The sequence below is a fragment of the Ipomoea nil genome, unplaced genomic scaffold (genome assembly GCF_001879475.1).
Source record: "Ipomoea nil cultivar Tokyo-kokei standard unplaced genomic scaffold, Asagao_1.1 scaffold1977, whole genome shotgun sequence".
In the NCBI taxonomy this organism is placed as follows: Eukaryota; Viridiplantae; Streptophyta; class Magnoliopsida; order Solanales; family Convolvulaceae; genus Ipomoea; species Ipomoea nil.
Genome location: NW_017618405.1, coordinates 1,258,021 through 1,383,252, shown reverse-complemented (window position 1 = coordinate 1,383,252; position 125,232 = coordinate 1,258,021). Strand labels below are relative to the sequence as shown.

General features: G+C 37.8%; 9 protein-coding genes and 2 long non-coding RNA genes across 23 annotated transcripts; 5 read left to right on the top strand and 6 right to left on the bottom strand.

Moving 5' to 3' along the window:
- Positions 1 to 12,364: 12,364 nt before the first annotated feature.
- Positions 12,365 to 12,997, bottom strand: LOC109147139 (uncharacterized mitochondrial protein AtMg00810-like). Its single transcript, XM_019294778.1, has one exon. The coding sequence runs from the start codon at positions 12,995 to 12,997 to the stop codon at positions 12,365 to 12,367; it is 633 nt and encodes a 210-aa protein (XP_019150323.1).
- A 4,086-nt stretch (positions 12,998 to 17,083) lies between these two features.
- Positions 17,084 to 17,962, top strand: LOC109147138. Its single transcript, XM_019294777.1, has 2 exons — positions 17,084 to 17,385; positions 17,461 to 17,962. The coding sequence occupies exons 1-2, from the start codon at positions 17,084 to 17,086 to the stop codon at positions 17,960 to 17,962; spliced, it is 804 nt and encodes a 267-aa protein (XP_019150322.1).
- A 608-nt stretch (positions 17,963 to 18,570) lies between these two features.
- On the bottom strand, positions 18,571 to 19,194 carry LOC109147137. Its single transcript, XM_019294776.1, has one exon. The coding sequence runs from the start codon at positions 19,192 to 19,194 to the stop codon at positions 18,571 to 18,573; it is 624 nt and encodes a 207-aa protein (XP_019150321.1).
- A 3,984-nt stretch (positions 19,195 to 23,178) lies between these two features.
- On the bottom strand, positions 23,179 to 26,781 carry LOC109147154. 6 transcript variants are annotated; one of them, XM_019294793.1, is made up of 10 exons: positions 26,552 to 26,780; positions 26,356 to 26,414; positions 25,973 to 26,245; positions 25,027 to 25,087; positions 24,695 to 24,819; positions 24,178 to 24,240; positions 23,953 to 24,077; positions 23,641 to 23,780; positions 23,558 to 23,564; positions 23,179 to 23,429 (listed from the first exon to the last, which is right to left on the bottom strand). In XM_019294793.1, exons 1-8 carry the CDS (start codon positions 26,628 to 26,630, stop codon positions 23,645 to 23,647), a joined length of 921 nt encoding a protein of 306 aa, XP_019150338.1. In that variant the 5' UTR covers positions 26,631 to 26,780; the 3' UTR covers positions 23,179 to 23,429; positions 23,558 to 23,564; positions 23,641 to 23,644. The 6 variants fall into 6 exon arrangements, 3 of the variants coding, with proteins under 3 accessions (XP_019150338.1, XP_019150335.1, XP_019150337.1); XR_002048559.1 differs by having other exon boundaries at positions 23,558 to 23,780; XR_002048560.1 differs by having other exon boundaries at positions 23,558 to 23,780; positions 26,356 to 26,462; positions 26,552 to 26,662.
- Positions 26,782 to 28,902: 2,121 nt separating this feature from the next.
- On the bottom strand, positions 28,903 to 37,669 carry LOC109147151 (myosin-11). 3 transcript variants are annotated; one of them, XM_019294788.1, is made up of 9 exons: positions 37,435 to 37,668; positions 36,044 to 36,342; positions 35,924 to 35,986; positions 32,469 to 35,840; positions 31,190 to 32,003; positions 30,441 to 31,093; positions 29,986 to 30,136; positions 29,820 to 29,901; positions 28,903 to 29,306 (listed from the first exon to the last, which is right to left on the bottom strand). In XM_019294788.1, exons 2-9 carry the CDS (start codon positions 36,251 to 36,253, stop codon positions 29,204 to 29,206), a joined length of 5,448 nt encoding a protein of 1,815 aa, XP_019150333.1. In that variant the 5' UTR covers positions 36,254 to 36,342; positions 37,435 to 37,668; the 3' UTR covers positions 28,903 to 29,203. The 3 variants fall into 3 exon arrangements, with proteins under 3 accessions (XP_019150333.1, XP_019150332.1, XP_019150331.1); XM_019294787.1 differs by having other exon boundaries at positions 31,214 to 32,003; positions 35,924 to 36,342; positions 37,435 to 37,669; XM_019294786.1 differs by having other exon boundaries at positions 35,924 to 36,342.
- Positions 37,670 to 52,572: 14,903 nt separating this feature from the next.
- LOC109147158 lies at positions 52,573 to 55,076 on the top strand. Its single transcript, XR_002048564.1, has 2 exons — positions 52,573 to 52,968; positions 54,854 to 55,076. It is a non-coding gene; the product is annotated as an uncharacterized LOC109147158 (long non-coding RNA).
- Positions 55,077 to 57,557: 2,481 nt separating this feature from the next.
- On the top strand, positions 57,558 to 75,643 carry LOC109147156. Of its 4 annotated transcripts, XM_019294798.1 has the most exons (7): positions 57,559 to 57,797; positions 64,006 to 64,071; positions 64,267 to 64,419; positions 65,232 to 65,317; positions 65,414 to 65,522; positions 65,720 to 65,761; positions 75,323 to 75,424. In XM_019294798.1, the coding sequence occupies exons 1-6, from the start codon at positions 57,666 to 57,668 to the stop codon at positions 65,720 to 65,722; spliced, it is 549 nt and encodes a 182-aa protein (XP_019150343.1). In that variant the 5' UTR covers positions 57,559 to 57,665; the 3' UTR covers positions 65,723 to 65,761; positions 75,323 to 75,424. The 4 variants fall into 4 exon arrangements, with proteins under 4 accessions (XP_019150341.1, XP_019150343.1, XP_019150342.1 ...); XM_019294796.1 differs by lacking the exons at positions 65,720 to 65,761; positions 75,323 to 75,424 and adding an exon at positions 65,581 to 65,713 and having other exon boundaries at positions 57,558 to 57,797; positions 65,414 to 65,546; XM_019294797.1 differs by lacking the exons at positions 65,720 to 65,761; positions 75,323 to 75,424 and adding an exon at positions 65,596 to 65,713.
- Positions 73,076 to 91,474, bottom strand: LOC109147159. Its single transcript, XR_002048565.1, has 3 exons — positions 91,463 to 91,474; positions 73,593 to 73,819; positions 73,076 to 73,356 (listed from the first exon to the last, which is right to left on the bottom strand). It is a non-coding gene; the product is annotated as an uncharacterized LOC109147159 (long non-coding RNA).
- Positions 91,475 to 97,296: 5,822 nt separating this feature from the next.
- Positions 97,297 to 101,334, bottom strand: LOC109147155. Of its 3 annotated transcripts, none has more exons than XR_002048563.1 (7): positions 100,896 to 101,334; positions 99,951 to 100,113; positions 99,746 to 99,812; positions 99,421 to 99,649; positions 99,086 to 99,350; positions 98,235 to 98,643; positions 97,297 to 97,915 (listed from the first exon to the last, which is right to left on the bottom strand). XR_002048563.1 is itself a non-coding variant. In XM_019294794.1 (5 exons), exons 1-5 carry the CDS (start codon positions 100,982 to 100,984, stop codon positions 99,140 to 99,142), a joined length of 759 nt encoding a protein of 252 aa, XP_019150339.1. In that variant the 5' UTR covers positions 100,985 to 101,334; the 3' UTR covers positions 98,969 to 99,139. The 3 variants fall into 3 exon arrangements, 1 of the variants encoding a protein (XP_019150339.1); XR_002048562.1 differs by having other exon boundaries at positions 98,235 to 98,558; XM_019294794.1 differs by lacking the exons at positions 97,297 to 97,915; positions 98,235 to 98,643 and having other exon boundaries at positions 98,969 to 99,350.
- On the top strand, positions 97,320 to 98,692 carry LOC109147153 (GDSL esterase/lipase At3g48460-like). The gene is made up of 2 exons (XM_019294789.1): positions 97,320 to 98,092; positions 98,189 to 98,692. The coding sequence occupies exons 1-2, from the start codon at positions 97,415 to 97,417 to the stop codon at positions 98,690 to 98,692; spliced, it is 1,182 nt and encodes a 393-aa protein (XP_019150334.1). The 5' UTR covers positions 97,320 to 97,414.
- Positions 101,335 to 107,313: 5,979 nt separating the features above from the next.
- Positions 107,314 to 107,935, top strand: LOC109147136 (uncharacterized mitochondrial protein AtMg00860-like). The gene is made up of 2 exons (XM_019294775.1): positions 107,314 to 107,324; positions 107,443 to 107,935. The coding sequence occupies exons 1-2, from the start codon at positions 107,314 to 107,316 to the stop codon at positions 107,933 to 107,935; spliced, it is 504 nt and encodes a 167-aa protein (XP_019150320.1).
- The last annotated feature ends 17,297 nt before the right edge of the window (positions 107,936 to 125,232 follow it).

Genomic DNA, 125,232 nt, shown 5'->3' with positions numbered 1-125,232 from the left:
AAAGCACCAGATCACGGATACGTTTCTACCGGAGTGTGGAAGACGGGGGAAAGTAACGCGGAGTTGTGAAATCCTGGGATAGTAGCGCGGCGACGTGAAACCCGAAGCAGCAGTGTGGTGTCACTGGGCGTGATTAGTGCGGGCTTTGTGATCAAAGCACTAGATCACGGAAATTCATTGTATCTTGGAACCAAGGAGTGGTAGATATAGTGAATTGGCTCTTGGAGAAAAGAGCAAGTGAGTAGGAGGATTACACCACCTCGCGAACCACTATAATTGTCTGTGTTCTTTACTGTTTTCTTTACATACGCTCTTTACATATACGCTCTCACGAAGATATACTACTCACACAATCTCACACACACTTTATGTTTATTTATTTCCGCTGTGCACCATACTCTAACAATCTAGTTAAGAGTTTTGGTTTATCTCTGTCTTAGCAATTGTTGTGCTGTGCGAAAAAGTTTGAAAGTCTATTCAACCCCCCCCCCCCCCCCCTCTAGACTTTCACCTTACCTCTTTGGACCAACAATTGGTATCAGAGCAGGTGCCTATCCGAGTCAGAATTTGTCTCTAACTGATACCAACAATTGGTATCAGAGCAGGTGTTTACCCGAGTCAAAATTGTCCCTAAAGGTGGTCAACTATTTTTGACTGCTAGACAGATCCATTCTACAAAGTGTGTGAATTGGATTAATCTTTCATATCTCTCGTGATGATGATGAAGAAAGATTTAGCTCAAAATCTATTATTTTCTCTTGATAAATTTGATGATTGGAAAGTTCGTATGCAGGTACACTTATCGGCTTTACACGATGAAATGTGGGAAGTTATTTCCACTGGGCCTATAGAAATATTAAAAATCAATACGGCGTTTGTTATATCCCCGGATGCTCCACAGTACGTACAAAAGCCAAAACCGGAATGGACATCGGACGATAGAACGCGGAATAATCTTGCTAATATTGCCAAGGATATTCTATTCAAAGCCGTTGATGATACAATATTTCCGAAGATCCGAAAGTGTGCCACTGCAAAAGAAATATGGGAAACTCTCATCAAGATTGGCGAAGGAGATGAACAAGAAAAAGACAATAAGCTCACAATCGCCATGAAGAAGTTCGAAGATTTCAAAATGCTCTCAAATGAAAGTGTTGCAGACATGGAAGCTCGAATGATCAAAGTTCTTGGAGAGATTAGTGATCTTGGCAAAAATATTGGCCAAAAAGAAATTAATCTCAAAATCCTACGAGGCTTACCATCTGCATGAGATATGAAGGTTACGGCTATGCGCGATCACCGAGATCTAAGAATGTTCTCAACAGACAAATTATTTAGTGATCTAAAAGCATATGAGTTCGAAATGAAGGCCAAAGATGATGATGTACATGAAGCTCGAAATTCTGCTCTAATGGCCGAACAACCGTCAACCTCCAGGTCAGTAGAAAATAATGTTGTTTTTATGACTGACGAACAATTTGCTCTTTTTGTCAAAAAGCTTAGAAGGTTTATGCGAAAAGGAGACAACAAAATTCTGCTCGTGGAAAATTCATCCCTCGCATAACACAAGAAGAAAAAGTCGAAGAAAATAAGGATTTGTGCTACAATTGCCGCAAACCCGGACATTTTAAAATAAATTGTCCGTATCTGATCGTTAGCAAGTATCAAGGCAAAAATGTTGAATCTACACCGAACAAATCCGAAAACAAAAGGTTCAAGCGCGACAAAAGAAAAGCTCTCGTTGGCAACGAACCAAACGAAAATGATGATTCGGAGGATTCATCATCAAGTGATGAAAGTTCATATTCGGATGATGATACGGCGCTAATATGCAAGTCAATTGAGTTGAGTACAAGTGAAGATTGTCTTATGGCTCTTGACGCAGAGGAAGAAGAGGTAACATCTAATTCTTTCAATTTTGTTAATTCTTCTTTTTCTCGTGAATCTATTGACAATCTAATGCGAGAATGTCAAGAGATTATGCTCACTCATCCTCAACTCAAGGAGCGCAATTTTAATATTCTAATTCTTGAAAAAGAAGAAATGAATAAAAAATTGCAAGATGCTTTACTTGAAGTGAGTAAATTGAAGAATGAAAATATTCATCTTCAAGAAGAGTGTAAAGCAAGAGAGGTTAGAGAACATAATCTTAGAGCTACTAGTGCTACGTTCACTAATTCGTCTAAAATTATAAATAAAATGGTGAGCATGCAAAAGCCATCAGGAGATAGAACCGGAATTGGTTATGACTCCACATGTTCTCAAACCCCTCAAAATCTGACTAATTCTACTACTACTTTAAATAATAAAGTTCAAGTGGTAAAATTTGTTAAAAGTCAGAATAGCACGATGAGACAAGGACTTGGCTATCAATCAAACGCAAAGTTGAATGTTGAAAGGCCGAAACAAGTTTATACTACGGCAAAGCAACAAAAATTCTACAAGCAAAGATATGCCAAAGAGTCAAGTGCAAAAAGATTTCATAGAAAAGAGGAAGCTTTTCTAGAAATAAAGTTGGGAGATTTTATCCCACTCAAAAAGATTGGTTGTGCAATAGATGTAATACTTTTTATAGACCAAAGCAACCATTCTCTTCCCAGGTGCCAAAATATAAAAATAATTTTCAAAACCCGGCGCCAAAAATATTTTCTAAAGTGAGTTATGATTATCGTGTCTCAAATGGTTACAAATCGCCTCATCTTAATTCAATAAGATCAAGGTGGGTTTGGTTACCAAAAATCACTAACAGTAAAGGACCCAAGCAAGTATGGGTACCTAAAATTAATTAATCTTTTTTGCAGGATGTTTGGTACATCGATAGTGGTTGCTCACGCCACATGACTAGAAATAAATCATATCTAGTGAATTTCAAAGAAATCGATGGACCAAAAGTTATATTCGGAGGAAATCAAAATTATGGAATTACAAAAGGAGTTGGCACGATCAAGAAAAATGGTTTGAAGATTGAAGATGTTTCTTTCGTTGAAGGATTAAAATTTAATTTGTTGAGCACTAGTCAATTTTGTGATAAAGGCTATCTTGTAGAATTTTCTAAAGATAAATGCCTAATCAAAAATGAGCTCACAAATGAGATTATTTTATCTGGAAAACGGCGAAAGAACATGTATATTGTGGATTGGAGCACTAGCAAAGATTCAGTGTGCTTAATGGCCAGAAATTCAAATGAAGCTAATTGGGAATGGCACAGAAAGCTCAACCACTTAAACTTCAAGACTATCAATCAGCTTGCAAAGAAGAATCTAGTAGAAGGCTTGCCAGATATTATCTTCAAGAAGGACCAAGTATGTGATGCATGCCAACGCGGAAAGCAAATCAAATCATCATTCAAATCAAAGACACACGAGTCAACGTCAAGACCGCTAAGCTTACTACATATGGACTTATTTGGACCAGTTGATCCAATAAGTGTAAGTGGTAAGAAATATACTCTCGTTGTTGTTGATGATTTTTCCAGGTACACTTGGACCGTGTTTTTCAAGAAGAAAAATGAAGTTGAGCAAGTTCTACCGAAGCTGTTGAAGCAACTACAAAATGAGAAAGAATTGCAAATATCAAAAATACGAACGGATCGCGGAACCGAGTTCGTGAATGGAGTTATACAAGCTTTTTGCAATTCACATGGAATTTCTCATCAATTATCTGCCGCAAGAACACCGCAACAAAACGGTGTTGTCGAAAGAAGAAACCGGACGCTCAAAGAAGCCGCACGAGTGATGATTAGTGCTGCCGGTCTCTCGAAACGCTATTGGGAGGAAGCTATCAACACTGCTTGTTACACACAAAATCGAAGCATGATCCATAAGCAGTACAAGAAGACGTCATACGAGCTATATAAAGGGAGAAAACCAAATATTGGTTATTTTCATATTTTTGGATGCAAATGTTTTATTCATATTAATGATAAATTGCATCTAAAAGCTTTTGATGAGCGTGCAGATGAAGGAATTTTTCTAGGATATTCAGCTACCAGCAAGGCGTACAGAGTTCTGAATAAAAGATCAATGGTGGTTGAAGAATCCATACACGTGGTATTTGATGAAAAATCACAGATCAAGAATGATGCACTGGACGAAGAAATTGCACAAAATGATAACAAGTGTCATATTGATTTTTGTGATACTAATGATACGTGTGAAGATGATGTTTTGCAGGGAATGGATGAGTTGGAAATTAATTCTCTAGAAAATCCCATCCCTCACCCAGAAGAAGTTGGAAATTCTTTAAATAATAATTTTGGGAGTGATGCCTCACGTGGGAAGGGAAATGCAGTACAAGTTGGTGATCCAATTAATGATCAAATTGCATGTGATGTTGGTAATCAATTTCAAGACAATTTAATTGATGAAATTCGAACCAACACTGCAAATTCACAACAAATGGATCCACCCAGTACCATGCACCCATTTCAACCAGATTTAAGATGGCTCAAAAATCACCCTCCAGAATTAATTATTGGGAATATTCATGAAGGCGTGAAAACAAGATCATCTACCATGGAAGCATTGTTCACGTGTTATCTATCTCAGATTGAACCAAAAGAAATTGACGAAGCTCTCAATGATCCGGATTGGATAAATGCTATGCAAGAGGAGCTCGATCAATTCAAAAGAAATGATGTTTGGGAACTTGTTCCAGGACCGCCGAACCACAACGTTGTAGGAACCAAATGGGTCTTCCGGAACAAAGCAAACGAAGAAGGCGTGATTGTTAGGAATAAAGCAAGGCTCGTTGCAAAAGGATACTCTCAAGAAGAAGGAATAGATTTTGATGAAACCTTTGCACCGGTGGCCCGACTTGAAGCAATCAGAATTTTCCTAGCCTACGCCACACACAAAGATTTCACCGTTTATCAAATGGACGTGAAAAGCGCATTCTTGAATGGTCTACTCGAAGAAGAAGTTTATGTCGAACAACCCCCAGGTTTTGAGGTAAAAGGCGAAGGTGATAAAGTCTACAAACTTAAAAAGGCATTGTATGGGTTGAAACAAGCACCTAGAGCTTGGTATGATACTTTGTCAATGTTCTTGATAAGCTGTGGATTCACCAAAGGCCTTGTTAACAAAACTCTATTTAGAATTCAAGATGGTGATCATATTTTATTAGTGCAAATATATGTTGATGATATTATTTTTGGAAGCACTAACAATTCTTTGTGTGAGAAATTTTCGAAGCTTATGCAGAATAAATTCGAAATGAGCATGATGGGTGAATTGAATTACTTCTTGGGCTTACAAGTCAAACAACTGAAAGAAGGAGTATTTATCAATCAAGCAAAGTACACCCGCGACTTGATAAAGAAGTTTGGCCTTGATGGAAAATCATCGATCAAAATTCCAATGAGCACATCAATAAGGCTAGACAAAGATGAAGATGGAAAGGATGTCGATCAAACAAAATATAGAGGAATGATTGGTTCACTTCTATATCTTACTGCAAGCAGGCCGGACATTTCTTATGCTGTGGGAGTGTGTGCAAGATTCCAAGCAAATCCAAAAGAAAGCCACCTCACCGCAACAAAGAAGATCATACGATATCTGAAAGGCACAATCAATGTTGGATTATGGTATCCAAAAGGTACAGATTTTACTCTAACGGGTTTTTCAGATGCGGATTTTGCAGGTTGCAAAATAGACAGAAAAAGCACTTCCGGGACATGCCAGTTCTTGGGGGGAAGGCTTGTTTCTTGGTTCAGCAAAAAGCAAAATTCCATCGCAACTAGTACCGCCGAGGCCGAATATATTGCTGCAGGAAGTTGTTGTGCGCAAATTTTGTGGATGAAGCAACAATTGAAGGATTACGGAGTTAATTGTGATGACGTTAGTATTTATTGTGATAATACTAGTGCAATCGCTATCACTCACAATCCGGTGCTTCACTCAAGAACCAAACATATCGACATTCGACATCATTTTATAAGGGATCACGTTGAAAAGAAAAATCTGAAGATCGAATATATCCCTACGGAAAACCAAGTTGCTGATATTCTCACGAAGCCTTTATGCGAAACGAGATTTTCTACCTTAAGGCACGAGTTGGGAATGATCGAAATGAGCTAAGTATCACTGAACTTAAACTCTCTATTTAAATTGATACTTGTGCTCAAAATTAATTGTTTTATGTGGATAAATTGTTTTATGTGTTTCTATGCATGATTCTATTCGAAATATTTATGTGATAAAATTGCAACATGTGTTAGAAATTTATTTGTGTATTTGCATGTGTTATTTAACGTGAAATCATATGCCATGCAAATTAATTTGATAAAATGTGCAATTCGTGGTTTATTTGATAATTTGTTTAAAATTGCATGTTTTAATGTGTTAATCAGTTTTTGAGTATGTGTTCATGTTTCTGTAAATTAACTAACTTGTTTGCATGAACAATTTGCTCTAAAAATGATTTACCATGTTTATTTGATAATATATATCTGCTATGTGCAAAATGTGATTTAATATGTTATTTGTATGTGTGTTTCGTATATATGTTGTATATGTGATATAAATTGCTATAAAATGTTTTAGAAATCTAGAAATTAGTATTTTTGTTAGTTTCTAAAATATTTTGGAATCTGATTAATATTTGTTTTTAAAGTTGTTTCTAATTATAAAATAGGAATATGTGTGTTAATTGTGTTAATTTCCAAATTATATGTATTTTAATTAGGAATGCCGTGTATATGTGTTTAATATTTTGGTATGTGTGATTAATTATTTGAGGAATAATTTTTGCTACTAACGAAGATGTTTGAGTGTTATTATGTTTGTGGTACACGATTTTGAGAAGGAAATCAGGAGACAAAGGAGGAAAATTAGAGTTTAATTGGGCATCAAACCTCCACCCATAAACTTCTACCCTTTCTAAACCTGCACCCAACCTAAACCTCCCCCCATAATCCTCTCCTATATCAGCATCCTTCCCAACCGATTCGTTCTCACTCAAATCGTCACCCTAATCCCTCATTAAATCTCCTAGAAACCGCTACCCATCACATCCACCGCTTTCTCGACCAATGAAGAGTCACGAAAGCATTCATCACACCTTTTGAAACCAAACGTCGGCTATATCCAAAAGAAACCCTTTCAACCCTTTCATCATTAGCCCACACGGTTCTAGCACCTTCCTAGGCCTATAAATTAGGACCTGAAGCAAACAAATCTGTGTGGAGATTTCTTTTGTTTATATCTTTTTTTTTTTTTTGCAGGCTTCGATGACTCCAAAGAATCAAGAAAAGAGAAGATCTTCCAGGAGAGTGGCCGAGCAAGCAAGACAAGCGATGCTGAGGGCTCGACGTGCCGCAAATGGAGGACATGAAGTTGGAGACACACCTAGCGATCCTCTCATCCTATTTTCTGAAGAAGAGGAAGGACAACCACCGACCAAGGATCAAGTTCAAAAAGGTCCGAAAGTCTCAGCAGTGCAGCTACGACGCTCGACGCCATCACCACTGTCCTCTCGTCCTCTAACCCGCAGCTTCAAGCGGTCTACTCAACTCTCAATGGAACCCGGATTAGTCTATACTTTGAAATCAAGCTCTCCGTCTCCACCGCATGCTGATCTTGAAACTAATCACGGCGCTGGTCTCTCTACTGATGAAGCCTGAATATGTGATGTGACCTGATCCAAAAATGTTATCTCTCTTTCTCCCTAAGAAGGAGATAAATAAAATTTTTTGGATGTTTTTGCTACTGGTTTTGTCTATCTCTATTTTCTCTCTGTCTCTCTCTCCTACAAAATGAAAAATCCCTACGTATATAAAAAGATCAAAAAGTTTCGTAGCCAAAAAGACAAAAAAAAAATTATATGAATAAAAATAAAATAAAAAGGAATTTTTAAATAAAAAATATATTTTATGGCTACAAAAGGGATAAAAGAAGAAAAGAATTAAGAGGAGAAGTGTCAGTACGAGAAGAAATAAGAGAACAAGTGTCAGAAGAAAGAAGAAGAGATATACCAGTGGAAGTTGCAGTAGAAGTTGCTACTGAGAGTAGACTGCAAATCACAGAGGATTTATCCAGTGTATTGCCGGTACACCATACCGAGTCTACCATGCCTACCATGGACCCTGTTCTAGAAAATGAAGATTTATTTACAGAGAACTACACGAGAACAGAAGTCTTAGAAGAAGAAATTAGTGATCTCAATCAAGAAGCCGAATCACCTGAAGAAGAAGGGATGCAACTTATTGATACAGTTTTTCTCACAGATCCGAGTAGAAGTCCGTTCGGATCTCCTCAAAACTTTGTGCAGATGAATGAACAAGAAGATGACATATTTTCATCCTTATTTGCCAAAGTAGCCGAATCCAGTGATGTTGTTTGTCAAACAATTGGAGAAAAATTGGTTGAACAAAACCAAATGCTAGAACAACAACACACGGATACCCGAGTCAATCTAAAAGAATTAATGGAGCATCAAAATTCTTTGAAGACTCAGATTGACAAAGCAGAAAGAATTCTGAAAGGAGAATTGTCAAAAGGCTTACTTGAAGTGCTTCAGCTCATGAAGAAGGAACGTGAAGCAGCTGAAAAGATCAACAACGAACATCACTTGCGACAAATCAAGGCGATTCAAGATCAAGAAAGCCGAATCAACAAACTTGAAGCTGAACTCGTAGTTACAACAAATAAGCTTGACAACGTGCAAACCGTTTCCATTGATACACACAATAGTGTTGAAACTGTGAAGGCAAACCAAGACCGAGATTTTAAGACCCTTGCATTTTTGGTTGATAACGCCAAAAGGGGGGAAGAAATTCTCAGTCACTTGGCTTTGCAACAAGAATTTATTCTTGGAAGTCAACAACAGCCAGTAATGTCTACTCAAGGTAGAGGCCGAAGCCGCGGACAATCCTCACAAGGACCATCTCAGATTGGTTTTGCTCAGTTCGCGAATCCGAGTCTTGGTACGAGTACATCAAAGGTTGCTGAACAGCGTGGCTGGTTCGAATGCTCTAAGGGTACCGCCACTCAGACAACAATATGGACTAAGGAAAATTTACCAAGCATGATCAAGAAATGGCCTGCAGCCGATCAAGCCCAATGGATCTCGGAGAAGAATAAAGAAGAAGAAGGCAAAAGGAAAAGAACCGAGATGTGGTATGAACTAAGAGATTTCACCGGAAATATGGGCATGAATCTTGGAGAAGAAAGAAGCTTCGAAGAATGTGTCTTATGGTGGGAAAACGGAGTTCTTCCGGGTAACAATATCAAAGAAGCTTTTGGACATTACATGGTCGGACAGCTTACAAAGAAATTTCAGAATGCAAAGTTCAAAGATGATTTCTTCAAGCTCAGGGAACATGTCAAAGAAATTTTGAAGAAAGACTTTGGTGTGAAGAAACCCAGAAGGTAATCTGAAAATTCTCTTAAGCTGATATTCTCTATTTTCGAACCTCTGTTGCGTTTTTTCTCTATAAATTTGAAATATATCAATAATAATTTCCCATGGTCTATTTTGAGTCTTTAATTTTATTGGTTTAATGTAATTAGACTTTCGTGAATTAAAAGACAAGAAATATGTCAAACGCACGACAAAATTAAAAATTGATGATGATCAAAATAAAAATAATTCAAGATGCGTTTAGGAGCTTGTCTAAAAATTAATTCACAATTTTTCTTTTGATTGTGTCTAGAAAACCATTTGTTAAACTCATCTTGGCTTTGTCAAATAAAATTGAGCAAAAAGATTATTTTTCAAAGACTTAAAGCCAATGACTGAGTATAGGTTTTGGCATTATCAAAAGGGGGGAAATTGTTAGGAATAAAGTGTAATGGTTTTGATATGCCAAATTTGTATTTGTAGATCCTCCAATTTTATTTCTTAGGTCTAGTAGAGTCTTAGACCATGATCGGGAAATTATTTAATTATCAAAAGAGAAAAACAAAGGAAAATAGATGAAAATAGAAGAAGAAGATATAAAGCCGAAAATCAAGAATTTGTCTAGAGAAAATGACAAATTGAAGAAGAAGTTGAATGATATGAATTCACGTCGCTACTACTCAAAGAAGATATCCCAGAAGAATTTTCGTGAAGAAAATTAATATTGGAAGAATGCATGAAGTTGACTTAGAGATCAAGCATCTATGGAAAGAAAGAAGTACATCAAATATGATTGGAGATTGAATCAAAAGCTGTACGGACGAAGTGGATGATGTTTGATATATTATCTGAAATGGTTCAAGTTTGAAACTCACCATCTACAATTTTACAAGGTAAAATTTGAGAAGTCAAATTAAATTAATCTGATGGAGTTGGGCGCTAGTTTAAGCTTTGGGCGCCGATTACAAGTGGAAATTGGGAAAATTGGGTGGCAATTGAGATGCAATTGCACTTGGGAGCCGATTTCATAGAAATTGAAATTGGGAGCTAGTTTCGAAGCAATTGAAATTGGGAGCCAGTTTCAGAGAAATTGAGATTAATTGAAATTAATTGAAATTGGGAGCTAGTTCAGAGAAATTGAAATTGGGAGCAAGTTTCAAATGGAAATTCAGATTGGGGACCAATTAAAAGAAGACATTGAGGAGCAATTGAATTGAGATGAAATTCAAAGAGAAGTCCAATTTCGAAGTCAACATTGAGAAGTAATTGGAGCACCAGGAGATGTTGGGAGCCAATTGCAAGTCAAAGTCAATTGGGAGCCAATTACAATGGAGAAATTCAAATTGGGTGCCAATTACAAGCCAATTGAAATTGGGTGTCAATTGGGAGCCAATTACAATGGAGAAATTCAAATTGGGTGCCAATTACAAGCCAATTGAAATTGGGTGTCAATTACAAAGGAGAAATTCAAATTGGGTGGAAGTTCAAGCCAATTGCAAGTCAAAGTCAATTGGGAGCCAATTACAATGGAGAAATTCAAATTGGGTGCCAATTACAAGCCAATTGAAATTGGGTGTCAATTACAAAGGAGAAATTCAAATTGGGTGGAAGTTCAAAGCCAGTTTGAAGTCTGAGAACACCCAGACGTGAGAATGAAGAAGATGAAGCAGAACTTACAGTGAAAAATATTCTCACAAGGAAAATACTAGTCTAACTAGTATGGGATTAAAATAAAGATTATTTTTGAATCCCAAAGATACAAGGACCACTTCAGAGCTAATCAGAGAAGCCATTCTACACCAAAACTGAGACCCAGATATTTCCACTCAACGTTAAAACAGGGGAATATCAGATGAAATTTGGGAGCTCATTTACATGGAAATGAAGATCTTTCAAACAGCTAGCTTATCTCTTTCTGACATTTTTGCAGAAGATAAGATAAGATCTCTGACATGGGAGCATCTCTTTCCAACGGACAGATTCTCATTACCAACTATAAAATGATGAAGATATGAAGACTTGAAGGTGTGAAGAGCAGTAGAGCAGATCACGAACTCACGAACAAGAGAGCAGAAAATTCGAATCCATCAAAGGATCGAATAGAGCAATTAAGCTTAAAAGAGCAGAGAGCTAAAATTCTAAGAGCTAAAATCTTCAAGTGTGAGAAAAAGAACTCAGAGAGCTTCAAGAGAAAAATATTTAGAGAGTTCTTAAGCAGAGCAAAAATATCAAGTACTTTACTTGATATATTCAAAGAGAGAAAACACTCAGAGCTGTCAAGAGAAATCATTCCAGAGTGTTTATCTTCATCAAAGAGACCTGCGCATCATTGAAGATCATCTACAGAGTCTCAGAAGTTGGAAGCAAGACAACACTTGTTTTGGAGCAAAACAAGAGAAGGGAGGAAAGTAACACGGAGCTGTGAAATCCTGGATTGTCACACGGAGCTGTGAGATCCGAAGCAGCAGTGTCGGAGGCACTGGGCGTGATTGGTGTGGGCTTGGTGATCAAAGCACCAGATCACGGATACGTTTCTACCGGAGTGTGGAAGACGGGGGGAAATTAACGCGGAGTTGTGAAATCCTGGGATAGTAGCGCGGCGACGTGAAACCCGAAGCAGCAGTGTGGTGTCACTGGGCGTGATTAGTGCGGGCTTTGTGATCAAAGCACTAGATCACGGAAATTCATTGTATCTTGGAACCAAGGAGTGGTAGATATAGTGAATTGGCTCTTGGAGAAAAGAGCAAGTGGAGTAGGAGGATTACACCACCTCGCGAACCACTATAATTGTCTTGTGTTCTTTACTGCTTTCTTTACATACCGCTCTTTACATATACGCTCTCACGAAGATATACTACTCACACAATCTCACACACACTTTATGTTTATTTATTTCCGCTGTGCACCATACTCTAACAATCTAGTTAAGAGTTTTGGTTTATCTCTGTCTTAGCAATTGTTGTGCTGTGCGAAAAAGTTTGAAAGTCTATTCAACCCCCCCCCCCCCCCCCTCTAGACTTTCACCTTACCTCTTTTGGGACCAACATAACGCCTTGTACTCGGCTTCGGTAGAGGAGCGGGCCATAGTGCGTTGCTTCCTGGAAAGCCAAGAAATGAGATTGGATCCAAGGTAGACAGCATACCCACTAGTACTTTTTCGGTCGACTTGACATCCGGCCCAATCAGAGTCTGAAAAAGCATGTATCTCGGTAGAAGGTGACGCTTGAAGCCGTAGACCATAGTCAAGTGTGCCCTTGATATACCGCAAGACCCTTTTAAGTAGAGCCCAGTGATCAGTAGTCGGTGAATGCATAAACTGACACAACCGGTTCACAGCATAGGACAGATCTGGCCGTGTAATGGTGAGATACTGTAGGGCCCCTACTAGACGACGATACTGTGTCGGATTATCATGCGGTTCCGCGGACGCTGTAACTGGTTGACTGATAGCAGCTGGTGTGGCCAAAGGCTTGCAGTCAGACATTCCAGCCCTAGTCAAGAGATCACCCATATATCGGCGCTGTGAGAGCATCAATCCAGTGTCAGTGTGTAGTGTCTCGATGCCAAGAAAGAAACTTGGAGTTCCAAGATCCCGAATTTTGAACACTGTGGACAAGCGGCTGAGCAGGCTATCAATTAGACTTGCATCATCCCCCATCATTATATGTCGTCGACATATACTAGTAAGAACACACGTGACACATCAATAGAGTAGTGGAAAAGGGAAACATCGGTCTTCGATGACGAAAACCCCGCAGAAATCAAGTAGTCATGAAATCTTTTGAACCAGGCCCGTGGTGCTTGTTTGAGGCCATAGAGAGAGCGCTGAGGTGACAGACATGGCCAGGATGCGAAGGATCTTCATACCCGGGCGGTTGCTTCATATATACGGTTTCAGCTAAGTGTTCGTTGAGGAAGGCGTTGTGAACATCTAGTTGACGCAGAGTCCAATTCCTGGAGACAGCTATAGAAAATAGCAATCGGACAGTTGTGGGTTTCACCACCGGGCTGAATGTATCAAAGAAATCTTCACCTGCTACCTGATTGAACCCTGTGGCGACCAGACGGGCTTTGTAGCGCTCAATTTTACCATCGGCGGTGCGTTTGGTTCGGAAAACCCACTTGCACCCAATCACATTCATGTGAGGCTCGGCCGGAACTAGCTTCCAGGTGTTGTTGTGTAGCAAAGCATTGAACTCTTGGTCCATGGCATCCCGCCACTCCGGATGGCCTACTGCCTGAGAATAACACGTCGGGTCGGTGGTGATAATCAAAGCTTGAAGTGGTTCACCAGTGCCACGAGTCATGTGTCGAAGACGCATACCATGATCCCGTTTTTGGGGACGACTCCGAGGCCGACCGTGTTTCCGAGCCACCCTGGCCCTTCTATAGCCAAGGGTGCCGGGTCTTGTGTGCTGGGTCCAGGGCCCACATCAGGCAGAGACAGAGGTGGGCTAGTTGCCAACGGTGTTGTTTGCACGTGTGGTATGATGGGTCCAGCGCCCCACGGAGTGGGTGGTGCATTGAACTGTTCTGTACCCTGCAAAGATGAGTCTGAAAAGGAAAATATGCCTCATCAAATCGGACATGGCGACAGATAAAGACTTTTCCCGTTGTTAGGTCCATGCACCTATATCCCCTAAAAGATGGGGGTAACCTAGGAAGACGCAGGGTGCCAACCGGAATTCTATCTTGTGCCGGTTATAAGGCCGGAGATAGGGGTAACATTGACACCCGAAGACCCGTAAAAAGGTGTATGGGGGTGCTGTTTTGTGGAGACGAGTGTATGGACTCTCAAACTGTAGTACAGACGAGGGTAAGAAGTTAATTAGACAGGTTGCTGTTTCGAAGGCATAGTCCTAGTATTCCAAGGGTACTGAACCTTCAGCAAGGAGAGCTAACCCTGTCTCAACAATATGTCGATTTCGGCGCTCAACCCTGCCATTCTGCTCGTGTGTGTAAGCACACGACTGTCTGTGCACAATACCGAGTGTTTGGAATGTTTTGTGCAATTTTTGGTACTCACCCCCTAGATCCGACTGTATACATTTGATAGAACGCGAAAACTGGCGTTCTACCATAACGCGAAAAGAATCAAAAATTTTATAGATGTCAGACTTTACCCGTAATGGGTAAAACCAGCAGAATCGGGAATGATCATCTACAAATAAGAGAAAATATCTATAACCAGAAACAGAAATAACGGGCGAGGGGCCCCAAATGTCCGTATACAAGAGATCTAAGACATTTTTACTACAGGATGCCACTCTATCTAATGGAAATCGCGTAGATTTGCCAAGATGACACGCTGTGCATGACCGGTTCCCTTTTGTTTTATTTGCAATGACAGGACATGATTTAGGATACGACTTTGGACTTGCGCGTGTGGATGGCCCAACCGACGATGCCACACCCCGGGAGTGGCCCAGGAGCTTATGAACGCAACATGATTGTGAGACACCGGGAGTTTATATAGACCACCCGAAGCAGGACCTTTAAGCAATATCGCCCTGGTGACGGAATCCTTCACAACAAAGCAATTTTTATGAAATTCGAAATATACATCATTTTCATTTGTAAAACGATGTACGGATAACAACGGAACTGACAAGTCAGGCACAATTAAAACATTGGATAGAGATAATTGTTTAGAGTGGGAAGGAACAAATAAAGATGCATGTCCAACTTTAGAAATTGTCAAACCTGTGCCATTAACAACTCTCAGGACATCGCCACCGGAGTACTCATCGGCCTGATTCACCATGTTCGGATCCGGAGTAGCGTGAGCAGTAGCACCCGTGTCCGGGAACCAGGACTGCGCTACCGGTGGTGCCGACGTCTCATCACCAGCAACCACGAGGTTGGCCTGCGCCGGAGGCTGGGTAGTGTACCGTTTGAAACAGTAGACGGCGGTGTGCCTGTGTGACCGGCAAATCTGACAACGCAGCGCACCATTCCGGCCACGACCAGCGTTGCCTCCGCGACCTTGGCCGTTTTTGCCTCGTCCATTGCCGCCGCGGGAGTTGCCAGAACTGCCTCCACTGGACTGCCCACGTCCAGCGCTCTTTTGGCAGAATACCCTCACCCATTCTTCTTCCTAAAATGAGCAACCTTTCACAAATAGAAAAGCGCGCGTTGATCTTGAAAGGTACAGATGAAGAAGAGGAAAATGACAAAATAGACGAAGAAATAAAACAAGAAATGGAAAAATTAGAACAAGAAATATAAGAAATAGAACAGCAACGAAAACTTGCGAATCATCTGAAAAAAAAAAAAAAGATAGACAAAAAAAACAGGGCGTATAGAGCAGCCAGAGAACCCGCACCAATGCCATCGACCGACGCCGGATAGTCATCTGCAAGAATGAATTCTTGTGCCTGCAAATAATCTGAAAGTTGCGGAATTTTTACCGGAGTGCCGGTGACTGTGAGCGACGCAGCAAGTGCCCGGAATTCCAGACGGAGAACCCTGAACACCCACATATTCTGTTCGTCCAGCGAGATGGGGCGTCCAGCCTGAGCCAGTGCTTCAACAAGCAGCTGCGCACGTCCGAGAAAATCTGCCGGTGTGAGGTTGCCTTGGCGGAGACTCTGGAATTATCCGAGAAGGCTCAGACAGCGGGCTCGAGAGGATGAGCCGAGGGCGGCCGTGATCGACAGCCATACGTCGCGCGAGGTGTGCCTTCCAACCGCTAAGTACATGACTTCGTCTGAGAGTGACAAAATTAGCAGCGATAAGATGCTTTGATCCTGCTGCACCCAGGCAGCGTGGGCGGGGTTGGCGGTGGAGACAGTGGTCGTCGTTCCAGAAGCAGAGTCGCCGGTGGGAACAACCTCGATCGTCGATGGTGGACAGGGCATATCGCCATCTACGTAGCCTAGGAGACCTTGGCCACGGAGGAACGGAACTAGTTGGGTGCGCCAAAACAAGAAGTTCCGGGAGGTTAGTTTTATGGAAACAAAATGGTGGGCTGAGGAGAGGGAATTTTGGGAGGTGGCCGGAGCAGCAACGGTGGCAGCGGTGACCGTGCGCTCGGAGGAATTCGTCGACATTGTTAATCGGAGAAGGAGTCGACGGGTAGAAGAGAAATTTTAGGAGAGGACCGATAGGCTTGCTGATACCAGATGAGATTAGGATAATCAACCCTGTTACAATCTAACTGAAAGAACAATACAAAAGAGAGATAGCTAATGTAAACTACTCCTGACTAATAGGCAAGTCACACAAGACTAAGCCACTACCACATAAACAATAAGTGTTACAATAATAATAACAAATACTAATAATAACATTACTAACAGAGAAGTTAAAAGTTAAAAGTTGAAAGTTGGAAGTGAAAAACTAAAAGTTGAAAGTTGAAAGAAAAAGCTAGAAGTTGAACTTTGAAAGTTAAAGTTTGAAAGCAAAGTTTTGTGATAGTTGTTAAAGTAAGAAGTATAAAAGCTTATACTTGTTTCTTGTTTGCATGCTTTACTTGTTGTAAGCCTTGCCTTAAGAAAAGAGAAGTTAGGTGTAGTTAACTCTTAGAGGTACTAACCAAGATGATCTGTTCTGATCATGTGAAAGGGCTAATGTAATGCCACCAAGAAGAGTCAGAGAAGAGACTCCTCGTTCCTCGGGACCTGGAGCTTCATCTTCCACAGACCTGACAGAGAGTTTGCGTCAGCTGACCCAGTAGACCCAGACTATCAGAGCCGCCGTACTGAATGGAAACAACGGTGGCGGTGATGTATCACGAAACATCATGGGGCGCAACCCGCCGAGTTACCTGGGCCAGGAAGACCCTGAGATATTAGAGAGCTGGATCCGTACTTTTGACAAATTGTTCGACGTGGTCAACTGTCCGGAAGATCAACGAGTGGAGACAACTGTGTACTATCTTCAGGAAGAGGCTGATCACTGGTGGGTGATGGAGGGCCCGACACTTAAGGAGAAAGAGGACTTTGATTGGGAGATGTTCAAGGTCACTTTGAGAGGAAGATTCAACCCCGAGCATGTCAAGGCTGTTAAGTATGAGGAATTCTTGCATTTCGAGCAAGGGAGCATGTCTGTGTAGGAGTATCATGCCCGCTTTGTGGCACTATCTCGATTTGCTCCTATCTTAGCACCGTATGAGGCTAGCAAAGCCTGCAAGTTTGTCCATGGATTGCACTATGATGCTCAGAAGCTATTTACTGCTGCAAAGTTTGCCACTTTGAATGAATCATATGACGCAGCTGCCGGACGCTCCAGGATTCAGCAACTACATAGGATTGCCCTGCACGGACCGAAAAAGATGAGCGAGGGGAACAACTCACAGTCAAGTAAGGTGCAAAGATTTAATCCAGTGGTGAGAAATGACAACCGAAATGGAGAAATGAGGAATCCGGTGGTAGGACAGGGAGTTGGAGCTAGAGGGTTATTTAGTGTGAGGAACGTGGCTTGCCCAAGGTGTGGTAAGGATCACCCTCGGACTACTTGTGGAGGAGGATCCGTTACATGTTTCAATTGCGGGAAGCCGGGGCATAGAGCCGCCGTTTGTTGGTATCCAAAGATGGAAAGATCCCACAGTACAACCCCGAGTCAGCAGCCTAGAGGCCAGTTCAACCAGGCACCAAACCGAGGAATGGGTCGTGGAAATTAGTCAGGTGGTGGCCTGCACCGAAATGGCAACCAGGGACGCGGGGGATCTCAGCAAGGATGATCGGGAGGAGCCGGATCGGGGAGAGTCATGGTGATGGGACAGACGCAAGCTGAGGGGCGCAATCTTGAGAAAGGTAACACTCTAAATTGGAATAAGTGTTAACATTGTTGTTTGGATTCTTGTTTTGTTGTGCGTGCTTGAAAGATTTGGTACAATTCGTGACTTGTTTAAGACTTGAGATTTAAGACGTTGTTAGAAGCATGTTTTTGAGAAATTCTCGGTAAAAAGTACCAAGAACAAGTAAGTGAATTTTAATAAGAATGAAGTAGATACAAGTAAAAGTGAAATCGTTAAAGAACGATTAAAGTTTAATTAGGAGAGTTAGTTTATGGAGGGTAGTGATTAAATCCTCAAAGTTAAAGTGGAAACAAGAAAAATTAAGAAATGTCAGGAAAGAATTAGACAAGAATTTAATTCGAGTTTAAGTTGGACCCAAACAATCCCGAAAAGAAATTAGAAAGTCAACGTTTGACTACGAGTTGGGATTTTACAAAGTCAAGGACCATTTTGATTTTGACTCTAATTGAGGAAGTGACAAAGTTGGAGGACTAGTTGGAATCTGTCTGTTGGTCATGACCCCTACCCTGCTGGTCGGGCTGCCGTCCTTCTGATTTCCCTGGTGCTCTCTGGCTAGGGCCAACTTCCTGCGATCGCTTAGCAGCATTCGCTTCTCCCGCGTTCGCATAATCGGCCACTCGGCGAATAGCCTCCTCGTATGTCAAAGGTGGGTGCAAGATAAAGTCCTGGTACAGGTGTCCTGCCTGGAGGGAGGAATGTACCATGTGTATTGCCGTCAGGTCGTCCATGGGCTCGACCTCTCCAATCGCGCTCTTCCACTTGAGCAAAAAATTTGAGAGGGATTTGCCCTCTAATTGCTTTGCATTCTCCAGATACATGAAGTGCTTCCGAATGGTCTTGGAAGTCACAAACTTTCGGACGAACTTGGTTTCTATATTGGCGAAGCAAGTGATCGAGCCTGGCTCTAATGATTTAAACCACTTGGCGACCCGACCGGTTAGTGTAGAATAGAAAGCGCGACACATGACTGCGTCTGTCACCCCCATCATCAGCATGTTCCCGTAATAAGAGTTGACGTGAACCTTCGGGTCCATCTTCCCATCATAATCCTTGCTTCCTGGGATGCGAAGGTCATGGAGATACGGCTGAGCCATGGTTTCGGTCGTGAACGGTGTCCGCAATAATGGTGTGGTAGTTTCCGCCGGAAAAGACATGTGCTCTTGTTGCCATCGGTTAAACTCCTGTCAGACCTGATCTAACAACCCCCGGGCATCCGTCTGTACATCCTCGTGTGCATTTCCCCGGGCCCTCTGGTGCCGTGGCGTTAGGGACACACCGGCCTCAGAGAAGTCCTCGCGGCTGACGGTCCGCATAGGTGAATCGACCGACCGCCGGCCATCATCCTGTGGTCCGAGCCGTTGACACATCGCCGACCTGAGCCTTCCAAAAGCACTCGTCCTTTGAGCTGGCTCCCGGGGCGGCTCAGGTTCCTCTTGTTCACCGGCTCCCTAGGACCCCAACCTTGAGCGAACCGGGCGACGAGCGTGCTGGCCGCGTGGGAGCTCCGACTTGGTCTGTGTTCTGCTGGACTTTAAACCGGGGAATGGAGCTGGCAACATAGGCATGGAGGGCGGTGGAGGGTACATCCCGGGATAAAGTGAATGCGGGTAGTAGCGGGGCGTGCCGGGCCAGAAACCATATGCTGGGTTAGGCGACACTAGTGGGTACCCCAGGTACTGGAACTGAGGTTGACCGGGTACCGGCGGGTTGTGGTGTTCCTGTTGAATGACATGCATTGTCTGAGGGGTGGCCGCTCGCCCCGGCGAAATGTTGAGGTCCACTCGTAAACCGCGATTCATCTGGCGATCAGAAGAGCTGACCTCAGCCTCGTCCTGATAATACTTGAACGGATACATGATGGAGGACCGCACTCATCGTACACGACTTCTAGTGTCAGCTTCCCACAGACGGCGCCAAAATGATAGTACTTATACACGTGGACTAGTAGCTAAATCGATCGCCCTAACTCAGCGTTCAAACAAGTGGTGGTCGGGAGCCTCAGAGTATGTGCTTGTCTTTGAATCAATCGAAAAGTCCCCCTGCCTTATTGCGGGTATTTATAGGCGAAATGGAGGGAAACAAGGCCCGGACTACCGGCATGGTGAGCACGTGGCAAATACGTGTCCACAGCTAAACACTAAGCCTCTGGCGATGCATGCCGTTGACACGTAGGGTCTTGTGGGGCCAGTGCGCATGAAGGTCTGGGCAAAAGAAGCACGATCGAGAGGATCATCGGTCGGGAAAGGTACGAGGCACGCAAACCGGTCGGGCCCGATCGGGTTAGGTAGGGAGTCGCTCAACGATTCGAGGCCGATCGGTCGTATAACCTATCAATTTCAATTGCCTTAAAGTAGAATAATAAAGATTTCACTTCAAACGTACCCACCAGGCAATTTGTACTCCCCTATATAGTACTATAGTAGGTACTCCCCCTATTTGCTAAAAGTAAAAAATAAAAATTCCAAAGGGGGATAAACCAACATGCATCAGAGAATTCTGGGGGTTTTATGCTGGTTTTGTTGGTCCAATAGAGTGTCTTGTTACTTCAGAGCAACCACAATAGTGATTTTTGCTAAGTTTTTTAAAAAGAAAAAATTAAAAATTGGTTTTTATCTAATAGGAAATGAGAGATTTTTGGCTAAATGGTTCTCCTACAAATATGATTTTTGGGGTAGGGTCCACTTTTGGAGGAAATGAGCAGCAATCTGCGTGCCCAGAAGATGCGTGCAATGCACGCGCCCAAGACGCATAATGCCTTTAGTTTTTGTTTTTCCTGTCAGAATTTATTGTTTCTTTTTTTTTTCATCTTCTCACTTTCATCTCTCTCGTACATGACTTGTAAAAAACCCACAAAAATCTACAACTATTGAGACTGCACAATAATATAATGTGGCCCAGAATCCCAGTGAGTAACATTTCATGATCGATGTTCCAACTGATTTGTCAATGTCTTGACTACATTCTTCAACTCAGTGATTTAAATAATCCTCAAGTTTGCAGGCAGTTGTTTGTCCCTTGGACCAATGACAGATTCTTCTTCATATCTGATGGAGTAGCAGTTGTTAGAGCATCCGCATCAGTTGGAGTTATTTGAGAGATAATGTAAGAGTGATTAGGAAAGAGAGTGTGGGATGGGAGAGAAAAAAAAAAGGAAATAAAATGGAAATAAAATTGAATTTTATAAATAAAAAATAAAAAAAATTAATGCGTCAGGCGCGCTGTCAGCACGCCTGACGCGTCCGTGTGGTTTGCGCACAGCATTTGCTGCTCTTTAATTTTTATTCTTTTCCTTTTCTGACATTAATTGGGTATTTGCAAGAGGAATATCTTTTAAAATAACTCCATCCCACATTTGCTATTAACCTCACTCAAATTAATAGATCTGACATTAATCCCTATTTCACCATTGATATGGATGCTCTTAGTAATTAACATCTAATCTGGGTGATCTAGCAGCCTTGGGTCTTTTCTCTAGTTGTTCAAAACTATATTTTCTAAAGCCTTGGATGTATAGAATAGTATAAATCAGGATTGAAAATAGTCCCAATACTATTTCACCCCAATAGTTGGTCAATTTAATTCCCACCCATTTCATTCTTTGATATATGACCTATTACAAGAGTTACTATGAACAATACCAAATTGATTACAAGATTTTTTTGATATATTAATATCACTTGTGTTGTCATATAAGAGCCATAGACTCATAGTAACATGTTCAACATTTGACACATCTAAAGTAACTGAGTACATCGGTTGCATTCTGTAATGTACTCTGCTTCCACTAGATAAGGAAATTGAGTTGTGCTTTTTTATTTAATCATAAAACAAGATTTTTTTCTATTTAAAATAAAAAAAATCTTCCTAAAGTATTATTTCGGTCATCTACATTGTCTGGCTAATCTGCATTATAATATCCAACCAGATTGTAGTTATTATCTTTGAAAATCATATTCCATACTTAATCGTACCTTTAATATACTTGATAATTCTTTTAATAGCAACCAAATGTGACTTTTTTGGGTTAGCTTGATGTCTTGCACACACACCAACACTATATGCGATGTTTGACCTATTAGTCGTCAAGTATAATAGACTTATTTTTTTGAGAAATAATAGACTTCTTATTATGCTTCTATTTAGTGTAGAATCCACTAATGTACCATTATCATCTCGAACAAATTTTATAGAAGTGAGAATCGGAGTCCTAGCATCTTTAGCACTTTTCCAACTTGAATTTCTTCACCAAGTTCTTTGCATTACCTCAACCAATTCTTCATTATGTTTCTTTAATCAATTATGCTATGTACATGTCCTTATTTAAATAAGTGTTTTGACATCTATTTGGAAGATTTTGAATCTCAAAATACATGTAATAAGGATTAATTTGATTGATTCTAGATGTGCTACAGCCTACAAGTGTAAAAGATGTGCAAGGTTACATGCTTTGTCAGTCTCTCTTATTTTTTATATACCCATTGTATCCCTATTATATCACTCTAGGTGGTCTAGGAACTAAATCCTACCCAATTCAACATCCTCCTTGCCTTATTATGGTTCGGGATTCCAACAAGGTGATTATTATAGATCCGCGTAGGAATATCTCTCTATGTCTAGTCTAGTCAGATTGTGTTATAGAAGCCCACACGACTTGGCTCAGTGGTTTAAGAATTAGGGATCGTTATATCGTGAACCAAGATCCACAATGCACTATGGACCCTGATTCTACACACATAATTTGACTTCATAATAATGTACAGAATTTATGTTCATAATACACATACACATACACATAAACATGATATAATAAACATGAATTATGTACATTATGAACATGAATTCTGTACATTATGAATATGAATTATGTGTATTATGTTACGTGTTTGTGTCTTCATTATATCGTGTTTATGTGTATGTGTATTATAAATATAAATTTTGTACATTATGAAGTCAAATTATGTGTATTGGACCAGGATCCACAATGCACAGTGATTTAGTAGGCAATTTGGGAGAAGCTTGTGTTGCAAAAGATTCTTCAATTGTCTGTCTAGTACTTTATGATGGACTAGTGTTTGTTTCAAGGAGATTCTCCCCATGGAATCCATAGCTGAAGCTTCACTCCTTGCCAGTCAGAAGTTGACTAGAGTTGGATAAAATTATAAGCAGCAACATTGAGAAAATCTGAGAATAACAGCACTTTAAGTATTAATCAAATACAAAAACTACAAGTATACACAAGCTATATGGCAGTAAGGAGAATAATACTTGAAAGCCAGGGCCGAGCTCCAAACTGATACACTAGAGTGGAGGCAAGTTTATGTATCAGAGAATGCATTCCACTTGATCAAGTTACGAGTATAGGCTCATGCTAAATTCGAGGGTTGTGATTCCAACAGATTCTCGTTAGGCCAAACCTTGCTAAATTCGAGGGTCGTGATTCCAACAGATTCTCGTTAGGCCAAACCTTAATAACAACCAATAGTTAAAGACAAAAATCTGGTTGCACCGTTTTAGTAGAGTGCACATATATAATACATTACCAATCTATTTCGAAGAACTTGATGTATAGCGCCATAAGATGCCTCCGATCAAGTTATTCAGAGCGTGAGCAGCCATTGGCACAATAATGCTTGATGTTGAAATTGTAGCATAGCCATAGGCAAGCCCCACAAATGTCGCCCTAAAAAGTTATCATAAGCTAATTCATTAGAATCCAGCTAATGAAGGAAAAAGATGAGAGGAAATGGATCATGAATGTACAATATACATGGAACATGCATTACATAGAATGATAATGCATTAGTTTAAGGGGGAATAAATAAACTAATGAAAGGCTCCAACTCAATAAATACCAGATTGCAAATGAATATTTTCGGCCGCTGCCCAAGTGCAATATTCCAAAGACTGCAGCAACGGCCAGAGCACTTGGCCATTTGGCACCAAAGAGAGGCAAAAGTGCACCACGGAAAAGAAACTCCTGTTGGATGCAAATACCCATTGAAGCTTGGAATCAGTTTTGAAATTCAATAAAGCACAACTGTGAAAGGTACGAACGAAAGTCCATTGTCTGTGCATACCTCACTAACTCCAGGAAGAAACGACACGACAATGTAATCCAAAGGTTCAAGAGAAGTAAGAACCTGAAGCATCATTTGCAAATTCAGAGAGAGGATAATGAAGTTGACTGAAAGCATGTAGGTTGTTAGAAATTAGTGTTACAAGTTTTTATGAGATAGAATTTAGTTGTTATTATAATAAGCCTATAAATACATGTTTTTCATTGTACGTTACTGATCAGAGCAATGATACTCCTACTTTTATATTAACTCTCCTTCTACTGCTCGGGTGGTATCATTAGCCACCTGTGGGACCCTATTTAAATTTTAACAAAGGTAAAGTCCCATTGCAAATTAGAAATTCTATGCAAGAAAAGCATGGAATGTAGAACAAAGGTTTGTTCTTTTAATTGGAACATCATTTAGGAATTCAGTGGTTCTGCGTACACTTAACAAGAACTTTACTGTCAATTATGGAGCTTGATGAAAAGATGAAACCATCCAAAAATATAAAGAAAATGATCTCAAACAACAATACCTGTCTATTTGCTGCTTCACTGGATTCAGCAAAATCTGGCCAAGTTTTCAACAGTAAATATCGGCATGAGGATACTATTATAACCAGCCCAGTAATCAACTCAAGATGCCACATCTGAAAATCCCCTGTATTGGAGTAAACTATCAGTGAAATCTATATAATGCAACATGAACTCCAATGAAATTCATTAACCAATAGTTGTAATTTGTAAATGGAAAAGCAAACGCAACTACACAGAGATAAAATGAAGATATCTCATGTTGCCAGAATGATATAATAGAATGTTACATTACAAACTACTTGTGCAAAGGATAAAGAGGACCCGATCTTACAAGAAATTTCAACAGAGCAGTCTGCAACTGGCAATCCTTCTGTTGATGCAAAATGAGAGGCCTGCAAATTAGCCAAGAAACTATAAATTTCAACTTAGGTTCCAGTTAAAATTATTGTAGAAATAGAGATGGTTTCTGGAAGTTACTGCCTTACTAATGAGAAGAGCATTAAAGTAATGGGATGATATCAGATATGAGTTGACTTTTTGGAATTGATATCATAAAAAAAATTGTTTTTAATTAAAATGACAAACAATATCAAGAAATGTCATCAAATTAAAGTAAATTACATCAGTTTCCTATGTTATATGAAAGAAAGATGGTATACATTAATATACACACATTCACATGCTTAAAAATGCACACAGGAAAAGAGTACAAGTAACAGGTGTGTGTTCAGATATATATATATATATATATATATATATATATATATATATATATATATATAAGGGTCAAATAAGCCCTTAAACTTTACTCAAAAAGTCAATTAGACCCTTAAACTTTCAAAAGTTGCAGTTAAACTCATAAACATGTTATTTTGGAACATTGAAGCCCAAAAATGACCAGTAATTGCAAGTTACTAAGGTTCCGGTGACCCTCCGACCAATTTTCAAAGAGACTCCGAGGACAAATACCAGCGACCGGTGACCGTCAAACGGTCGCGCGGTAGCGTTTGGAGAAGGCGACTAGGTCTCCAGCTACTAGAGAAGGCATACCAACTTGCCCCCGGAATCTCGCCAGAGGGTCGCCGAAACCCTAGTGACCTGCATTTACAGGTCACCAACCAGTTTTTGGGCTTCAATGCTCCAAAATAACATGTTTATGGGTTTAACTGCACATTTTGAAAAGTTATGAGCCTAATTGACTTTTCGAGTAATGTTTAGACACTTTTCCCTAATACAGTATATCCAATTATTAATAAAACGTTGAGAGTAAATTGCACCTGACGAATGAGAAAACCCAAAAGGCATATTAAACCAGAGGTAATAGTGCATGCTTGAAGCACAGAGGTCCTAGATGGGAGTGTTTGAGAATTCTCAACCTCCCCTACATCTGAAGTGGGTGTGCCATTTTTGTCTTGCAACTCATCCTCTATGTTACAATCATCCACCACAAGTTTCTCGGGTAATGTAGTGTTCTCTTTTATTTTTCTGCGTTTTATTCTTGATTTCTTGACTGGACTTGCGAAAGCTCTAATATCAGCTCTACTATATCTCTGGTCTCAACAACAGAGAAAGAAACATACAACAAATCACCAGAAATTACAATTAGGTTTTATTTCTCCGGCGAAATACACGCTATTGAACTATGAAATTGAGAACTCACACTGTGCAATAAACTGGGGATGAGCCCTGGTGAATAACAAGAGGCACAAAATTTGAAACCTGGTGGGAATTTCACCATTTTTGCACTGTTAAAGCTCGAAATAACCTCTGATTGAATTCCATAAAGATGAGCTTTTGTGTGAAATCGTAGAACAATGAATCTTGAAAGCTATTGGAAAGAGAAATCAGAATCTTACATGAAGCGCTAGAATCAGTGAGGAATGTAAAAGCAGAAGACTTCAACTTCCAGCAAGAATTCATAGTAACCAAATCCATCAATGAAATCAACGATAACGCAACCAAATAGCTTAATTGGGGAACTATTTGAAGGTATCCATCTCAGTTAAGAGTCGTTGGATATGGCCTTCAAATTCATTTAACAGCAGAAGTTATGTTGGTTCTTAACCACCACCGCACAAAAGTTAGGCTGCCAAGCACCATATTCACATTATACTAGGTTTTATTTTTTTTTTTTAATGCTACTAGCTCTATTAGATTGTAGTATCTGTTCATATACTTTCTCAACTTACTGAAACACAAAGAGCTAATAACGCCTCCATTGAGGCTTGAACTCACAACCTTCCTCATGGAAGTCCAACCCGGGTACATTATACTAGGTTAGTTTGTAGTGTACTAAAAATTTCATTCATTTTTTAATTTTACTTCTTGTCCATAAGTTATAATGGTAAGATTCGTCTTTATTTGTTGGTCATGTTCATTTTTAGTCTCTAATCTATAAATAACGTTACAATTTTTTTTAATTAAATATTAAGAACAAAATTTTTAATATTACTTATAACTTAGAGACGAAAAGTGAGCACGAACTATTTAAAATAAAAATGAGTTAATACCTAAAATGGTCCCTTGACTATGCCATAATTACCAATTTGGTCCTCAACTAACATTCTTACCCAATTAAGTCCTCAACTATGTAACTTTTACTCAATTAAGTCCTCAACTATATAATTCTTACCCAATTTAGTCCTTAACTATACAATTCTTACCTAATTTAGTCCTCTGTATTAATTTGACTGTTTGTTGACTGTCAAAAGTCGGGATAAAATTATAATTTTACAAGATTTCTCCTTCCTCTCCATTTAGCAGCGCCAAACCATGCATCAATACACTCCGATCAGATTTCGATCGTCAAAAAATCGTTGGAAATCAAATTCATGGGCTATCCGATGCACAACCACTACTTCGATACTGACAGGTTTAGAACCCAACCGGAGCTTATTGCTACATGGTTTAGCGCTGCTAAATGCGGAGGAAGGAGAAAACTTGTAAAATTACAACTTTATTTCCACTTTGACAGTCAACAAACAGTCAAATTGACAAAGGACTAAATTGGGTAAAAATTGTATAGTTGAGGACTTAATTGGGTAAGAATGATAGTCGAGGACCAAATTGGTAATTACGACATAGTCGAGGGACTATTTTGGGTATTAACTCAATAAAAATTCATTGTCAATTATAGTTTAAAAACAAGAAGTAAGCATAGCTAATAAGTAGAGACGAATTCTACAATTACCACATAATTTAGAGACGGAAAGTATAATTTTTCTAAAATTTATTTTAAGTCATTGTTAGTATACTATCTAAAAATAAATATATAATACATTGAAATGAGCATTACAATATAAATTATAGTTCACAATATTATTTGTTCCCTGGCTAGGGTAGCCTACCATGTTTTAGGCCAAATCTCTAAAAATTTTGAACAAGAAAGTGTTAGAGGATTGTCTATGAACACCTGAACTGAACTTCATATGAAAGAGATATGATTGCAATACCATTAGCATATTGCAGGACCATGTGTTTGGGTGTGTCGAAATCTATCCATCCACTTTTTTCACCATGATTTGTCTCGAATCTTTGAAACCTTTGAACATGAAAGTCTTAGAGGATTGTCTTTGATTTTCATGGAAACTTGAATCACCTCAATTGGATTTCATACGAGAGATATGACAAACATACTCTCAGCATGTTACAAATTGCATATTCTGTTATATTTGTGCATAAATTCCTAAAAAAAATATATATTAATGAATTGAGCATCATAGTCCATCAAACTAATGAGATACAAGAAAAATCATTATAAATATGATATTTAAAATAAGTGAAATTAAACACTTATCACACTTCCATACATTTTTTTCAGTTACTTTGTCATAGTTAATGAAATCTTTCAGCTCACCAGACTGTATGGAGAGTTTGTCATAGTTAATGAAATCTTTCAGCTCACCAGACTGTATGGAGAGTTTGATTTCTTGTTTCAATCTGTGGTATTGGTATATCTAAATAATGGGTGAGACGATTGGTCTGAAGATTTGAAACTGCTTTATACCAAAATCAAGGATCGAATCCTTAATGTTTGGTTAAGAATGAATTAATCTCTTCCACTCAATAACTCCAGAATTAATGTTTTCAAAATAATTAAGAGAAGCTAAGAAACTCCCGAATTAATGTTTTCAAAATAATTAAGAGAAGCTAAGAAAAGACAGGCAATAAAGTGAAAAGGACAATAATTATAACCGAGTTCTCTGGATTCCTAAAATGTGTTTGCATATATTATTTGTTAACGACCTCATTGTCCAATGAGGTAGACTTGAGACTGTATAAAAAAGAGGGTCTCAAGGTCAATCTCCATTCTCTGTAAATGTGTACTACAAGGAAGAAAAAAAAAACATATATACCATTTACATTTCAGGCACTTTGGACTGCTATGGAATAGTGTAAAAGAATGATAGGCTTGACAGGCACTCTATTGCTACAACTACAAAGTAAAAAATAATCATCAACGGAGAGTAGAGATCTAATGTTTTACTGGAAGATCAATCACCAGCACATCACAATATGGCGCCCAACAGCCAAATATGTAGCAACAAGGAATAAACAACGAGACCTATCCTTGCTTGTGGACGACTCATCAGTGCTCGGCTAGACGATACCCTGAATAAATTGGAAAAGAAGCCATTAGATTGATAATCCAGTTTCAATGTATATAAACCTCCTAGATGCGGGCAATTATGTGCTACCAAGTAAAGATTCCTACAAAATTAGTGTTTTTATGGGTTTAATGAGTGAAAAGGGAGATGCAAATTTATGTAGTTTTGATTGGTTAAATGAGAGCAATAACATGTGGCATTCATAATAATGGTTTCTGTAAAATCTGGGAAATAAATTGTCCTCTAATCTTGTGACAAAAGGTGAAATCGCCCACCCTATGCGCCCCACACCCCGGCCCGACAGTTTGTGGAGGGGTAAATCATGGTGACTCAACTGACCAACAAAGACTAGACTTTTGCTCACTGCGCACAAGGAGCCCCCTTCATTTTGAAAGGTTGCTCCCACACTGCCGCTAGTGAGACTCGATCCTCTAATCTAAGTCAACGGATTGCATTTCTGGCACTATTCTTAAGTGGAAAATGCATATAAGAAAGCAAGATAGTCACAAGAATTTACCAAATTCCATCAATCCGGTCAGCAAGCATTCTCCCTTGTCTTGGAACAAGACCAGTTGTAACAAGGGATTTGAACAAATGACCTGCAAGATATGAGGCGTATTGTAAGTTCACAAGCTTCAATTGTTGTTTTGTTAGGCACAAGTGTTAATCCTAAGAAAAAACACCTTTGTCTTCATTGGCTTCATCATCATTTAATAATCTCTCAGATCCAGAATCAATAGTAAGTGCAAGGTGGTCTGTAGAACCCTTTCTCAGAGTTCGAGCGTGAGCAGCTGAAGGGACAGAAGTAGATGCGCTATTATTACTGGTTGGGCCCTGCAGTAGTAATAAGGTAAGAACGTGATTCTTCAGTCAGTATTCATATACAAGTATCACACAGCTCATTTCTTAACAACTCCAATAGGAAATAGAAATGTGCCAGTAAATTAGAAAAAATCATTAGCAAATGGACATGTAAGCTGTTTACGATAACAATCTGAAGTCAACTAATGATTAATAAAACAGGAAGCAAATAATGTGTGCAACTCAAGTAATGAACCAAAAAACACAGCAAAAAGAGGTGTGCTGAGAAGAGTTTACAGTGAAAACAAATATGTATGGTAAATGTAATCAAGTTTACCATGTCTTGAATTTCAGAAATCTCAGACTCAGAAGGCAAGGAAGCCACTTCAAACACATCTCTTTTCTGGTTGATCTCCCCTGGGATAACCTCGACTTGATTAGAACCTTCAAGAGACTTAACCTTGCCGGATAACTCATCAACAACCTTTTGCATCTCCAGCAATTGTGCACCAAGTTTCTCTTTTTCGGATTTTAAATTTTCCGATTCAAATATTAAGGCCACGACCAGCTTTTCAAGTATTGGTAATAATCCTGAAACACCAGCTACTTTTTGAGCCCCAACCAAATTATTTCCTCCCAACTTCTGAATAACATTTTCCAAACCTCTTGTGAGTTCTAACAACTCATCCTTCATCTTTTTACAGTCTTTCTCATAAGTTTTGACTTTCTTCATTTCTTCATTCAGATGTTCAATTTCAAAGTTTTGCTTTCCAAGAGTTGACTGTAACTCTTTCTTGTCATGAGACAACAAGTCTAACTGGTTTTGCAATCCAGTAAAACTGTCAATCACATAAAAGAGTTTTCTCAAATCATCTGATTCATGAATCTCCTGATTCCCCACTTCAGCACCCCCTAATGGCATCTCAATCTTATTTACCTTTTCAAAGAGGGACTTCATTTGAGATGCTGACAGGAGATAGTCTTCAGCCTCTAAAAATTATATAAAATTTCAAGAAAACATAAGATAACATGATATTCAAAAGTAAACAACTTCAACATGGAAAACTAAAACAAACAGGAATTTACCCCGTGCTCTTGACGAAACCATACTTTTAAGAGCTGAAAGTTCTGCTTCTGTCTCCTTCAAGCGATCCTCTCTTGCCTGATGATCTTCTAATTTAAGCCTCAACTCGCTGCACAATTTTTGTGCATTGTCTAGATCATTTTCCAGCTGGGAGATCCTGTTCCTGTTTAACTCCCTTTCTTCCAAAGCTCCTTCACAAGCAATACTGGTTTCTTTCAATTTGTTCTGCAAGTCTTTGGTTGTTTCAACCATCTCATTATTTGCATCTTGAAACTGTTTCTTCAGATTTTGACAAAGTCTAGCAGCAACTAGCAGCTTTTCAGCAGCCTTTTCAAAGTTGCTGTGATCAAATACAGGAAGCCGTGCAGAATCATCATCACCAAAATTATCTGATATCATTGAGTCATCCAATTTTTCTAGATAAAAGTTCGAGCTCGCTTCCGAAAAATCATTCTGCAGCCCTAAATTCAGTTCTCGAGTTGCATCAATACAAGCAGAAAACAACACCTTAAGATTCCCTTCCATCATGTCAATTTTATTGTCCAGTGCTTGTCGATCTGTGTCCATATCTTCCGTCTTTTGCTTCAGAGATGTTATGAGCTTTTGAACAAGTGTGATCAAATCACCAATCAATGTAGAGTATCCTTCAAACCTTTCAGTGAGTATTTTGTTCCTATGATGGAATGCTTTCACAGTTTTTGAGATTTGGAATTTGATGCTCTCATCATCCAATGCATTCAGCTCACCATTAGCCATTTCTATATCTGGAACATCGTCAAGGCCAGTTAGCAAGGCTGTTGTCATTGAAGAATCATCCTACAAGGAGGGAAGAAAATTTATAAATGCACAGAAGTTCAACTCAGTCCATATAACACAGAACAGACATACACACATTTACAAACATTTTTAACACACTTGTACTTCATACAAGGAAGTCAAGTACTTTGCTAGAAGTAATAAGTCTGTTAGACATTATACATGGTAGGAATATATTCAACATGATATTAGGGATTACTGTACATATTCTTAGGGATTTAATTCTGATCCTCACCTTAGTATATATCTTCTTGTATAAATGTGTATTCTTGTGTCTGAAAGATATGAAAAACATATGGAGTTCTCCATTTGACAAAGTCAAACTGAAAATTTGAGATTGTTTCTGGTTTTAAATATACTATATGCAGCTGGTATAAAAGCAAATTAAATGTTGCACTAAACTGAACAATTTGATGAAGTTCCACATCTAGAGGTTGTTTACAGTTTACCAAGCAGAAAAATTACCTTTAAGAGAGAATGACCTTGCAACATTTTGAAATGCACTTCAGGAAACCAGTCTTCAATTTCTTTAAGATGAACATTGAATTCTTTAAGGCTCTCAAACTTTTTCTCAAAACTTCGCCATGCTACATAAAGTAAATTCTCATCTTTCAGAAGCAACTGAAGACTCTTGACATGACCTAACAATTCCAGATCTTTCGTCTCTATGCTCCCACGGGATCCAGCCAACTCTTGCAAGCAGTTACTCAATTTGACATTGAGCTCAGAAATCTCCTGTTCAGCATTTTTCTTTTCATTAACAAGATCAGAAACTTCGGTCTCTGCACTTAGCAATGCATCCTTTAGTGATTTTATAGTAATTGAGGCATCAGCAAGCTTGCTATTTTTTGATTCAACCTCCTCTTTGAGATTCCTTATCTCATTCTCCAAATGAGTAATACCAATTTGTGTCTTGCTGTTTTCCTCAGTAACAAGGGAAATGTTTTCTCTTGCCCGACCCAATGCATCTTCAAAGGAACGAATAGTGTCATTAGCCTCAGAAAGTTTACCTTTATCAACAGAATATTCTTCCTTTAGTTTCTGCAATTCCTTTTGAGTGGCGTCTCTACTAAGTAAAGCCTCTTCTTTCTCATTCTTGAGTACCAAGATGTTGTTCTCTGCCAATGATAATGCATCTTCAAGTGATTTTTGGCTTGCACAGACCTCAGCAAACTGACTTGTTTGAGTAGAAGCTTCACCTACTACTTTCTGTAATTCCTGTTCAAGTAAGATCCTTGCAGATTCTAGTTCATTTTTGTCTTTTTGAAGCTGAGATATACTGCTCTCTGTAATGGACAAGGCATCTATTGTTCTTTGTAATTCCTCTTCAACTAAGATCTTAGAGGACTCCTGTTCTTTCTTCTCTTCTTGAAGCTGAGAGATACTGATTTCTGCAACAGATAAGGAATCTTGCAATGATTTTATGGTTGTCTGGGCCTCGAATAGCTTGCTGAGTAAAGTATTGGCTTCATCTTTCACCGTTGCCAACTCTTGTTCTGCCTCTATCTTTGCCTTCTCGGATTCTCCAAAGCAGCCAACAAGAGATTTGACCTTCTCCATAGGCCCTTCAAAATCTGAAACAGCTGGAAGACCAATAGAATCTATTGTTTCCATCACTTTTTGTAGTATGCTATTGCTCTCAACTAAAAAGTGTTCTAGTTGATCCCTCTGGTCCTTGATAGAAACAAGATCAGCCTCTAGTTTAGGAAAGAGGTCCACATCAGCTGATAATTTATCAATCTGGTCTTTGCAGTCCCTGTAAATAGACAGTTGCTGCTGGAGTTCTGATCTTAGTCTCTCAATCTCAGCATTTTTATCATCCAATGTTCTTTTCAGGTTTTCCCGCTCTTGAACAATTCCCTTGCCCTTTTTAACTGCCATAGACAACTTTTCCTTAAGCAAGGCCACTTTCTCCTCATATTGTTCAAGATTCTTTTGCAAAGAATTCCTTTCTTCTTTCACTGCATTAAGTTCTTTAGTGGCCACCACCAACTCACTTGACATATGTTTCAATTCTGTTTTATTCAGCATCTCTTCAGCAAGAATTGGCTCATACATTTTCAACTCTAGATCCCTAGTATACAAAGCACTTTGGAGTTTTTGAAAAGATTCCAATTCAATATGAGAAGATCGAAAGGAATGACCCTCCTCTTTTATCTTAGCTAGGCATTTCTCAATGATTACAGATGTGTCAGACTGCTGATGGCAGACCAATTCTAGATCATCTAATTTGATCCCAGCTGCCACTAGCAGCATATTGACAAAACGATCCTTCTCAAGTGACATGTAATGCTCTTTCTGGACAATCTCTTCATAGTCATGTGTTAAATTGCCCAGTTCTTCCTGAAAATAGCTTTTTTCCTGTGTTTCCACTAAAAGTGATGTGGTTAAGCTTTCAATCACACTATTTGCAGCCTCTCTTGCTGCAGCTAACTCCTCCTGTAACTTCCCATGAAGATAGTTCTTTTCCTGTGTTTCCATCAAAAGGGAAGTCATTAACTGATCAATCTTGTTATTTGCAGCCTCTTTTGATGCAGCCATCTCCTCCTGTAACTTTCCAGTTTCTTCTTTAGCCAGATAAAGTGATTCCAGGAGCCAAGAAAGGCGAGCATCAATTGCGCTTGATTGCACAGTTTCTGGAAAATCAAATGATGATAAGGTCTCTGTAAATTTTTGAAATTCAAGGTATATGCCCTTTAATGAATTCCTCTCATCTGCAAGCCACCTGACATTTTCAGAGATATCTGTTAGCGGAAGCTGCTCTCCATAAGTCTCTGATAATATTTCTCCACATTTCTGAAGTATACTGTCCTTTTCAGAGAGGGCATCCTGCAGTGAAGTAGCTAACTCATTGCTTCTTACCAACAATTCCTTGGTTTGTTCTGCAGCCTCTAGAGCATTAGACTTTTCTTGCAATTCAACCAAGCATTTGTCTAGCTCACTTGTTTTCTCAGCCAGTGATTGTTTCAGTGCATCACGCTGCTGAACTAATGCTTTTCCTTTTGTCACAGCCAAGCTAAGCTTCTCTTTGGTGTTAGTATACCTTGTCTTCTCCTGTTCAGCTTCAACATTCAGCTTGACAATTTCTGAATTCGCATTCTCAAGCATTGCTTTGTGTTTATCAAGTTCTTCCATCAGATTTCTATTTTCATCACCTAAATGACTAAGGCTTTGGGACAAGTTTACTGCTGTTTTTAATTCAATCAGCTTTTCACGTGCAACAACAAATATTCCCATTTCATCCTGTACAGTAAGGTCTGGCACAACTTCAGCCAAACAACATCTAACTTGGTCAATTTGAGAAAGGAAGAACTTATGCTTCTCAACTAATATATCAATTTGTTTTTGGACATGAGACATTTTCCCCAAAACAGATTCATCTGGTAATTCTTCTTGATGGGCTAGCATTGCCAAAGAAGCTAAAATCCCGTTTGCAATTTCCCCAACTTTCTGCTCTGTCTCATGTTGGACTTCAGACATGCGTAAAGAATCCTCTTGTTCAGAATTCAAATGAGAAAGAGCAACATCCTTCAATACAGAGAACTCAGTAGCCTTTGTATTGAGAACCTCAATTTCATGATCCTTCATGTGTAAAAGTCTATCGAGTTCCCTTATCCTGGTCTCAGTATGAGAGCGTTCATACATAGCATCTTTAAGAAAATTGCAGCAATCAGATATCATCTCACGCAAAGATGCAGTGGATGCTAAATCTGAATTAGTTTGATGATCTTTAACCAATACGTTGTCATTTGTATTAACTGATGATTGATCCTCATTAAGGGACTTGAGTTGGTTACGAAGATGAGCCAGTTCTCTCACAAGTACAGCTCTTTCCTCCTGCATAGCAAGTAAAATATGATACTAATAAAATTGCATAGGAACTAAAGTAATTTATGAAACCTACTGCTCATAAAACTGACCTCATATTCTTGTGTGAAGTTATCTTCAGCAGCAATAGACGTCTGCAAGTCTTCTGTCTCGGCCTTCAAAGATTGTGTTTCCGTCTCATTACTTGGTTCTTTAAACTCTTCTGTCTCAGCCTTCAAAGATTGTGTTTCCGTCTCATTACTTGGTTCTTTAAACTCTTCTGTCTCAGCCTTCAAAGATTGTGTTTCCGTCTCATTACTTGGTTCTTTAAACTCAGTGTTGTGTACATAATATTTTTCAACCATTTTCTGTGGTGGGGTATCAGGAGTTATCTCATCTGGACAGTCCACAAACATATCTTCTCTTCCCGCATCTTCAGCCATTATTACATCACTTGTCTCACTTTCTTCAAAGCCGGATACACTCACCAACTCCCCATTACGTTTATTGGCATGAGAAAGCACTCAAGCACCTACACGCAGTTTGACCAAGAACTATTTTACACCCAACATTCATGAAACTCTGAAGCTATTCATTGAGACAATCAGAAGAACTACAAGTTATTAACACAGTAATATACACTTCATTTAAGACTGCATGCCATTTTTGGATGACGAGAGAAACCCGCAGCCACTACCAGAAGGTGTGTACTGGGTAAACCCCACCTTGTGACCGTAGCTGACAAAGGATGACAAGGAAGTAAACCAGCCTAAGTTGCCCATAGCTGACTGGCTCAAACCAAGAAGGTTGGGATTCGAACTCGTGGCCTTGTGGTTACAAGTTTGTATCCTTAGCCATCTTAGCTGGGGTTAACCCCCAGACTAAATGCCATTTTGAATGATCACTAAATGTGTAACCTACAACAACGTATGTATACAGATAACCAAACTGATGAGTAGTTTTGTATTCCAGATGTTGCAGTAGAACTGAACAGACGGGAAAAAATTTTAAGCCAAGCCATTCACAAGACTATTGGAATTGACACACATGAATATGCCAAGATGCACTATTTGTCCAGACGCAACTATCCCTTGCCCCAACATACAGTGTAAAAGTTCCAAATCATCTATGAAAACCCCACAGGAAACCACAGTTTGGTATAGTATTAAGGCAAAGGCTAGAAGTTTGAGAAGCAATATTGAAATACCAAAGTCAACACAAGCATAAATCAGGGGATCCACTGCAAAAGAACAAACAAATTCTATCCACGCAATTATGCATTGTTAGAAACGTTTAAAATCAAATAAACTTCAAAAGAGAATGATAAACGGTCTAGGCAAACTCCAATCATTCAAAACCTGATTAACATCTGTTGGTTCTACGAAAGCAGTGCCATTTTCATAAGCCTGTCGTGATTCAGGCATCTAGAACAATCATAACATAACCACAACAACACACTTAACAAAATATTCAATCTAGCACCGGCCCCAATGAAAATATATACATATTGTTTTCGAGAGCAGTTTAAGAAACACATATTTCAACCAAGCAGACAAGGAAATTAGCAGAACCCTAAAACAACAAGAAAATTACGAGAAAATCATAAATTTCAAACTCAATATACCTAGAAAATGAGATGTGTATTGGGTTTCTACAAATGGGATTGTCGAGATTTGGTCCAGGATGTCGAGACTTGAGGAAGAGTTGTGGATCTTGGATTTTGCGAAGCTACGAAACACTATGAGCTGCTGAGGCTTTTATATCTGAACGTTACTTTGCTGGCAAAATGACACTTCGGTGTACTACTTGTCCCTAGTTCATTGGTTCATCACACCACCAAAAATATACTACGTATTATTTTTGTTTTTACACCAAAATATAGTTTGATAGAATGGAGTATAGTGTGTGTTTTTTTCACTTTTTGCTTATTATTATACTAGTAATTCACCCGCGAGATGCACGGAAAAAAATTATGTTATTATAAATATAAATAAAAAATAGAAAAACTAAAATATTTTAAATTATTTAATATAATAATATTTTTGAGCTTCCATTGGTCAAGTATTTATTATTTTTATAGAATACAAAATTACAATTAAAATTAAAATTAATATTAAAATTATAATTTTGTATGGTTAATATAATCTCTAATTATGTGCATATTCAAAACTTATAGAGAGAATTTACATAATTACATTGATTTATTTTTAATTGTATTTCATCTATATTATAATTTTTACAGTACGAATAATAACTAAGATAATTACATTTGGAAAGTAAATTTTAAATTTTGTATGTGTAAATTTAAACTCTAATTGAACACATTTTTTATATGATTATATAATAAATAGCTATTTTATTTTTCAAAAATATATTTTTTATATGATTATATAATATATAGCTATTTTATTTTTTAAATGTTATGCTTTTTTTTATATATATAATAAAGGATGTTGTGGCATTAATTATAACATTAATTATTTTTCAAACCATATAGCTTTATTATATAAAGGATTTTTGAGTAAAAGACATTTTTGGTCATAGATTTATAGTGGCACGAATAATTTTAGTCCTCCATACAAAATTTGGATAATTTATTGACACGCTTATTGTGACGAGGATAATTTTGGACCTCCGTCTGTATTTCCGTGGCTGTTTGAAAAGAGGGTACTTGCATCATTTCATATTATCTCATTCACTTTATTCCATCTCTTCTATTTTGTTCTTCATTGTAGAGAGGAGGGTATTGTCACACACCCACTTTGCATCTTCTTCTTCTATCTTAGCACTTCTATACTAATAGTTACCACGAGAAACATTTAATTTAGTACCCACAGCTTGAGAGAAATAATCAAGTAAAGCCACAGAAAAATCAAGAAACCCACAATAGTTGCCACCAGAACCCACATCCAATAAAGCGACAGGATGGATGTTTTCATTATCATAATGAGTATATCCCAAATTTGGAGAATCAGGGAGCTCGGTTCATGGTACAATATATAGTGACGGTAGTGCATTGCGCATTTTGTTAAAGTCAAATTCTATCCCAAGTAGGAATAGATCAAACACTTGTGAATGTTGTTGTTGTGTCACATAGATGCTTCAAATTGAGACCTAACCTCCAAATATATGTTATAGTCAGACCTACTTGAGATAACAAGATTATTACATGATATCATTTAACCCTACGTTTAATGAATAATAAAACATTAAAGCTAAAATTTGTGTTGAACAATTCAACCTCCTCACAACTTTAGGTTGCTATGCCTAAACCAGCTACTGCAGTGCTGCACTTTCTCCTACCATTTTGACATGGATATCAAATGACCAATTACAAAGCACATCAAGCTTAAATACAACCCTTCTTTAGTATTATTTATGACTGCTCTCAATGAAATTTCATGCATATATCCAATGTGCTGGCTATATAAATCTGTTGGTTACACTTCTATATTAATAGTTGCCACCAGAAACATTTAATTTAGAACCCACAGCTTGAGAGAGTACAGAATCACAAAAATCTCAAAGCAAAGAATCTCATCCATTAAAGCCATAAAAAAATCAAGAATAATTTTTTACTTGGAAATTCTAAGGGGATATCTATCAAAGTCAATGTGTGATCATCCTCATCCCACCAATCACATAAATCCATAAACGTGATTGCTCAACTAAAAATCACAAAGCATATTGGGCACTTAATTCAGCCTAACATAACATAAAATGACAAAGCATCTCAAAAGATCAAATTTTGTTAAGATGTTGATGCCCGTTGGCTCGTTAGCTCCTAGCCGGTGGATTTGCAGGAACAATATAATATAAAATAGAGAATGTAGAGATATAAAAGTAGAGAGAAGATGAAGACTCCAACTCTCCAAGAATCAGCCATCTTATTATTGGGAATGAACTTTATATAATACAAAGGAATAACAGTTACAAAGCAATACACTAATGGCTAATCAATAGTATTAAAGAGTAATAATGTCCATTATTCAAATATTTTGTAACACTCCCCCTTGGACATTATTTAACCATATCCATGCCTCATTAAAAACTCACTAGAAAAATCCTGTGGGAAAATCTATGTGAGAAAAGAGTACACGACATATGGGTAATGCATGTGTCGCTTCGGTTGCCTCATTAAAAACCTTACACTGAGAAAACCCTATGGGAAAAAAACTCAGTAAGGGAAAAAGAGTACAACCGTAAACCTTATGGGTTTAGGTATAAATCATAATAATATATCTTGATCTTCTGGATCAAAGTGAATGAGTTAATCTTCTGGACTAATAATTTCATTATATTTAAGGTGTTGTTGCTCCCCCTGAAGACAACAGCCTTCCTAATCTACGCATACCAATTTTATATACATACTTTTCAAAAGTAGATGTAGGTAAGGACTTAGTGAATAAATCTGCCAGATTTTCACTTGATTGGATCTTTTGGACCCGTATTTCACCACTCTTCTGGAGTTCATGTGGATAAAAGAATTTTGGTGTAATATGTTTGGTGAGATTACCTTTAACATATCCATTACTCATTTGTGCAACACATGCTGCATTGTCCTCATACAGTACAGTGGGGATCTTTCCATTACTCATTATTCCACACGAGTCTTGAATATTGTGTATTAATGACCTCAACCATACACATTCTTTGGAGGTCTCGTATAAAGCAATAATCTCATAGTGGTTTGACGAGGTAGCTACTAATGTTTGTTTAACTGATTTCCATGATATAGCAGTACCTCCTGAAATGAACACATATCCAGTCTGAGATCTAGCATTATGCGGATCAGACATAAAACCAGCATCCGCATATCCCACTAATGTGGTGTCTTGGTCTCTCTTAAATAGAAGCCCAAGATCCTTTGTACCTTGTAAATATCTGAGGATATGTTTTATGCCATTCCAATGCCTTCTGGTTGGAGTAGCACTAAATCGAGCTAGCATGTTTACTGAAAATGCAATATCAGGTCTAGTGCAGTTGGCAAGATACAAAAGTGCTCCAATGGCACTTAAGTAAGGGACTTCTGGTCCTAGAATATCCTCATTATCTTCTTTAGGTCTGTACGGGTTCTTATCAACTTCAAGTGATCAGACTACCATTGGAGTACTAAGTGGATGAGATTTATCTATGTAAAATTTCTCCAATAACTTGTCTGTGTACTTGGATTGGTGTATGAATATCTCTCCAGGGAGGTGCTCGATCTGCAGGCCGAGACAGAACTTGGTTTTACCTAAGTCTTTCATTTCGAATTCCTCTTTTAAACACAAGTTTGCCCTCTTGACATCTTTGTGTGTCCCTATGATATTTATATCATCTACAAAGATGGATATAATACAGAGACCATCAATTGATTTCTTTGTAAAGATGAAAGGACTAATATCTTTATTTTCATATCATTGTTTCAAGAGGAATTCACTCAATCGACAATGCCACATTCTTCCTGATTGTTTTAAGTCATACAATGACTTTTGTAGTTTTACGGTGAACATATTTTTATTTGTTTTTTCCTTTACATAAAGGATTTTGGATGCCCTCGGGTACTTTCATATAATGTCAGCGTCTAGTGACCCATATAAATATGCAGTCACAACATCCATTAACTGCATTTCTAAATTCATTTTTACTGCTAGAGATATTAGATAACGGAACGATGTGCCATATAAGACAGGAGAGTAAGTTTGTTCAAATCTATTCCGGGTCTCTGTGAGAACCCTTGAGCTACCGGTCTTGCTTTGTATCTGACCACCTCATTTTGTTCATTCCTCTTTCGTACAAATACCCATTTGGATCCTACTGGGATCACGCCTTTAGGGGTAAGTACAGGAGGACTAAACACTTTTCTTTTATTTAGCGAGTTGAGCTCAGCCTCAATTGCTTCTTTCCATTTCAACCAATCGGAGTGCTTCCGGCACTCCACTATAGTTTTTGGTTCTGGATCCAGATTATTGAAAGAAATGTGTAGAGCAATTGTAGAGGCGAATTGGTCGTCGACGACTGTTACATTTCTATTAAGATTTTCTCCTGTTTCGAGAAAGTTTATGGCAGATTCTATATTCACTTCAACAAGTCTTTTTCATTTGCTATTATATCTTGGTGAAGGTGTTCCGTATTCCCAGTGTTAGATTTATTTGTAGCATGTGCATTTACACTGGGTTTTTCGTCTTTAGGACGATTTTGGAGTAACTGTGATTGTTTATTGTTTTTAGTTTTTCGCGGATTTACATCTATTGCACCAACTAGTCTTCCACGCTTCTGGCGTTGGATAGTGTCGGTGTTAGTATTTGGTCCTTTGGGGACAATTATTCCTGATGGAGCATTTTCTGCAAGAATATAGGACCTAGTTACTCCTTTATAATCAGTAAACGCATCTGGCAGATTATTTGCTAGTTTTTGCAAATTTATTATTTTCTGAACTTCAAGTTCAGTTTGATTAGTACGTGGGTCAAGATACTGAAGATCTTTTTCATCCCATGAAATTTCGTGACATTTTTTCAAAGCTAGGTTTTTCTCTCCCCTAATGTCGGGAAATGATCTTCATAAAAAATGCAGTTAGCAAACCGTGCAGTAAACTGATCTGCTATCATAGGCTCGAGGTATTTAATGATAGAAAGGGATTCATACCCAACATAAATACCTAACTGACGCTGCGGGCCCATGGAAGAACGATGCGGAGGTGGTATAGGTACGTAAACCGCACAGCCAAAGACACGCAAATGAGAAATGTCTGGCTCATTACCACGTACAAGTTGTAGAGGGGAATAATCGTGATTTGCAGTTGGCCGGAGTTATATTAGATTTGTAGCATGCAACACTGCGTGTCCACAACAATTGACTGGTAGGCTGGACCGTTACAGTAATGGTCTAGCTATTAGTTTAATTCTTTTGATAAGGGATTCAGCTAAACCATTCTGGGTGTGGACGTATGGTACATGATGTTCCACCTTAATCCCCATGGCCATACAATAATCGCCAAAAGCTGACGAGGTGAATTTACCAGCATTATCCATTCTTATGTTCTTAATAGGATAATCGAGGAATTGGGCATTCAACCTAATGATTTGGCTCATGAACTTTGCGAATGCCATATTTTGAGTGGACAACAAGCACACATTTATCCATCAAGTGGAAGCATCAATAAGGACCATGAAATATCATAATGCTCCGGATGAAGGATGAATTGGTCCACAAATATCACCTTGTAGCCTCTGTAGGAAGACATGTGACTCAAAATCAATCTTAAGACGCGAGGGCAAAACAATAAGTTTTCCCTGTGCACATGGAACACATGTGTAATCTTTTGTAGAAAGGATGTATGTCCTAAGAAGGTTATGTCCAGTTGAATTTGAAAGTATTCGGCTTATCATAGTTTGCCCAGGGTGACCTAAGCGGTCATGCCATAGACTGAAAGAATGTGTATTTTTAAATTTCATTGCAAGTGCAACGCAGGAGAGTTGGGGCCTGATATAGGAATAATACAGGCCTGAAGAAAAGGAAGGAAGTTCTTCGATTTCCTTTTTCTGGTTATTGACCATTTGGGTCAAAACGAGGAATTCAGTATTGTTTTTAGTTTTAGTTTCTATGTGGAAACCGTTGGACCGAATATCCTTGAAACTAAGCAAAGTTCTTTTTGATTGAGGGTATAGGAGGGCTGAATCAATTATCAACTTTGTTCCATTAGGAAGAATAAGTGAAGCTCTGCCGGAGCCCACAATAGGAATGTCATCATTCGCTATGGTTGAAAGCTTGCCTTTGTGTTCCTTGAACGTTTGAAAAAATCTTCGGTCTGTCAGAATAGTGTGCGTAGTCGCACAATCAACCAAACATAGGGTTGATTCGTCTCCCATATCTCTAAAGAAAAGGAATGGGTATCAAGATAATGTGTAAGAAAGATCCATTGTATTTATTCAAATAGAACAAAAGTATTCAAAAAAAGAGGATCCATTATTCATATAGGACAAAAGAGTTCAAATATAAACATGCACAAAGGCATGAAGTAAAATTGAAGTCCATAAGGGAAAGAGAGAAAAAATAGGAGTATCACTCCTGATCTCCATAATCAGCTAGTTCTTCGCCTAGCAGGTCATCATTCCCTAAGATGAGGGCATTTGCTTCAGGCAAAGATGATTACCTATAATCTTTCTTCTTTTGTCTTTCTTCCTGCTGGAGCATCTTTTGGTAAGCCTTGACCAGATGCTTTGCAGTCCTGCATGTCCTAGACCAATGTCCTTTGCAACCACATTTATAACATGGCTGCGACTGACCGGAGTTATGTTGTGACTTGCTTGATATATTTCTTTGAGTTTGCTTGTTCTGAGGACAAGAGTCACTACTGCTAGCTCCCCCTCTACCACCTCGCTTTGGGCCCCTGCCATGACCTCTCCCCCTTCCCCGGCCTCGACCCCGCCGATTGTTGCTCTGCTGGGCAATAGTGTGTGCTTCAGGCACAAGTGCAGTGCCGGTTAGATGCGCATTGTGATTATGCATCAATAACGGGCTATGCTTTTTAGCCACAAGTAAAGCCGTAATGAGCTTTGAATGCAGAGTATACTTTGTATTCCTCTACTGCTGCTGGAGCACAAGGTTATTTGGATGGAACATGGATAGAGTTTTTTCAATCAGATCCTCGTCCGTAATTGTCTACTTACAGAGCTTCAGTTGTGACACAATTTTGTGTAGGGCGGAGTTGTATTCAGTCACAGACTTAAAGTCTTGAAATCGGAGGTTAAGCCAATCATGTTGGGCCTGGGGGTGGACCAATGACGTCTGTTGGTCAAATCATTCCTTAAGAGATGTACAGAGGACATAGGGGTCTTTTTCTGTTAAGTATTCATTCTTGAGGTCGTGGTTACGATGGTGGCGGAGGAAAATGAGCGCTTTTGCCTTCTGGGCTGTAGTGCTCGTAGATGTCTCTTCAATGGTGTCCAGCAGTTTTGTAGATTGGAGATATATCTCAACATCAAGCGCCCAAGTGAGGAAATTGCTTCCATCGAGGGCGAGTACAACGAATTCTCTTTTTGCGAGAGCAGCCATTTCTACAGAAAATATTTAAATGAGGACCAAAGAAATAGCATGTGTGGCCTAGTTTATTTCAATAAACAAAAGGCCCAAGTAACATATAATATAGCATACCAAAAAAAAAATGGTCCAAACAAATGAGGGCCTGAATGAGAATAAAAAAAAATAGCCCATGAAAGATGGCCCATATAAATGATATGCAAATATTAGAGGCTTAATAAAAACCCTAGGCCAAAGAGAAATAACGCTTCTGGCGTTTAATTGAAGAGTAAAAGCTATATTAAAACACTGCTAGCGTTATTTTACGCAAAACGGTTTCGATTAAACGGCCGCAGACACCGTCGATCACCGCCATCTTCTTCGCAAAACATCACTGGTCGCCGCTATCGCGAGAGGAATCCGGGCGTCCGTTTACGCAAGCGATCCGCGGCCACCATCGCCACAAGCCACCGCCACAACCGACCAGACGGAGGTCTTCCGCGTCGCCGTCGCCGCAAAGCACCGAACCGTTGCCGGTCATTACCCAGCGCCATCGATCAATGGTGCAGATCAGAAAAAAATAAAGGCGTCGGCCATCAAGAATCAACGCCTACTGCCGTTGATTGCCATTTCTGCGGGAGGAAACTGCCGTCCAGCGCACCACCGTGCATCGATTGTCGTCGTCGTCCAGACCGTCGTCTCACCATCACCGATCGTCGCCGCCGATTCGGTTAGTATTATTATTTTTGATTTTATTCGGTTCAAAGATTCAAGGGAAAGAAAAAAATTGTATGAAAACAAACTCTCTGTATTTCGAAATATGCAAAAGAAACGGTTGTTTCTGAACAATGCTGTAGAAAAACAATTAACTTCATTTTTTTTTTTGAAGACAAATCTAAGAAAATTTGTTGTTTTTGGTTTTGAAAAAAAAAACAGTAAACAACACTGTATGTTTTAAAAAACTTCTCCCTTCTACTTTTCTGCTTTTTTGTTGGAAGAAAAGTTTAGACAGATACACATTTTGATGTAAATGAAAGGTAATAATATACTGGAATAACAAATATATAAATTAGATAGGATCCACAGTATCAGAAAATATACAATTTAGGCATATAAGAGTACTATCCAGTAAAAGATAATCATATGTCCAAAATGCACATATTCACATATATGAGGACTACCAGTAAAAAGATAAGCATATCTTGAATATTGACAGATGCAAAAATAAAATAAAAAAAAACAAAAAAAAAACATAGAATATGTGATTTTAGGCAAAAAATACATAAAGTATAGGATTACCGTTCACCGGGTATATTGAGCGGGCCGATAACGTGTTAAGATGTTGATGCCCGTTGGCCCGTTAGCTCCTAGCTGGTGGATTTGCAGGAACAATATAATATAAAATAGAGAGTGCAGAGATATAAAAGTAGAGAGAAGATGAAGACTCCAAGAAATAACCATCTTATTATTGGGAATCAACTTTATATAATACAAAGCAATAGCAGTTACAAAGCAATACACTAATGGCTAATCAATGGTATTAAAGTGTAATAATGTCCATTATTCAAATATTTTGTAACAAATTTCAATTTCTACAGAGCAATTAATCGAATCTCGAAAATTCCAAACTTCAATTACAAAATCAGATAGCAAGGTGCTCAAAATTGAACTAACCCAGGTGGAATTCATGACCGCATTGAAGCTTAGCCCAAGATCTATCCCCATTACGATTCACTGTTTTAAGGCAAATCGAACGCGACTCTGTTGCTGACACCTTGCCCCACCATCGTCGTCGTGAAGAAGATCCATCATTTTTCAAACTCTTGTGTTTTTCATCGCAGAGAGTACTTACTGGGACGCAAAGGTCGTGGGTGAAGTCGGCGGAGGAGTGGGGGTTGAAGAATTAGTTGTCGGCAGGGGAGGAGGTGGTCTCGGCGGAGTGAAGGAGGAGGTGGTGGTGGTCCGACGAATCGTCTACAGCGGAGAGGGGAAAATGTCAGCGTTGGAGAAGTCGAGACGATGGAATGAATGACGCAAAGATAGAATAAAGAGAAGCAGACATCATGAAATGACGCAAATACCCTCCTCTCAAACAGTATCTAACGGAAATGTAGACGGAGGATTAAAATTGTCCTCGTCACAATAAGTGTGTCCATAAATTGTCTAAATTTGTTATAGAGTACCAAAATTGTCCGTGCCACTATAAGTCTAGGACCAAAACTGTCTTTTACTCTATATTTTTACTACTTAAAAAAAACACAAAGAATACTTAAATTAAATCTTCAAACAACCAGGGGCAGAGCTGATTTGTTGGTGCGGGGAGCCATCACAATTTGAGAGAGAATAATAATAAAATACATTAATATTCATTTAACATATTCCAAAATACATTATTATATTACCAATCTACTAAAATTTAGAAGTTAGAACGTCTCTCTTTCATGTCACGAAAATCATCTATAATTGGATCTATACTAAATTGCTTTGCAATTTGTTTTTCAATGTATACTAACAAACAATCATTAAGAAATTCATCTTCCATCTTGTTACGAAGTGTAGTCTTTACTATATTCATGGCATAAAAAGATCGTTTTGTAGTAGCTGTACATACTAGAAGTGTGAGAATGGGAGTTACTACTCTGAACACAAGAGGATAGATGTTTGATTTTCTAGATCATAAATACTTTCTAGTGTTCTGAAATCAAGAAGTTGTTGCCCATGTTCAAAATGTTCAAGTTGCGTTCTCAATTGTAAAATTTCATAATCTTCAAAGTCTTGAGGGTAAAACTTCTCTACTAACTTGCAAACGTCATCAATTCTGAATGATATACGCACCTCTTTTGGATCTAACGATGAACTGAGAATAATTAACTCTATTACTTTATCATCAAACATATTGCTCAACTCTTGCAACTGAGAATCAATCACGGCATTACAAATATCAAATTTGTAATGATACCCAATTGTTAATTCATCTTGTTGATGTCTATCCCTTCATCTTCTTGCAATATATTGAGCATAAAAATCAGACATAGTTATGTTAACAGTTTCACAAAAAGACTTCACACTTGCAACTAATTCATCCCATCCACTATCTCTTAAATTTTGAATAAGCAATTTAGTATATGACACAAGATGCGTTGCATTCAATATTTCTTGAGATTAAAGTAGCAAAGCTTGGCAAAGCATATTAGAAATCTCGAAAATTTTTCTCATGAGATGCATAATGAATACAAACTCAAAAGAAGTGAGTACCTCATAAGCTCCATCGACATCTCCACGGTGAGCATGTGTAGTTCCATCTTCAATAATGTTAGGAACACTTTGTAATTAGATTATGATGATACCAAGCTTAGGAGTTTAGACCCCCCCCCCCCTTCCCCTTCCCCTTCCCCTTCCCAATCTTTTTATTCTCAAGACTTAGAATAAGTTTTGTGACATTCGAATATTAAACAAATGTTTAAACCGAGTGTACAAATTGTACTCAACCAAACAAATACTCGAGGAGGTCAAAATCTCATACAGAGGAGTTACTCGAGGGATTAACTCTCAACGACTCGAAACCGAAGAGTTAATCTGAGACGAATAACTAAAAACAAAGATTCGAAGATGAAGAGTTGAAGATGAAGACCGAGAGGTTGCAAAGACCGAATCATGGAAGGGTCTACCTCTTGTGTATTTATCAAGACCGAGTGATAAGACAGATCATTCGAGGAATTAAGGGATGATTGGTAAAGTCAATCAATCATATCCGAGAGGACACAAGGTTTGAGGCGTTAACCTAGTTAACAACTTTGTAGGACAAGCCAGAATTATTCTCTTAGCGTAAAACAATCCTTAACCTTAAATTGATATATCCTAAGACAAAGTGAGTCCTAGGAACATATCCCAAGTTCAATTTCGCATTAAATGCCAAGATAATGTGTGAAGATCAAAAGCAAACTTTCTACACAGTTTAAGGATTCAACTGCTAGAAATCTGACAACTCTTGTACCTCTCTGGATTACCCATCAGTTAGTACTCGTTGGTCGCATAGGCAGTTTGAAATTTTGTTTTCCCTCCAACGAAACAATTTCCAAGCTTATAAATACCCTCTTCACTTTCAGAAGAAGGTGATGGTCATTCTAAGTATTCTAGTGAGAGAAAAACGGTGAAAATCCTCTAAGTTCTAGTGACCAGTGAGAGAGACAAAAGCTTCAAAGCAACATCCAGATTTGCGAAGTCTTGAGCTACTGCAACGTTCAAATTTTCAGATTCAAGAGCCAAGATTTCCAGTTGGAAAAAGAAGAAAATCTTATTCTTCATCTTGTTTTCTCTACTTGGATTAGTAGAAAGAGGCAGAGTAAACTCTTGTTGAGTTGAAAAACCTGGTGAAACAGTCATCGTCGACTTTGTGATTAAGGGGTGAACTGTTGGTGGTCATTGTACTATAGGGACATAGTGCAATCATTCACGCGTTGTGAAGACACAATGGACCAGGCTTAGTTAACAACCAAACCACTATAAAAATCTCTCTCTTTACTTTACTCATTGCTTTTATTTAGAATATTATTCACGTCAAACCCAGCCTAACGTTTTTACAAGAACACTTACATGCAAACTAAAATTTAAAAGGGGTTACAAAACTTATTAAGTAAAAATTCACATGTTGCACTATACATTCTCATCAAACTTGAAATAGATTTCAAATGAGAACTCCAACGAGTATCACCCGGCCTTTGTAAATAACCAATTGATTAAGACCCATCCCACTTTCAAGCTCATCAATACTAAGCAAATGAGCAATATTTGAGGCATGAGCAACTTTCAACTGGTCATTGCGCTCACATAGAGCCCCAACAACATTTAATAATAGAGTTCAACTTGGTGAAAAATTGATGGACAAGGATGACTTCATTTGAAGAAGCTATTAATGCCAATTGCAATCGGTGTGCAAAACAATGAACATAATAAGCATAAGGACATTCATCCAAGATTAAATTTTTCAATTCATTCTATTCTCCACGCATGTTACTTGCACCATCATAACCTTGTCCCTGAATATTTTGAACATCAAGATTATGACGAGATAAGATAAAAATATACTTTCTTTCAAAGTTGATGCACTAGTGTCCTTAACATGAACAACTCCAAAGAAACGCTATTGTATAAAGCCATCTCTATCAACAAATCTTAAGACAATTGACATTTGTTCCTTCTTTGATTCATCTCGAGCTTCATCACCAATGATACAAAATTTTGCATCACCAATTTCTTCTCGGATATCACTTTTTACTTTAGTTGCCAACACTTGCAAAATTTGCTTTTCTATTGTTGGTGATGTATATGATGCATTTCGTGGAGCTTTATCAAGAACTTTTGTTGCTTCATCATTAAAAGAGGCAATGAAACTCAATAGCTCTAAAAAAATTTCACGGTTCGTTGATGTTATTGACTCGTCATGGCCTCTAAAAGAATATCCTTGAAATGCAAGTCATCTCGTTGCCTCAATTGAAGTTCTCAAGCGAAGTCTATTCTCTACTATTTCTTGAGATGTGAATTTCTCAATATGTTGTACAATGTGTGATTGTTGGTTCATGAGATCCGCACAAGTTTTCTCGGCATTTCGGTGAGGGTATGTGAGATCTTTCCCAATATATGCTAAAAATTAGCAGTTTTTTCCATCTCTATAGGCTCGATGTACTTCTTATTTGGTAAATTTTGTGTCAAAATGAGTTACCGTTCTTCCCCAAAAAATCCTGTAATCCAGGTCAAAAATCTAAAAATTTTCTGCCAGCTTGTATATCTTGCTATTTTGTGTTGTTTTGATGCTTTTATGAAACTATGAGATAAAATGAGAGCTTATTTGGAAACGTGTTGTTTTTTACTCCCCGAAATAAGAATAAATGGGCCCGGCAGCAAACATGTGCTCATTATCCTTCGGCACACGGTACTTCTCTCATTTTACTTTCTAATTTATGAGTTAATAGAATATCTCTTGTCATGTCATGCCTTGTGTATACCAAACATGATACTCTTTGTTTAAAATGGATGTGCATGATTCAATTGAATTTTTGGTGTCCAATACAAGGGACAATTATATCACATATTGAATATGCTTCTCCTTATTTGACAAAATTTAGCATATAATCTCTTGATTAGGCTCATATAAGAGAATTTGTTATCTTTCTTTTTGGCAATTAATTATTTGCTATAGGCCACTGGAAACATGATTTTGTTAGGTTGCACCTGTTGTTGCTAAACATTAACTTGTTCTTGTTATAACAATTACATGATATGAGCCTGAATGTTGTGATATAACTCATACCCTACGTTTTAAGAGATATTATAGCTTCAATTTTTTGACATAGCATTGCCCAGAAGACGACAAGTCATAGCACTAATTAGAATATAACAACACTAGGACAATCTCCTAATGAAAATTGACTTGGTATTTATTTAGAAGTCAATTGATTATTTGTCCAAGTTCAAGCTTATTTATGGTGCTAGTCTTTATTTTAGAAATCCTTTTACATGAGTCTCGGACATTGAAATAAATCTCAAATCTGAGTATCCAAACAAGATGATAGTGCCTAATTTTTAATATAGTTTTGCCCAGAAGGTAAACACTAAGAGCACTAATTTTTATTTGACACATTTTGGTCTAAACCATCGGCTATGAATATTTGATCGAAAAAGATTCATAGAGCCTAAGTTAATCCCTGAAGGATCACTACGAGCATACGATCATTAAATTATTGCAATCCATTAATGCATATAATGAATGATCTGAGAAGTTAATTCTCGTGGATCATCCAGAATCATTTGACAATTTAGAATTAATTACTTCTTGAAGTTTACTTTTCTGGACGGGTTTTAATTCTCGGATGGTACCTTTTGGATGGTACATGAATCCGTTGTACTCCAGTAGAAGTACATAACTAAAATTATTTTAAAATAGTGTGGGTCTCATTGTCATATGTGATAGTCACCTTGTACTCCTGTAGTAGTACATGAGCAGATTATAATAAGTATTTTGAATGTCATTGATTTTTACAAGACATCAAAATTTTAGTTTTTGTAGGAATGTACTTTATGAGTTCTAAGCCTTTCCTACTTGGTAATGTGTCTGGTCATCGGACCGTTATTTTTAATAAAAGTCTGGAAGACCTCATATGGGATTGATTTTGGATGGATAATGACTCATGAAAAGTCTTGAATTTCTATCCTTAGTGTTATGCTATATAGTCCAAAATATTTTATGATCATGTCAAAGTTATCATGATATAGTTATTTAAAATGCTATGTGTTTGAAAGCTAGAAATAAATTACGTCATGATAATTTGCCTGAAACAAATTAGTTGTATAATATTTGATAATGATTACTCCCCATGAGTTGAGAAAATGAATTTTTGAGATCTTGAATGGTCTTTGTAACACTCCGTATTTTCCTAAAATAAACTATAGTCCCGATATTAAATATTTTGTTAAAAATATTTATATAGCTATTTAATTTAAAGCGGGCTCGGGTCTATTTATTATATGAATTATTATTTTCGTATCCAAATGCCTTAAGCCCAAAATATAACTATTTACTATGAGTCTTGCACCCAATAGTCAAGCCCATGAGTGTATATATAAATATATGAGTGATATGTTGTGAGTCCAAAATGTCTAGTCCAACCCAATTCCCTAATCTAATCTAGCCTAAGCCCAACCCAACCCACAAATAGAAATCTACCCTACTCAAAATAGATGGAGTATACATGTATTATGATTCTTCTTCTTCTTCTGCCGTTTTCCGCCTCATCTTGTCCATCCGAAAGGTGAGCGAAGCCATCCGTGTTCTTTCCCTTTCTTTGACCTACAGTGGTGAGGGTTGATCGTGAGTAACTTTGGAGACCGTTAGCAGCTCCGGCGATCAGCGTAGTTCTCGTAGCAAGCAAGTCGGCGGCAGTGTTGTGGTTCTCCGGTTAGCGAACAGTCCATCAACGACAACCACAACAGCCCTCCACCGGCAGCTCGGGTGACGGACCTGCATGGCTTGTGTGAACAGATGGTGGAGCTCGGCAAAACAGCAACTGGTTTGCCCCTTCGACGTTCCTACGGCAACCTCGGAGCAAGTAAGGTGGCAGCTTTTCTCTGGCGGTGACGGTCGACGTCTCTCCGATAGTCAGTGGTGAGCTTTGCCTATCCTTGTTGCTTATTAGATGTTAAATAGTTTGTTGTTAATTAATATTATTAAAGTGTTGCTTAGTTTAGTGGTAAGATAGGGGTTAATGTTTAAAGGATATCTAGGGTTCGATTTTCACAAAGCCTAAGCACTAGATATTAGTTTTAATTGTTAAGTTTACCTTGGGTTGGTTATTAACTTAATAATTAGTGTTGTTGCCTAGTTCACATTCTAATAAGTTTACCATCATAGGCTAGATGGTTAAGGGTGTGGTTAATCTTAAGATAAGCTAAGGTTTAAACCCCCTCATAGGTTAATTAGTTTTGTTATTAAAGTGAAGGATCAGTTTGATTCACAGGTTCCCGGTAGCTTAGCGTTGTTTTTGAATGTTAAGCGAATGAGGTAACCCATGCTTTACAAAATCTATTTTCTTACCTATATGATGATTTCTTGACTTCTACTTGTGATTTTTGCTATGAAATGTGAGTTTTGATGCATTGTCTTGTGGTAATGCATATCTAGAGCTTGTTATTAGGGTTCTTGTATGCCATTACTTGCTATTTCTTGGGTTCAAGTCATATTGTTGTATTTTATGAGATTTTGGACTTGAATTTGGTCTTGTTATTGAAAATCCCCGAAGGGATTATTTCGTGGTACAGGGCGTACCCGCGGGCGGAACGACGGGCAGTAGCCTACCCGCCGCCCCACCTGCGGGGTACACGTGTTGGGCTTCGGTTCCCGCGGGCGGAACCACGGGTGGAGGTCCACCCGCGGGGTACACTGTTGGTGGTCAGTCGAGGATTTGTTCCCCGTGATTTTTTTTGACTCGGTAATTGATGTTTTGACCTCCCGATGTTGTTTTATTGGGATATTTGAGTGTCTTCTTGATGTTTCGTATGTCTAGAACGGTATGTTAGGAATCCATGTAGGATTTGGTGTCTTGAATCGTGCTAAGTATTTAACTTTGTGATTCGTTGGACCATAATGAGTCTTGTATGCTCTACGGAACTATGTTTGGTTTACCCGTTTGATAAGCATGCTAGTTTGATGTTGAAATGCTAGAGTGTGTGGTTTGTTCTTTCCTATTGAGGTTGGCAACTTGTGTTGACCATTGTTGGTGTCGGATTGTAACCTTTCCTTGTTGAGTATGGTTTCATATCTTTGTTGTGATCCATTGATTGATTCCGGTGATGAAAATGTGTGTATTGGTTGTACCTTGATTGCACGGTTAATGGTATGGGACATTAATCACCAAGGTACATATGTGGTCCTCGTGGTGGCCATGAAATGAAATTGGTGGTGTGACTTGAGCTTTGCTCACTTGTTGGTAGTTGTGTGATTGAAATGAACGGTACCCTCGTGTACTATGTGTAGGTGGAAATGTTGGTGGTTGTAGGTGGGGGAACGACGGTTCCCGGAGGCATAAGGTTGGACTCAGAAGTACAGGGGTTCTCGGAGGTAATGGTTGGAACTGTAATAAGGCCGGGGGTAGCCATAAGGTTGGAACCGGGCATAAGGTTGGAACTGTGTGAATCTTGTGACATGTAGTGTCACTGTGGCATGTAGTTGCCAATGATTGAATGTTTATTCTTTGTTAATGAGCATGTAGAGTGGTATTCTACTTTGTGATCAGTAGAATGCACCTCGAGTTGTATTTGGTTATTGTTGTTGTCATTGTCTTGGGATGTTGATTTCCCTTGTTCTTTTGAGAGTAAAATAGAGTCTTTGCAGTCGATTTCTCTCTATGACTTTTGAACTAATATATACTACATCCCGTTTCGAAAATGGTTTTGTTTTATACTATATATATATGCTACTTAACGCGTATTGATGGGTTACAAGCAATATTCGCTGACCGAGTGTCGTCCCCTTTCTTTATGTTGCTTTACAGGGCTTGAGTAGCTTATGGCGAGCGCGTTAGCTGTCGGGTTGTTAGTGTAGCTCCCTTGGACTGATCAGTTAGTGTTTTGGGCCTGTGTGTCATGGTTGTAAGGATATGAATAGTATGTTTTGTTCAGACTAGCCTGTGCATCCGCATTGAGGTGGATGTGGCATATCACTTCCCGTTTTTTCCTTTTCCTAAGTAAAGTCTTCCGCTGATGTTTTATATATTAGATTATTAGTGTTGGTATAATTTATGTATAAATAAATTAGGAATAAGGTTCAAATTATCCACTGAACGTAACTTGAAAATGCAATTAGGTCACTGAACAAAAAAGTGCAATTAGGCCACTGAACACTTCAAATGTATGCAATTTCACATGATAGTAGGTTACCATCAATTTTAGTAGGTTACTTGCTTACGTGGCAGCTGAATTGACATTTTTAAATATTTTTTTAATAAATTTTAATAATAAATTTTAAAAAAAATGACGGGGTTTAATTTTTTTTTTTTAATTTTTTAATTTTTTAATTTTTTAATTTTTTTGAAATTTATTGAAAATTATTTAAAAATTATTAAAAATGCCAACTCAGCTGACACGTAAGCAGGTAATCTGCTAAAATAGATGGCAACCTGTTATCCAGTAAAATTGCATACATTTGGAGTGTTCAGTAGCATAATTGCACGTTTTTTGAGTGTTCAGTGACCTAATTGCACTTTATTTTCGTTAAGTGGCCTAATTGCATTTTCAGGTTACTTTTCAGTGGTCAATTTGAACCTTATTCCAAGAAATTAAGACTGTCTAAAATTCTATAAAACTTACATTCTTAATTCCTAAGTACTTGATTACATATAGAGTTATAGTACTATAACTTATAGGAATTGAGGCGAGTCTATTTGACTATTGTAAAATTATTATGTATAAAGAATAAAAAATTACTCATATTTCTATTATAATGAGTACACACAAAATTTGTATTCATAATAGAGAAATTCGGTCTCAGTAATCATTAATTTGAAGTGCATTATTTGTGCATTTGACATCCTCAATTTTTTTATTCTTCACGATAAAAGGATGAAAGTATGTAAGTTAAATATTTTAATCTTTTAATTTTATTCAAAATTTTAAAATTATTAATTTAATAACTAACCTTAGCTAGAGATTTTTTTGATAGGTGAATAACAATCTAATTGCTTGTATTTTGATGCTACAATTGCAATATCAAATAGTCTTGACTATTTTTATTACTGTTGTTTATGCATAAAGAAGTTTTTTAAAGTTGAAGTTGTTGAAATCTTACTTATGATCAAGTATATTGTAAGAAAGACTTTGGTGAATGATTTTACATCAAAATATGGTTGAATAAGAGGAAGAATGTCACTTTTCAAGTGAAAACTTGAATGATAATTTTTTTTATAAATTATTATATATTTTGGTACAATATAATATATCTTCATTTGATTATAGTATATTTTTGTTACTTAAAATAATATCAATTAGCAATTCTCTTCCTTCTATTTTTTGTTTAGACTTTTCCTAACATAATTTTTTAAGTAATCAATTTCAATACTAATATACAAATCTTATAATTTCAAATAAATGTACACTTTCAAATATTAGAATTGTTTATAATTTCATCATTAATTTTATTATTTAAATATATAATAAAAAAGATTTATCTATGTATCGCACAGGTAATTTACTAGTTCACAATTATACAAAAAATGACCTACGTTAAATTTTGGCATAAGACCCCAATCTTCTTAGAAACGGTCCTGACTGCTCCGTGCACGCGTCATGCTGGGTGCGACAATCCTTGCCACCCACAAGCTTCGCAGTAGTTTCTTTCCATTCCTCAATCAATGAGCCCACAAAAATTTTTATTTTACAGAAAAAAATCAAAAAAAAAAAAAATCTCTACCCCTATTAATTAAAAATGACAAATAAAAACGCTTTTAGTATATTTTTAAATTTAATTTTTTATATTTAATAGCATTTTTAATATAATTTTTAAATATATAAATTTGTATATTAATATCTTAAAAAATTTAAGAGTTAATACCCAAAATTGTCCTCGACTATAGTGGTTTTTCTCAATTTCGTCCTAAACGACTTTGGTGACCTAATATAGTCCCAGACTTTTGTGTTTCGCTCAATTTAGTCCTCCGTTTGTTATTGCGTCAAATTGGTGTTAAATAAAGGGACAATTCAATAATATCAATATTGACCTCTCTTTACTTTCAACCTGCGAAGTGAGAAATCTCTCTTTCTTACACGAATTACACCCAGAGTTACTCTCGGACCTACGAATCAAATTTTATATTCGCAGCTTTAGAAGTGATTCTGGGAGTAATTCGTAAAAAAAGAGTGATTTCGCACTTCACATGTCTATGAATAAAGAGATGCCAATATTAAAATTACTGAATTATCTATTTATTTAACAACAAATGGACGGAATAACATATGAGGGACTAAATTGAGCAAAAACACAAAAGTCTGAGACGAAATTGAGTAAAAACACAAAACTCTGGGACTACATTAAGTCACCAAAGTCGTTTAAGACAAAATTGAAAAAAATCACTGTAGTTGAAGACAATTTTGGGTATTAACTCAAAAATTTAATTAAAAATAACTTCAGTCGTTAATAACTAACCTATAAAATGAGATTGAAGAGAGTACTAATTTTAGATACCAGTTAGCAAAATGTTAATGCAAAATGGAACAAAATATGATCTTTGTGAAATAGAAGTCCCAGATGCAATCCAATGAAATCATTGATATAATGAGATTTGAAAGAGCAGATATAGATCGAAGAAGAAAATGAAGAGGATTTTGGTGACCTTTGATATAGATGGAACTCTGATAAAGAGTTCTGGGTTGCTGCATCGCCAAGCCTTCTCTCACGCTTTTCTTCAAGTTTTCAATGTTAAAGGCTCCATTGATGCAATCAAGGTTACCTTTTTTCTTATAATCACCTCATTATTATCTACTTCTGGAAATTCTTAGATGTATGGAACTTCTTACTGTAAAAGTATCCTATCAAAATTAAAGAAGATTCATCATGATATGATGAATTATTTACAAAGTATATATTTGATTGTTTTTATGATTTTATCTAAGTGAATTAATTTCTGCAGTATTTTATACTGCTTAACCATTGCCCAAATTTTACTTTTTACTGAGTTTTTTTTAAACCCTTTTTTTTTTTAATCTATTATTTACTACTTTTAACAGTTTTACCCTATTCAATGTCTTCAATCGTCATAAAATTATCCTCTATTTTCTCAATCGCTAACTCCATCAAACTTTGATGAATGAGTTAATACCCAATTTAATCTTCGACTATAGTGGTTTTTCTGGATTTAGTCATAAATGAGTTTTTATGCAGGTCTTCGACTTTTAAGGTTTTACTCAATTGAGTCCTTGTTAAGATAGCTTGGTAATTTCATCTCTATCAATACCCAATGTAATCCTTGACTATAATAGTTTTATCCAAGTTAGTCTTCGACTATAATGTTTTTACCCAATTTAGACTATAGTGATTGTTCTCGATTTAGTCCTTGATTCCAACAGTTGAGGACTCAGGTAAAACCATCGAAGTCGAGGACCTAATTAAGCACAAAAAGTCGTTTAGCATTAAATCAAGAAAAACCACTATAGTCGAGTACTAAATTGGGTATTACTTGTGGACATAAAAGAAGCATAGTGGAAAGATTGGAGACCAAATATGGCATTTGGTAGTTGGTACCCTATCTTTTCACTTTGCCCAATTTTGTTCCAATGTTAAAAGTTAACAGATTTAGTGACAAAAAGGCCATTTAACAAGTTTAGGGACAAATGGATGAACATTGTGCAACTTTGTAATGATTGAGAATGTTGATTGGGCAGTGTCCAAATTTGAAGAATATGAGCAAGACAGAGCAATACATAATTGCATATTGCTACTTGCAATTTGATGTGCATTTTTATATACTGTACATTGTTAGAAATAAGCAGTTATAGAAGATGAAAGGCATAACAATAAATAGGCTAGGAGGTGAAAAGTCTGTGAAACTGTCCATTGTTATAGTATATATATCTGAGTTGTAAGCAGTCAAAGGACACACACAATAAACAGAGAAACAGGGAAACGAGGTTAGTATCCACAACTTCTTCCATTTTAGTTTTCTACATGGTATCAGAGCCGGTGAGAGTGAAGTAGTGGGCTTTGCTCGGAACGGGAGGACGACGCCGGAGCTCGAGTCGCGACGTCACCGGAGCAGCCACGCGCCGCCACGCGCCACCGTCACAGACTGCTCGCCGACTCACGCGCCGGCGCGTGAAGGAGTTTTCCGGCGACCATCTTCGACGGCGAATACACCGGTGGGCTCGCCGTAAAGTGTAGAGTCCGTATGAGTGGAGAGAAAGAGGTTTCGAGCAACTTCATATCGTTCGCGAGAGAGAAGACAAACCTGCTGTGCGGTAATATTGTTTGTTTTTGCCTTTTGGAGTAGTGTGTGCCTTTCTTTGTGCCTTCTGGAGTGTTGTTGAATATTGGATAATGGAAGTTCAGTATTGTGGTTCAGTACTGCGGTAATTTCATATCCAGCTTTAATTTGGAGTATTGCTGTGTTTTTTTTTTTTTTTACTGGGCACGTATATAATATGGCAGAAAACAAAAATATTACTGTTGTGTCTACTCCGTCTAAATTAATTGATGTAGTTCTGGCTGCTGATGGGTCTAATTTTGCTGAATGGAAATTTTTGGTCAAAATTAATTTGGATGGAATGGGTAAAGGTGACCATTTAGATACAGATTGCCCTCCAGATAATAAGGAGTGGGAGGCAGATGATAAAGCTTTGTTATCGCGGGTAATTAATTGTATTGATAGGAAAGTGATCTTATCAATGCAACATTGTACCACGGTTAAAGCAGTGTGGGATCTAGTGTCTGAATGGTTTAGTGGGTCAAGTAATTTGAGGAAACTGTATCAGTTGTCCCAGGATGTTTATCGTCCTAATCAAAAGGGTCGAGATCTACGAGATTACTATTATGATTTCAAAAGTTTAAGTGAAGCTTTATGTACTGCGATGCCTATTACAACTGATGTAAAAACAATGAAAGCTCAACGTGATCAATTAATTGCCTTTAGCTGGATTTCTGGACTTGACAAAGAGTATGAGGTTCTTAGGTCACAATTGCTGGGAAACAAAGAGTTAGGATCATTGGATCAAGTATTCTCCCAGATACAGAATGCATCAGTAAGTACTGATGAACCCCCCGAGAAGAACGTTTTTATATCACAAGGCAGCAATAACGAAGGAAGTACGTTTGTGTCGCAAGGGAGGTATACTAATGAAGGGTACAATAGTCACGGTGGAGGTGGTCGTCATCGAGGACGTGGAGGAAGGGGCCGCGGAGGAGGTCGTGGAGGACCAAGGGTATGTTTCAATTGTGGAGAACCAGGACATTTCAAGAATCAATGTCCTAAACCACCAAGACAGCAAAGATTTGCTAACACAACCTCTGGGCCTGAAGGACATATGGTGGTTATGACAAATGAGGAGTTAGCAGTATTCAATCAACTGAAGGGGTCTTCTCTTGTGCAGTCTCCACCCCAGTTTCCATCCAATCAACCGACTTCTTCTGCCACCTTTGTCCAAACAGGTAATCCTGTTGCATGTGTGTCTTCTTCATCTACACAATGGGTCATTGACTCCGGAGCTAGTGACCATATGACAGGTAATTCTAAAATTTTTTCCTCATATTCTTCATCAAACCCTGGGGCCATGGTTACTCTGGCAGATGGGTCATCTGTTCCAGTTTTAGGTCGAGGCAGTGCTGTTGCAACCTCCTCATTACCTTTGTCATCTATATTATATCTTCCAAAGTTTCCCTTTAATTTGCTTTCCATTAGCCAAATCACACGGACTTTGAATTGTTTTGTCTCCTTTTTTCCGGGTTATTGTTTATTTCAGGATCTTTTGACGAAGAAGATTATTGGTAAGGGGAAGGAAATCGGAGGACTATATGTTTTGGAACAGTCTGTATCTCCGTCCAAGGCCATGTTGAGTGATACCTCTCCTCTTCAACTACACTGTCGGTATGGTCATCCATCACTGTCGATCCTAAAGAAGTTGTTTCCTGGTTTAGAGTCATTGTCTACTTTGCAGTGTGAGTCGTGTGAGTTTGCTAAGCATTGTCGGGGTTCCTATCCTCCTCGTGTCAATAACAGAGTGCAATCTATATTTGATCTTGTTCATTCTGATGTCTGGGGTCCTTGTCATGTCACAGGGACGAACGGGTTTAGATATTTCGTAACATTTGTAGACGACTTCTCTAGGTGTACGTGGTTATATCTTATGAAATCTAGAGATGAGTTGTTTACAATTTTTTGTAATTTTTGTGCTGAGATCAAAACCCAGTTTAATAAAAGTATTAAGTGTGTGCGAAGTGACAATGCACAAGAGTATTTCTCTAAACCTTTTTCCACTTATATGAGCCAAAATGGGATGGTTCATCAGTCCTCGTGTGCGTATACCCCTCAGCAAAATGGAGTGGCAGAAAGAAAGAACCGTCATGTGTTAGAAGTCGCTCGGGCACTTTTGTTTCAGATGAAGGTGCCTAAGGTTTTTTGGTCTGATGCTGTTCATACTGCGTGTTTTTTGATCAACAGGATGCCTTCATCTGTCCTTAAAGGACAAATTCCTTATTCTTTGGTGTATCTAACAGAACCTCTCTTTCATCTCCCACCAAAAATATTTGGATGCACTTGTTTTGTCCAGGATGTTCGTCCTCAACGCAGGAAACTTGATCCTAAATCACTTAAGTGTATATTCCTGGGGTACTCGCGTACTCAAAAGGGTTATAGGTGTTATTCACCTAACTTGGGGCGGTATTTAGTGTCAGCTGATGTTACCTTCTTTGAAAACATGGTGTTCTCTGGGGATGTGGGATCGTCTGGGTATGGGTCTACTCCAGATAATGATTTCCTTACGTATACTATTACCATACCAGTCGAGTCTGTTTCTAGGCCCCCCATTACACAGGTTTATACTCGACGGCCGAGAGATGCAGTGGCACCGCCTGAACCGCAAGTGGATACTTCCCCCTTACCAGAATCTTCGTCAAATGACCTGGATCTTCCCATTGCCCTTCGTAAAGGTAAACGTCGTTGTCAAAACCCTATTTCCTCTCTTGTGTCTTATGATCATTTGCCACTATCATCTCGCACCTTCGTATCACGTTTAGATTCTGTGTCAGTTCCAAACACTTTGAGTCAAGCAATAGCTCATGATGGGTGGAGACACGCAATGGAGGAAGAGATGGTTGCTCTTGAAGACAATCATACTTGGGATTTGGTACCCCTCCCGGCTGGTAAGACGGCAGTTGGTTGCAAATGGGTTTATGTTGTGAAAATGAATCCTGATGGGTCTGTGGCTAGACTTAAAGCTCGTTTAGTGGCAAAGGGATATACACAGACTTATGGTGTTGATTATACAGAAACATTCTCCCCTGTCGCTAAGATCACTTCAGTACGTATTTTTATTTCCTTAGCTGCGTCTAAACATTGGCCTCTGTATCAGCTAGATGTCAAAAATGCCTTTTTGCATGGTAAGTTGGATGAGGAAGTCTACATGGAGCAACCTCCTGGGTTTGTTGCTCAGGGGGAGTCTGGGAGAGTGTGTAAATTGAAGAAGTCTCTATATGGCTTGAAGCAATCACCACGAGCTTGGTTTGGGAGGTTTAGTAGCGTGATTATTGAGTTTGGTATGCAAAGGAGTATGTGTGATCATACTGTCTTTTTCAAGCACACTAATGTTGGGTGCATTCTCTTGATTGTTTATGTTGATGATATAGTAATCACAGGTAGTGATGCAGTGGGAATTGAAGCTCTTAAATCTTTTCTCAAAGAAAAGTTTCACACGAAAGATTTGGGAGTATTGAAGTATTTTCTAGGGATTGAAGTTGCTCGCTCTCGGAGAGGAATATTTCTTTCCCAAAGGAAATATGTGTTAGATTTGCTTGATGATACTGGGCTGTTGGGATCAAAACCATGCGAGACCCCTATGGAGCAGGGCGTTAGACTTGTGGCTGGTGAGGGGGAGGCTTTTGACTCTCCAGAAAGATATAGGAAGTTGGTGGGAAAGTTGAACTATCTCACCATTACGCGTCCAGACATTGCTTTTCCAGTCAGCGTGGTAAGTCAATTCATGCAAGCACCTACACGAGCTCATTGGGAAGCAGCAGTTCGAATTGTAAAGTATCTCAAGAATGCGCCCGGTAAAGGCATTCTATATGCTGATCATGGACATATGAGAATTGAGGCTTTTTCAGATGCTGATTGGGCAGGTTCGTTGAGCGACAGGAAGTCTACAACAGGATATTGTGTGTTCGTGGGAGGTAATTTGGTTTCTTGGAAAAGCAAGAAACAAACTGTTGTGGCTCGGTCCAGTGCGGAATCTGAGTATAGGGCAATGGCTCATGTGACATGTGAGATAACTTGGGTGCACAATATGTTGAAGGAAGTTGGTGTGGAAGTGGTAAAGCCTATACGTTTGTGGTGTGATAATCAAGCGGCTATACACATTTCAAATAATCCAGTGTTCCATGAGCGTACCAAGCATATTGAGGTAGATTGTCATTTTGTGCGTGAAAAGATTCAACAAGGCTTAATTTCTATGGCTTATGTTCGTAGTGGCGATCAACTAGCTGATTTGTTCACTAAAGGGCTCAGTAGGGACAGGGTTGAATATATTTGTAACAAGCTGGGCATGCTTAATATCTATGCTCCAGCTTGAGGGGGAGTGTTAGAAATAAGCAGTTATAGAAGATGAAAGGCATAACAATAAATAGGCTAGGAGGTGAAAAGTCTGTGAAACTGTCCATTGTTATAGTATATATATCTGAGTTGTAAGCAGTCAAAGGACACACACAATAAACAGAGAAACAGGGAAACGAGGTTAGTATCCACAACTTCTTCCATTTTAGTTTTCTACATACATTATTGCACTTAAACCAAATATTCTATTGCAGTAAAACTAAATAGTAATTGCATTTAAGCTGAGTTTGAGATAAGTATACACATCAAATTGCGTTAGTGGTGTCTACTGCTTGAGCCATCACAATATACCAATTGCTACATGAATGACAGTGATTTTTTCTTCTTTATTGGAGTAGTATCATGGTCAAACAGACCCGGCAATTATTGTGAAGACCCTTGTTCACTATGGCATTCCTTATGAGGTTGGTAGCTTTTCTTGCAGTTGCAGGGAGTTTATGTTCTCTTTTTTTTTTTGAAATTCATTGATGTTCATCTGGGAAAATATAGTGGTAATTCTTTGATTATTATTGAACACTGTTTTTGTTCATATTTCAATTTCACTCGAATCTTGCAGTGTGGTTTCTGTTTTCAATTGTTTTTGGTAATCTAATGACCAGTTGGCAAATGGGAAATTGCCGATTCTTAAATCAAGCATGGTAGATTATGTAAAGAGCCATGCTGAGGATATCGGAAAGGGTCTCGAAGTGCTCCCCGGAGTTGAAACTCTCCTTCAACGTCTATCATCACAGAAAAATGTTATAATTGGGCTGGTGAGTATTCTGGAACCTATACTATTTGTGACCTGATTTTTTTTTTTTTTTTTTTGGCATATTGCTTTTTCTTGCATGTGTTTTCAGTAATGATTTCCTTTCGGTTGTTGGAAAAGAACTTTTTGTTGTCGGAACAACACTTTAGATTTGTGTTTCCCTGTGTCAACAGTATGCCTTTGACTCTAGGTTTGCGTTTAGAAATAGATTTTTGCACATTTATTCAATGTTGTGTGGAATTGCAACTCAGTTAAAATCCAAAACTATAGATCTCAAACAGGTCTTCCGCACTACTATACTATTGGTGCATAAACTTTTGTAGTGCCTTTTGTGTAATGAGGTTGCTTGAAGAGGTTCAAAACTCGCAAATAAATAAAGGAAAACCTTAAAGTTGAATATAGATGGCACTAAACAGATAACGTTATAAGAGGAGTAGAGATGGCCTTGCAGTTTTTAACTGCAATAAGTGACCTTGCTGCAGAACAATAAATGAATGAGCATAGTTTATTTTTTTCAAAACAGATCAATGAATGAACATAGTTTATTTTATTTCAAAACAGATATCTGTCTTGAAATTTGCTATATGTAAATGTTAGGATCAAATACTTACTACTATGTAGCTATAGCTCGTAGCGAAAATGCAACTTTATTTCCTTATATACCGCAACATTTTTGAGAGGCAGGGCGCTGGACTTGGCCCTTCAGGCCTCTGCCCAACAATCCCCTTAGCCATTTGGTGCTGTACTTGGCCCTTCACCGACCTCCATCCAACAGTAAATATGTATTCCTTAACATTTGCCATTTCCGTGCTCTAGGTGACTGGAAACTTGGAAGAAATTGCGTGGATGAAGATGGAGGCCTTAGGCATCAAGAAATACTTCACAGTTCCTAACTTTGGAGGGTATTTTGAAACTTAGGCACTCTAGCTGGGCTGCCTTTTACTGATCTTTCAGATTGTCTAGTTGTTTTGTTATATTGTTCTATACTTACACATCAGATTTGGGAGTGATCATATGGAGCGTGGACATCTCGTGAGAATAGCAGCAGAGAGGGCTGAAAACTTATTTCCCGGGAATTTGGACTTACGGGTGCATGTTGGAGATACAGTAAGTCAAATTCTACTTGTTTGTATTTTTCTATGAATGCCTTCGCCTTCTCATATTGATTTTTCTGCACTAGATTGTCTGACTCTATGTTATTACCCTATTTTCATTTGGTATGCTGGAATTGAGATGGGATTTCATATTTAATCGTAGTTACTCTGATTCATTCTTCTATGTGAATCACTATTCCTTCCATGTAGTAAAGGAAGATGAGTCATGTGATGAAGAGTCTTTTAGAGAGGGTGAGTAATTGTCATTCTCTTGAGGATTGACAATAGATAGAGAATTGACAATAGATGTATGCTTATGTTTCTTTCAAACACAAAGTACTAAAACCTCTATAGAAATCTAATCCTAAGAAATATTGGTTGTGCAAGATAGAAGTAGACTAATAGAAGCAACAACTAAACGAATAGCAAATGATAGAAAAGGCGAAGAAGGATAGGAATTTAGACTAAGCTCAAGCGATGTGACCGACCTGGGAACAAGAATGAGAGTTAAACGGGAGGAAGCCTTTCTCAACGTCATTCCTGTTGAAACACAAAAATTGTGTCTGTAGAAATATGTCTGTTAGTTGTGTAGAGTTGTGTCTGTAGGATTGTGTCCTTTAAATCTGTATATATTTGTCTGTTGTCTCTCCATTGAGACATGGAAGTAATACAATTGTTGAATAGTAGAAAGATTCATTGTATTCAACTCAAAAGAACTGTACAAACATATACTATTTAAATAGGAATATGCTATTAACCTAATGGGCCTATTTCTAAAAGGACCTAGGGTTTCAACACTCCCCCTCAAGCTGGAGAGTATAAATCATATGCTCCAAGCTTATTACAAATATACTCAACCCTAGGAGCTCTAAGGGGTTTCGTCAAAATATCAGCCAATTGATCTGCAGAGTTGACAAAGCTTGTTTTGATACACCTTGACACACTCTTCTCTCTAATGAAGTGACAATCAACCTCAATGTGTTCGGTTCTCTCATGATAAACTGGATTTGAGGCGATGTGTAGAGCTGCTTGGTTGTCACATATCAATGTCATTTGAGCAACCTTGCCACATTGCAACTCTTGTAGTAAGTGCTTCAGCCACATAAGCTCACACGTGGCAAGGGCCATGGCTTGGTATTCAGCTTCAGCACTGGACTTGGCAACAACATCTTGCTTCTTACTTTTTCAAGATATGAGATTACCACCAATGAGTACACAATAACCCGAAGTAGAGCGCCGGTCAAACGGACAACCAACCCAATCTGCATCAGAATACCCAATAACCTGAGCATGTCCTCTATCTTCATATAGTAAACCTTGTCCTGGTGCTCTCTTGATATACCTTAGAACCTGAACAGCAGCATCCCAATGAGTATCACAAGGATTCTCAAGAAACTGACTCAACAAACTAACTGCAAAAGAGATATCTGGTCGTGTGATTGTGAGGTAATTCAATTTTCCAATTAATCTCTTATATCATTCTCGGTCATGTAATGGCTCCCCCTGTCCTGGTAAGAGTTTAACATTCGGATCCATTGGATTATCCACCGGTCTACAATCCGACATGCCAGTTTCTTCTAAAATATCCAATACATACTTTCTTTGAGAAATGACAATACCACTACTAGACTGGGCCACTTCAATTCCAAGAAAGTATTTCAGCTTACCCAAATCCTTAGTCTGAAATCAACTGAAAAGATACTCTTTCAACTAAGATATGCCCTCTTGATCACTCCCTGTAATAATAATGTCATCCACATATACTACAAGGTATATGCATTTCCCATTAGAATGATGATAGAAAACGGAATGACCAACTTCACTTCTAGTCATACCAAACTCACATACCACAGAGCTAAATCTTCCAAACCAACCCCGTAGAGATTGCTTCAAACCATATAAGGAACGACGAAGTTTACATACTAGACCAGGCTCCCGCCTGAGCAACAAACCCAGGTGGTTGCTCCATATAAACCTCCTCTTGAAGATCGCCATGTAGAAAAGCATTCTTGATATCCAATTGGTATAAATCCCAATGAGTATCACAAGGATTCTCAAGAAACTGACTCAACACACTAACTGCAAAAGAGATATCTGGTCGTGTAATTGTGAGGTAATTCAATTTTTCAATTAATCTCCTATATCGTTCTCAGTCAAGTAATGGCTCCCCCTGTCACTTGATAAATCGCATGTCATCCTCAGTCCTAAACAATGAAACCCCATATTCCATTGTGTATCCTTCGGTTGATCTTTTCCCTCTTCTACCTCGGGTTTGGAAAGACTAGGGTGGCCCAAACGGCTATGGAGAAGCAGGTGAGAATATGTAGAAGCACAGGCAGCAAGATCACCACCACGGAGGTAATAGAGGCCTTATGACTCAATCCCAGTGCCAATCACCTTCCCCGTACTACGGTCCTGCACAACAACCGAATTCGCACAAAAGGTTACAGAACAATTAAGGGTACAAGTGATTTTACTCACAGAGACAAGGTTTAAAGGACTATTAGGAACATATAAAACTGACTTTAAGGGAAAAGATGGCATAGGATGAGCTTGACCAACACCGACAATTGGTGTTTGATTACCATTAGCTAAGGTAACCATGGGCAACGCCTTAGACTTTATGACATTAGTCATAAGGGATAGATTACCAGAAATATGGTATGAGGCACCTGTGTCTAGAATCCAAGTATTTGTGTTACTAGCTTGAGAAAGACACAACAGAGAAGAGGTACCGGCGAGAGATGAAGCCATAATATTATTCAAAAGGAAAGGGAAAAACTGCCTCAAAGGATGGTTGACCGTTGACCGGCGAGTTGACCGGCAGAGATGAGGAAATGGAAAACACAGTCTGAAGCGTTTCCTCGAGACGAATCCAACGGTGGCAACGACGTCGCGATCAGAGGTCGGAGTAGGGAAATCTGATCGGAAAGCGAACCCAGATCTCGGCGACGGCGGTGGCGCGTGGCGGCAAACGGTGACTGGATTTTAGCCTCAGGCTCGCGACGATTCCGATTACACCTGTGGAGTTGGTTTGGGAGAAAAATCACTAGGCAAGGGTCGGAACAAAAAGAACAGTCGCGGCAGTGGCTTCTCCAGTGGTTGTGGCGGCGGAAAAGAATGGGTATTTTATTTTAGGGTTTAGGCTCTGATACCATGTTGAATAGTAGAAAGATTCATTCTATTCAACTCAAAATAACTGTACAAACATCTAATATTTAAATAAGAATATGCTATTAACCTAATGGGCCTATTTCTAAAAGGACCGAGGGTTTCAACAACAACAAATCCTTCTACATCTTTCTCAACATGGTATTAGAAGTCAAAATTTGATTTTTTTTCCCGGTGAACAGTATCCAGTACTGTTCATTCGAAACTAGTTTCTCAGATTACTTCCCTTAGGTGAGTTCTTTTGTCAAAACAGTACTACAACCCTCTTCTCCAGTCTCCGGCGATCCTGACCCATCTTTTCCGGTTGTCGAAACACCCTCCACGTGCCACCACATCGCCGGCGCTCCGACACCATGCGCCGGCGTGTGAGGCCGTCTCCGGCTGCTTTTTCCGGCGAAACTTTCCATTCCTGCTCGTCGGCCCTCCGCGACTTCGTCTGTGCCATCAAATTTCTTTTTGGTCGCGATGTCTTCTGACGAAAATTCTTCAGGTATTTCTCCTGCTAGTAATTCACCTACTTTTTTTTTTTTAGCTCTATTTATGTGCCTAATTTGTCTGGAAGCCCGGTGATCACTTCTGAAAAATTATGTGGTTCTCGAAATTACCACTCTTGGTCGGATGCTGTAGAGTTAATGTTTATGGGCCAAGGTGTTGTTGACCACTTACAAAAGGGTGGATATGATACCGGAGAAAGAAAAGGCAGTTTGGCAAAGGTTAGATGCTCAACTTTGTAGTCTCCTTTGGCAGTCTCTTCCCCATAATTGTTGCCCCTATTCCGGCCCTTTAAGACATGTGTCGAGGTGTGGAATCAAGCTAAATCTCTGTACACTAATGTTGTCTCTCAATTCTACAATGTTGTTGACAATTTAGTTAACTTGAAGAAAGATGGTATTGATATGGAAACTTTTCTTGGCAAAGCCCAAAGTTTGATCGGCTGAGTTTGGTACACTCATGCCTATTGGTGGTACGTCCGCAGAGCAACTTACCCAACGAGAGAAATTCTTTGTAATACTTCTCTTAACCAAACTAGGTCCAGAATTTGAAAGCATCTAGAATCAAGTTCTTGGAAGCAACACTGTCTCGGGGACCACCGAGTTGTTCAAACGTCTCTTGCAAGTGACCTCCATTCCAGTTACTCACACATCCACTACGAACAATTTGCTCTAGTCACACAAGGAGGTCGTGGACGATCTAAAGATCGTGGTTGACAGAAAAACACTAGAGTTTGTGATTATTGTAATAGAACTGGACACACACGGGATCAGTGTTGGAAACTTCATGGGAAACCGATATGTACCCAAGCAAGTGTTGCTCAAACTCAACCCGGAGAACCGAATTCTCAAACTATTTTCGCTACTGAGTATGAAGAGTTTGTTCAATTTAAAGCCAATCCCAAAGCTTCTGGTGTAACTTCGGCAGCCTACACTGACGAAACTCATACTGCTCTTGTATCACAACCTAGTCTGAGCGGACCATGGGTTATCGATTCAGGTGCCTCTGAGCATATCTCTGGTAACTCATCTTTATTTTCTCATTTCACCAAGTCTAAGTCCCTTTCATATATTGTTTTCGATAATGGGTTCCAAGAGTACGTCTACTGCAATTGAAAAGGCTTCCCCCTTCTTACTTTGCCTCTCTCTTCAATTCTTTATATACCTAACTGTCCTTTCAATTTAATTTCTGTCCATCATGTACGGTCACCTTTTTTTTTTTTTTTTTTTTTTTTTTTTTTTTTTTTTTTTTTGTCATTATGCAGGACTGTTGTTCGGGGAAGATGATTAGCTCAGGGTATGAATCAGAAGGACTTTATCGATTATCTATCTCAAATCCTCCTACAGTTTGCACTGTTACCATTCCTCCTTCCCTTGCTCATAACCGATTAGGACATCCCAGCCTTAATAAATTACGGCTACTTGTCCTTAGTTTGTCTCACTTATCTACCCTAGAGTGTGAAGCCTGTTAGCTTGGCAAACATTCTATAACATCTTTTCTTAATCGTGTTAATAAAAGAGCTGCTTCCCCTTTTTCCTTAATTCATACTGATGTTTGGGGACTTTTTCGTTATAATTCAATTCTTGGTTTTAAATATTTTGTTACCTTCATTGATGATTTTTCTTGTTGTACATGAGTCTTTTTAATGCGAAACCATTTTGAAGTACTTAATGTTCTTCGCAAATTTGTCAATGAAATAAAATATCAGTTTGGAGTGTCTATTAAAACTTTACGAAGTGATAATGCTGGAGAATATTTTACGACTCCATTATGCAACTTTCTTGATTCAGCAGGCATCTTCCATGAGTCATTTTGTCCCGACACTCAACAATAAAATGGGGTATCTGAACGTAAAAACCAGAGTCTCGTTGAAACAGCCCGCACTATGATTCTCCACTATAAAGTTCCTCCAGAGTTCTGAGCAGATGCTATCCTTCATTCCTGTTATTTAATAAATCGTATGCCTTCATATGTTTTACATGGTTAGATACCTTATGATATTTTATTTCTCGATCAGCCCCTTCATACTCTTCTTTTTTTAAAATTTTTGGGTGCACCTGTTTTGTCCGGGACACTACCTCAGGACGTGATAAATTTTCACCAAAATCCTTAAAATGCATGAAGTTACAAAAAGGTTTTAGGTGTTATTCCCCTGATAAGCGTTGTTTTTATGTATCTTCTGATGTTACTATTTTGGATCAACACCTTTCTTTTTGTCCACTTCACTAGCCTCCATCTCTCCCTTTCCTGATGTTCTTCATATCCCTACTTTTCAATGAGGGACCATGGTACATTTACCTCAAGCTCCATCATCACCTAGGTGTCCTAATCCCTCACCTATAACACCTCATTTACAAAACAATATATCACTCCCTTTCCTTATACTTATCATCGCCGTCCTCGACCACCCACGACAGTTCAAATCGATGAAAACCCAACTGATTCATCTCTCGAGCTATCTTTGTCTTCAGACCCGGTTCCAGCAACAAGCTCTCCTATCGCAAGTCGTGTAGGTAACAGGTCATCAAGAAATCCCTTTCCCATATAAAACTTTATTTCTTATGATCGTCTCTCACCTTCATATAATGCTTTTATCAAATGTTTATCTTCTGTCTCTGCTCCTGAATATGTTAAAGAAACCCTTTCCCACCCTGGTTGGCGTCAAGCTATGGTTGATGAAATAGCTGCTCTTCATTCATCAGGGATTAGAATAGAATCAAAGGAAGCAATAAAAGAACACGAGGCAGATGACAGCCGATCATATGTCGCAAAAGAGGAAATAGGATAAGTACAACTACGTTTACCTTTCCGTTGAGCAATCGGAAGATCATCATCCAAGACTGGATCAAATGACACAGCGGTGGTTTCAGGGCATTGAGCTGGTACTGGATCCGGAAGGGAAGCAGGAGGCGATGCCGGAACGGGTGCAGCAGGCCGAGGTCTACCAGAATACACCTGTAAGACAGGAGGAGTAGGAACAGAGATAGGAGCAGAGGACGTGACCGTATACATCAAGATATCATCTCCCTCCCCCTCATGAATAACATCAGGAGATGCAGGAAAGAAAGGAACATCCTCATGAAAGGTGACATCAATGGAAACAAGGTACTTACCAAGCTCAGGAGAGTAACATTTGTAACCCTTTTGCACACGAGAATAACCAAGAAATACACACTTCAAGGACTTTGGATCTAACTTGGAGACATTGGGGCGGACATCTCGAACAAAAACACACGCAACCAAATATTCGTGGGTCAATATGAAACAAAGGTTTCGAAGGATACAGAGTATAACTCCTCTTTTGCACACGAGAATAACCAAGAAATACACACTTCAAGGACTTTGGATCTAACTTGGAGACATTGGGGCGGACATCTCGAACAAAACACACGCAACCAAATATTCGTGGGTCAATATGAAACAAAGGTTTCGAAGGATACAGAGTATGACAAGGTGTTTTCCCATCCAAAACCGCAGAGGGCATACGATTGATCAAGAAACAGGCTGTGGAAACAGCATCAGCCTAGAACTGCTTGGGAACCCCCCTCTGAAACATCAAGGCCCTCGCAGTTTCAAGCAGATGCCGATTTTTTTCGCTCAGCCACGCCGTTTTTGGAAGGTGTGTCAACACAAGAGGACTGATGTATCATACCTTTCCCACGCATATAAGAGGCAAAAGGATGTAAAAAATATTCTCTAGCATTGTCACTACGTAAAATTTTGACAGGAATACCAAATTGAATTTCAATTTCAGAACAGAACCCACAAAACACATCAAACAATTGAGAACGAGACTGCAGTAGATATAACTATGTCATGCGGGAAAAATCAACAACAAAAGTAACAAAATACTTATAACCGAGTTTAGATGTCACAGAACATGGACCCCAAACATCAGAATGTACTAACTCAAAAGGGGCAGACGCTCATTTGTGAACTCTAGGACTCAAATGCACACGATGGTGCTTAGAAAACTCACACGACTCACAATGTAAAAAAGACAAACTAGAAAATCGCGGACACAATTTCTTCAACAAGGGAAGGGAAGGATGCCCCAAACGACAATGTGCTTCAACTGGAGTGACAGCACTAGAACACGCAACAGACTCCGGCCTCGCTGTGTCAAGAACGTAGAGACCTCCAGACTCGCGCCCCTTACCAATAACCCTCTTCGTCATAAGATCCTGAAACACACAATGATCAGGGAAAAACGTAACAGAGCAATTCAAAACACGAGTAAGCTGGCTGACTGAAATTAAATTGAACGAAAAATTAGGTAGGTGCAAGACAGATGACAAAGGAAGCGTGGGGATTGACGTAATGGATCCAGACCCAAGTACACGAGAGGAGGATCCATCCGCTAAGGTGACCGGGGAACTATGTGGATGGGAAGAGAGCGTGGAAAAAAGACTAGAGTTACCTGTCATATGATCTGTAGCACCCGAATCTATAACCCATTTGGATGAGGATGAGAGAAGGCATGTGGTTGTATTACCTGAGTCAGCAATAGCAGTGACCGAAGAGGATGAATGTTTAAGGGATTCTTGGTACTGAGAGAACTTGGCAAACTCATCCGCAGAGACCATGACCGTTTTGGAAGATGCCTCAGGTGTATATGCAACATTAGCAGCGGAATTTCCCCGCTCCCTCAACCACTTCCTACAATCCCTTTTTATGTGCCCAGGCTTATGGCAATAATGACATACAATACCACCGGAACTGTACCCTTGAGAATTTCTATTAGTCCCACTATGAGGCGGATTGGATGATTGTCCCTGGGAGTTCCCATTGCGAGGATGGCGGCCAACGAGAGCACTGCTTGGTGGTGGGATGGTTACTCCGGAAAGACTCGGTTGCAATTGCTCCGAACGAATCAAACGTGGGAATACAACAGCTAGATAGGGACGTCTGAGGTACTCAGAATGGCAGACCTAGCTATATCAAACTCAGAAGGGAGACCTGCCAAAAAACTCATAACAGCCAGTTGTTCACGTTGTTGTTGCTGTGTTTTAATGTCAGTAGTGAAAGGCATAAGCTTATTAAGTGCCTCATACGTTTTCTTAAATTCCATAAAGTATGTCATAAGAGATAAATCCCGTTTCTCAGCACGATAAAAAGACTTGCAAACATCATAAATACGAGTAATATTCCCTTTCCCAGAGTACAAATAATCCAAATACGCCACCAATTCCTTAACAGAACCACAATGACTAATGAAGCCAACAATACTCTCATCAATAGAATTACGAATCTGCAGAAATAAACATGCATCATCCCGCACCCAAGTAGGCTCTTGGTTAGCCAAAGATGTTGTTAGGTGATCTGTCTTATCCAAACTAGTGAGATAAAGATGAATGACTTGAGTCCATTCCAAGTAATTAGAGTCATTAAGCTTACAGTCCGTGATCTTAGAAGTCACAGGAACAATATCAGTGACAACAACAGATTTATTATCAGCCATACCCACCAAAACATGAGCCCAAACAGATCAGAAATTATGCCGAAAAGTGAGCCCCGAAGGGGTACGAAACAACCTAACCTTATAACCGAAGTGGCAATGGTCCAAACTAAGTCCGGAACTGAGACGGCAGGACTTAGGCGACCCTGGAGGACCTGACCGGAGAAGTTTCCGGTCACCGGAGAAGCCGCACGCGCCGGCGCGTGAGGCCCACGCGCAGAGCAGAGCACCGGGAAACGCTGCAGATGTGGTCGCCGGACGCCGTCGGACCTTTCTGAGTCGGCGGTGATGACATGAGACCGCCGGAAAAAAATTTATTGAAGGGGCTCCGATACCATGTTATTAGGTTTAGAATGTAATACCTCTGGAGCAGCTCTCTCTCTCTCTCTGTCTCACTCACCTTTAGGGAGGATTTCAGCTCTCTATAAATGTAGGGTTAGAGGAAAACTGGTATGGAAGGTTCCATATACCTCAAACTCTAATTTCTAGATTTCCTAATATATAGGATTCTCAATATCACAGAATATTCTATAACACTTTTGTTGAGCATGCATTCCAACTATGAGTTTAAACTTTTAGTTGAGACAAAATATATTCCGCATCATTCAATTACTTTAACGTGCATTTGTGATTTCTCTAGTTATTACATTGATTGTTTGCTTTCAACTTTATGAACTATACATGTTTGGCAGTTAAGTGACATTGAAGCAGGCGAGTTTGGAGGGGCTCTTCCTGTGGGAGTTTGTACAGGGATCTTTACTGCCGACGAGCTCAAGGGAGCCAGCAATGGTGGGAATGCTTTGATACTACCAGATCTTTGTGACACAAGAAGATTCATGGCCATGCTGGGAGTAGATGAATAAACTCGACCACGTTGTAGATATTTAAGATACTTATCCTAATGTCTCAGTGTTGGTGGATAAATAAAAAGAAATGCAACTATCTCTAAAGAGCATTAACCCATCCTCTTATTTACTGTTCTACTTTTGATTGTCTCATTTTCTTATAAAATCACCCAGCTTATGTTATTAAGGCCGGCATACACGTGTGTTTGGAATATATTGTTATTTTGTTTTGGTGTAGAAATACCCCTTAAACCATGAGGTGTCTTGAGCATGCCTTAACTGTAGGAGGCGCTTTTAAGCCTTTACCGTACTAAGACTAATCCTCATTCGTACCGGCCCGGCCCAATTAAGGGGTAAAGTACTAACCAGATTGATTTTTGCATACGAGAGGAGGTTCAAACTCCTACCCCTCTTAAAGAATGAGAGTGTATGATCACTCACACCAACCAAGCTGGTTGAAATGATTATTTGTTTTGTGTTTGGTTGTGATGATTAGTTTTGAGGTTGGTTCTTGAATGGAATCTTAGTTTATTCTGCTCAAATTTTTTAAGAACATTGTCCATTTTTCGAACCAAATTTTTTTTTTTTTTTGAATATTGCTATCTTTTGAACCATTAGTTGGTCTAATTTTAGTCATTTGCTCGAGGATTGTGAGGTAATTCAGATTGGTTACATCATGTGGGTAAATTGGTTAGCGGCTAATACGAAGTATGGCTTGCACTCAAATGACTAAATTTGCTCCATATATATTAGAACAAGACAGTTCGAATGTTAATGTATTTGTCAAATGGCTAAAGTTGAACCCAATTCATAGTTGAAGGGTCGAAGACAATTAGGCGGGTTATCTTAGATTACCTAGGTAATTTGGGTCTGGTAATGTTATATTACCTTGTTTGGTTCAAGTTATGGGATTACCAGGTAATGTTATATTACCTAAAAGCTGACGTGGCGGTATGTGATTACCCCCATTTTTTAGGCAAATCTTAGATTACCTTGAGGGGGCGTTTGGTTCGGGTCATCTTAGATTACCTAGGTAATCTAGGTCTTGTAATGTTATATTACCTTGTTTGGTTCAAGTTATGTGATTACCAGGTAATGTTATATTACCTGAAAAGTGATGTAGCGGTAATGTTTCAAGGTAATGTGATTACCCCCATTTTTTTAAAGTAATCTTAGATTACCTTTATAAATACAAGGCAAATTGAATTCAAATCTATACTATATATAAAAATAAAATCCTAAACTTTAATTTTTTGCCCAATTCCTAAAAAATCTCTCTTTCTAATAAAATATATTGTTTTCTACTTTCCTATTTGTACTATAATTCTTGGTTAAAATTCATATTCTAATATTATAAAATAGTGTAATACAATTCCTATTATAATCTATCTATACTATATATAAAAACAAAATCCTGAACTTTAACTTCTCGCACAATTTCTAAAAAATCTTTCTTTCAAATAAAAATATATTGTTTTCTATGTTCCTATTCGTATATAATTATAGGTTAAAATTTCTATTCTAATATTATAAGATAGTGTAATACAGTTCCTATTATAAACTATATATAAAAACAAAATCCTGAACTTTGACTTCCCGCCCAATTCCTAAAAAATCTCTCTTTCTAATAAAATATATTGTTTTATACTTTCCTATTCGAACTATAACTCTATGTTAAAATTCATATTCTAATATTATAAAATAGTTTAATACAATTCCCATTATAATCTATCTATACTATATATAAAAACAAAATCCTGAACTTTAACTTCCCGCCCAATTTCTAAAAAATCTTTCTTTCTAATAAAAACTAGTATTTCCACCCGTGCGATGCACGGAATGGATTTGTTATAATATTTTAAGAATATTTGGATCGATATACAATTATATAAATTATAACATTGAATATTATATAATGCAATTGAAGAATTGAGTTCAATCAATTGTATTTTATGATATTATCATTGCTTGAATTTGAACAAATAATTATCCAATTAATAGCTAATGTGTATATGTACGAATCTGGTGCTGAAACTTTAGAGAATTATATATCAGTGTTTAGGATTTGTATTAATTAGACAAATTTGCTCGTTGTCTAGCAACTCAATTATAGAAATCATTTGTTATCCTAATTTATTTGTGTGGAAGATATATTTTCTGTGTAGATATGTATCAATTTTGTCATCTTCGCATAAAAAGAAAACATAATATCACTGGTTGAAATTACACATTATTGAAGGCATCTTTGTAGACGACATTGGTAGTAGCAACCGAATCTTGTTCATCTTTGTCTAGAGCTAACACCTTCAGGCCATCAGGATGGGTGACTCGGGAAAAAGTTATGTACAATTGACAGTAATTAAAGACCGGTTTTTTAGCAATAACCCAATGTGAGTTACTGGTTGTCCCTGGCTTTTGTTGATAGTCATGGCATATGCGATGATCAACGGGTATTGTGAAGAGCAATCTTGTATCAGAAGGAGTGAGACATTCAGGGGATAAGAAATTTGGTTCCTTCATTAGTTCCATTAACTATTCTTTGCTTCGACAATGTGTTCGGACAATCTTGTGACAAATTAAAGAAGCACGTATCATTGCAAAGACCAATAGAGTGGTCTATATTCTCCAATAACATAACATGTGCACCAACCTTTAATGTCAATGAATGATTAGGAAGCCTAGAAAATCTCAAACTATTTACGAATTCAAGAGTGTGTACTTCCGATAGATTTTCACCATCTAATTCGGCCTTACACAAAGAGTCACAACTTAATTATGTTTGACCTTCTGCAGTATTCATGTTGTACATGTACTGATTGCGACAACTATTAGTCTAGTTGATTTCGAATAACGGGAATAATCTGTCTAAAATCGCCGCCCAAAATTACAATATTTCCACCAAATGCCTTTTTATCACTACCCGGTATGGCGAACCTCAAAGATCCCTCATGGTTTTATCTAAAGCCTCAAAACAATGTTTGTGCGTTATCGCTGCTTCGTCCCATATTATCAATTTGCTCCTTATTATAAGCTTAGCAAGGTCACGATATATTGCACGTGGAATCTTCGTTCAAAGAGAATGGTATAGCAAATCCGGAATGCGCCATCCTGTCTCCTAGCAAGAGCAAAGATGCTATTTCACTTAAACCAACGTTGAGAACAATATCACCGTGCCTCCTTATCTTTGAAGATAACGTTCTCCACACTAACGTCTTGCATGTTCCACCATAACCGTGCACAAAGAACAATCCATCTCCATTAGAATCAATATCATTCATCACAGAGTCGTAGACATTCTTTTTTTTCGTCCTTCAATTGTGTTACCTTCCTGCTCTGTCTTCAACGATTCCTTGTCATACACCAACTCTTCAGCTATCAACATGTTTTCCATCAAATTAAACCCATGCTGCTTTCGTTTCGAATTGGTATTTCTGGAAATTCCTTCAAGCTCTTCCCCCAGAGATAGCAACTTCTCTAACTCCACTAGAGCGAACTGTTTCTTATCCGAATTTGATAACACCAAATCTTCATAGATCAAAAAAGAAAAAAAATATATTCTTTTTTAATATTCTCACTGAATTATATATATTCTCACTCAATTATTTTTTTAATACATATCAATTAGTTAATTATTAATAACATATTCTTTTTTAATATTCTCAGTCAAATATTAATAACAGATTTCTTTTCCAATTTATATATACTATTGTGTAAGCGGTCTTGCCATTTCCTTTATTTTATTTTATTTTATTTTATTTATTTTTTATTTTTCATTTGAGTCCATTTGAGATCATTTTTAATTTGAAATTAAGTATTAATATTCATTTTTTTTCCAATTGACCTAATTCCCATGCCATCTTTATTCTCAACCAATTATTTTTTTAATATGTATGAATTAGTTAATTACTAATAACATATTTATATATATATTTCTAGAAAATTATTAATAACAGATACCTTTTTCCCTATTTACCTATACTATAGTTAATCCGTTTCCTTTTTGAAATAGTTAATATGGGGATCTTGTTTATTTTTTAGTCAATTATTAATATTTATTTATTTTTTCAATTGACCTAATTTCCGTGCCATTTATATTCTCAGTCAATTATTTTTATTTAATATATATCGATTAGTTAATTATTAATAGCAAATTCCTTTTTTTTTATTAATATTTCCAGTCAAATATTAATAACATATTTCTTTTCCAATTTACATATAGTATTGTTTGGGCGATCTGGCGATTTACTTTTTCATTTTGATTAATTTGGGATCATTTTTTAATTTTTAGCTAATTATTAATATTCACGTCCTTTTTGAATCGGCGTAATTTTCGTGCAATTTTTATTTTCAGACAATTATTCTTTTTAAATACATATCAATTATTTTCAAACAATTATTCAGCCAGGCAGTTGAGTTTTAATGGGATTTTGAAATTTAATAAATTTAACGGAGAATTACAAAACTAATAATGGATAATATAATTTTTAACGAGAAAAGAAATATATAATATTGTTGAATTGAAATATGAATTTAAATATTGTTGTATTGTATTATGATTAGGAATTTTAATGTAGAATTGTAGTACATATAGGAAAGTAGGAAACAATATATCCCTTAAAAGGAATTGTATTACACTATTTTATAATATTAGAATAGGAATTTTAATGTAGAATTGTAGTACCAATAGAAAAGTATGAAACAATATATTCTATTAGGAATTATAGTACACTATTTTACAATATTACACAAATCTTAATAATATATAAAGAAAATATCATTTTTAGTCGTCTTGACGATAATACATGTATCAGTTTTAGTCCTTGACTATTTAAATTTTCAATTTTAGTGCATGACTATTCAATTTATATCACATTTGGTCATTGACTATTAACATTTTCAAATTAGGTGCATGACTATTCAACTTGTATCATACAGCGAATTCACCGGTGACGGACTAATTTATTTAAATTTTATTTTAAAATTATTTTGATAATTTTTAAATTAAAAACCTTAAAAATTAAAAAATTAAAAAAATAAAACAAAAAACGACAGCCACATCACCCCTCCTCCTTCGTCTCTGCCGGAGACGAAGGAGGAGGGTGGGGGGCATTTTATTTTATCTTTATTTATAATTTTTTTAATTTAAAAATTATTAAAATAAAAATTAAATAAATTAGCCGGTCACGGGTAACTTAGTCGAAATTTTGATCAGAAAATTTAACGGCAGGACCAATTATGATACAAGTTGAATAGTCATGCACCTAATTTGAAAATGGTAATAGTCAAGGATCAAATGTGCTACAAATTGAATAGTCGTGCACCAAAATTGAAAACTTAATAGCCAAGGACTAAATCTGATACATGTATTATAATCAAGGGACTAAAAATGATATTTTCTCATATATATATATATATATATATATATATATATATATATATATATATATATATATATATATATATATATATATATATATATATATATATATATATATATATATAATATGTAAAACGGTAAGTCACGTCCAAATATAACCCTAATTTTATATATTTTGATAGGTCAATTTGTATATAAGAAACTAATATTTAGTAGTGTCAATTGATCCTGAAAATAACATAAATTTGCCCATGTTTGGATTGGCAGGGCAATAATTTGTACCAAGAGAAGCAATACCCAAATTGAATGTGTAAGATCTACAAAATTGTAGTATGTTAAAACTTAGAGACGCTTCCGGCAGTGTTGTTCGTAATATATCACTCACTTTCCTTATACTTATCATCGCCGCCCTCGACCACCCACGACAGTTCAAATCGATGAAAACCCAATTGATTCATCTCTCGAGCTATCTTTGCCCTCGGACTCGGTTCCAGCAACAAGCTCTCATATCGCAAGTCGTGTAGGTAACAGGTCATCAAGAAATCCCTTTCTCATATACAAATTTATTTCTTATGATCGTCTCTCACCTTCATATAATGCGTTATTTCCAATAGACAGGTTGATAGAGTTAAAGCTCGACTGGTAGCTAAGGAATATACACAAGTTTTTGGGATTGACTATACTGACACATTTTCATCAGTAGCTAAAATTGCTTCAGTCAGAATCTTTCTCTCTATGGCTGTTATTCATCATTGACCCTTGCATCAATTAGATATTAAAAATGTCTTTCTTCATGGAGATTTAGAGGAAGAAGTCTACATGGAGCAACCTCCTGGGTTTGTTGTTCAGGGGGGGAGTGACTTGGTTTGTAAGCTCAAGCGTTCTCTCTATGGCCTACAATAATCTCCTCGTGCTTGGTTTGGAAGGTTCAGCATAGTAGTACAAAATTTTGGTTTAAATCGAAGCAAAGTTGATTATTCCGTCTTTTATAGACATCAACATGGTAAAAACATTTATCTTGTCGTATATGTTGATGATAGAGAAGATGTTGAAGGAATACAATTGTTGAAACAACATCTATTCCAACATTTTGAAACAAAAGATCTCGGGAAATTAAAATACTTTTTGGGAATTGAAGTAGCACAATCCAAGCAAGGAATTTGCATATCATAAAGAAAGTATGCATTGGATATACTAGACGAAACATGTATGATGAATTGCAAACTTCTTGACACTCCTATGGATTCAAATGTCAAACTCCTACCAGATCAGGGGGGCTTATCCAAGATCCATGGAAATATAGACGACTGGTCGGGAAATTAATTTATTTAACTGTAACTCGACCTGATATCTCTTTTGCGGTAAGTGTTTTTAGTCAATTCTTGGCATCTCCACGTGAAAGTAATTGGAAAGTTGCCGTTTGGATTTTACGATACATTAAGAAATCGCCAGGCACTGGATTGTTATACAAAGACCATGGAAATCTTGAAATTATTGGGTATACAGATGTAGATTGGGCAGGTGCATGAGATAGAAAATCAACATCTGAATATTGTATCTTTCATTCTTTCTTGGTGGCAACTTAATCTCTTGGAAAAGTAAAAAGCAAAATGTTGTTGCTCGATCAAGTGCAGATGCCGAATATCGATCCATGGCCCTTAGGACATGTGAACTTATTTGGTTGGAAAACTTCCTTATTGAACTGAAGATTTGTACAAAAGAATCCATGAAGCTCATTTGTGATAACCAAGCAGCTTTGCATATTGCGTCAAATTCAGTTTTTCATGAAAGAACGAAACACATTGAAATTGATTGCCATTTAGTTCGAGGGAAAGTTGCATCTGGAGATATTACTACTTTTGTAGGCTCAAATAATCAATTAACTGATATATTTACTAAAGCTTTAAGAAATCATAGGATTGAATATATTTGTAACAAGCTTGGTGCATATGATATACATGCTCTAGCTTGAAGAGGAGCTTTGAAACACAAAAGTTGTGTCTGTAGGAATATGTCTGTTAGTTGTGTAGAGTTGTATAGTAGGATTGTGTCCTTTAAATTTGTATATATTTGTCTGTTTTCTCTCTATTGAAACATGGAAGTAATACAACAAATCCTTCTACATCTTTCTCAACAATTCCATCTCCTTAGGACACATTCTCATGGCTCATGACTGCCTAAGAGGCAATTCATAAACAACTTGTGTTCTTGACATCCCATACTCCCCTTTTCTCAAAGGTGGAGTATGATTAATTAACCTCTCGGGTCTAGATTAGGTAATTACATCCCAATCGAAAGCCAATCACATTAGTTAACATCATCAAGTCAAGTCTTATCATTCCTATTGAACCAATTCAATGTCACATTTACATGGACTTAATCCCCCTCATCCCTATCCCCTTCCTAAGAGATTACTCACACATGATCATGATGTAAACTAGCATAGATTCAAGAACAAGAATTTCATATCAACTATAGTTAATAAATCAAAGTAGCAAAGCAAACAAATAATAAATTGCAATGAATTGAAAGACTGATATTGGAATTAACTTATGTAACTAATTGGAAGTAAACCTTGCAGCTGGAAAAGGAAATGAATCTTCTATCTACATCAACACATGCTTCTTCAGGAATAGAAATCGCAATTGAATCTAACTAGAACTTGTAAGGAAAATTGAAATCAAAATGCAATTACAAATTGTTTAGCTAGGAATGCTGAATGTCTAATTCTCTAACTTGATGAAAAAGTAAAAATATCCTAGATTGTAAAAACTCTCTCCATCAATGAAACTAACTTTTCCTATTTATACTTCTCGGATTAGGCGCGGGGGACTCTCACGAGTGTGACAGACCTCGTGAAGGCTATGATTCACTCTTTGAAGTCCCCTCTCACGAGCGTGACACCAAACGTGATAGCAGAAGTTGGTCTCACAAAGCTCCTCACGTGTGTGATAGCAGAGAACACGTTTTGAAGTTTTTCTCACGCCATGCATCACGAGCGTGAAACCCTTGGTGACAGGCTCCTCATCTGGCTTCTATCCTATTTTGTCCATTTTGAGTCCAAAATGCCCTTGATTTAACTCTTTTTGCCTTCAAACCTTGATATGTTCCCAATTTGCTCCATTCTACACAATTAATCACATAATTGATCAATTTAAACAACAATAAAGCAATTCTTATCCAAAATATGCATCATAAATTAGCACAATTGAACACCTATTGGCTATCGTCATGCAATGTCACAAGTAAATCGAAGGAATCACAATCAGATAAAATGGGATACCATACGTGCAAAAGGAATTAGAGATTGTAATTATAATTCAATATACACGTTTTCGCAAATAACAGAGCCTTTCAGTCAAGGAATTGAGAAGCCATTACTTTTGTTGAGCATGCATTCCAACTATGAGTTTAAACTTTTAGTTGAGACAAAATATACTCCGCATCATTCAATTACTTTAACGTGCATTTGTGATTTCTCTAGTTATTGAATTGATTGTTTGCTTTCAACTTTTTGAACTATACATGTTTGGCAGTTAAGTGACATTGAAACAAGCGAGTTTGGAGGGGCTCTTCCTGTGGGAGTTTGTACAGGGATCTTTACTGCCGACGAGCTCAAGGGAGCCATCAATGGTAGGAATGCTTTGATACTACCATATCTTTGTGACACAAGAAGATTCATGGCCATGCTGGGAGTAGATGAATAAACTCGACCACGTTGTAGATATTTAGGATACTTATCCTAATGTCTCAGTGTTGGTGGATAAATAAAAAGAAATGCAACTATCTCTAAAGAGCATTAACCCATCTTCTTATTTACTGTTCTACTTTTGATTGTCTCGTTTTCTTATAAAATCACCCAGCTTCTGCAATGTTACCTTTTCATGGGATATATGGTGATAACATGAATAGCGGTACTGTATATCTCTCTTTAATATTAAGGCCGGCATACACGTGTGTTTGGAATATATTGTTATATTTTGTTTTGGTGTATAAATACGGCAATTTATACCATACACCCCGACGTATGACTCTATGTGCGCCCAGCTTCAATACGGCGCCGTATGACATTGGTAAGTAACGACTTTTTTTTTTTTATTGTTCCGTTACCGCCGTTAAGTTTTAAGAAGAGGGAAGTAAGCGAGGGTTTCTAAAGTGATGGTTTCGAACATGTTTGTTGGATTTGTTGGATTAGAAAACAACACTGTAGGGACGACCATCTTAATCGAGCTGATCTTTGCGATTTGCTCTATATTTCACAATTATTAGATGTAAGACATGGATGAATCGATTGTGCAGCAGCATGTGGTGGAGACAGAGCAATGAACTGATCCGGTTGGAGTGGCAGATACAAAGAATGTTAATCCAGGTTTTTATATTTGATTTTTCAGATTATTTTGTATTTTTTCGCTGTGTGATGAATATTATTGAATTCGCATGGGATACTGATTCGTTGAATTATATGAGAATTGGTATATGATTTGTGTTTTTGATTGTGTTTGTATTGGATGTGAGTATGGTCTGACTAGAAGGCGTTAATTTAGGGATGTTTTATGTGCATTATATGGTTTGATTTGTGCGTTTTTTATGCAATTGTGTAGATTTTAGGATTGAATGTCATAGTAAGATGGACTGAAAATATATTTTATATATTTATGATTATGTATATTGTGCTATGTGTTTATGTGTATTATAGTTATGGATTATGTACATTAATAGTAGGGGTACTTAAACTGTATGTGGTTTGCAGCTGATCAGGATTTGGTAGGGTTGTCAGTGTGTTCGGTTGATGAAGCATATGACATGTATAATGACTATGCTTTTAAAGTAGGTTTTAGTGTGAGGAGGGGTAAGCAAAGATATACTTCTGCTACAAAAACAATGAAGACGAAGATGTTTCATTGTTCTAAGGATGGATTTAAAAGGATTACAGGAAAAGGGTGTTATTCTAAAATTGATGGCCGTACAGGTTGCGGTGTATTTGTCCAATTCGATTTACATGAGAATGGGATGTGGATTGCTTCGAAGCATGAGAAGTTGCATAATCACGAATTGGTTCCACCAAGCAAGAGTTACCTTCTAAGGTCACATAGGATGGTGTCTAGGAATCATATTTCTTATCTTACTGATTTGAAGAGCAGTGGTGTGTCTGTTGCAGATGGTGTAAGATTCCTTAAAACACAATCAGGGGGATCACCACTTGTTGGTTTTACAAGTAAGGATGCATATAACTCTTTATGTACCGATGCATTGAACAAATTGGATGGGACTGATTCCAACACATTGATTGAAATATTCAAACAGAGGCAGTCAAGTGAAATGGATTTTTACTTTGATTTTGAGGTGGATCTGGAGTCAAGGTTGTGTAGTTTTTTTTGGAGGGATGGACGAATGAGGAGAGATTATGAATTGTTTGGGGACTTGTTAGTTCACGATACAACATATCGTACTAACAAATATGACATGATTTGTGGACCTTTTGTTGGCATGAATCACCATTGCATGAATGTCATGTTTGGATGCGGTTTTTTGATGAATGAGAAGACTGAGTCATTTGTATGGTTGTTTAACTCATTTTTGAGATCTATGGATTACAAAAGTCCACAAAGTATAATGACTGATCAATGTGATGCTATGGCTGCTGCAATTGTTCAAGTTTTTCCAAGTTCACGACATCGTCTATGTATATGGCATATTGGTGAGAACTCAAAGAAGCACATTAAAGGGTTAAGAAATCAAAAAGATTTCTTAGATATATTCAATTGTTTGCTGAAGTATACGGATACAGATGCAGAGTTTGAATTTTACTGGACAAGGTATGTGTCTGGTTTATGCTTCGTTATTATTATTATTATTTTTTATATTATTAGTTTATATTGGCTTATCATAGAATGACTATTTTTAGATTATATATTATAAAATACAGAATTAATTTTTTGGATCAAGTTTATGTGTATTACTTTGATAGTTTATGTGTATTCATGTATAAGATTATGTATATTAGTAGGTTCTGTATCTAATATCCTGATATGTTTGTAGGTTTACTTTAATATATATATATATATATATATATATATATATGGCATGTTATTTCAGGATGGTTACAACATATAAATGTCACAATAATAATTGGATTGAAAAGCTTTATGGGTGTAGAGAAAAATGGTGTCCTGCATTTAATAAAGATTATTTTTCGGGTGGGATTTTATCTTCTCAAAGGAGTGAGACCACAAACCACTCTATTTCTAGAAGGTTGTCTAAGACTTCTGGACTATGTGATTTTTATAGCTCATTTGTTGGGGTTATATCAGAGTGGAGAAGTAGAGAGAATGGGGAAGATGTTCGATGTTCACAAGGTGTACCTACAATGGTGATGGATAATGTTAAGATTATGTTGCATGCTAGGGAAATTTATACAATTCAGATATACTATTTGTTTGAAGAACAATTTTTGAAAGGTGGATCATGCTATCAAGAGTGTGTGATGTTGAAAGATGGTGTGTACAAGTATCATGTTTGGAGGCCTGATGTTGATATTATTAGGCATGAAGTGATTTTTAACAATAGACAAATGGACATTGGATGTAGTTGCAAGTTGTTCACTGAATTGGGGATTTTGTGTTGTCATTATTTACGCATTCTAAATGTGCATTGTGTTTCTGAAGTTCCTGAGAAATATATTTTGAAGAGGTGGACTAAAAAAGTCGTTGAAGATGATAATTTTGATATAATGTCTAGAGTTGATAGTGTTAATGTTGCATCTTCTGTTTGGTTATTAGAAATCATTAGGAAATTTCAAAGGCTTGCTGTTTACAGTAAGGAAATTATCGAAGGACGGAAGATTTGTGAAGAAGCAATTGCAGATGCAAAGAGAAGACTTGAAGCTGAATGTGGTGGTAGTTTATTTGAAGAATGTGACATAGGATCGTCAACTGGTGTTATAAATGAACCATCAACTAGGCGGATGAAAGGGCTGCGAAATAGGAGGGTGAGCAATGTTATTTCAAAGAAATATAACAAAGTAAGGGGACGGAAGCATCTTGCACATATGGTTGCTTCCAAAATAAAATCTGCTGTTCAGTCTCAAGTTGAGAATGATATTTCAAATATTGCTGGTGATGGATATCTTGTGCATCCAAGTTCCGGAGGTTCTAATTTTTGTCATGTTAGAACAATGTCAAGTATGGAAGATAATCAAAGCATATGTTAGTGTTAATCATCGTAGTTATATGTATCGTGTACAGAAGGATGTTGAATCATATAACTCAGCAGTAATAAAAATAGACCTTTATTATGATGTGTGCTGTTTTAAAAGTTTATGTGTATCCATTATATAGTTTATGTGTATTACTTCATATGATTATGTACATTTTTATTTGTGTTCATTACGTTTATATATTTATGTACATTTTTTTTAGATTTGCAGTTATCAGTATAGGGAAATGATATGATTGGTCCTATGTGTATTCTTTGCATGGATTATATTCAGTAGGATGTTGGATTGTATAAATTAGCAGAAACAAAGATATTCTCAGACTTTTTTTTTTTTTTTAGTATGTGCACTGTTTTAAAAGTTTATGTGTATTCATTATATGATGTATGTGTATTACTTCATATGATTATGCACATTTTTATTTGTGTTCATTACTTTTATATATTTATGTACATTTTTTTTTTAGATTTGCAGTTATTAGTATAGGGAAATGATATGCTTGGTCTTATGTGTATTCTTTGAATGGATTATATTCAGTAGGGTGTTGGATTGCATAACTTAGCAGAAACAAAGATATTTATCAGACCTTTTTTATTAGTATGTGTATTGTTTGAAACGTTTATGTGTACTCATTATATAGTTTATATGTATTACTTTATATGATTATGTACATTTTTTTAATAGTTTATAGTTTGTATATCCTTTGCATTGATTATGCACAAAACTATATTGGAATAATATAAAATACGAGTCAACATGAGCTTGGATTACCAAAACGGTTTTATACAAATTTCTGCTAATAGTCAATCAACTGAAACTTCCAAAAATTGAACCAAAATACAAGTAAATATGAGCTTGGATTAGCAGAATTGTTTTTTTTTTTTTTTTTTTTGTTTTTTTTTTTTTTTACAGATTTTGTTAATAGTTTAATTTCTATTTCTTGTAAATGTCCCTTGCCGACTGCCTGACTGTTTCCATGTATTCATTGTTTTTCCACATGAGTATGTTTGCTGCATATTTGGCTCTAAGTGACGTAATGAAAGTAGCCTACAATAAAAAAAAAGAAGATAGATGTTAAAATAAGAAGAAACAAGAGATAACATGTGTAATGTAGAACAAAGTTGATTATTACTTACATCCTTATCCCCCCCCCCCCCACCCCTGTGAAACCAGTGTCCCACTTGTTTACTTCAGTCCCTTTGTAAGTCTCCATGTGGCGCATGCAATACACGCCACAATCTGTCGTGTTCTCTTCATCCTGCCATGGCATTTGAATGCACTTCACTTCAATATTCTTGACTTTCCTAGCAAGGGAGTTTTTCTTTGTTTGGAGGTATTTGTAGAAAGCTGTTTTCTGCAGAATATAGTAATTGTAGTGTTTAATTAATTTGAGTAATGTAGATATTAAACTATAGGCTATAGATATTAAATATGAGCATTAGTATATCTTACCAATTTGGCTGTGCAGTTCTCATATCTGTTTTTACTTGGTATTCCTTCAGGCAATAGTTTGTTGTCAATGATCTGATGTTTTGATTTGGGGATGTTAAAACACATTAAGTAGTAGTGATTGTGCCTCAAGAGTGTAAAGAAAACCTGAAATGAATAATTAAAAGGGATTTAACAAATTGTGTCAAATACATAAGTAAATTCAATAATATTAGAATTCATATACTTAGGTATATAGTTTTTGTTTTTGTTTTTGTTTTTTTTTTTTTTTGTTTTTTTACTTACAAGACTTGCATCAGTTATATCAATAGCAGTCTCCCTCAACTGGTAGTCAATATTTGTACAGAAGTCACCAACATTCATATTCCTAGTTTTTATTTCAACCTTTTCAAGCGTCATCTGTAAAGAAGAGGTTGGGTGTCATATAGTACATTGTTTAAAAAAAAATGCTTAGTTCAAGACGTGTACTTACGTAAGCAGCCTCTGAGAAGAAGATCCTCTTTGGTTGATCAATTGCTCTTTTCATATCAATCATGGTCAATCTATGTGCCCAAATCTGCATAATAATATTGGTAGCTAGTTGCCCACTTGCCAATGTTGCAAAGTCCTCTCTTGTTGTAAACAGATCATGGGCAGAAAACAGCATTTCACTGGAAATAAACAAAACAAGTTGATATTACGTTTTGAAATCTTAAAATAATGCACAGGTATGGAATTAAAGTTCATAATGTAAAGTAATCTATTGTTGCCCCATAATGTAAATGTATAATATACATAATGTTATGAAGTAATACACATAATGTATAACCAGGATACACATAATTTTGAGTATAGAAATAGCGGTTATCTATGATGAGGTATAGCAACTGAAAACATTTATTATAACAAGTTATAGAAGAAATACATACAAAGAAGGGTATTCCTCTTCATTTGGTGGCAGGAACGCATAGTCCGAGATCAGTTTTTCCCTGGCTGAAACATTTTTGAGCTTTGAAATGTTGCTTGTCCAATACGGGGATCGACAGGCTAGAGGGAGCTTCTTGAATTTTCGCTGTGGCCTTTTCAGGACATTGACATCTTCAACCTCATCTTCAGACTCAGCCATGATGCTTTGTAGAGACAGAAAAGTAATTATTAACATGTTTTAACTTTTTAGCAATAGGCATAATAACATGATTAAATAATTAATAAGACTAAAAATGTACATAATATTATAGCAGAATACACATAAAATATGAAAGCAATATACATAACCACAATTGGTTCATGATTGATGAGATATTAAACTGAACCATAAATGTACATAATTACTAGATTAAATACACATAATGATACTGTTAAGTGAGTTTTACCTATCAAACTCAATTTGGTCTGGAGTTTGTTGTTCCGGGGCTGGTAGTAATTGTGTTGACCCATCAGCTATGTCATCAACCTACTTCTCCAAGAATGTTGCAATTGGGGTCATTGGTGTTGTATTTTCTTCCATTGCTTGTGGTGGTGGTGTGTTGGGTGCTGCTGATGTTGGTGCAAATGCTGATTGTGGTTCTGATGTTGGTGCGTGTGGAGGTGGTGTTGTTTCGGGTGGAGTTGCATTTTTTGTTGCTTTTTCAGGTATGTTTGGTGTAGTAGCATCAGGGCCAGTTGGCGTTAGCAGATGAAATGTGGGTGCAGGTATGTCAGTAGTTGACATGTTCTTCAATGTAGCCATGAATGCCGCTTCAAGTTCAGCAACTGCATCCAAGAAACTTGGCTGGTTGTATATATCATCATCACGTAGCAGGCTCTCTGGTAGGGTTGGATTCGGGCTTGGCGTGAGGTTTGCATTGGTGGATAAGTTGCTGAATACATTCTTTATGATATCAATGACAGAGGTGTTTGCCCCAACCCCTGCCATGACCTCACCAAACTCCATAATGCTTGTGGTCATTTTTTTCAAGGCTTTGGTGACTTTTTCAACTTCTTGACCTTGTGGCAGTTCCTGAGGTGGTGGCTGCTGTGCAACTGGGATGTATTCAACAACTTTCCCCCTTCCAAAGCCGCCTATGTTTCTTTCAACCTTGACCCTTGCTCTCAAATCGCTTGAAGTCCATGAAGTGATTGTAGGAATCTTCTTTCTGACTATCTCTCCTCTAACCTGCACCTTGTCTAGGTATGACAGCTTCAAATAGAGAAACAAAAAAAAAAAAAAAGAAAAAAAAAAGATAAACCACTGAAAATTAATATCAATTCAGATTAATAATGTTCAGGATGACATAGTAGAATACACATAACTTCATTAAAAAATGTACATAATTATAAACTATAATATACATAATGTATATCAAGAATACACATAAAGTTGTATGACAATATACAAAGTTCATACCATTAGGAAAGTGGCAGGCCCAGTGAAGGCTGCCTCACGCTTGCTTCTCCATGATGAGGTGGTGTCAACAAGAGATCTTATTGTGTAAGCACACCAGTTGAAGTCTTTGATTTTGCTGACATCTTGCAGTGAATAGAGGAGCTTGTAGTTGCAAAACATATTCTTGAAACCTTTTATCAGTGTGGAAACAGTGTAGATTATAAAGTCACGGTTGAACATGTCGCCATGGTCATGCCTCTTAATGATGCCATTCAGCATATGGCTTGTTGTTGGTGCGCCTGTTTTTATACCCCACCGTTCTCTCTAAAGTGCAACCAAGTGCTTGTACTGTGGGTCTTTGCTCGTTACTTCACCCTCTATAACAGTCTGTTGCCCTTTGGGGATACCAAGTGTTGAATGTACATCATCATTTCCTAGAAGGAGCTCTTCCTCTACCATATGGATCGAGCATCTACCAACATCAAATCGCTCAAGAAGGTATCTCAGAAGTTCACCATCATATGAAGAAAGTGTTGCACTTAAAAGGGATCCAAATCCTATATCTCGAACAGCTTGGTGCTGTTCCGGGCTCACACTGCTCACAAGTGCACAGAGCTGCTTTGGGGAGGTCCGTACAGCCAAGTAATCACTGTGTTTTGGTTTTTTCTTCTTTTGTTTTTCCTCCTTTCTTATCCTCTTTGGGGTTTTTTTTATGTTCGGCAGTTGTACAGGTGTGGGTTGTCTTTTGTTTTTTGGCAGTAGGCTGCTTGGGGTCATCATTGGTACCTGTTCTGATTTCAACATTTGCTGGTTCAGAACATGTTTCAGCAAATTTTGATGCAGTAGCAGTATTTTTCCTTCGTTTACCCTCTCTGGCAATTTCTCGTAGCCTAGGATCAGTAGTGATTGGAGGTGTTGATGTAGGTGCAATATTTTTATTTCTTGGAGATCTCCGGGGATTAGTGGTTGTAGTGGTTGAAATTTCTGTAATAACATAATACACGTAAACACAAGTTTAAGTAATATGTAACACTAATATTAACACCAAACAGGCAATAGATTGGGATTGAGAATTTTACAAGAGTGCAAATGTATAATGTACATAATTCTATGAAGTAATACACATAATATATAACCAGGATACACATAATTTTGAGTATAAGAATAGTGGTTATCTATGATGAGGTATAGCAACTGAAAACATTAATGTACATAATCTTATATCAGAATAAACACAAGTCTAAGTAATATGTAACCCTAGTTGACACTACTGTAATAACATAATACACATAAACAGAGTTCTAAGTAATATGTAACACTAATATTAACACCAGACAGACAATAGATTGGGATTGAGAAGTTTATAGGGGTGCAAATGTATAATGTACATAATGTTATGAAGTAATACACATAATATATACCAGGATACACATAATTTTGAGTATAAGAATAGTGGTTATCTATGATGAGCTATAGCAACTGAAAACATTAATGTACATAATCTTATATCAGAATAAACATAAGTCTAAGTAATATGTAACCCTAGTTGACATTGCTGTATTAACATAATACACATAAACATAGTTCTAAGTAATAGGTAACACTAATATTAACACCAGACAGACAATAGATTGGGATTGAGAAGTTTACAGGGATGCAAATGAATAATGTACCTAATGTTATGAAGTAATACACAGAATATATAACCAGGATACACATAATTTTGAGTATAAGAATAACGGTTATCTATGATGAGGTATAGCAACTGAAAACACTAATGTACATAATTTTATATCAGAATAAACACAAGTCTAAGTAATATGTAATCCTAGTTGACATTGCTGTATTAACATAATGCAGTAATATCATGAATGTTTGGAATGTAGTAATATCATGCTCATAGTGTTATGCAATCGTAGTTATGCTCGCATTTTCTTCGCGCTGGTGTAGTGTTCTTGCAGAGGAATGTGATGAAGGATCAGATTTTGCGGTTTTTGCTGTCTTTCGCAGAAAATAGTGATCGGTTTTGAATGCTTGAGAGTGGTAATGGAGAGACTTTGTGAAGAAGAAAGGCTTGATATATATATATATATATATATATATATATATATATATATATATATATATATATATATATATATATATATATATATATATATATATATATATATATATATATATATATATATATATATATATATATATATATATATATAAAAGGTGATTGGACGGACGGAGAGGCGTCCGTCCCGTCAAATGTCACTAACGGAGGAAATTCAAAACGACACCGTTTGGCAGATAGGTGCATAGTCCTACGTGCAACGTGGTGTATGGTATAACGATTGGTATAAATACCCTTTGAACCATGCCTTAATTGTAGGGGGCGCTTTTAAGCCTATACCATACTCAGACTAATCCACATTCGTACCGGCCCGGCCCAATTAAGAGGCAAAGTGCTGATCATATTGATTTTTTCATACGAGAGGAGGTTCGAACTCCTACCCCTCTTAAAGGATGAAATGATTAACTGTAAGGGGCGCTTTTAAGCCTGTACCTATGAGGAGGTTCGAACTCCTACCACTCACACCAACCAAACTGGTTGAAATGATTATTTGTTTTGTGTTTGGCTGTGTTGATTAGTTTCGAGGTTGGTGCTTGAATGGAATCTTAGTTGGTCTAATTTTAGTCATTTGCTCGAGGATTGTGAGGTAATTCAAATTGGTTACATCATGTGGGTAAATTGGTTAGCGGCTAATACGAAGTATGGCTTGCACTCAAATGACTAAATTTGCTCCATATATATTAGAAGAAGACAGTTCCAATGTTAATGTATTTGTCAAATGGCTAAAGTTAGTTGAAGGGTTGAAGACAATTAGAGTTAAATACAAGGCAAATTGAATTCAAATTGGACAAAGTGGGATGAAAGTCGGATGAGGAGTCACGCTTTTGAGCAGCTTTGTGAGATCAATTTTTTATATCACGCTGCGAGAAGAAACTTTAGAGTTTATCAGGGTTGTCATGAGGCTTATCACGCTCATGATAGGGTTCATGACGTGCCTATCCGAGGCTATAAATAGGAGAATTTGGTTTCATTTGAAGCATTAGAGAGTAGATTAGTGTAGTGTAGAATTAGAGATCAATTACTTTCCAATTCTTAGCTCTTAGAACCCTAGCAAGAAATTTAGAAATAGTGTGAATCATACTTTCAACAGGTCAAGAAGCGGAAGCTGGAGCATTAGAGAGTAAATTAGTGTAGTGTAGAATTAGAGATCATTTACTTTCAGATTCTTAGCTCTTAGAACCTAAGCAAGAAATTTAGAAACAGTGTGAGTCATACTTTCAGCAGTTCAAGAAGTGGGAACCACACAAGAAACAAGGTGTAGAGAGATGGCATTTAGCTCAAACCAAACCTAAAATTTTTGTTGGGAAAAATCTCACTTAGTGTGATAATAAAAAATCACAGAATCAACAGGAGCACAAAGACATTCTTTAACATTCACGGGCTAAACAGAAATAATATCTCGTATTTAAAATATTCAACCATCCGGCCCAGGCGCCTTGTACCACATTTCATTCCAAAACAATATAATAAATATGTTCTATGTAGATTTATTTTATTAGTAAGAAATATGCACTAGAAGGCACAAATTAAATTATGTACTGGAAAACACAAAAGTGTGCAGTGAAATACATAACAATATGCACTTGAATTATGTTTTTGCATTCTATTCAAATCCTTTAAAGCACAACAATATGCACTCGAAGGCACAACAATGTGCACTCGATAACACAAAAATGTGCACTCGAAAGTAAAAAATTAGAATGAGATACATTGCAAAAAAAATTGAAAACCAGAGTGAATTCACACAGATAGTTTGATTTGAAGTTCTTATTCTTTCTTGCTCTTCGAGAAGTCAAGAGAAATTGTCTAGATCTCTTTAAGAATTCAAGATTACAAATACTAAAATATTAAATAAAAAAACTCTTGAAAAAAGAATGGGAGAAAAAAAAATTAGAACTAGAATAAATTCTGTTGTTTTTGATAGTTTGATTCGATCATTGAGCCTTTGAAATGTAAAAAAATTAAATTACTTTAGTGAAAATATAACTAAAATAAATAAATAAATAAAAGATTCGATCAATAAGCCTATGCCCACGTATATATATTTTGTCTTTATGAATTATAGATGATTTTATCAATGAAAACATCTTATAAAGTTTTTTTATTATAAAATATTAAAGCCATGAGAAGCATTTTAAAAATATTTTATATAATAAAATCTCCTATATTGTAGTACACAAATCATAGACGTTCAATAATAAGGTGAATAATATATAGAGAAAATATCATTTTTTGTCCCTCGACAATAATATAAGTATCAGTTTTAGTCCTTGACTATTAAAATTTTCAATTTTAATGCATGACTATTCAATTTGTATCACATTTTAACATTTTCAAATTAGGTGCATGAGTATTCAACTTGAATCACATTTGGTTCTGCAGTTAAATTTTTCGATCAAATTCTGCCGAAGTCACCGGTGACGGACTAATTTATTTAAATTTTATTTTAAAATTATTTTAATAATTTTTAAATTAAAAACCTTAAAAATTAAAAAATTAAAATAAAAAACGACAGCCACCTCACCCCTCCTCTTTCGTCTCCGCTGGAGACGAAGGAGGAGGGTGGGGGGCATTTTATTTTATTTTTATTTTTAAGTTTTTTAATTTAAAATTATTAAAATAAAAATTAAATAAATTAGCCGGTCACCGGTGACTTAGTCGAAATTTTAATCAGAAAATTGAACGGCAGGACCAAATATGATACAAGTTGAATAGTCATACACCAAAATTAAAAATTTTAATAGTCAAGGACTAAAGCTGATACATATATTATAATCAAGGGACTAAAAATGAAATTTTCTCATATATATATATATATATATATATATATATATATATATATATATATATATATATATATATATATATATATATATATATATATAGATTTAGGTTTAGGTTCTTATATGAAGTCACCCCTATATATATATATATATATATAACCATTGAAATTTATGATAATAGAGAAAAAGATACGTAAAAAGGTAAGTCACGTCCAAATATAACCCTAATTTTATATATTTTAAAACTGTATATAAGAAAGTACTCCGTAATATTTAGTAGTGTCAATTGACCCTACTGAAAATAACATAAATTTGCCCATGTTTGGATTGGCAGGGCTATAGTTTGTAGTTGTTAGATGACAATAAAAAAAGAAAAAAAAAAAAAAAAAAAAAAAAAAAGACCAAGAGAAACAATACCCAAATTAAATGTGTAAGATCTGCAAAATTGTAGCATGTTAAGAGATAAAATCTCTAAGATGGTCAAAACTTGATAGAGATTTTGTGGTAAAAAATTAACAAGGAAGCAATGAATCTTCACTAAAAACACGGGTGTCCACTCATCTAAATCCTGTGCTCCAATGGTAATAATGCATAAATAACATTTGTGCAGCATTTCTTGAATACAAAAACATCAAAAAAAAATTTAATTTCATGCAAACCATGTCTTCCTCTTCTCTTACCCTCTCCTTCATAACATCCTTCTTGTTCTTCTTCTCAACATATGCTCGTGTTGTCTATGCCCAAGAAAGCGGGAGTTTGCAGGGGAAACATGGCAGCACCTTCTCCGCGGTGTATGCCTTCGGGGGCTCATACACAGACACCGGAAATGCTTGCACAATGACAAGCCTTAAAGGAAGCTTTGGTGCTAACTGCCAGCGCTCTGGAGGCCGATTATCCAACGGTAAATTGGCGGTGGACTATGTGTCTGCATCCTTCTCTTTGCCATCCCCACAGCCTTGGCTAAACATTTCCAAAAACAGCTACTCCGCCACCCCCGGGGCCTTATCCACAGCCACATCCGGTGTCAACTTTGCAATCGCCGGATCCTCGTCTCTCCAGCACAAATACTTCACAAATCAAGACCTCTCACACGTAATCTGGAAAGGCATACCTATGACCATTCAGACACAGGTACACTGGTTCAGAAATTTCCTCAGAGAAAAGAATTGCATGGGTAAACACGCCCACCGTTGCATAGAAGAGTTCAAGAATGCACTCTTCTGGGTCGGTCCAATCGGCATCAGTGACTACTATAATGTTCAGGGTACATCTATTGCTCAGAAGTGGCTCACACAGTTATCTATTCAACAGTTCACAAAAGTTATTGAGGTATATATATACACACACACATTATAGATGCATACAGTTTAGGATCTGAAAAGCTTCATAATGTCATAAAATAACACCTATCAATGTTAATTATAGGCATTGATAAATGCGGGAGCAAAGTACATAGTAGCAGAAGGCTTACCGCCACTGGGGTGCTTTCCTCTAAGTGTGTCGCAATCCGAGGGGCATAAACTTGACCAAAATGGATGTGCTGTTCCTGTGAACTCGGCAATAAAGCTACACAATCAAATACTTAAAAGCAAAGTGGGAGAACTCCAAAGGCGCTGCCACGAATGTTCAATCTTGTATGCAGACTTCTGGAAAGCATACGAAACAATAGTGATGACCCCAGCAAAGTACCACTTGGAAGAGACTAAGAAAGCATGTTGCGGAACTGGCAAAGGAGATCTCAACTTCGACCCGAAAATGGTGTGTGGCTCCCCGACCACATCCGCATGCACAGACCCTGCAAAATACGTGAGTTGGGATGGTATTCATATCACAGAAGCCATGCAACGACAAGTCGCTGATCTTTACCTCAACCAAGGCTTCTGTGAACCATCATTCGATACGATGATTAAACATAAGAGTAGCATATAGAGAGGTTACCACCCATCCAGAGAGCAAGACTAAAAGATCTTGAAAAAACAATTTTTTTTTTATTTACTATGTTTTTCTCCATTTAAATCATTGTGGTTTCAACAAAAATAACATGTAGATGCTATACTAATAAAAAGCAGACCAATTTTGTATCAGAAACCATACAGATTAAGCGATTACTGAAATTCCCCCCAAGCAATACCAAAAGACAAAATGAAGAAATGAAATTTTCATGTCAACAGGGGCTTAGCGCGCTTACTGGTTCAGTAGGCAGTATTTGGGAGAAGAAATGAAATTTTCATATCATTTATGATGAATTGCTACACACCACCATGAAGTGAATAAAATGGTGGTCATTTTGATCTGTGTAAACTTTGGGGAGCTTGTCCTTACCGGATTCTATTTACATTGAAGATGGGCGTTTTTCTTATCTTTAAAGAGTTTGCATCATATTAGATATTCATAATACATCAAGAACAGCGCGTCTGGGTAATTCTTAGGGAGGCTTTTGATGTAGAGATAGAAACGCAGCAAATCCTCTTTGGAAACAGCATCGGGGTCGACCACGTCATCATTGGAGGTGAGAACCCACAAGTCTTTGGATTTGACCCTCTTCAAACTACCACGACAGAAAGGACATGACTCCGATCTCATGTTCCTGCAAGTCGAGAATTAGTATAGGCAAAGAAGTAGTTTGTAACGAGAGAGTTATAGAGAAGTTTGATTACCAATCACGATAGCAATTCATGCACATTGAATGGCAGCAATTAGGCAAGACCATTTTGGTGCAAGGTTCTAAGCATATTCCGCATTCTGCTTCTCTCTCCCTATCAAACTCTGCAAATTTCGAATCCCCTTTCAATCTTTTCTTACCAACAATGCTTTCCCAGGCATCTTTGGCATTGCCAAATTCCACCAAGTCAAAATGGAGTCGACGAAGTGATGGCAGTATAACAGCTGCAATTTTGCAATTTTAATGTTGCTAGACCAGGGTAATAGCCAAGAGGTAGAGAGTTTAAAACGAAACAAGAAAATGTCTTTTCTTTTACAAACCATAAAAATCGCTAACAGTTGCCTTCCTTCCATGTCGGGATATTTTTAATCTTCCTTCAGCATCTACCTGGCAAAGAAAGATAGGACCCTTAGAATAAAATGCTGGTGGAACTCAGCAGAGCAAGATTTAACATTCTCAATATGAGGGATCAGAGAGAGTGTTTAAAAGAAATGCGAATCAGAACAAATATGCAATGGTCCTTACCTTATAAATGAGGATGTAAATGGGATTTAGGTAGTCGGAAAGCAGACAAGTGCAGGAACAATCAATCCAACGAAGCAAAAACAGGAAAAGCGGTGCCAACTGATTGTAGACCAGTTCCATTTGAAGGTGTGATGTGCCTTTTTGTCTCGGAATTGCAGCAGCCCTGAAATGCAGAAGCCATTGCACCAAATTAGGACCACCAAGCACATGCTTTCAATTAACTCCACAACTTCAACTGATGTCGACATAACATTCATCACTCATATAAGTACTGTGATTGACCCCAGCCAAGATGGCTAAGGATACAAACTTGCAACCATAAGATCACGAGTTTGAATCCCAACCCTTTTGGTTTGAGTCAGTCAGCTACCCCAAAAAAGTATTGTGATTGAGTTTATGTGCTGCTAGTAATATATAGGTATGCTTATTATAAGAAGCTATCAAATGCTTATTCCAAACTGGTTGTGGTAATTGCAGCTCTAGCAAACCTCAATTTCCATTTTAGCAGTTCCACCCATACTAATTAAACACTTATATTGCTATCATCAAAACTCAAACTTAATCACTATTACTCAACTCACCACCCAATATAATCAAGACAACATACCCACCCCTAAAAGGCCATACCCAGATAATCAAGTCCATACTCACAAATTATCAAAATAAATCTTCTTTTTTTTTTTTTTTTTTTTTTTTTTTTTTTTTTTTTTTTTTTTTTAAGAATTCGCTAATTCATACTAGAAATTTACCCCCAACAACAACAACAACAAAAAAAAGTCTTAGCTTTATATTTCTTCCCTAACAATCATCTGCTCTCTCCAAACAAAAAAGAGAAAAAAAAAAAAAAAAACATAAAACAAAAATATGTTTTCTTTGTAAAAGTCCAAGAATTTCAAAGGGCTCTTAAGAAAATAAGCATAAATTGAAGGGGGAAAAAGAAGTTACAGAGCATTTGCATGCTGGATATCTGACTCGAGAACTTTCAAGGATTCTTGATAGGAGCTCCTTCCAAGCTGGTAATACATCATCTCCATTCTTGTAAACAGGTTTTCTTCTTCTTCTTTTTTTGCAGTCAATAAAATTTCTGTGCTTTCTTGGGAGGAAAAGGAAGAAGGAAAGCCACAGGAATGGAACAAGTCTTTCTCTCGCAAATACAGCTGCCTAGCGAAAACAACAAAGTCTGCTATCTCTAACTCTCTAAGACCCTTTTATGTTTTCTTGAAATAAAATAATAAAACGCCCAATTTTTAACAAAAGATAATGACATAAACCATAAATTTTGTGACAAAAATAAAACCAGAATATGTCTGAACTTCTCAACTTGTGATTCCCATCCTTTTTTTCTCACTAAAAAGGGGCGGCTCTGAGTGTGACAGATTTCTAGGTTTTTTTTTTTTTTTTTTTTTTTTTGACGAAGATAATATTGAAACAAAATTTGGCTGAATTTTCCAAACGAGATAAAGACAAGAGGTTTGGTTTGTCCAGTAATGATGTCTGTGCTGTCATCATAATCATGCTTTTAATACTTGCTTTTCAACCAAGCCATTTCAAATAATTGATTAAGGATGGGATAACCCTATTTAAGGCATCTTATTTAATTCCACATTTTTTTAGCAAAAAAAAAAAAAAAATGAAATGTTATCCTTTTTAATTGGATCAGCTTTTTCTACCACATATTGTTCAAAATTTAAAATAGCAATTAATCTTATAATTTAAGTAAGTAACTCTTACTAAGTAATATTTTTTTTTTAAATTTATTTTTTGAATGACGAGGAAAATACGCAACCTGAGAGTGTGCACATGATAAATATCGCTACCAACAATCTTACTAATTTGGATGGAATTATTCTCTATTTGTTAATTTTAACATGTGATATTTTACACTCGCTATTATGGCATTTTTCCTAAAATTTATGAAGATGTTTGGTAAATAATTATTTTTTTTTTAAACAAAAGGGAGGGGGACCCCAAAGGGTAGGCTAAGCTACAGAATCTTTGCGTGACCAGGGCGCCTTCAAAGTGTCATCAGTTATGAGATCTTCCACACCAGGGGCACGAGCGAATGTCACTCCAAGACTCATTCATAGCCACGGCCCAAGAAGCAAGGGCATCAACACACACATGTTAGTTGTTAGTTGATAGTTGATAGCTGATTGTGTTAGTATGTTTGACTAGTTGATTGCCCTTAGCGTTGGGGTTCAGCCTTTAGGAAGAATGTTTGACTAGTTGATTGTAAAAATATATTTGGTAAATTAATTGTTAGATGATAGCTGATTACATACAAAATGACTTTCTCATTAAGCTGATCGAAACAGCTGCTTTGAATAACTTTTTAAATTTTAGCGTTTTGAAGCAATAAACTATTACAAAAGACTGATTAATCGAACACTTATATTTATTGTTTAATCAAGTCAAACAGCTAATAATGGTCAAATAAGCTAAAATTAGGTGATAAGTTAATTTTGTTACAAAACAGAACTTATATCTTTTTATATAATTTTGAGAAAATGACACTTTTTCCCCCTGAGTTATATACTTATAGCACTTTTCCCCCCTTAATTATTTAGGTAAGCACATTAGCCCCCTCAATTATTCTAAAAGTGGTGGTTTTTTCCCCTAATATATTAAATTGACATTTCTACCCTTAAAGTAAACATTTTATTTATTTTACTTCTCCAACAAATTATTGCGTATACGTAGGGATCACCACGGTTCGGTTCGAACTGAACCAGACACTATAGTAATCGAATTAAAAGTTTCCGATTATGATTCAGATCGAGAACCCAATATTTGGATTTCAATTTATTAAAATTATAAATCAAAAAAATTGGATCCTAAACCGTGAATCAGCGGTTCCGGATCCGGTTCGCGATTTTGAACCGTCTTTATTTTAAAATAGTCTAACTTCAACAATAAATGTATTTTATTTTTTTCAGTTCGGAACATGAACCGTCCGTTCCAATTCGCGATTTTGATAAACTCTAAATATCGAGTTTCGATTCTAAATTGTAATTGAAATATTTCGATTTGGTTGCTATAGTGCTTGTTTGGTTTGAACCAAATTATGATCATAATTTGTTGAAGATGAAAAATAAATGAAATATTTATTTTAAGGATAAATATGTCCATTTAACATTTTAGGGGGGGAAAACAACCACTTGAATAATTAAGGGAGAAAAAATGCTATAAGTATATAACTCAGGGGGAAAAAGTGTCATTCTCCCTATAATTTTTTTTGAAAGGAATATAATTGTATTTAATTACCTAATGTTGAATTAATAAATTTAGGACACTTCAAGCTTTTGTCATCAGATATCTTAGCAGATCATCAGCGAATATGTATGCTCATAACATAGCCCGAGCTGCACATTCGGTCATTGTATATATGGGAAGATTCCCCGCCCCACTATATTCGATTTTTGATTAATTAAATTGTTTCTTAAAAATAAAAATAAAAATTAGGACACTGTTACGGGGACTATGTTTTTGTCAAATATTTTATTATGGGACATAGTTTTGCTTAATTAATTCGTGATGGGTCATACGATTTATTAATAATAAATAAATATAAGACAAACGTTATACATATCACATATTACACCATTGCGTAAAATATTAAATAAAAAATTATTTTAAATATATTTGTCATAAATTTATGAGTAATTAATAAATAAAAGATCACATAATTTTGTACAAAAATTCAGTCAAAATAATATTTTATTTTCAATTGATACAAATTTTGAGAAAACAAAATGAATTGAGCGAATGGAATATTATTACATGAATCTTTTTTCCTTTTGAGATAAGGGTCAAATAGGCCCTTAAAGTCTAAACCAAAGTGCAATTAGCGCCATGAATTAATAAAAGCTCCAATTAAGTCCTTCATCTCTTTATTTGTGTGCAATTAAGTCTATAACTTTTTAAATTTATGCAATTAACTCAATTTGAAGTTAAACTTAAGGTGATAGAAGGTAAAATTGATTTTCTTTTAAAACAAAAAACAAAAACAAAAACAAAAAATTGTTGGTTGGCCTTCTTCTTGGTAATGGAAACAAACCCCAAAATCGTGGGAAACTAGAAAGAAATGATCAGCTCCTTCTGTTCGATTCCAATATGGGCATTTCGCAGAGATAAGTTGTACTGCACTCCTCATGACCCTCGAAGATTTGAAGGGCAGTAGTGGCATGAGGTCACATGTAGGATACACGGGGGTATAGAACCAATCAGTTTCTTCGGGGTTTAGAGTTCTAACGGGGTTAGATAGAAGGAAACGATGCATGTAGATTTCAGCAGCAAACATATGGGCCGGGATAGGCATCTTGGATCCTTTTGCAGGATCAGAGTTTTTTGCTATACTTGCTGGGAAGCTCGTATACAAAAACTTTTAGTCTTCCGACGGGATTGTCTTCAAGGACATCTCCAGCTTCCTTGCGATCTTCCCGGTACGCACAGCCGCAGAAGCACAAATCTTAGTCTCTAGGTGTTGAAGAATCCGTCACACTTATGGTAAATGAAGAAGGAGCCATTAAATAAGGGATCAATGTGCAGAAGAAGAAGAAGGGTTCAGGAGGTTGGTCTGTATAAAGTCGAGGACAAAGACGGTGTCGTATAGAGTCAAGTCATTATTGGTAGTTAGAGAACTTAATGAAACGACACTGTTGCAGAGAGGGCGGTTAGCGGTTGTCATCTTAAAGTTGAAACGTCGCCGTATGAAGCTCGGTGGTTACATAACTCATCCGACGACGTCGTGTGTTGCTGATTGAAGGAGGAATGTTGAGTTGAGATTCCGGGAAGTTGTTAGAAGATATTTTGGATGTATTAGCTAGCTTTGTCTTATTTATTTTATTGTTTTTTTTCAAAGATGTTTTATGTTTTTGGACATTGAGGAATCAAAGCCTAGTTTTCTTTCCCATTTCTCTCAAACCCTATCTCGTTTCTCTTCTTCTTCACCATTTCTGCAGAACTTTTCTTGTCAAGTTTCTAAGTGTGTGACATTTGGTATCAGAGCCCACCATGGGTACTCAGTCAACCGCATCAGTAGAGGATAGGCTAAGCAGACTTGAAGCCTTATCCATGGAGCATAGTAGTGGATTGGCAGCTGTTCAGCAGTCTGGATGACTCTGTCTAGGGTCTGAAGTCTCACATGGAAGCATGGAAGAATGAGATCCTGGAGCTTTTGAGGTTAAACAGGCCACCAACTCCACCAGTCATGGATCCCCCTTCAGTTCATGGCCAGGCCGCAACACTACATCCAACCCCAGATGATGGAGCCTCTGGACTGAGAAGGAGGCCTGGGAAGGAACCAATGGTGGATGGCAACGTCGAGGTCCAAGAGGTTTCTGAAGGTGAGGAGGATCAAGCTGACCATTTGCCTGCTTTTCAAGAGGATCCTAGAGTTGGTGAGAGACCTTGGGCCCCTTGGAGAGCTCATCCAGTTGGCAGGAACTTGCAGCATAACCAAGGAGGTGATCCACTAATGAGGTATAAACAAGAATTCCCTACTTTTGATTATGAACACCCTAGGCTGTGGGTAATAAGGTGTGAAAGGTTCCTTATGATGGCTAAAATATCTAGGGATGAAGTAATCAATGTGCTTTGTGTGAATCTAACTGGCAAGGTTGGAGTTTGGTTTGAGAGTTATTCGAATGGTTTGAGAGCAGGATTCTAGTGGGTTGAGTTTGCAAGGGCTGTTTGTAAGAGGTTTTATGAGCATAATACTGATGTGATGGAAGAATTCTCAAATTTCAAACAAGTAGGGAATGTCACTGAATTTGCTGACAAATATGAGGAGTATAAAGGGTTGTTGTTGCAAATATACCCTTACCTAACTGATCAGTACTTCCTAGACACCTTCATAATCAGACTCAAACAACAGCTAAGATGTTATGTGAGGACATCTAGGTCTGCCAACCTAGAGGATGCTATGTGGTTAGAAAAGCAGTTTGAGAAGGGATTGAAATTCCAGGAACCCCAAAAAACTACTTACCATTCCCAAAAACCAACCTACACTTTCCAAAAGACCCAAACTTACCCTAAACCTTCTAATTCCAGAAATACAGATCCTCACAAAACCCAAACTAATCAAAATAACCCCAGGACCTCTGCTTTTAATACAATCCACTCTAATGCCAGATCACCTGAAGTTAGTAAGTTCAGAGATCAGCTGAGAGAGCAGAATAGGTGTTTCAGGTGTTTTGAACCTTGGAACCCTGGTCACAAGTGCAAGAGCCCTACCTTTAACATCATTGAAGGGGCTGGCTTTCATGAAAATGATGAGGAAGTCAGTGAGGGGCCAACAGAGAAGGATGAAACACAAGCCTTACCAGAAACAGAAGAGGTAGAGGTGACCTTAAATGTCGTTATTGGTGGTGAGGACATGAATATCATCAAGTTGTTAGGAGCTATTTGCAAACAGCCAATCACCATTCTATTGGACACTGGGAGTACCCACAGTTTCATAGACCCAAGGGTATTGGTCCAATTAAAGATTGTTCCAGAAGAAGTCAGGGCCCTTAAAGTCACAGTGGCCAATGGGGAATGTATGATCTGTGATTCTATCTGTTATGGTCTAAAGTGGCAGGTCCAAGGTGAAGTGTTTGCAAGGGATCTAAGGGTGCTCAAACTTGGGGGTTGTGATACGGTCCTAGGCATGGACTGGATTGATACTTATGCACCAATTCGGTTACATACTAGGCCCCCCAGTATTTCATTTCATAAGGAGGGCAGAAAAGTCTTGTTGAAAGGCATGTCAAAAGGGGTGGCATTGCAGCAAGCTACTAAGAAGGAGTTGAGGAGCTGGCAGAAAGAGGAAGTGCAAGGATACATGGTACATGGCACCTCTCTCAGTGTTCAGGAGAACAATTCAACAGATCAATATTTTCATGAATCTGATTCTAATCAGCAGGAGTTGGCTGCAATCCTACAAGAATTTCAAGCTTTATTTGAAAAGCCTAAAACTCTACCCCATCATAGGTCTTTTTACCATGAGATCCCATTGATTCCAGGAGCTATGCCAGTGAATATCAAGCCTTATAGGTATTCCTTCATACAGAAGAACACCATAGAGAGAATGGTTGAAGAGATGTTGACTGCAGGAATTATCACCCCTAGTACCTCTTTCTTTGCCTCACCTGTGCTGTTGGTACCAAAAAAAGACAACTCATGGAGATTCTGCATAGATTACAGGGCCCTGAATGAGATAACCATCAAGAACAAATTCTGTATCCCATTAGTTGAAGATATGTTCTCAGAATTGGCAAATGCCAGGGCTTTACTAAGCTGGATTTGAGGGCTGGATACCATCAAGTGAGGATGAAGAAAGGAGAGGAACATAAAATAGCCTTTAGGACACATCAAGGGTTATATGAGTTTAAGGTAATGCCCTTTGGGCTTACCAATGCTCCTGCAACTTTCCAAGCTCTCATGAACTTTGTATTCAAACTCTCATCAGAAAATCAGTGCTAGTCTTTTTTTATGACATACTGGTGTATAGCTCATCTTTTGGGAATCATTGGAGGGATATGAGAGAGGTATTGAAAATCATGAAGGACCATCAATTGTTGGCAAAAATGAGCAAGTGTTCCTTTGCTAAACCAGAGGTAGAATATTTGGGGCATATAATTTCAAAACAAGGGTTGCAGACTGTTGTGGTAGCTTGGCCTAAACCAACAAGTATTAAGGAGTTGAGGGGGTTCCTAGGCCTCATAGGATACTATAGAAGGTTCATCAAATCATATGGTACCATAAGTAGGCCCCTTATTAACATGCTTAAGAAAGATGCCTTCCAATGGAGTAATGAATCTGAAATTGCCTTTGAAGAGTTGAAGAAAGCCTTGTGTACTGCCCCAGTACTGACATTACCTGACTTCAACAAAGAATTTGTGGTGGAAGCTGATGCTTGTTACAAAGGAATGGGGGCAGTGTTAATGCAAGAAGGAAAACCAGTGGCTTACTTTAGCAAGGGGTTTGGGACTATCTATTTATGAAAAGGAATACCTTTCCATCATTAATGCAGTTGACAAATGGAGATCTTATTTGGTGGGGAGACCCTTCATTATCAAGACAGACCACCAAAGCTTAAAATTTTTATTGGAGCAAAAGATAACAACAACCATGCAGCAGAAGGGACTTACTAAATTACTTGGACTGAACTACACTATTCAGTACAAGAAAGGGGTGGACAATAATGTGGCTGATGCCTTGTCTAGAAGGAGGGATCCTGAACAGGCTGAAAACTTGGTTATTTCATCAGCTAGGCCAAATAGGGTAGAAGAAGTCATAAGGAGCTATGAAGGGGATGAGTTAGCTTTTAAGATACTCACTGAACAGTTGATTGCAGTTGAAGAAAACTCAGTTTTTATAGTAACTGAGGGACTAGTTAGATACAAGGGGAGATGATACATTGGCCAGAAAGGGGACTTGAGAAGAAGGCTTTTGATGCAGCTACATAACTCCCCTATTGTAACACCCCTGATTTCCATACCAAATTAAACCTTAAACATGCAGATAGTTCTAACCATAAAAGCATACACAGCGGAAGACTTAAGCATGAAATAGATGGAAAATGTAGAGTGTTATGCCATGCTCACACAACGGTGAACGCACAGGCGTAAACATCTGCAACATAATCTATCAATCCCAAAAGCAAAGTCAACAACATAGGTCTAGAGTCTAATCAAAGGCACGCAGGACCAAACCATCACAAGGGAAAGGGAGCTACACTAACTGCCTCTAGACCGCGCCCTCATCTACTCAGCACCTGAAAGATACACATAGATATATGGGACGACGCCCGGTCAGCGAATGATGTTGGTAACCCACCAATACATGTGAAATATCATAAGTAGATAGTTTATATATACAAAATCATTTGTGAAACGGGATATAATATATATCAATTTCAAAGCCAAGATAGAAGTCAAACACAAGACTCTTTGCACTCACAATAAAGATAAGGGAACACATTCCAATACAACAAGAAGCAATAACGACTCACAAGAACGGCTCAAGGCATAATCTACCATCACACAGTAGATTAACACCCGACATGCATAACACAAGAGAATAAGGACACGACCATTGGCAACTCATGCCTTGGCAACACATTCCTTTGTGACAACACCTGTCACAAATTGAGAAACACACAACAACGGCTACACAAGCCTTCGTGACGTCACCCATCACGAATTGAGATGCCTTCCTTATGCCCGATTCCAACCTTATGGCTACCCCCAACCTTATGTCTAGTTCCAACCTTTACCTCCAGGACCCCTGTACACCAAGTCCAACGTTTTCCCTCCGAGGACCGTCGTCCCCATCCGCCAACGACCACCAACAAATCCACCAATTTCATAGTACACGAGGGTACCGATCACACACATGGCAACACATGCCTCCCAAGAAATACGTGAACCCGACACACAGGTCACAAACTCCATAATCACGTCATGGCCACCACGAGGACCACTGCCATACCTTGGTGACTAATGTCCCATACCATTAATCGTGCAATCCAGGTACAACGACACACACCACACCACAACAGGAATCAAGCAACGGATCACAACGAAGATATGAAACCATACTCAATCAAGGAATAGATCGCAGTCCAACAACAACGATGATTAACACAAGTCATCATCAACAATAAGAAAGGACAAACAACACACACACTAGCATTTAAACACCGAACTAGCATGCTTATCAAACGGGTAAACCGAACATAGTTCCGAAGAACATACAAGACCCATCATAGTTCAACGAATCACAATGTTGAACACTTAGCACGATTCAAGACACCAAAACCTACATGGATTCCTACCATATAGTTCTAGACATACAAAACATCAAGAAGACACTCAAATAGTTCCACAAAATAACATCGGGAAGTCAAAAAACCAAATACCGAGTCAAAAGAATCACGGGGAACAAATCCCCGCCCAAGTCCACTTTATACCCCGCGGGAACCACTCCCACGAACCACCTGTACCCCGCTGGTGGGGCGGCGGGTGGTGCACTACCCGCCGTTCCGCCCGCGGGTACATCACCTGTACCAAAATAATCCTTTCGGGGATTTTCAACTCCAAGCTCAAATTCAAGTCCAAAACATGCCAAATCTCACCAAATACAACAAAATGACTTGAATCAAAGGAATAGCCAAGCAATGGCATACATGAACCCTAATAACAAGCTCTAGATATGCATTTTCACAAGACAATGCATCAACACTCACATTTCATAGCAAAATCACATGTAGAATACAAGAAATCATCATATAGGTAAGCAAAATAGATTTTGTAGAGCATGGGTTACCTCTTGTAGACAAAAACCTTCACTTAACACTTCCCAAAACTTCTAGCAAGGTTCACCTTCCTCACCCACTTCAAGAACACACCAAAAGATCATAAAGATTCTATCTTTAAGGAAAGACACCTTAGAAAACACTAAAAACACAAAATAAACATAGATCTTACCCTCCTAGATGCTCAAAGGTAGGAAAGGTGGAATCTTGAAGACAAACTTTGAAGATTTGGTAAAGCTCCAACTTGGCTTGGAAGAAAAGCTATCTAACTTTTAGAGAGAAGGAGGAGCTCAAGTTTAGAAAGTGTAAGGGAAAGAATGAAGGGTGTCTTCTAGGTTAGCTTGCAATACTAACATAAGGTGAAATGTCTTTATTACCCTTACTAAAATGAAGAGGTGTATGGGAACAAGGGAACTACTCACAAAGCTTTAGGTACAACACTTGACTTTGGGTTGACTAGTCAATTATTAGTCTCCGACTATTGAATTTTCAGGAATTTAAGGAATTAAATTGTCAATTGGATTAGGATTAATTACTTAATTAATCCCTTAATTGAATTTGGATTACGGGGTGTCACACCTATAGGAGGGCATTCAGGTCAGCAAGTAACCTATCACAGGCTCAAACAACTGTTTTATTGGAAAGGGATGAAAAATGAGGTGATAGCAACAGTTAAGGCTTGTGATACTTGTAAAAAATGTAAGGAAGAAAATGTGGCTTACCCTGGGTTGTTACAGCCTTTAAAGATTCCAAAACAAGCCCGGCAAAGCATTTCCATGGATTTCATTGAGGGATTACCTATGTCTCAAGGAAAGGAGGTTATTATGGTGATAGTTGATAGATTCACCAAGTACAATTACTTCTTAGCCTTGACTCACCCATACACTGCTGAAAAGGTGGCTGATATGTTTATGGAACATGTCTACAAACTCTATGGGATCCCCAAGGATATTGTGAGTGACAGGGACAATGTGTTTGTGAGTAAGTTCTGGAGGAATTTGTTTAAGCAACTGCAAATGAATCTGAGTATGTTCACAACTTATCACCCACAATCTGATGGACAGACAGCAAGAGTTAACAAATGCCTGGAAACTTACCTAAGATGTATGGTTTTTCATAAGCCTAAGGCCTGGGCTAAATGGCTACACTTAGCTGAGCATTAGTACAACACCAATTACCATACCTCCTTGCAGTGTACCCCATTCCAAGCACTTTATGGCTATCAACCACCATCTCTCACTTTAAATGTGGTACAGGAAGGGGAGGGCAATGACTGGTTTTAAGAGAGGGCATCTATGATAGCTATCCTTAGAGATAACCTACATAAAGCTCATTCTAGAATGAACCAGCAGGCATATAAGCACAGGAGTGAGAGAAGTTTTGCAGTTGGAGACTTTGTCTATTTGAAGATACAACCCTACAAGAAAATTTCTATGGCTGTTAGATCAAATGTGAAGCTCACTGCAAGGTTCTATGAACCCTTCAAAGTCGGTGGGGGAGGTTGCCTACAGGTTGGAGTTGCCAGTTGAAACTGCTATCCACCCAGTTTTCCATGTCTCTCAATTAAAGAAAAGGGTTGGGGTGGGAATTGTTCCACAACTTACATTACCATTGGCTGATCCTAAAGGAATGGTGTTGACTAAACCACTAGCATCCATAGGGAAAATTCTAGTCAAAAAGAACAACAAAGCTGAGGTTGAAATCTTAGTTCCGTGGGCAAATTTACCTAAGGAGGTAGCTACTTGGGAGAAGTATTATCACATTACAAGGCAATTCCTAAACTTTGATCCTTGGGGTCAAGGATCCCTTGAAGGGGAGGGCAATGTCACACTTATGGTAAATGAAGAAGGAGCCATTAAAGAAGGGATCAATGTGCAGAAGAAGAAAAAGAAGAAAGGTTCAGGAGGTTGGTCTGAATAAAGTCGAGGACCAAGACGGTGTCGTTTAGAGTCAAGTCGTTACTGGCAGTTAGAACACTTAATGAAATGACGCTGTTGCAGAGAGGGTGGTTAGCGGTTGTCATCTTACTGTCGAAATGTCGCCATATGAAGCTCGGTGGTTACATAACTCATCCGACGACGTCGTGTGTTGCTGATCGAAGGAGGAATGTTGAGCTGAGATTCCAGGAGGTTGTTAGAAGATATTTTGGATGTATTAGCTAGCTTTGTCTTATTTATTTTTTTGTTTTTTTTTTCAGAGATGTTTTATGCTTTTGGACATTGAGGAATCAAACCCTAGTTTTCTTTCCCATTTCTCTCAAACCCTATCTCGTTTCTCTTCTTCTTCACCATTTGTGCAGAACTTTTCTTGTCAAGTTTCTAAGTGTGTGATAGAATCAAGAGAAGCAAGAAGCTAAAGATAGGCAACCACTTCACAGAAACAACGGTGATAAGCCCATGGACGCCGCAACCAACCTCTCTGTACAAACCCACAAATCCAAGTACCAGTACGGGGCTGCAACCGCCGTCACTTGCCGCCACCGGTTACCTCTTACCTGCTGCTGAACCACCATTTCTGAGCCTTTGCCTCCGTCGTCTTCGTTTTCCACTTCTGCCAACAAGCTCGCGGCGAACACCAGCTTCTCCAGACGGAGAAGCCATTGCCGGCTCCTCTGTCAACTGGACGGAGAAGCCATGGCCAACTTCTCCGTCCAACTGGGCGGAGAAGCCGCGCGCGTTTTTTTTTTTTTTTGAATTAAAAATATATATATTTTTCAATTGTTTTAAATTAAAAAAAAAAGAAAAAAGAAATTACATGTAACTTAGATGTAACTTGCTAATTAACTTAATTGCATAAAAGTGAAAAGATGAAGGGTCTAATTGAAGCTTTTGTTAGTTTAAGGGGCTAATTACACTTTGGCCTATAGTTGAAGACTTGAAGGGTCTATTTCACCCATATCCATTTCCTTTTTCATTTTTAATATCAATAAACTACTATTTTAGTCCAAATATTTTCGCCAATCACTATGTCATACAAATTCCTTGGGAGATCAAATTTCAAACACAAATCATAGTCTATTTATTAAATATGGAGTTAATAACCAAAATGATCCATCGACTATGCCGTAATTACTAATTTGATTCTCAACTACTATTCTTATCCGATTAAATCCTTAACTATGCAATGTTTACCTAATATAGTCCTCCATTAATTTGCTTGTTTGTTGACTGTCAAAATTAGGGACAAAACTGTAAATCTACTAGCTTTCTCCCTCCTTCCTCATTTAGCAGTGCCATGCCGCCAAACCATGCATGCAACAGTAATCTATGACTTTTGTATAAATCTACCGTGACTGTGTATATGTAACAACCCAAAATTTTATTTTATAAATCCAATATTAAGAAATTCCAAAATAGCCATTTTCACTCCATTAAAAATTTTTGCGATAAATTGGTGTTTGAATAAATTATTTTTGTCACATTTTAAATTAATTCGACACCAAAACTTATTTTATTTGAAATTCCTAAATTTTCGGGTACTTCACGTACCAAGTTTTAAATCGAGAAATCAATCTGAGTGAAACCGGGAGAATTCAAAAAGATTTTAAACAAGTATTCATCTAGAAAATTCTTTGAGAAAATTCCTTTTTAACCCCAAAGCATTTTAAATAGCAATTCTAGCCGTTGGTCCATGGAGCATGGTGGACCACTAGACATCCAAAATCCCTTCCTGATTCATCTTCTAGCCTATAGAAATTACATTTTTACCATTAACCAATCATATGTGATCAACCTAGGATTTTGTGCTCCTATAAATAGAACCCTTATCAGTCATTTGCCTCTTTGATTCCACTCCTTGCTTCCCATATATCAGCTTTGCAATTCAAGAAGACAACACAGTAAGCTTCTTCATCCTTCTTCATTCAATCCTAACCTTCCATTTCCTTAAGCTTCTTTCTTCTCTGAGAACTTGATAGTATGTTGATGTATGGCTTGTTTGAGGTGTTTAGGAGGTGAAGGAGGGTGTAGCTAGCTTGGGAACACGGGGAATCCAAGCAAGAAGAAGAAGTCTACAAAGGTATAACCCCATGGACTCCCTCTTAAATTTGGCTCTGTGAAGCCTCTTTATTGAGTAGAAATGAGTAGAAACTATGAGATTTTGTTGTGTTTATGATTGAAACTGATCTAGTATTTGTCTTTGAGTTGTTGAGAATGTCTTCGACTTGTTTGGATTATTTTTGCAGATGAAAATGTCATCTGGTGCACACACAATGTGATATGAACCTTGTCCAAGATTCAAATAAGATGGAGTATTGTCCCAAGATTACTCTCAAGGCAAAGATAGAGATGGATCAAAATACCTTAAACCTCACGAGAAACCCTTTGTCTCGAATCCTCAAAGACTTGGAAGAATCCCATTGTAGTTTCAAGTACCTCGATGATGCAATCTTCAATCAACTAGAGTCGGATCTAGTTTCCTTCGATTCAAGAACGAGTCCATGAACCCTAATCTAAGGTTGAAGAAAGGAAGATTGATTCGAGTCCACGAATCAATTTGCTAGTCGAGTCCACGACTAGCCACTAATTGAGTCCACAATTAGCCATAAGGTTTCTTACACAAGTGTAAAGAAAAACTTAAGAATTTTATTGAATTGAAGCCTCTCCTTAAAACTGATATGGATGTGCCATATTTATAGGTATAGGGCAGCATTGTAATCCTAAATACAATGGGAATAAGAGTCCTAAACCTAATCTAGAATACAAGTAAATATAGTTCTATTAGAAAGGGATATAAGGAATCCTTTCTAAATACAAACTAGTGTTTTCTATTTAATGCCAAACAATTAAAATAATGATGACTAAAAATAATAAGGCTTATTTGGGCCTAATTTAATCTCCAAAATGAGCACTTAAATAATTATAAAAATCCTTGAATTCTTCTTCATCTTTTGCAAATGGGCTTGACTTGGATTTCCACCATCTTTGAATATCACCAATGAAGAGTTGTCTTAATCGTTTGGACTTAGGTCGTGTGATTGACCCAATTGGTATTCTTGATGGATCTTCATTATGTTGGGCCGCATCACAATGTGCACCAGATCAGACCAGCGGCCCTAGCGGCGGCCTATCAGGAGGGCCGCCGGCTACAGCCGGAGTTACACGGGTCTAGGGTACGGCCCTAGAAGAGGGCCGCCGCCTAGGCCCGGTATTGTAACGGGACACATGGGGCGGCTCATGAGGAATCCCGCCCCAGGTCCCTAAGTATTGATCTGGGAAGAATTTGTGCAGTGGCCGGGCCCTTGTGGCTCAGCTACGTGTCGTTTCGGGCCAGGTGTCACGGGCCCCTGTGGCTCGGTACCTCGGGATCGTCTCGACGCATGTGTTGACTTTGATTTTGTTGAATTGGATAAAAAATGAGTATGTTATGAAGGATTTATTGAAAAATTGCTACACAGTTCATATATTTGCTAAGTTCACTGTGTATGAGAAATGCTTGACTATGTGATCTGATGATATTTTTGTATTGAGTAGAGAAGCATGATCCTTTGAAAATATGATTTATTATGAAAGCATGACTAAATTGTGATATTCAATCAATGAGAATTTAAGTATATTTTGTTGGTAGAAATGTATAGAATTTGCTATGATGCAAACCGAGTATGATATTATATCCTTGAGTATTTTATTGTTTATATACATGGTTTAGAAGTATACTATAGAGTATTTTGCATCTCACATATGTCATATTTCAAAAATGCATAAGTGGCCAACGTGAGCCCAAATATTACTTTCAAAAAGTCATAAGCATGTGGTATATCATTCTTTGTTGCATTGAGGAGTAGTAGAGTTGTTGCATGCATGAGATTGATGCATGAGTGATATGTTTATGTATTATCTATATCAGTGAGGTTTTGGAGGATCTCGTTTGGACTATGTCCTCTCGAATAATTTTATGGACATTGCGGTCCCAGTATATGTAACGCGGCGTATTCCCACGTTACGAGGTTGGAAACTGCCCGCCAGGCTTGGAATCTTGGTCAGGGGGTGTGCACACTAATAGTTCGATACCTGATTCCACAGAGTGAGAACCACGAGATTGGTTCCGTAGATGGTAGGAGATATTGGGTCGGATTTACGCTGCTCCCAATGGGGCAATTCACGCTACGGTGAAACCCTGAGCCGTCTACGAGTGAAAAGAAAGAAAGTGAGTCAAGAAAGACTCAAGAGAAAAGAAAGTGAGTCAAGAGAGACCCAAGAGAAAAGAAAGTGAGTCAAGAGAGACTCAAGAGAAATGAAAGAGAGTCAAGAGAGACTCAAAAGAAAGAAAGAAAGCAAGAATGAGACCTCCACAGAAAGTACTATATTTCTACAACGAGTGTATGAGTATACTTATAGTATTGCACGAGATTGCATATGAGTATAGTATTGCACTTGATTGCATATGAGTATATTTATAGTATTGCACGAGGTCGCATATGAGTATAGTATTGCACTTGATTGCATATGAGCATATTTATAGTATTGCACGAGATTGCATATGAGTATAGTATTGCACATGATTGCATATGAGTATAGTATTGCACATGATTGCATATGAGTATAGTATTGCACGAGATTGCGTTTGAGTAGAGCATCGCATGAGAATGCATAATGAGAATGTTGATTTAAGATTGTTTATCGAGCATGATTGTTAGTTACATTTGAAGCCTTGTATATCAAGTTTATGTGATGAGAATTTGAGAGCATGAGAATACCTGTTGTATGGTCTATTAGTGTTAGTGTTTTGGTTTTTACTCCATAAAACCCCAACATATATGGCAATATTATTATGGCAAACTAAGATAGGGTTTAGTTTGATGTCTGTTTGCTGCTACAGAAGACTGAATGATCAGAGATATCAACAAACGCACTGATACTGAAGAACTGATAAAGGAAGAAGTTTCCAAAAACTCTGAACGCGGTTTGAAGACTTTTGGAAAGAAAATCAGCGGATCTGTTTTGGAAGGTATGAACCGAATCTCTAAGATTGCATTCTTCACAAATCATCCTACCATCTACATTCAAAGATATTTTTGGAGAGTGGCTTTTCTAAGGAAGTATAAGAACCCCCATTCGGCCATGAATTAGGGTTACGTTTTAAGAAGACAAAAAAACACTCTTAGCTATACAGAAGATCACATCTTTGATTATGCCTCTTCTCAAGAATATAAGTTCTTGGTGATTATGATGAAGAACTTGAGAAGAACTATCGTTGCTTAAACGAAAGGACGCGAAGATCACTCAGTTGTGGGAACAACATGGGACTGCATCATTGAAGTAGACTGCATCAGAGTTAGCTCTCCAACCGAAGGGATTTCGTTGGACTTCTGCATGCGTGGCTCTCCGTCTTCAACAATCCACTAAACCTTTGTAGACTGGGTACGTACCTTGTGTGGGGCACTTGGGTGAGATTCTTGTTTCTCTACCTTTGTACATTGGATTATGAGTTAGTGGATTGGACACCTCGGTGATCGTCCCCCAGATGTAGATACACACTGTATCGAACTGGGTAAACATCGTATGTGTGTTGTTATTATCTGCTTTAGTTTTTCTTCGACAAACTAATTGCCAATCTATCGATTTGACTGACAATACACATCTTCGCATCTGTCAGTTCAATATATCAGCTGCTTATATTTAATAATCATCTTAATCTGAGGAAATGCAAAATTACATGTGGTATCAGAGCTTTTAAAGTCTACATAATGACTTGATCCTTAAGGGAAGTTTTTTTGCATTGTTCTCTCTTCAAGAAGCTGTTTTTCGTGTGATCTGTTGGGCGTTTGTCTGCCTTCGGCGTGTGTTTTTTGTCTTGGTGTCTTTTGGTTCAGGATGGATTCTAGTATGAAACCACCAGAATTGGATGGCCACAACTATTCCTTCTGGAAGGCACGAATGGAGATTTACCTTCAGGCACAAGGTACCAGAGTATATCATACTGCCCTCACTGGATGGAGTCCTCTAACAGTCCAGAATGCTGATGGAACTGCTGAGGCCAAACCTATTGATACATGGACTAAAGAAGAAATGACATCCTCAGATCTAAACAATAAGACGCTGAATTCTATTGTAGGATCTCTACATGAATCTGTCTTTACTCTTGTCACCGGGAAAAAAGAAGCAAAACGAGTATGGGACACCCTTGAAACCAGATACGAAGGTACCAGTGATGTCAAGCAGTCAAAACTTCAGCTGGTTCTGTCAGAGTTTGAATCTCTCAGAATGAGTGAAGAGGAAACAATTTCAACCTTTCACAGTCGAGTTCAGAATTTGATAAACAGGGCTTCTGTTCTTGGTGAACCTTTTACTGACGAGAGAGTGGTCAAAAAGATTCTTCGATCTCTTCCCAAACGTTTCAGAATGAAGGTGACTGCAATTCAGGAACACTCAAGATGGGAAAAGAAGACTGTGGGAGAACTTATGGGAAGTTTACATACTTATGAGCTTGAAGTTCTAGCTGATGACGAACCTGCAGCCAGCAAAAAGGGCAAGTCAGTAGCTTTTGTTGCTGAAGCTGATCGAGAATCTGACACAGATGAAATAGATGACGAAGCTTTGGCCCTGCTAACAAAGAACTTTAAGAAAATGGAAACTCCTCATATCAGAAAACAGAAACGCCCTCCTTCTCGTAGAACAATTAGTCTCAGAGTGGCCGAACAAGACAAATCATGAATAATCCAACTGACACAGCTCGACCTCTAAACCGATCAGTACAATGTCGAGAGTGTGAAGGATTTAGACATATACAATCTGAATGTGCAACATATCTCAAAAGAAAGAAAGCTATGTAACACCACCCCCCCCCCCCCAAAACAGGACCTATATAAAAGCCTTAACACATGCAGATTAAACGACAAAACTAGCACAACGGAAGATAAAACGAAACTGGATAAAAGAAATCCAACGGGGTGTCACGCCACGTCTACCAAACACGGTAAACGCTACGGCAAACAATCTGCAAGTGTATACATCTATCCCAAAACATCAATCTAACTACATTGGCGCACAGGCAACAAAAGCAAAGGTAAAGGTGCTAAGCTACCAGGCTCTAGACATCGCGCTCGTCTAAACATCACCTGAAAGATACAAAGATAAACATTGGGACGACGCCCGGTCAGCGAATAATGCTGGTAACCCACCAATACCGTTAAGTATCATAAATAGATAGATATAAGTCATAAAAACCATTTTCGAAATGGAATACATATATATAAGTCAAAACCAAGATCAACAGTCAACATAAGACTCATCACTCACAAGGATAACACGGGAACACTTCCCAAACCACAAAGGTTAACCACACGCAAAGGATAAAGACTCACCCAACGGCAACACATGCCAAAACAACACAAGCCTCCGTGACTACACACGTCACGAGAGAAGATCACACAACGCCAGCTTTACAAGCCCTCGGAACATCACCCATCACGAGTTGGTATGCCTTCCTTATGCTCTGTTCCAACCTTATGGCTACCCCCAACCTTGTATCTTCTTTCCATCCATTACCTCCAGGACCCCTGTACTTCTTAGTCCAACCTTATTCCCCCAGGACCGTCGTCCCCCACCAACGACCACCAACGGAAACCACCAATCACGGCAACACATGCCCGGATAACACATGTTATCCCCCAAAAACATGGACCCATCACTCAGGCCACAACTCCATAATCACGTCACGGCCACCACGAGGATCGCTGCAATACCTTGGTGACTAGTGTCCCATACCACTAATCGTGCAATCCAGGTAGAGCCACATACGCACCACAACTCAACAAGAATCAAACAACGGATCACAACGAAGGTATGAAACATACTCAATCAAGGAACGGGTCACAGCCCAACGACAACAACGATGGATAACACAAGTTATCATCAACCAAACGGAAGGTACAAACAACACACACGCTAGCATTAAGACAACAAACTAGCATGCTTATCAACGGGGAAACTCAAGATAGTTCCGAGGAACACACAAGACACCTCTTGGTCCAACGAAACCGAATGTTGAACACGTAGCACGATTCAAGACACCAAAGTCCTACATGGGTACCTACCATATAGTTCTAGACATACGAAACATCAAGAAGACACTCAAATGGTTCCACAAAAGAACAACGGGAAGTCAAAAGACCAAATACCGAGTCAAACAAATCACGGGGAACAAATCCCGGTCCAACTCCACTCGTGTACCCGCGGGTGGACCCACGGTAGTGCCCTACCCGTGGTTCCGCCCGCGGGAACACTATCCCACAGGCTATGTACCCGCGGGTAGGCCGGCGGGTGCTGCCCCGCCCGCCGTTCCGCCCGCGGGAACATCCCTGTTCCACAACAAATCCCTTCGGGGATTTTCTTCTCCAAACACAAATTCAAGTCCAAAACACACCAAATCTCACCCAACACAACAAAATGACTTGAACCATGGAAAATGCCAAGCAATGGCACAAAGGAACCCTAAACACAAGCTCTAGATATGCAATATCACAAGACAAATGCATAAACCCTCACATTTCATAGCAAAACATATGTAGAATCCAAGAAATCACATATAGGTAAGCAAAATAGGTTTTGTAGAGCATGGGTTACCTCTTGAAGACCAAAAGACTTCACTTTACACCACAACAAGCTCTCCACAAGGCTTACTTTCCAAACCCACTTCAAGATTAAACCAAAAGATCATAAAGATCTTACCTTTAAGAAAAAGACAACTAAGATGGAACCAAAAACACAAGATGAACTTAGATCTTACCCTCCTAGATGCCCAAATAGGTGAAAGGTTGAATCTTGGAAGCAAATCTTGGAATCTTGACAAGGGTCTCAACTTGGCTTGGAGAATAAGCTACACTTCTTTTCTAGAGAGAAGGTAGAACTAATTTCTAAGAATTGTAGGGAATGAAATGAAGAAGTCTTCTAGGTTAGGTTACAATACTAACTCTTGGTGAAAAGACAAGGATACCCTTACTAACCCTTAGAAAGTGTAAGGAACAAGGGAACTCCCCTCAAAGCACAAGGTACAACACCACTTAAAGGTTGACTAGTCAAATTCTAGTCCTTGAGTATTAAAAATCAAGATTTTAGGAATTAATTCCTCAAATAGAATAGGATTAATTACTCAATTAATCCATGGATTGAATGTGGATTTTGGGGTGTCACAAGCTATGTCAGTGGCGACCCTGAGTGATGATGAAGATGATTCAGAAAATGTCCAGTCTGATGATAATGTGGGAAACTTCGTGGCCTTCTTCACGGCAACAGAAAATCAATCAGAAGAGAACGATACTGATGAAGAATCGTACATATCATCAGATGACTTTGAAGAAAGACATACACAATTGGAACTGGAATTTGCCAAACAAGTTGGAATTTGGGAACAACTAGTGAAAGTCAACAAGAGTCTGAATGAATATCTGAAGCAGCGAGATGATCTCCTGAAGAAACTAAACACTGAACTTGTCACAAAAGAAGATCTTATTACTCAGATAAGATCGCGAGAGGGAAAATTGATAAAAGAGCTGGAGGATCTAAAGAAGAACATCAAGATGATGGATACCACTTCTACCTTAGACAAAATCCTGGATTCTGGCCGAAATCCCAATGACAAAAAGGGACTCGGTTTCGAACGTGGTGAGTCCTCAAAGACAGTGCTAGTGTTTATCAAAGAAGGTACATCAGTTGGTAAATCAGTTCACAGTTATGAACAAAGTCAGACATCACCGTCAGTACAGATAAAGTAGAAAGGAATTATGCACACTCAGAATGCTGAGACTAAGACTGGCAGAGTAAAATTTCTATCTCATTACTCAAAGTTTAAGACAAAATTTGTAAAAGTTAGACAATACATACCCATCTGTCACTACTGTCAAACAAAAGGTCACACCTGACCTGAATGTTATTTCTTTTACAAAGATCAGAGGAAGGAGAAATATTAGAATAAGTCTATTACCCCCTTCACAAAACAGGTTTGGGTCAGGAAATCAGAAGTAATATGCTATCCCATAGTGGTTCTGACTACTTCTATGACTGAGGCAAGAAGGTACTTTGACAGTGGGTGTTCCAGACATATGACTGGGAATGTCAAGTGTCTCATGGCTGTTCAACCTAGTAGTGAGTCAGTAACTTATGGAGACGGACAGAAAGGAAAGATAGTGGAAAAAGGTACTCTAAACGTACCAGGATTGCCCCATCTGGACGAAGTTCTCCTAGTTAGTGGTTTGAAGGCAAATCTTATTAGCATCAGTCAGCTATGTGATCAAAATTGGAATGTGTGCTTCAATCGTGACTGCTGCAGAGTCCGTGATAAAGCAGACCAAGTGGTGATGGAAAGAACACGATCCTCTGACAACTGTTATGTTCTGACTAATGAAACACCATGTCTACATTCTAAAACAGACGAATCAAAACTGTGGCATCGACGATTGGGTCACATAAACTTCAGAGATATGGAAAAAATGATAAAAGTAGATGCTGTTCGTGGGATACCTAAGCTCAAAGTAGAACCGGAAGGAGTTTGTGGTGCATGTTCCATTGGAAAGCAAATAAGGGCTCCTCACAAACCAGTAAAAGTGATCACTATTGAGAGATGTCTTGAACTGGTCCATATAGAACTCATGGGACCAACTCAGTCTGAAAGCATTGGCGGAAAGAAATACATCTTTGTGTGTGTGGATGACTTCTCTCATTTCAGCTGGGTATACTTTCTGAGAGAAAAATCTGAGGCATTCAATGCTTTCAAGATTCTATGCACAAGAGTACAAAAAGAAAAAGACGAGTCCATCATAAAAATTCAAAGACTGAGAAGTGATCATGGGAAAGAGTTTGAAAATTCCTTATACTCAGATTTCTGCTCTGAAAATGGAATAGCTCATGAGTTCTCGGCTCCCAGAACAGCACAACAGAATGGTGTAGTGGAAAGAAATAATAGGACTTTGCAGGAAATGGCCAGAGTGATGTTGCACGCATCGCATCTATCACAGCGTTTCTAGGCTGAAGCAGTGCACACAGCATGTCATACAGTGAATTTAGTCTATCTCAGACCAGGTACGAGTAAGACACCATATGAGATATGGAAAGGGAAGAAGCCGAATCTGAAGTACTTCCATGTGTTTGGCACAAGATGCTATGTTCTAATTGATAGGGAACAAAGGGGAAAGTTTGAACCCAAGAGTGATGGGGGCATCTTTCTTGGATACTCTCCAAACAGTCAAGCTTATAGAGTTTACAACAAACGAACTCAATCAGTCATGGAATCAGTGAACGTTGTTATCGATGATAATCCAGGAGAATCAGAAGAAACATCGGTGATTAATCCAGAGACAGACCTTCCTATCAGTGAGTCATTAGAAACAGCTGACAAAACCAAACTGCCCGACACACATGACTCATTAGAAGAAGATAAAGAAAGCCCAAAACATGAGAACTTTCTCTCAAATGGTGATGGTAAAAATAAGCCCACCAGAACACAGAAAAATCATCCACTAGACAACATCATTGGAAATCCATTAGATGGAATGAACACTAGAAGTAGGATGAGAAGCAATCTGATAGAAATATCCGGTCTTGCCTGCTACAGCTCAAAAATAGAACCAAAGAATGTGAAGGAAGCCTTGCAGGATGATCTATGGATTAAGGCTATGCAGGAGGAGCTACATCAGTTTGACCGCAATCATGTGTGGGATCTTGTACCAAGGCCTGACCGTGTTAACATAATCGGAACAAAGTGGATCTTCAAAAATAAAACTGATGAAGCTGGAAATATTGCAAGAAACAAAGCTCGGTTGGTTGCTCAAGGATATACACAAATTGAGGGTATTGACTATGATGAAACGTTTGCTCCAGTTGCAAGATTAGAGTCAATCAGAATTCTATTGGCAGTTGCATGTATTCTAGGTTTCACACTGTTTCAGATGTATGTTAAGACAGCATTTCTGAACGGGTATCTGCATGAAGATATTTATGTAGCACAACCTAAAGGCTTTGAAGACCCAGTTCATCCGACGCATGTCTACATGCTTAGAAAAGCTCTCTATGGGCCTAAACAAGCTCCAAGGGCATGGTACGAACGTCTGACACAGTATCTGCTACATCATAGGTATAGCCGAGGGAGTGTTGATAAGACCTTGTTTGTTAAAATTACTGGAAGTCATGTGAATATAGCTCAGATTTATGTAAATGATATTGTCTTCGGATCTACTCTACAGAAATATACTGATGACTTAGTGAAGGTTATGAAGGAAGAATTTGAAATGTCCATGGTAGGTCAACTGAATTATTTCTTAGGACTTCAAGTCAAACAGAGTGTAATTTTGCATATTCTCCTTTTTAGATAGATTAATAGGATTAATCAACTGTCAGAGATTACTGATTGATACAGTTACGTAGTCAGTCAGAAATAAACAATCGTGAAGGAGATGTAAGAGACAGATAACAGCACAAACTCAACGACACAGGATATTTACCCAGTTCGATACGGTGTGTATCTACGTCTGGGGGACGATCACATAGGTATCCAATCCACTAAATCATAATCCAATGTTCAAAGATAGATATACAATAATCTTACCCAAGTGCCCCACACAAGGCACATACCCAGTCTGCACAGGTTTAGTGGATTGTTGAAGATGGAGAGCCATGCATACAGAAGTCCAATGAAATCCCTTCACTTGGAGAGCCCTCTCTGATGCAGTGCACTTCAACGACGCTCTTTACTGTTGTTCCCACAACAGTGTGATCACAGTGTCCTTTCGTTTAAGCAGCAGTGGTTCTTCTCAAGTTCATCATCTTAATCACCATGAACATATTGTATTGAGAAGCTTCATGACAATCAAAGATCTAATCTCATATAGCAGATGAGGAGTGTTTCTTCATACTTTCGGCGTAACCCTAAATCTCTTCGAGTACGGGTACTTATAGATTCTTCAATAAACTCTCTCCATAAAAGACTTTGATTGTAGAAGGTAGGACTATAAAAGGGGAAAGTAATCTTAGAAGATTAGGTCCATACCTTTCT

Bases quoted from the DNA above. Each gene is read 5' to 3' on its own strand.
- LOC109147154 (XM_019294790.1), bottom strand. From the start codon at position 26,630: ATGGATTTGGTTACTATGAATTCTTGCTGGAAGTTGAAGTCTTCTGCT. The intron at 26,246-26,355 runs GTGAGTTCTCAA...TGTTGAGACCAG, and splicing joins TCCCCAGTTTATTGCACAGT to AGATATAGTAGAGCTGATAT. The intron at 24,820-25,026 runs GTAAGATCGGGT...ACTCCAATACAG, and splicing joins CTGCTCTGTTGAAATTTCTT to GGGATTTTCAGATGTGGCAT.
- LOC109147139 (XM_019294778.1), bottom strand. From the start codon at position 12,997: ATGGGGGATGATGCAAGTCTAATTGATAGCCTGCTCAGCCGCTTGTCC.
- LOC109147137 (XM_019294776.1), bottom strand. From the start codon at position 19,194: ATGGCTCAGCCGTATCTCCATGACCTTCGCATCCCAGGAAGCAAGGAT.
- LOC109147138 (XM_019294777.1), top strand. From the start codon at position 17,084: ATGGGGCGCAACCCGCCGAGTTACCTGGGCCAGGAAGACCCTGAGATA. The intron at 17,386-17,460 runs GTCTGTGTAGGA...GTATGAGGCTAG, and splicing joins CATTTCGAGCAAGGGAGCAT to CAAAGCCTGCAAGTTTGTCC.
- LOC109147151 (XM_019294786.1), bottom strand. From the start codon at position 36,253: ATGGCTGAAGATGCGGGAAGAGAAGATATGTTTGTGGACTGTCCAGAT. The intron at 35,841-35,923 runs GTCAGTTTTATG...CTTGCTATGCAG, and splicing joins ACTTCACACAAGAATATGAG to GAGGAAAGAGCTGTACTTGT. The intron at 32,004-32,468 runs GTAATTTTTCTG...CCCTCCTTGTAG, and splicing joins AAGGTCATTCTCTCTTAAAG to GATGATTCTTCAATGACAAC.
- LOC109147155 (XM_019294794.1), bottom strand. From the start codon at position 100,984: ATGGAGATGATGTATTACCAGCTTGGAAGGAGCTCCTATCAAGAATCC. The intron at 99,813-99,950 runs GTAAGGACCATT...TTTCTTTGCCAG, and splicing joins TTTACATCCTCATTTATAAG to GTAGATGCTGAAGGAAGATT. The intron at 99,351-99,420 runs GTAATCAAACTT...CTCGACTTGCAG, and splicing joins ATGAATTGCTATCGTGATTG to GAACATGAGATCGGAGTCAT.
- LOC109147153 (XM_019294789.1), top strand. From the start codon at position 97,415: ATGCAAACCATGTCTTCCTCTTCTCTTACCCTCTCCTTCATAACATCC. The intron at 98,093-98,188 runs GTATATATATAC...TGTTAATTATAG, and splicing joins AGTTCACAAAAGTTATTGAG to GCATTGATAAATGCGGGAGC.
- LOC109147156 (XM_019294795.1), top strand. From the start codon at position 57,666: ATGAAGAGGATTTTGGTGACCTTTGATATAGATGGAACTCTGATAAAG. The intron at 64,072-64,266 runs GTTGGTAGCTTT...TCTAATGACCAG, and splicing joins ACTATGGCATTCCTTATGAG to TTGGCAAATGGGAAATTGCC. The intron at 65,318-65,413 runs GTATTTTGAAAC...CTTACACATCAG, and splicing joins ACAGTTCCTAACTTTGGAGG to ATTTGGGAGTGATCATATGG.